Source organism: Talpa europaea (genome assembly GCF_964194135.1).
Source record: "Talpa europaea genome assembly, chromosome: 7".
Lineage (NCBI taxonomy): Eukaryota > Metazoa > Chordata > Mammalia > Eulipotyphla > Talpidae > Talpa > Talpa europaea.
This window is the reverse complement of record NC_140074.1, coordinates 103812636-103956814: the sequence shown is the minus strand read 5'-3', so window position 1 is coordinate 103956814 and position 144179 is coordinate 103812636. Positions and strand designations below refer to the sequence as shown.

The following is a 144179-nucleotide window of genomic DNA, read 5'->3' as shown; positions in this document are numbered from 1 at the left end:
GGGCAGCCAAGTTGGCTGCTGTATACCCTGTTGGGGCCAGGCCAGGTCAGGTGACATACTGTTTTCAGTGCCCCTTTTAGCCAAGGATACGAAAAGGTCCTCCTTTATCATGCTGAGCTCAGGATCTGAGGAAAACACAATCAGGAAACTTGGGCCACTTTAAGGAGTTATCACTAACAATAATAATATAATCACCAACAAATAAAACTGTCAATGAAAATTAACTTGATGGAAGATGCTGGATTCCAATCAGAATTCTGATGAAATGTTACAATCTGTTTGCCAGAATATGATTTTAGAGACATTGAAAAAGAAACTTCAAAAATATTTTGATATTTTTCATTTAGGGTTTTCTAAATATTTAATGCTTAAAATCTTCCAGATTATTGATTGAGATGATGTTTATTTCCAACAACATGTTTGGTTTATATTTGCCATTTATAAACATTCAAGAAAACCAGCCCCAAGTGGTATTTAGTAGTGTTTCTAATTGCTATTATTAATTTTTCTTATAGTTTCAGTCTTTAACAGGATGGGGAAAAGTCCTAAAAGGAAGGCTGGTGTAACCCCAAGGGCATAAAAGCTCAGAAGCCACCCTTGGAAGTGTCCACACTTCCCCTCTCACAGGGATGACTTCTTGCAGTTTCTGCAGAATTCATTGTGAGGATACAGAGGAAAATGGCCCCAAATTAAATCTGGATATTCCAGCCGGTCTGGCTGCTCAGGCGAACAGCTTCTCAAAGTGTAGATAACGCTCGGATGCTCCCGGGTCCCCCTTAGCAACAGCGTTGCCATGGAAATATATTGTGACTCACTGAGAGGAAGCAAGCAAGAACAGGAGGAGTTTGCAAGAATTTCTCATTGAAATAATTACAGTAGTTCTCAGTGTGTTTAAGAAATGAATGCACTATGCTCTTTCCCCCTTAATTTTCTTTTTCAAAGCATGTTTGTGACAGTTGCATCGAAGAGAATGTAGCTCAAATGCTTACTATTTTAAATTTAAATAATTTAAAATATTTAAATTGGTTGGGCAGTCAATTATTTTGAGATACAGAGCATCAAATGTATTTCAATGTTTGTCCAGACATGAAAATCTCATGGAAGGGATTAACTATGCATGCTAAAGGCAAAAAGGATGCGTGTGGAAGCTGTTTTAATAGGTGCATTAAAGATATGATTTTATAACAGGTGCATTAAAGAATGGCTATGTGCCATTTACACTTTTGTTGTTTATAAAAAATTGTCACTGAATCAGAACTGAAAGGGTAATAAAATGGTATTTAATAAATCTCTCCTAAGGAGTCTTTGTGATGAGGACCTGATTTTATTTTTAAAAATAGCCTTTTATGCTGATGAAAAACATATTTGTTCTCCTGGTAGAAACTTTAGAAATTATATCAAGTCACAAATAAAAATATGAAGATACCCCAGAAATCGTGCCTCTGAGACTCACTCATCATTAAGGTTTAGCATCCTCTTGTGATACCCTTATTTTTAGGTGTTTGCTTTTTTCATTTCAGTGATTGTGGTCAGGACAGTAATTAGAGGACATGCATTCAACATCTGTACAAACCCCCCCCCCCCAAAAAAAAAACAAAAAAAAAATAACAAAAACCAAAGTTCTTCAATTAAGAAGGAAAAAAACTCCAATCATGCAGGTTATCTGACTACAGCAAGGCTAATTCTTAACTCAAGAAAGATGGTACTCTGGTACTCCATGAGAAATTAATTAAAGGGCTCACCATGGAAACTCTATTTTAACATCTATGCTGGCTGGCATGTTAACTTTTTAAGGCGATTTTCCAGAAACTCAGCCCTCAGGGAGGTGGATGCAGGATGGACTCAGCTCAGGTTGACTGTGGTAGGTTCCTTGCTCTGCTGACCCTGGGTGAGCATTAGCTAGGAGCCCCTCTCCTACCGCATAGTTCCATTCTCCTTTCTCAAGTCATAATTTTCATCTCTTTTGATGTGAAATGTCCATTTTTTTTTTTTTTTGGCTTAGAAGAACTGGGGTATATACCAGAGGTGCCAGGGATGAGAGGATTCAGCAGAGACAGGGAGGGAAACAAATAGGCAGATCTACTGAACTTAGGCCTTGGTGATATCACTGAGACTTAACTCCTAGGCCACCAGTGACTTAACCAGACTTAACTCCTAGGCCCAAAAATGTTCAGATTTTTCTAAGGCACCAAACTTTAGAACTAATACATTATACTAAGATGGCAATGAGTAAATCATCCAATAATGTAGCTCCCGGAAATAAGAACATTACTTATACACCATGCTGAAAACACAAATCTAAAACTTACTGGTAGGGATCTATGGGGAAGGTTTTTGTTTACTGCATTTACCACAACACTACTTTGATAGAACTGAGGATCTGGTGGACACGTAATGGGCTGACAGTGCCATGTCCACTGGTTTCTGGAAGTTTCTATGGACTCCATCATCAGAACATAGACCTCAGAATACAGAATAGATCTAGAGACCAAAATGCCTGAGGTAGAGTCCTGCAAATTAGTAGTGATAGAATTTTTCTAGATTAATCACTGACTGATTTCCTTTGATTTTGGAAGCTGCCTGAGTTCCTCTGGACATTCTGTAGAAGAAGCTAGTCACGTGAACATTGCTATGTGCTGCATAGAAAGTGCCTGAGGCTGGGCCTCCCCCGTGGCGCAGCGGTTGAGCGCTGGGTTGCGAAGCTGCCTGCGGCCTCTGCAGCACCGGTTCGATCCCCGGCTGCTCCCCGGCCACCAGAGGAGGGTCCCACATGGCGCGCAGACCTCTCCTGCCGCCCGCTGCTCCCCTCAGCAGTGTGCTTCGGTCCTTCTGCCTGCTCTGCTCCCCGCTCTGGCTCTGGTGAATTCTCTCACCCTCCCGCGATTCTGACTGTACCCAGTGCTTGTATAAATAAATAAATGAATAAATAAATAAATAAATAATAAATCTTTAAAAAAAAAAAAAAGAAAGTGCCTGAGGCTATTTAGTTTTCCTCCATGTTTACCAGCAGTAAGACTAGAGAGGACTAAAAAACCTTTTAAAAATTATTAAAATGTACATAATACAAAATAGGCATTTTAACCATTCTTAGTGTATAATCGAGTGGTGCTAAAAATAGTCACAATATTGCACAACCACCATCATCATTCATTTCTAGAACTTTTTATCAACCCAACATAACCTCTAACCCATTAAATAATGACTCTCCATTCTTCCTCCTCCAGTCCCTGGCACCCACCCTTCTACTTTCTGTCTCCAATAATCTGGCAACTCTAGGAGTTTCATATAAGTGGAACCACATAATATTTGCCTTTTTATAACTGGCTTATTCCACTGAGCATACTTTTCTCAAGGTTCATTCATATTATATAGCATGAGTCAGAATTTTCTGCCTTCATATGGCTGAATAATCTGTTTGTATATTCCATAATTGCCCATCCATCCATCCACCCACCCACACACCCACCCACCCACCCACCCATCCACCCACATTTGGATTGTAGCCATATTTTGCCTGACTCTTGTGAACACTGTTGCTATGAACATAGAGTACAAATAATCTGTTCCAGTCCCTGCTTTTAACTCTTTTGAGTGTATACCCAAAGAGTATACATAGCAATTTTATGTTGAATATTTGGAGGAGCTTATTTCCACAGTGCTTACACCACATCACATTTCCAATTTCTCTACATCCTTGCCAACACTTGTGAGTTTCCATTTTTTTTTAAAGTAGCCACCCTAATTGGGTGTGAAGCGGGAGGGTTATTTTAAGAGCAGATGTTGGGTGTTGGGGCAGAGAGCCAATCAGCAAACTGGCTTGGTTCATAGGATGACTCATATTCCTGCTAAGAACCCACGACCCTTGGGTGCTAATGGCACAGCTCTGATGCAGGACATTCTCCATCCCCTTTCCCCCCATCCAGTTGGAGGCCTCACACCTTCCCTTGGGAAACATCCCCTGGACCTCACCCCACTGTCCTGGACCAGGACCAGAGAGAGTAAGGCAGTAAACCAAAAACTTGTGATGGATTAATGCACACTGTAAACAAAAAGTTGTTTGTATAGACAAGCGCAACTTTAGGGGAAAGAGAAAATGAAAACCCAAAATCAAATGGACTTTGCAGCAGGTCTAATTGGAGACCCCTCCCTGGATGAGCCCCCACTGTGATTTCATCACCACCACCCTCTAAGCTTACGAGACGTGGACAAGATTCTCAGGGATGAGCAACACTGACTTTATGCTGTAGGGTCCAAATGTAGTTTTGGCCACTTGGCTGCTTCATTTCTAATTCGCTTCTCATATTGTAAGCTTTTAAAGGAAAGGACCCATCGTTGTCTTCCATTAAAGCTATTTGTTGCCTAGTTCAGAATCCACTCATAGGAAATTGTTCCTGGAAATTTCTAAAAGGAATTTGTCACAGCCCTGGGGACCTCCTGGGCTGTGGGCATCATTACTGGTATCCAGAACCCTGCTTGTCTAGACCTAGAGGCAAAAGTCCTGATTGAAATTGCTGCTGAGACCTCAGTGTAATATAGTTGATTTGTTTCCTTGGTAAGGCTGACAGAAATGGAGGTGCCTCACAATGTTCACTAGGGGGTCCTCCACAGGTGCTTGGGGAAAGCCTTTGTGGCTCAGCTCTCCATAGAGAGGGCTCATCGAAGCCCCAGGCTCACTAGGGAGAGGTTCAGGAAATGGTGCCAACCAGAGAAGGCCAGAGATGAAAGTGCCACGGAGGGAGACTCACCCCCAGGCTGGAGGATGCAGGAACCTGCAGGGTGGCAGCCTCAACAGGCTTTCCAGGTGCAGATGTCTGTTCTGCAAGATAAAAATCTCAGAAAGGAGAGGAGGAGGTTAGCGTTTTGGAGAGACTGCTCCCTGTGGTGGAGGTCATGTGATGGGGGTAATTTTGGACTTGTGAACACATGGAGTAAGATCTTTCAGAGAAGATGGGGGTGACTGTGTGAAGGAGGCGCGTGTAACAGTAATGACTGTGGGTCACACCTCCCCACCACTCTGGCCTTGGGCTGGGAGGAAAGCCTCCAGTTCCGTGACTCCCTGGGAGTGTTCAGCCCATATTTGCAAAGAACCCAAGAAATGGACGGATTCTAGTCTTTGCCGTGTTTTGTGAACATCACCGGGCTGTGCTGACATCTTCATGAGGGGAAGAGCAGAAATTCCACATACCCAGTAACACTGAAAACTAGGGGTATGAACAACGTTAAGGAAAAGAAGGAAGGGAGGTAGGTCAGCAGGAAGAAGGGAAGGAAGGAGGGAGGGAAAGAGAAAGAAAATGAGAGGAGAGAGAGGATGGAAAGAAATTTCTGGTGTCCAAGACACACAGGAAGGCAGGTTTTGTAATTTATGAAATATTTTCATATTAATTGCTCTCATTTAGCAAAAGAGGTTTGTGGAGTAAGAATTATGATTTCCATTTCATGAATAAGAACAAAGTTTGGAAATCCAGTGGCAGGCAGGCTTGGAATGCTGGTTACGTGTTTAACAACCATCTTCCTGGACAACAGACAAATGCTGATCAGAGGTGTTGCGGATTTCAGAGTGGTAGTGGCCACTGTGGCCAGTTCCAAGCTGCTCACAAATCTAATCAGGCACACAAAATCTAAGCATTTCACATTTGGCTCCTGTGAGCTGGACCCAGCTGGTGCTAGCACTCTCTCACCCAGTAAAGAATCTGAGTCGCTGTGAATCCTTTCTCCTGAATGCTTCCCGTGACGCTCGGAGACAGGAAAATCAGGAAAAATATTTTGCATTTCTAGGAAGCAATGGAGATTGCTTGCAGGTGATGGGACATTTTGCACTGAACACTACTGCATGGGCTAGTGTGTCTTGAACCTTTAGGTGCTTTCTACATATATTCTCAGGTTAGAATCAGTTAATTTATGCCGTGCTGTTTCTGCTTTGAGGGCAACCAGTTCCATCTCTATTGGCTTTTGTGGAAGACATTGGCTCTGCCAGCACAGCTGTGTTTCTTCAATTTCTTGGAGTTTCCATCAGGCTTGGGAGGCAGGTGGTGTGGAAGCCAGAGTGGCCAGAGCTCTGGGTGAGCCCCTATGCAGACTCTCTGGCTGCACTGAGTGGCTGTCCATCGGGTTTGGGTTTATGGGCTGCGTGGGGTGCGGGTTGCCAAGGAGACAAGCAACTGGAGGAAGGCAGTGGGAGGCGTTCTACTGTCTCATGAGCTGGAGATGCTGTCGTCCCCAGTCTGTGGGGCCTCTGCCATATGATGTAACAATGGGAGGTACTGGCTGGCGTGAGGGGCATGTGAGCCCTGGGATGGGCAAGCCTGCCCTGTGGGGAGCTAAGATTGCACAGAAGCTTGCCAGGAAAGGGTCTAAGTCTCTATGTGTCACTTCCTTGGGGCTTTGATCCTCTGCAACCTTTTTTGTTTTTTTTTAAAAGCCAGTCCCATTTCTGCTACTGTAAGAAGAGCATACTGGTGGCTAATTGCTCTATCTCCATTCTAGTTAACCCAATTGTGGAGTGGGGTTTGGCTTTCTGACTACAGTTACACATCTGCATGTGTTTCTTTTGAAAACTAAACCACTATTTTGGATTTTCTCTGTGACAACTACAGGCCGGATGAGGTCTCACTACCTCTTCCAATGTGTCCAATTTCTCTTTTCCTTTTTTCACCCGCCAAAGTCCTGAGCATTCCTCCAATCTCATAGGGTTACACTGTGCAGTTGCTCCCAAGTAAATGCTTCTCATGGTCCCTGAGACATGGTGAGCATCATAAATACTGGTCCAACCTGCCAACCAGTCACCTGAGGCAGGCAGCTGATATGCAAGCTGGGTACTGAACCCCCATGCTCCCCCACATCCACCTTTTGTCCACTCCAACCAGCCCACACATCTCCTGGCTTCTCCAGCATGGTGATCCCAGCCTAGCCCTTTTCAATATTTCCATTGATTAAAATCCATTGTTCTTATACTCCTCAACATAATATATGCATTTAAAAAACTGAAGCAAGAACATCCAGCTCTTGCTTTAACCCCTGGTGATGCTTGATAGCACTTCACACCATGCTTCACTAAGGCCATGTGGAGAGTTATTCCAGGTCATGGACAGGATAGTCACTTAGAAATTAGGGTATTTGGGCCTCATGCAAGGGGTTAAGCACAGCACTGTGAAGCTATCTGCAGCCTCTGCAGCACAAGTTCAATCCCTGGCCGGCCAGGGAGCAACCCACATGGCACAGCAGACCTCTCCTGTCTTGCCCACTGCTCCCCTCAGCAGTGTGTTTCTGTCCATCTGCCTGTTCTGTTCCCCACTCTGTCTCTGGTGAATCCTCTCACCCCCCACCCCATACCTCTGGCCTGCACCCCAGCTCTTGTATGCATAAATAAATAAATCTTTAAAGTAGGATGCCACCCACCCAGGCAATTGTCTCTGATAGAAGGTGTACAAGTTTCAGGTGGGCGCTGGCTCTTGGCCTGGGGCACAGAGAAGGGTCAGGTCATGCTCACCTGAGAGGCACACTGAAGGCTCTGGGGACACTGCCTACATGGGGCTAAGGGGCATGCTTTTGCTCTTCACAGTTACAAAAGCAGACCCAGTTAGGGACTCAAGGACAAGCTGAGCAGCCAGACCTTAAGAATCAGACCTAGGATAGGCCCTGGGATATCCTCACTTTTCTACCAAACTGGCTCATCTCTGACTCCCTCAGCCACACTCTCTGGCTCTCCTGGTTTCAGGGGTTTGAGAGGGAGCATAGGATGGGTTTTGGGCAGTGGGCCATGGTGTATGGTGGTGCAGCTGGTTGGAGTTGGGGGAGTTGGTTGAGTTGGTTGAGTCCACCTGGCCCCTCAGGCGCAGGTCCCAGCTGGGGTGGGAGTAGCAGAGATCATGGTACAGAGATGGGCAGACCAGGCCAGACCTTGGCACAGGGAGTGGTGCAGTAAGCTGCCCAGAACTCATCGTGGGGAAGAGCAGGACAGTTCAGCCACATGAACCAGTCCCACTGTTCCATCAAATCACTTACAAAGCACAAAGTCAAAGATAAAATTAAGAATTTCAAAGTAGTGATAGTGGACCTGAGCATCAGAGCCCAGGTGAGTGCTACCCCCTGGTCACTGCCCAGGACACTGGTCCTGCCTCCCTCATGCTCCCGAGCTACAGCCACAATCTCAGCTTCTTCTGCAGATTGGTTCCACCTCACCTCCCAGCTGCAACCATACACTCTGGCTGGAGGGAAGCCCACATAGCTCCTCCTCCATTCCTTCATGCTGAATACTTCAGACCTTTCCTGTAAACCCTACACCATGAGACTTAAAAATCCATTCACTCCTCATTCATGTACTCACCCAAGCATTCATTGGGTGGGTGTGTCCCTAGACACTGATAAGCTGAAATCTGCACCAGGCAGAATTACCATGCTATAGCCCCATGAGTGCTTAGGGTAGGCTTTGCTTTCAGGGGACTGCACAGCCTCTTTAGTAGAGAGAAGTGTGTTGGGGGTCAATGCATCACCATCCATTAGTTATTGTCCCTCCCCCCACCAGAAGGATTGATGGTAGGCATCTCCCCCTGACCTCAGGCATCACCCCCTGACCAGGTGACTTGCTATGGCCAGAGAAATGTGGGCAGCCGTGATGTGGGTCACTTCCTGGTGGAAACTTGAAAGCCCAGCGTGAGTGTTGCCAGTACTCCTCTGTCTGCACGTGGTCATGAGTGCAGAGGAGACAACTCGTCCTTGAGAGGAGACAGCAGGGAATGGAGTCCAGCTGACCCAGTGTGGACGCAGGGAGAGTGATTAATGTGCCACGGAGACACTGGGTCTTTGTTTCTGCAGTATAAACTATTCCATTCTGATAATGCCGAGCCAATCACATAGGTCTATGTGTAACACAAAAAGTTGCTGAGTTTCCTAAAATTGAAAGTCTCATTTATTTTGCTGTTCTTGACCTGATGTAATTTGCCTGTCATGTCTAAATGCACAAGCTCCTCTTATGAGAGTGTAGATAAATAACACTCAGTTATCAAATTCAAACTTTATAGTGTTTTGAATTTTATATATTTTATGATCTATCAGTTCACATTACTGTTACGGGAGGTGTGACTGTTAGGGAGCATCAGACAATGGTTGTTTTAAAAGCTCATTTGAAAATCTGGATTTGAAAGGCTGTTTTCTCCTGGGCCACACCTCTGAGTAAGTGTCTGATTCAGGGAGGGAAATGCCAGACATAGCTAACCTATAATCACAACTAAATAGTATTAAATGGCAGCCTGTAGGCTCAAGGGAGGAAAATGTTCAGTATAGCATTACAGATTATTATATGTTATTCAGGCATTATTATATTACTCACATATAGTATTATAGATTACAATAGCATCACAGATTCTTGTCAATCGGTCCTCTATTATTCTCAGTCCTTCAAGGGAAGGTCTTAGGACAAGCTAGAGGCAGTCATCCTGTAATTTTGATGAGATTACAAAATGATTAAAGTTTTAATGCAAAATTGTAAAGTGACATTTTATAGTTGGTCATAGTAGATTAACAATGGGCAACATGGTTTTCATTAATCCTGAGTGAGTGATTTCTCTCAACTCTGTACTTTTGTGGATCTCATGCTAAATGTGAAGGCTCCAACACCTTCTCTAGATGGGGCTAGTAATTCCACCCTTGACTAATCTTTCAATTGAGGCATTCCCTAAGAAAAGGTCTTTTACAGCAAAAATTTACTTCATAGACAAAACTCCTAAGAAAAGACTCAAAGTACACTATACCTCATCTTTAGAACTGGAAATAATTCTCTCTTGCTAAAATTGCAGATCCTTGACTCATAAAATATGTCACCGCATCCCACCCAAAACAATTTTGCTGTGAGCAAGGTGTCAAGTAGCTGATTTTGAGTAACATCTTGTAAGATGTAATATCCCTGCAAGAATCAGCATGTAAATGGCTTTAAACAAAATGACATCTTAAACAAACAAAAAACCTCCCAAAACAAAATGATGTCTTAGTTTCCATTTTATAAAAAAGTATTTCCAAATATATTTCTTCAAACAGAGTTTCCCCGGGCCTTATTTGCATACTAAAAAATTCACCCGTTCAATAATCCAATAATTTTAGCAAATAATTTTTGTGATTAAGTACCTTTTAGGATATTTACAGGATTGTACAACCATCACCACAATCCAGTTCTGATATGTTTCCACCACGCCCAAAAGTCTGCCCTTGTGCCCATTTACAGGTAATCTCCTACCCGCCCCCAGACATTTGTTGTTTTCTGTTGCAATAGAGTCACCTCTTCTGGACATTTCCTATAAATGAGCTCATAGTGGCAGTATAATGTATTATTTCTCTCTCAGCATAACAGTTTTGCATTCATCTATGTCACAGCCTGTCTCAAATGCTTGTCATTTTATATTGTAGAGTAGCGTTTCATCCACCAGTTGATGTACATTTGCGTTGTTCCCTTGTTTGGCTATGACGAACGAAAAATGACACTGTCAATAGCTGTGCACAAGTCTCTTGTGGACATATATTTTCCTTTTGCTTGGGTACATTCCAGGGTGTGGCATTGCTGGGTGCATGAGTAAGTCTATATTTCACCTTATAAGAATTTGCTAAACTGTTTTACATTCCCACCAGATTAAATGTTTATCTGATCAAGTTGCATGCCCATTTGCTTTATCAAATGGTAATGCCTTGCCCCCAAGAAGGATGGACCTTCCTCACTGCCAGCAGGTATGTGCCAAAGAGCAGAAACACTTGGGATCAATATTATGAAACCAGTCATCAGTCTGGCCAACTCTCACTATGCAGAAACTTTATCCAACAGGTCAATTCACTGAGATAACTGCAAATGTATCTTGCAGCTAGTTCCTCCTGGGAGGAGTATGGAGATCCAAAATTGTCAAAATCAGAGATTTAAGGGAGAATAAGTTTATTTTCCTGCTGGAGTTTCTGATTCCAACACTTGATCTGCGAGTTTAAAAGCTGAAGTTTCGTGTGCGCATCCTCGGAAGACGCCATCCATTCTGCAGGCTCAGCAGGAGGGACTGCAGCTCTTCTCCGGGGCCCTGCACCCAGCAGCACCGCCTTGAATTGTTCCTTGGAATTAGCTGATTCTTTGGAGTTGATGACACATCTGCCCTTGAACTTTCAACCCCCAGTTCTCCCGGTACAGTGGTAGTGTTTTTGGCTAGATTAACATTCAGTGTTTACTTTCTTTTGCTTATGCAAATGTCACTGAGAAAAGCTGCAGAGTGTGCTGCAATTATATGCGCTTTCTACCCCAATTCCTTGTATTCTTCAGAGTTGAAAGGTTGCCTTTTGTTTGCCCAGTATTCTTTGTTCTTGTCATTAATACACCCCCAAGTCCCACCAGGAGTATGAATTGCCAATCACTATTTCCTACCCCTGAAACATGCTCTTGGTGCCTCTTGCCTGCTTTTTGGAGGACTCCTGCAGCATCTAGGGGCCCTTTATCATTGTTCTGAACTTTCATTTCCCTTGATCTCGGGTTGGATTCCTTTTCCTGAACCCCATACCTTCCTCTTAGGTGTACCACTTACAGTAGCTGCCTGAGAGAAGATGCAGAATATTTTGAGATTTTGAATATCTGAAACTGTCTTTGTGCCAATCCCACACTAAGTGACTGTTTGGCTGATGTAAAAGGCCAGGTCCTCACAACTTTGAGGGTGTTGCTCTGGAAAAGTCTGTCTTTCACTGACTCTTTCTCACATGCAAAATGGTCTCTGTCCTCCAATCCTCAGGTGCCTTCACTGATGGTGTTGGCACCTGGTCAGTCTGGACATTTGTGGGATTCAGTTCTGGGAAACTCTGCTGTATTATTTCACCACTTATTTCCTCCCCTCCAAATCTTTCCCTTCTCCCTCCTTCATCCTCTCTCTCTCTCTCTCTCTCTCTCTCTCTCTCTCTCTCTCTCTCTCTCTCTCTCTCTCTCCCTCCCTCCCTCCCTCCCTCCCTCCCTCCCTCCCTCCCTCCCTCCCTCCCTCCCTCTCTTTAACTTTTTTCTTCCTGAACCCCTGTAATTTTGATAAGGACCCTCTAGTCTGGTCATCTAATGTCTCATTCTTTTGCTCTTATTTTCCATCACTTTGTAATTATGCTTTGCTTTTCGGATGCTTTTAATTTTATCATGCAAACCCTGCATTTTAAATGTCAAATTTCCATTGGATTTTAATTATCAAAAGATTCAGGGACTCCCTGGTGGCACAGGGGTTAAAGTTTCAGCTCTATCAAGCTATCCCCAGCCATTGCAGCATGAGTTCGATCCTCCACCAGGGAGCTAACACACATGGCACAGCAGACCTCTCCTGTCTCATCTGCCTGCTGCTCCCCTTGTAACAGGGTGGTCCCCAGGAAAGGGGGAAGTTTCAGATTTCCTGCCCCACCCAAAGGAGGGGTGGAGCTGAGCAGGGAGAAAAAGAAGGTGCAGAAGGGACTGAGAAAGGATGGTTGCAGGGGAGAGCCAGAGGAAGACCTGGAGGAGGCACATGGAGAACAGAGACACATGAAAAAACTCCGCTTGCCTTTTGGTTGTGGACTGGGTGACACAGATGTGGGTGAGAGACTCTTGGGGAGGTGACAATGGCGGTTTTTGTCTTGATTTTGATTTTGCTCTTCTCCTCCCAGACTTGTCTGATTGTTTCTGCTCCTTTTCTATGGGTTCCCCCTAGAAGGTGCTTTAGACTTGTGGCAGGCTTTGGGGCCTTGTTCTGGGCCAATCCCGTTTGGGTGGACTTTTACCCACGAGGGGACGGGTAACTTTGGGTGCTTGATTTAGAAACTATATTCTTTGCCTTTCCTGTATTATTTACTAATTGTATTAAAGTTCCTTTCTATTAAAGCCTTACATCTTTTGTGTTGATGTGGCAGATGGTAGAACCTATTTAGAGCAGGCTGGTTTGCCGGGTCTCGGGTGCCCCTCTCCCTGTCCTGTGACACCCTCAGCAGTGTATTTCAGTAGATCTGTGTGTTCTGCTCCCCATTCTGCCTCTGATGAATCCTCTCACCTCACCCCTGCACCTCTGTCCTGTACCCCAGTTCTTGTATGCATAAATAAACATACATCTTTAAAAAATTATCAAAAGTTTCTTTTAATTTATTTTCTTTTTCCACCCTTTCTTCCTCCCTTTCACTCTCCTCTTTCCTTTTCTTTTATGGCATCTTGTTTCACAGATGCAAACCTCAACTCTTCGAGCTTATTTTTAATAGTTTTTTGAAAATATTTTCTTCTCTCTGTGTAGTCTGGTTTCCTCTAAGTTATTTTTTTTTGTCCTGCTTGTTTTGGTCACTATATTTTATATTCGAAGGTCCTCTAGGTGTTTTGTTCTTTCTGCCTGTACATGTATAAATACTATACCAGCATAGAATCTGTAAGTATGGTAGTACATATAGTTATGTTTGAATCATAAGCTATAATATATCCACATGAAAGAGGAATAATCATATTAATATATGTATAAACCTTATGCAAAAGAGACGATATAAGTCCTCCCCAGTGGCACAGCAGTGGAGCGCTGGGTTGGGAAGCTGCCTGCAGCCTCTGCAGTGCCGGTTTGATCCCTGGCCACCGGGTGAGGGTCCCACATGGCGCGCAGCCCTCTCCTGCCGCCCGCTGCTCCCCTCAGCAGTGTACTTCAGTCCTTCTGCCTGCTCTGCTCCCCACTCTGGCTCTGGTGAATTCTCTCACCCTCCTGCGCTTCTGACTGTACCCAGTGCTTGTATAAATAAATAAATCTTTAAAAAAAAGTTAAAAAAAACAAAAGGCTATATAAGTAATTAATATATATTAATATTTATATATCATAACACCTATATGAAAGAAAAATAGAATTTATAATTTATATATATAGGTTATGTAAGTACATTAGTTTATATAATTATGTGTAAATTATAATGTGTAATACATAACATAATATACAATTATGTTAACTATATTATAGATAATTATATACATGCTAAAATATTTTTGGGAAGATATAAAAATGGTAAACATCTGACAACTATAATGAGAATCTACAAAGAGTCTGGCAGAAAAAAATCTAAATTAAAAATAGCCAGGACAATAAATACTGTGAGGCCCATGGAGGGGCTCTATTTGAGGGAAGGTGTGGTGAGGGTCTGCTCAGGGCCAAATCCATAGGCAGGTCAGGCATCATCCAGCTCTCACCACTTCTGGTTTGGAGCCAACCAGTTAGAATAAAGCCATCCTTCCTACCAATTCAAGAGCCACAGACACTTGAATAACCATCTTGCAACTGTGAAATAAGGGAAACCATCTGCAACTGGGAAAATTGCAAAATGACAAAGCCCAAAGCTGGTGATACTGCGGTAAAACTGGTCTGCTCCTGGTCAATATAGATAAAGGGATCCAGGAAAGCCAAGAGCTGTGGATGTTTCCATTCTTTGTGATTTATTCTGAGAAATAATTCAAAGATACAAATATACTTGATACTCGAGGTGCAGAGGCTCTCATTATGGCCATGCCTACAGCACTGGTAAATTAGAAGAAAAATAAAATAGTCACTGGTAGGGAACACTTAAAGGGATATTTTCTTGACTCCACGAAATATTATACAGCCATAACACATATTTGTGGAAATTATATAGTTCAGAAAGAAATGTTTCTAAACATTGATAGTGGTGACTAGTACTAGAACTTTGGTGGTGGGTGTATGGTATAGACATTTATCAAGATGTGAAGCTATGCTCTTGCAACTTATAGTATTGTGAATTAATGGAAAATTAATAAAAAATAAAACAAGAAATGTGAAGAACACAAAATTGTTTCTGCCAGAGGATCCAATGAAATCAACATGGGATTGAACATGGAGCAATCTGATTGGCACTCCTATGGACACCAATCAGGTTCCAGCTTGCACCAGTGCCAAAGTGCTCCTGGTATACAGTTTTGAAGCCAAACCTCAGTATAAGTCAGGTTGGACACACTGGTACAGTTCAAACAACACCAATCAAATAGCTGGGATTGTAAATAGACCAATTTCATTGGAGCTTCCATGGGTGCCAATCATTAAAAAGGACCAATCAGGTTTGAAAGGCAGGCACCCTGACTAGTATATAAGCTCCAGTCAGCTTCAAGTCAGTCAGCCAGCCAGTCAGCTAGTCAGTCAGATGCATCTGGAATTTTTCTGGGAAAGCCTTTGTAGAGCTGTAACACTGGTCCCTGTCCTCTGGCACTGTTCTTTGCAGACCTGACCTCTGACTTCTGCCTCCAACATCACCTGCTGAAAGATGCCATTGGCTCTGTGCTAGATGCCTCTAAAAAAGCTGTTTGCTGTTGGCTTTATGCCTAACATCTCTGTGAGCTATAACACTGGTCCCTGTTTCTGACACATCTAGCACCAATCCCTTGTGCTGTTGCCTTTGGTACTGACAGGTGCATAGAGCTGCCTGGCCTTGCTTTTGGATTGCAGTTGCTGACTGCTGTGGTGCAGTCAGCACCACAGAGAGAACTTCACAGATACCTTCACAGAGACCTTTAACCTTCAAGACCTTTACGTCTGAAACTGCCACCTGACCACTGCCTCTGGCCCTGCCTTTCTTTCCTTTACCCAAACGTCTCTCTCTCACACTCCCTTTTGTAAATAAAGACTGTTGCTGTTGAACCCTGAGGTGAGTTGTGTTCTGAAATTGAAGTTGTAAGTGCATGGGTTAGAACCCAACAACTGTGACATTTTGTCTCCCCAGCCTTACACAGTTTCATTTTTACATAAAACTAGATATGCTGTGGTTAAGGAATTGATGAGAATGCAGAGTCCACTAACTTTTTTCTAAATGAAATAGTTCTTTAGGGAAAGCTACTATTTACTTTACAAATGAAATACAGTTCTTATATATTTTAATTTAGCAACTATTTTCTGCATGTGGTAGCCTCCTGGCTGTTCTGCAGGGTGCAAATCCTTATTGTTCTTCTCCCTTTTCTGAAGCTTGTTCCCACAATGGGAATCACTTTTTGAGAGGAGAGGTGTTTTCCTAGTAGTGTTTGCTTTCTGATATGTCTGAAAGTGCATGATAAAGCCTGTAGAGTGTACTCAATCCTTCCCCTTTCCTCTCCCTCTGCCCCTGAGGCCAGCTTGTCATAGAGAGGGCTTTCCTATGCGTCTATCTTAGGCCATAACCTGCAGGTGTTCCTCACTGATGATAAAAACACCTAGTACAGAGCCTGCATGGCACTTGTGTTTTGCATTCTTGTCCCCATGGCAACAATGGACGGAGGTGTAAGTTATCTTATTACCCTCCTTCCACAGAATTGGGACTGAGCAGTAGCTGAGAAAGAATGAGGACATTCCTCCATTTGTGTGATTTTTTTTATGGAGCCTAGAGCCAGTCTGGCTGTGATGTGAATCTCTGCTCTATCTGGGCAGGTCCAGATAGAGCCTGATTCAGCAAGGAACTACCCAATATTGACATCTGAGGACATAAGATGAGGGGACCCCACCCCATAGCTCACCTGGGCATGGAAGCTACAACTGTTTGGATGGAGTGATGATATTCGAACCTCAGGAATAAAGACACAGCAATGCAGAAGGGCACTGGGCCCAGGAGCTGGGCTATCTGTTCTTTCAGCAGAGCTGGATGAGGGGGAGCTTACCTCCCAGGGCTGGAGCCTGTCTAGGTTTTATGGTCGGGGGAGCTATCCTTGGTGCTGAAACGTGGATCCATGCAATGTTCAAACCACGTTTCCCCCAGTGGAGTGACCTGTTAGAGTATCCGTACATCACAGACATTCATGCACTCAAGAGGTGGGCGGTGGGCAGACTGCAGTCTGCCACCTCAGTCCTCTCTGATCCTCCCCCTGGTCCAGCATCAACATCTCCGTCCATGGTCACATTTCTAAAGATGCTGTGCATTTATTCTTTTTTCCCTTGATGTCCAGCCATCCCACCCCTTCCACATTGTCATGGGGGAATTAGCTCCCCTTACCCCCCCAAGGATGACAACAACTTAGCTTGGTGAAACTGAGGCCTCCTTCCTCCCCTCCTCCCCTGCTTACTTCTAGTGAGATTGCTCCCTGCCTTTAATGAAACTGCTCCCTCTCTCCACTGAAGCCTCAAGAACACATCAGGGACCTTCTCCATACTTGTTCCCTTAAATGTACATCCCAAAAGATCCAGGATGCCTCCTCCCCAGGACTCTGCCTTTGATCCTCCTTCAGCTACTTCTCTCTTTGTCCTTCCACCTGCAGCCTGCCTGTGACCCACTCCCGCTGGCCTATTTTCTCTTCTCCCTCCTTTCTTTACCTGCATCCTTGAATGAACTGTTCATTTAATGATTCATATGTAGGCAGATGTAGGTAGATGAAACTTTTAGAGAAAGTCACACTTCTGTCCTCAGGGATACCAGAGTCATGGTGGGTTCAAAATGTCATGCAGTGAGACCATCACTCTTCTTTGTCAGCAGCATACCCTCTTCCCACAGCAGACATTCTTAATGTTCACTTTCAAATCAAACTCCTTACTTAAATGGACCTCTTACTTTTAGTATAGCCTTGACTTTTATGCTGTGGAAACACCATGTGTAACATCCAAATCAGGCACAAAAATATTTTGGTTTCTTACCACGATATGGACAGAATTATCTCGGCCACACACATTGTGCTGGGTCTGCCCTAACTGCCTCACCCTCTCCATCCTGCTCTGTGCCTGTAAGGCTGCCCCTGCACCCCAACCACAGGTTCCCTGGGTCTCTGGCTTTTTGTGCGTTTGACTCATGGGAAGGTCCAACCAGATAAAGGACAGTGAGGAGACAGAGCTTACAGTCTTTCTTGCTCCTTCCCTCCTCATCATTGCTTCTACCTCTTTGAGGAATTGTTTCTTACAAGACTACAACTTTCTATGGCAGTCTTTTCCCCAAAATTTTAGCTGGAATTCCAATAGCTCCAGAGATTCAACTACCTTCTGATTCCTTCAGCCTTAAAGATGTAATGGCTTCTGGCTCTTAGAAATCACTGGTGTGTCACCTTTGGACTTCTCTCTCTCTGGAGGTGCTGCTCATTAAGAGCCCTTCCTTAAAACAACCTGTTTGTTCTTCCTCCCCAAATGATGATTCCTTGATTCCCCCCACTCTCTGGAAGATGAGGAGTCCCATCCTCTAGGGCAATGGGTCTGACCTGCACCATTCCCACCCTGGTTCCTGATCTGCCTTTCCCCCTATCTGTTCTTCTTCCTTCCTCTAAGTGCTCCCTGTTTCTTCCCACTTTGTGTCCTTCAGCTACTACCCTACACCTTCCCTTTAACATCTTCAATCTTCTGGAAAGTATGATCCTTTTCATTTCTTTTCTCATCTCTTATTCAGTTGGTGCCATCATGTGCCCTCTTGGTTGTCCTTGCTAAGGTGTCATGATGGATAATCACCACCTCCAAAGGCGGCATTCTTCATATACTTAAATTCTCTGCATTAGGTGAGGCTGTGGTCATACATGTGGATTTGGAGTCTGACCAGTTCCTAACCCTGTGTGCCCCTGACACATTTCATAACCCCTAATGCTCAGTTTCTTTCTGTGTAGAATGGGAGGTAAACCGTCTCACAGGTCATGGGATTTGAGAGAATGTGTGAATTTTTTGGCACAGGGGCACTCTCAAAATAGTTATGATTGCCCCTACCTCTCTTGTTAACCATAACTGATTTTTCCCTTGAACTAATGTCTGTGTTTCTCCCACCCCCTTATACACCCAATCCATATGTTGAAACCTAACTCCCAATATGAAGGCATCTAGAGGTGGGATCTTCGAAAGGTACCTAAGCCATGAGGGTGGAGCCTTAAGAATGGGTTCAGATAGGGTCCCCTAAAAAAGTATCCCAGAGAGCTCCCACCTGTTCCTTCATGTGAGGACACAACAAATAGGCAGCTTTCTAGGAACAGGAAACAGATCCCACCAAATCCCAGTACCCTGATCTTGGACTTCCAGACTCCAGAATGGTGAGGAATAAATGTTTGTTGCTTTTGTTGTAGCAGCTAGAACGCACTAGGACACATGGCATCCATCAAACCAGGTTTCCATATTTATCCCCCAACTCCAGACCATTATTTGTTATCTCCCTTCTGGGAAATCTGGCCTTTCCTAGGGGTCCTCCTTGTTGGTTTTCCTTTTTAAATTTGCATACATTTAAGGTGGTCCATTCTCACCAGTGTGAGGTGGTATCTCATTGTGGTTTAGATTTGCATTTCCCTGATAATAGGTAATATTCAGGATTTTTTCATATGCATTTTGACCACTTGCATTTCCTCTTTGGACATGAATTTTTAGCTCTTCAGATTATTTTTTGACTGAGTAGTTTGTTTTGTGTGTTGTATAAGTTCTTTGTCAATCTTTGTATCAGTCCTTTATCAATTGTATAGAAGAAATCAAATGTTGTACAAATGTGATTCCACACAGTCCCACTTCTATACCCAGTCCTATGGCCTCCCCCAGCTTTTCATGGGAGTTGGTTCCTAATGGACATCTTGCTCCCAAAATTCTTGGTCAACTTCTGCCTCTGGTTAATCCATTCTGCCTCCCTTTCTCTCATTATCCCTATCATCTAGTTTATTTTACCTTCTCACCATATCTAGAACCCATTCCCCTCCTTCCCATCCCAATGCTCTTGGCTTCCTTCAAGATCCTATCATTTTTCACTTGTGCTACTCTCAGCTTCCCAGAGCACCAAGACACTACTGAGGTGTGCATATAAAAAGTAAACCTGACTGTTGCCACACCCTTGTGGCCTTATGTCCACAAGCCCTTGTGGCCTTCCTTGCCGGGGTCTGAGGCCCTTTACCTTTGGCCCCATGGTGTGAGGCCCTTTACCTTTACTGCTTGCCAGTGTCTTATCTGGCTGGGGCATCAAGGCCTCCTGCAGCACTTCCCTGTGCATGCAAGGGAGTTGGAGGATATTTCCAGCAACCATCTCCCCACCACTCCCTGCCAACCCAACCAATCGCAGCAGGATTTTAATTATGGGTAATTCCTTGAGCTGCTCCCCATGTGGTGGCTACTCCTGGAGTGTCATCCATCTGGGAAGATCCCAGTGATATTCCAAAACTCTACTGAGGCTTCTTTCTGCTGAAGTCACCCCTAACTCCCCCAGGTCAAGCCTCACATGCTTCTGCATTGCTTTTGCATCTCATACATAGGAAGACATCCACATAGCACACCCAGTTATAACATTCATTTTGAATTTTCCACCTCTTACTAGAATCAAACCTTCTAGGGGGCAAGCCATCCTCCTCAAGACCCATCATCCGGAATGTACTGGTAGCCTTTAGAAGCAGGAAAAGGCAGGGATGGGGTATCTCTTAGGGTCTCCAGGGCAACCATCCCTGTCCACCCCTGAATCCATGTCCCCCATGAATGTGGAAGCTTCTGACCCACAACCCTGGGAGATGGTAATTGTTGTTTTAAATCGCTGTGATTGTGGTTGGTCATTATGGCAGCCTTAGAAAACTAATACACTTTAAAATTATTGACTTAAAAAGAATGACATTATTCTGACCCTAGGCTGCCTGGCTTTCTTGTGTTTCGAGCCTAACGTTATAATGGTTCCCTTTTTTTCTGTTTCTTCTATGTTGCCAGATTATGAAAATTTCACCTCTCATCCACCTCTATGTTGTCACAGACTGATAAACCAGAAACTCAGGCTTTTGGAATATTGTCTAAAATTAGCAGAAACAGTTTCTTGGGTGTCCTGGGAGGGAAGGGCGTGGGCTTGGGGGCTGGGCTTGCAGTTTCTAATTTGGCACTGTGGTGCCTTGGGGTTTTCTTATTTGCTCTTCTCCTAGGTTCCAAATGCCTGTACCATCTCCTGGATAAAAGAGGTTGAGCTGCACTGTGGTGTTCTTGGATTTTAATCATGCTCTTTGATTATATATCTTATACATACAGTCAATTTATATTGCTATTTATATCTTAAAATGACCAGTTTTCCTCATCACAATGAAAGAAATAAAAGTCTCCCGTTGGTTAAAGGGTTAACCGTGTAGCTTAGACTTCTTTTTCCTCGGAGACTCAGAACCTGCGCCAGTGCTCTCCATTTCTTTCACAAAAAGAATCAAGGCGAGGTGCCTAGACTTTCAATGTGCATTCGCTGTACATTCATAATAAATGTGAACCGAATGGCACATTCATGGTGGCTCCTTGATGTAAATGAAAGGCTGAATGAAAGTTTGGGGGTCCAGCTCACCTCCAAGAGGGTGATCCGGTTCACACTCGGACTGGACCAATGGCTCTGGAATTTCCTTGAGAAACTACTTTTCCTTTCTCTATAACAGCAGTCCCTTCTCCCGGCATCTTTGTAATCAGCCTGGCTTTTTTTTTTTTCCCACACTGCCGTTGGATGAAAGATCCCGCCTTTGATTGAAATGGAATCTTCCACTATTGAGCCAGCCTTTGTTGAATGAGTCATCGGGGCGGCTGCTCATTGGCTGAGGCCGCTGGAACCCGGGGATTGCCTGGCGCCGGCTGCAGGGCCTGCTTCATTCACAGAAACGCTGGCTCGCTCGCCGGCCCTTTCATTCACACAAACAGCATTTCATTCACATTTTGCTGTTTTTGTCTGCTTCTAATGAAGACCACGGTTTGGGAATGATAGGGCATTTTTGCTTTAGATCTGGGGGGGCTTCGATAGCCACCACAACCATTTATGGGGTGTGTGTTTGCTGTTGCTATGCAAGCCTGGGGAAGGGAAAAAACGAGAGTCAAGCGGTTGCTGGGCTAAGTCTGCGGCCCTGGGAGGGGAGCCGCCGCTCCTCTGCGCTCCTGTCCCAGATGCTGGCCTCGCTGGCCGCCAGGAGTGGCATTCGCTACGCCCTGCTCCAAAAAGCTCTGCATGTGTCACATGTCTAGCCGTGGGTGTGAGAAGACTCAGGGGGCCTCATAACAAGTCAGAGGTAAATTCATGTGCTTGCACAGAAGTAGCCGGGAAACTTGGACAGGGAGCCTCTGTGCCGGGCAGGTCCTCTCCCAGCATGACGAAGATGGCAGACACCTTGGTGACAGGGTCAGTGGTTTTGAGTCTCCACAGACATTTGGGGAGCTGCCCATGCCCTGGCTCTTAACCAAGAGGAAGGAGGCCTGTGCGTTTCACTTGCAGCCTGCGTCTGACTCCTGAGAAGAATCATTTTTTTTTTTTTCTTGTGGATTTGATGTGGAACCAGAGCGGTTTGCCTTTTTTTTTTCCTTCCTTACTGCAGGGTTGCAAAACAACCACTGAAGGGACATTGAAATGTATTTGTAGCGATTCTTAGGCATTTTTCCAGAGCTTGAATACATTCAGTTGGACTAAAGCTTCAAGCCAGCCCCTTTTTTGGAATGGATTTCTGGAGCCTGTTGCCATTCATCAAAGAAGCCTCTCCTTTTTTTGGAAGTAGGTATTCGACTGAACCCTGGCTGAGAAAGACTGCTGTAAATTAGCAGGGAGGACACCTTACCTGAGTCTGTGCAGAAGTTCATATGCAGATTTTTTTTTTCTGGAGGACTGCATTGCCACAAAGACACTTGTCATGGCCGCTCTGGCGATTTGAAAAGAAACAAGAAAAACCCGGGAAATTGGTATATTATGTTCACCTGGGAGTGAATAATCTCCTTTTCTAGGGGGAGGGGTTATTTAACAATTACTGCTGCTTTCCAAATCAGAATTCAGGAGGATTCGCTGAAGATCTTTTTCTTAAAAAGGCTTCGTCACATTTTAACGCCTCGCTGGCAGACACTGTTGGGCTCTCACCGATGAGCTGAAAGGGAAGAGAAAACCCCAGGACCACAATAATGGGCTTCAGAAAGTTCATGAGCAACTGAAGGAACTGAATTTACCTTTGGCACAGATGCTGAGTGGGGGTGGGGAGGTGAAAAATCAAAGGTTGGAAAGAAATATCTGGGAAGGTAGAAGAAGGAAATTTGAGAATTGATTGGCTCTAGAGTGCTGTCAGTGGGTGTATGTGGTTTTTTCTTCTTTTTTTCCCTTTTTTTTTTTCTGCTACAGGAAGTGATTTGCAGTGCTCACCGAGCCTTTGTTGAGAAGGGTCTCCTCTCGGAGTGAGTCATGCTTTTGCTGTGAGCAGCCCCGAGCAGCTGGGCGCTCATCAGAGGAAACTATGACTTTTGGAAAGCCAGCGTGCAGCCCTCCGCAGCCGTCTCCCGGCTGGGGGCTGCGCGGCCGCGGCGGGGCGGGTCGTTAACAGCGGGCGGGCGGGTGCCGCTGCCCCGCGCCCTCCGGCTGGCTGTCCCGGGCCGCCGCGTCCCGCCCAGGGGCTCCAGGCTGGCCTGCTATGCGCGGCAGCCCGCGCCGGGGCCGGCACCAGCAGCGCCCGGGCGCATGCGGCGAGGCCACGGAGGGGCATGCTTCCACGCACCAAGTACAACCGCTTCAGGAATGACTCGGTGACATCGGTCGATGACCTTCTGCACAACCTGTCGGTGAGCGGCGGCGGCAAGGTCTCGGCGGCGCGCGCGGCTCGGGCGGCGACCCCCTACCTAGTGTCCGGCGAGGCGCTGCGCAGGGCGCCCGACGATGGCCCGGGCAGCCTGGGCCACCTGCTCCACAAGGTGTCCCACCTGAAACTCTCCAGCTCGGGCCTCCGCGGCCTGTCGTCGGCCGCCAGGGAACGGGCGGGCGCCCGGCTCTCAGGCAGCTGCAGCGCGCCCAGCCTGGCCGCCCCGGACGGCAGCGCGCCCCCCGGCCCCCGCGCCCCGGCCATGCGCGCGGCTAGGAAGGGCCGCCTCGGCGACGAGCCGCCGCCACGCGCCCCCCACTCCAGCGAGCAGGTGCAGGGCGCCGGAGTCACCTACGTCGTGAAGGTGGGTGAGGGCGCGGGGCCGCTGGGTGGGGAAGCCAGGCAGGGAGAGTCCGCAGCGGTCTCCTGGAGGTCAGGAGGCACATGCTCCTAGCCGCCAGCTCGCCTGGCACCGGTAACAGAGCACGACAAACCTGGCCGTTCGTTCCCATCCATCAGGAGGGTGTTTGCGATCCGTGACCTCACTCTATCCTGTTTTATCCCTGTCTCCACAATCATGGCATGCCTGTGCCACCTCTATTCCGGTTGTGTCCGGCCAGTGTCCTATTCTGCAAGGGCCCCATCACTGGGAGCTGTGAAATAGGCCTAACCAGGGGGCGGAACACTCTTGGAAATACAGGGCATCCCCTGCCAGGAGAATTGCATGCGGTGTCACTACTTGGGTTGTGTGTGCCCCAGCGGCAGGGTGGGTGGCTCCTTTTCCCACAAGGAACTTCCAGCTCCTGGCTTGCAGGCCAGATTCTGTCTTACTTTAACATGGGCTGGACTTTCTCACCTGGCAAGGTTTTCTTTGGTGTCTGTGCCTAACTGCTTGGGTTTACAGCTGCAGAAGCAGAATTTGGAACAGTCTTTCCAGGGTATCTACCATTTAAATAGGCCAGTGGGAGCTGAGGATGCACCTCCATCCACAGGCTGGAGATTTTTTTTCCTCCAACACCAAGAATTACAACATCATGTCTGATGTGGTCCATGAAATTCCTCCCCTGTGCCAGTATTTCATGATATTTAAAAGGTGAATACGCAGCACCATTCGGTTGACCTGTCACATGCTTATGTCTGTCTGTTGTACAGCCACCAGCCACACGGTGCCCCACAGCTGGCCAGACAGCCTGTGGACCAGGGTGCAGGGGTCAAAGGTGCATATTTCAGTGACTGTCATTCCAGGGTAGGACTTTAAACAGAAACTAGGCACAAATCTATTCCCAGGACATTATCAATATCATTGAGAAGACGTAGGAATCTTCATTTATACATTGAGGCAACAGCCCCAGTTTAGAAATTCAGCAGGCCACATTCTCAGGTACAAGTTTGTATCCTGATAATTTTGGAACCAAAATATTCAAGGAAACAATTAACTTTGTGAATTATCCTTACATGTAAAGTACTTACGAAGTAACGTGACCGTCAGTGTTAAAAATGGACTCTCTTTTCCCTCTGTGGATGCCTTTTAATTTTCATCTTAGCTTCTGAAAATTAATTAATATATTTTACCAAAAGGGACATAGGTCAGCATAAAATATTCACATCTGGTTGAGTTTGTTATAAAAGAAAATGCATATCCTTTTTGCAATCCTTCTTTAAGTTATATAACCAGGAGCCAAAAACAAAACCAAACTAGAAGGCCTGACAAGTTTGAGTTTAAAACAGAGTATGTTACTTCTAGTATGTTAATATAATTGCCATCTCTATAGAGGGGAAAGCTTATGTTTAAAATAGAAAAATAGCTGTGGCGAAGCTTTTTATACTTGTCATGTGAAACATGGACAGCAATTTTCAAATGGAGGGAGAATTCTCAAACTTATGCCTTTAAAGTTTTCCTAAAAAAAATCATTTGCTTTCTTAAGGCTTTCTCTTGCCTTCTGAGTAATGAAGGCAGACATTCAGGTCTCAAGATTGCTTGTGGCTGAATAATGATGACATGCTTAAAGGAAGCTGCTGTGCATGGCTGTCCGGTTGGCTTAGGGTCTGTGACATCCCCAGCATAGAACGGGGTCTGCCCAGAGCCATCTAGGTCTGCAATATGCTTTAACTAATGGGCTGCATAGCATGACTGATTGATGCTCAGGGCTCTCAGTCTATCCTGGGTTGTGAATGGTGGGGTCATGTGAAGGTGGGCTCAGGCGTTGTTCTCTGCTTCCTTGGAGAAGTTTGAAATCACACAGCAAAGGAGAGCAGAGGCTAAAAGCTATGTGTCAAGCACACATTTGATGCTTATGCATTCTCGTGACCCTCTGTTGTTGCGCATTTCTGCCTTGCCCAGGTTGAATTTGAAACCATGAGCTTATTTTCTTGAAATTTTACAAACTTGAAAAAAACCCTTAATTTATTATTATTTACTCATTTATAAGTAGTTTTACTGGTGTCTTACTTTTAAAGATTTCTGGTGGATAGAAAGTGGAAATCTTTATAATCTGACTGTATATCATCTCTATCATCTGATTGCATAAAAATGTAAAAACCTAGGGGCTGGGAAAGAACTTATTGTTCCCTTTAACTTAAATTTATTTCTATATTTAGGAAAATCTCCAAATGTTTTCCAGTTTTCTGGAAAATCCATATGCTGTTAATTATAGATTTTCCTCTCATCAAAATGCCTACCTCCAGACAATATTAGGATATTATTTACAAGATTTATTCAAAAATATTTTAACATAATTTACTTACATGGAAGTGAAAACTGCAAAGTCAAGAAGTCTGGTGGGTTTGGATAATCTAGGAAACATCAAACTATTTGCACAGCAGGTTGTAAGATTAATTAATGAAGCATATAAAATTTACAAATGGAAAAAGTTCTGAGCAACACCAGAATTCAGAGCTCAGAGCATGATTAATTAGCCCTGCATGCCATTACTGAGTCTGCTGTTAATATCAGCACAAGCTCATGCAGACAGGACAGCCTCCTGAATTTGCAACCCCCAGGATTGGATTTGTGTCTGGTGGCCTCTGTGGGTAACACTTTGGAACCCCATAAAGATGTCTGCCACTTGTTTTTTCTTTTGGTCACACAAAAGGGAAAGAACTGGAAAGCATGCCCTTGATATACAGAAAAGAAGGGTCCAACAGCAAAGGACAGTTAATATATTCACTAATTTTAATTCTGTTAAAAAAAAAAACTGTTCTAAATTTGGACCTAAAAGACTAATAAAAACACAGATCTTGATTATGCTTCAGTGCACCTTCAGCTTCTGCCCAAGCTGGATAGGACCCCTAGTGCCTGGGGGTGCTGCTGATGGTCCTTAGTGGTGTCGAAAAGCAAACTCCCATGCTTCACCCAGATGCACAGAGCATTCTTTAGGAGGGAAAGACAGATGTGAACATGTCGAGGCAGCTCTTAAGGAAAGTCAGTGGCCAAGTGGAAAAGTCATGGGAAGACAAACATGGCCTTGAGTTTGGCCTTGATCTTCTGACATGAGGCTGTACCTGGGTTAGCCGGTAGCCCCTGGGTACCCCAAAGAATAGCCCCTCCCCTCTGCTTGTCACACCACAGACTCACACAAGCATATGCAGTGACCACATGTGGGACCTACTGAGTGCCCTTGGTGAGAATTTGGGGTCCTAAGTGAAAGCTGTTGCTTCTGTAGCTCATTCATTCCCCAGCATGGAGCTTTATGAGGCAAAGAGAGATGCCCCCTGGTGGAGCTTATCTTAGTCTCTACGGGTGTCCATGGGTGGAGTGCTGCACCTTTACCAAGTTACAGGACATTTTCACTATCAGAGAACTATTAAATAATTTCTCTCATGCTGAATTGGTTTGCTTTTTTGAATGAAACCTTGTTTTTGTAAGAACTCTCTAAAATTATTTTGTTTCTCTAATTTGTGAATCTGATAATATTTATGGTGATATAAATTATTTCTTATTTATGAAGGTTCTATTGTTTTTTATAGGTGATCTTTATAAACTGCATGTACTCTAAAATTTATTCTTAATTGGTTTTTTCACTTGTCTTAATATCTATAAAAATATCTAAATTTTCTTTTCCTTAGCACTATATTCCATTGATAACTATGGAGTAAGGTCACATTAGACAGTCCTTGGCAGACTGACTTCAAATATAGCCAATATATATTATTATGTTGAGGTTGACTTGACTGTTGTTTTAATTCTAGATTAAACAATTGTTCTATGATGTGGAACAGGATTTAAAAGTTGTTTTATTGAAAAAAATCTCATAATATGGGTGACTTACAATTAAATATTATTTAAATAGTTTGAAAACAGTTTAAGAAATTCTTTTGAGATTAATAGACAACATGATCAATTTGATATGGAAAGTGTGTCTTTTTATTTCACACAAAAAGATGCGTTAAATGTGTGCATGTACATACGCACCAGACAAACCATATACATACCATACCACACATCACATGTGTCACACCACACATATTACATATCCCACATACATACCACACCATCCACACATACTATACACAAACACAACATGTTACATATACCACACTCACATCACATACTGCATGCACACACTACACACACACACACCACAGACAACTTGTGATGACTTTGAATGAAGGTTATTACTTTCTTTTAGTAAATGTCAAAAAAAAAACAAAAACAAAAAGAAAAGAAAAGAAAATTAGGACTCTACTCAAATGTACACACATACACTGAACAATTCATAGATGGACATACATAATATTTATAATGTGTAATTCCTTGACATCAAAGGTGGTAAGACAAAAAAAAAAAGAAAAAACACTGAATGTCCTATTTTCAGAACTAATGATCATCACATTCGTTTCTTCTATATTCATGCTTAAGAGAAAATAATTCTGAAAACAGCCTATTGATGAAACTAATCATATGAAGAATTAGCATTTTGCTCCTCAACTTTCCACTGGGCTTCATCTTAGAATAGGGCCATATATTGAGGACTGTAGTAATGATATCTCAGCGGCAAATTTGGAAACCCTACAGTGGTGGGGTGGGGAGCCTGTGGTCCCTGGATGACCATGGTGCCTCAGAGCAGGGGTGTGGCCTGGTGAGATGGGGACCCAGTGGGTGCCAGGATCTTGGAACCCAGTGCCACTTGGTCACTTTAGGGTGTGGGGCTCTGGAGGCCAGCACACCTTTCTGGACCTTTCTGTGTCTGTGATACTGCTACAGGAGGTAGAGGGCAGGTGGTACTGGGCCAGCTCTGGGGCTGGACTGGCTTTGGGGCTGGCCAGGGGCAGTGGAGGCAGGTATCATGACTGGGTTGATCTTCATTCCCAGACCTTGTGCAGTTGCAGAGGGTCTATGGGACATGGTATTGCAGTATAGGGGTATGCTGACCCCTGGTGCTTGGCCTTAAAGGGCACAATGAGGATTCAGCAGTTAAAATGAAAACAACCAAGAACAAATGAAGTTAAATGGACTAATTTAAAAGAAATTAGATGGTTTCAGATGTAAAGGAAAGAAGTGACCAGTTGTGCAATTTCCTGGTCAAGGACAAGAAAAATTTTGAATTTTAGCATATAAAATCTACAACATGAGATGGATGAAATGTCTTTATGGTGGGAGGCTTTCAGGATAAGAAAGCCCTAGTGAGTGAATGAGAGCTGAATTTGTGCTTACACATGTTGTAACATGACAACAACTTGAACATTGACAGTGGTGTGTGTGTGCAATTGCATAACAACCCTTGCAAGTTGTTTTTGACCTGGCAAGTTCAGAATTACTTATTTTCAGATGAGGTGAAAAAGCAACCAAACCTGTCATCCCATGTGATTTTCCTCTCCCCTCCCATCCAGTGTGACCACAGCTGGTGTGTTTTATTCTCTACCCCAGCACTAGGATTGGCAACTTTTCCTTGAGGAATCATTTTAGAATTCCAGAGTATGAATGAGTACAAATATCCAGGTATGCAGATAAATAATCAAGATGACACGAGTTAAAACTTGGGGAGACTAGGAGTCTGTGTGAACCCCCTATTCACAGCAAAATCCTGGTCCATGGTCAATTTTCCTAGTCACGGCAATGCTGAGCTGCTCATCTTGTTGGAGAGTCACTGAGAAGGTGCTGCAGACACCCCCAGCTTAACAGAAAGGAGAGGCCTGCTGCTGCTCTTCATGGAAAGTTGGCATCTTCTAGAATCTTCTAGCTGGGATCAGCCTCTGCTCTTGCAGAGTGGATGGTAGCAGCTAGTGCATTCTTTTGGCCCTTGGATTCTGGGCTCAGACTTATCTTGCTGCTTCATAGCTGGTCTGGCAAGATCCAGATTTGATTCTCTAGCCATGATTCTGGCTGCTGTGGGGAGCTGTAGGAACACCTGGAAGCCAGAGGGAGAGCTGAAGGAAGGAGCCTCATCACCCTGTCGCCTCGTTAGCCCAAGGCCTTATGTGAAAAATATGTCAAAGAGCTCATTGTTTAACAGTGCTTACTTTTGATTGTGAAACCACTCTGGGTTGTCACTTGAGATATGGTTGATCTTTCACATGAAAACTCACTTCGAGGAGCCTCTCTTCACCCATTAAATGGGCGGAAAAAGCAGCAGAAATTTCCTTCTAAATTTTGAGAATTTGAACTTGTATGAACCCTTGGTGGGACTTGGCCTCCACCCAACCTCACACCAACAGTATTCTCTGCTGAGATTCTTCTGACAAACTTCATTTAATCAAATTTCTTTCTATATAATTGTTCGCAGTCTAGAGGGACCTACGGAGACTGTTAAATACTATTGCCTTTTGCTTTGCAAATATTTCACATGTCTAATACTACTCCTCAAAAAGAAATCTGTTTTTAAAAATTGGAAAATCACAACTTGCTTTGGGCATTGTTGCCAAAGAACTAGCCTCTAACCTGATTTTCAGCAGATATAGCAGATTATTGGGGAACCTTGTTTTTTCCCCCAAAGAGGAAGTGACAGAATGCTGTGCCTCTTTGGCCTAAGAGAGTGAAAGCATGACTATTTAGGGTATTGTCAATGACATGTCAGCCCTCCTGGAGATTGACACAGTGTGTGCACACAATTTTGATCCTGCTGGGCCTTGGGGTCACATTATGTAGGATCCCACAGAGCTCTTCATTTCCCAGACTTGGCATGCCCCTCTGGCTGCCTTTCCTCTGGGCCTTGGCTTGGACCCCCTGATTTCCCAAGGCGCTCAGCTGGTGAGGAGCCTGGTCCCCAGGTGTCCTGGGGTCATCCCTGGCTCAGGTCATCCCTGAACCTGGAGAAGGATGTGGGTGAAGAGGTTTATGTCCCTGAATACAGAACTATTTCTCTAAGATGGGACCCCTGAGAGGGACAGGATGGAAAGTAAGCCTCAGGAGGCAGGGCCACACGGTCAGGCTCGAGACCCCCACAGAAGCACTCCCATCCCACACCGACCCTGTATCTGCTCTTGCTCGCAGCTCTGTGAGTCTTAGAGGTCCTTTAGCTTTTTGTAAAGCCTTTTATTTAAAAAATATAAGCACTATTTTAACAATGTTTGAAAATATGCATGCAACATACAAAACACATCTATACAAAAAATGGAGAAAATGGTCTAATGAGCCCATGGGCACTCAACCACCAGCAGCCAACTTCCACAGGGTCAGCTCATGGCCTGGGCACCTCTACCCACCCACCTCCCCAAATCAGCAGCGCTGTCAGTGCCTCCCTCCTTGGTGCTCAGACAAAATTCAAGGTTTTGAATAACTTGCAGGGTTGGACTTAACAGTGGTTGCATGTATGACAGCACAGTGAATGTCCAGTGCACGCCAATGTCCCTGCAAGCTGGTGCCGGCAGCTCTGTAGTGACTGGGATAGCCTCTGTGGTCTTTCCTTCAGAGACAGGACACCAGGCTCCAGGAGACACCTCTCACCAGCCCTGTCTCAGCCCTGCTCAGCTTCTGCTGGACCACCTCGTCTCCCAGCCCAATGGGGCCAACACTAGCCTTTTAGCAAAGGGTCCTTTTCCAAGCTGACCTTAGAGCTTTAGTATTAGTCCAGGGTCTCCAAAGAAATAGAACCAACAGGAGCTGCAGATACAAAGAAAGAGATTTGTTGTAAGAAATTGACTCACATAATAGTGGAGACTGCAAAGTCCCAGGGGCTGGAAGATGAGGCAGCAAGTTTGAGACCCAGGAGAGCCAGTGTTTGAGTTTAAGTGTGAAGTGCCAGTCCAAAGACCATAGGCAGGAAGAATTCCCTCTTACCTGGGCAGAAAGTTCAGCATTTTGTTCTGTTCAGGCCTTCAACTGATGAGACAAGGCCCACCCACGTTGGGGAGGGTACTCTGCTTTACTCATTCTGTCAATTTAAATGTTAAATTTATTCAAAACATCCTCACAAAACACCTAGAATAGAATCATACTTGATTACATATCTGGGCAATCTGTGGTTCAGTCAAGTTGACACACCAAGTACAAACTTTTGAAGTTTTATCTGGACTTGACCACTAGCTGATCCAAAAACCCTTATAGAGATTCTGATTCCCTGCAGGAATGGATACGAAGGATAAGAAATGACAAAATATCTGACCTGGAAAAGTCTCAGATTTCCTTTTTTGTTTTGTGGGCACCAAGTAGAGACACTTTTAAAGATGCCTCAAACATTTGTGAGGACTTCCTTTAGGCAGACATTGAACCAGGGGCCTGAGAGATGAAGCAGGACATTATATGAACAATAGGAGAGCTGTGAAACAGGAATGTAGGTGTCACACTGAATGTTGCCATCCAAGACTCACAGGCAGGAAATTTAGCCATTTTGCTTGTCAACCATGAGCTGAGGTCCCCAGGAGGGAAAAAAAAAGTTTCTACATCAAGGCACGTCATGAATTGGAAATGTAGTCAGGTGTTGGAATTCCTGGATTTAGGAGTTCCCTGGTCCTTGATTATGGTGTGAGAAGAATTCACAGCTACATCTTTAGCAAAAGCAAAAGCAGCTTATTTAGAGACAGAATAAAAGAACACCCAGGGAGAGGTCCCTGGGTGGGAGAATCCTGGTAAGAACAAATGCAAGGAATTGTGGGGGCTCCAGTCTTAAATGGAGTTCAGGAACCTGATCACTTGGTCCATTTCTGGGGTGCACTGTGCAGGTGCTCCCAGAGTGTTGGCTTATTTGTCCAGGCAGCAGTTTCTAAGTCACTCCCCCTTCTGCTGTGCGGGGCAGCAGCTTGGAGCAGGGGGCCATATGGCCTGAGTTGCCATGCTGTCAGACAGCTCTGCCCTTGCCTTGGAAGTGGGAGAGCATTTGTGTTATTTGAGGTATTGCTTGTCCTGTTTAGGGGAATTGCTCTAATGTCCAGAAACCGTCCAGTTTTGAGGAATTGCCCTGCTCTGGGTGCGTCTTATTTATTATCCTCGGACTTTATTGCCTGCCTATAGGTTGGGGTGAGGGGGCGTCTTTCTCCTCTCTGGGAATTTCTTGTCTCAATCCAGGCTTTATCAGCTCTGGCAAGTGTTTTCTGGGGGCCTGGGTAGAGTTTGCTGTTTAATTTTCTTTAGGTATTGCCCTCCCTCTCTTAAATGACAACAGAAAAACTACTTTTTTTCTAAATTGCAAATAATAATAATAACAATAATAACATGCAGATGCAATTATACTGCCATGGATTTTTTTTTAAAAAGGCCTTTTGATATGAGCTCCTATGTGTGCGCCTCGAACGAGTGAAAGAACAAAGAGTAGCAAGCAAATAAACTGTGACCTTAGAGAGTGATAGGGCAGGCTTGCCAGGGAGCCAGGCTGTGCCTGCAAGAAGGGACATGAGTGGGCAAGCGGCTCAGCCCCAGGCCAGAGGACGCCTCTCCTGAGTGCACGATCTTGAGAAGTCTCCATCCTCTGACTCGCCATGGCCACGTGACTGCAGGAGACTGGTGCAGAGTGCAGAAGTGTTGGTCTTCACACTTGGCTGTAACCTGAGGTCATGGCTCAGGACCTCCAGGCCCAACCCCAGGCTCTCACCGGAGATACTGCTTTTTTTTAAGGATGGTTATTTGTGAGGCAGTAATGGCTGCACTATCTAAAGAACTGAGCTGTGATTTTCACCACTGGAAGTAGCAGCTCCTGTAATAGATAGTAACCCCGTCTGCAGAGCAACTTACTGTCTCACATGGGAGAATACAATTCACCAAGCAGTGGCAAGGAGGGGGTTCAGATGGCCCCCAATCTCACTCCTGCTGTTTGCCAGCTTGGACGAGACCCCCAGTCAGGGGTGTGTTAATAAATGGTTAACGCTTGGCTCTCTGAACAAATAAATTATGATTTGTGGTTTTTGCTACCATTTGTGGTGTAATAACTACCGGCCTGGAGCTGTCTGGAGGTGGGTAGGCTGAGCAGTGACAGGACTTTGCTGAGTCCTAACTCAAAGTAGACCAGAGCAAAATGTCATATAGTGATCAGGGAGTACTGAGTATTTATTACCTTTTAAAAATGTAATATATAGTATAATTCCTTTTTAAATTAAAGAGACCCTCATTAGGCCTCTTTCAACCTAAACTGGCCTCCCCTTTATGCATCCATTCTTCCACTTTCTCTCTTGTAGTCATGTCAATATATGACAGTTGACTTCTCTCATCCATAGATAATGTCTGGAGGAAGTTCCTTAGTGACCCCCTAATTACAAAATTTAAAACCATTTCACTTCTTTGCCCACTTACCCCCTTCCCAAACCTCTCCAAGACTCCTGGTAACTGCCTTGGAGGGCCTTCCTCTGCAGCTTCTGTGCAGACAGTCCTCTTTGCTTCTTTCTGTTTCTGGATTGTTGGGGGAAACAATCTCACCTCTCTGCTCATCTATCGTGAATTTATTATTCCACCAATATGCTAATCAATTGTTTCATCCAATTGATATAATTGAGATCTCATTTTGGGATAGCCTGTGCTAGGAGTTGAGGATGAAGAGGCAAATTAAACAGACATGCTACCTGCTCTTTGGTGTCAATGAAGGAATAGGAGAGAGAAAATATGGTGGCACAGATTGGTGTCAGTGATGTTAAAATCAAACATGAAGTCTCTAGGGAGATGATAAGGAGTGATGTCCTGAAATGATGAGTAGAAGTTGCCCAGGAAGATCACAATCTATGTGTGCTGACCCATGAGTGTGTGAATGTGGGGGGCATTCTAGGAGGAGAGGTAGAAACAGTATCCAGTGTGGCTGGAGTGTATGGAGACAGGGAGACGGTGATAGGGGCTGGACCCAGGGACAGTGAGGCCAGGGAAGTACGGTGGGAAGCACTAAAAATTTTCCGAAAGATTTTCTATCACTGTACACAGAACAGATTGAAAAGGCAGGAATGAAAGGGAAGACACTTAGAAGACAATTAGACAGCATGACAGTGATATGGCTTGGATCAGCTTCACAGACTGTAGACCACAGTGTACATGGAGCCCAGATTTGTGTCGGTAACCGACATGCAACTGTCAATCCTCCGTTTCACAGGCCTCCTAAGTGAAGCATGTCTCAGATTGAATTCATGACTTTTCCCAAGCACTTTCTGTTTGTTACTTAGTGCTGTCACTGATCACCTACTTCCCCAAATTCATGACCTCACAGCCATCTTAGAATGCTTCTGTTTCTTAAGTCCATTGCATCTGTTCAGTCACTAAACTAACATCTACTCAACGAGATTGCAAATCTTCCTTCTTTTCCTTTCCTTTTGTCTTGATTTATGCCTCTCCGTTTCTTGCCTTGAGTATTGCATTAAAGTAAATGGTCTTGCCAGATGGTTGCTTTCGGAAAGACTCTTCTTTTTAAATTTGATAAAAATAAATGATTAAAGGGCCTCCCCGGTGGTGCAGCGGTTGAGCGCTGGGTTGCAAAGCTGCCCGCAGCCTCTGCAGCGCTGGTTCGATCCCCGGCCCCTGGGCGAGGGTCCCACATGGCGCGCAGACCTCTCCTGCCGCCCGCTGCTCCCCTCAGCAGTGTACTTCATCAGTCTGCCTGCTCTGCTCTCCCTTCTGGCTCTGGTGAATTCATTCTCTCACCCTCCCGCGCTTCTGACTGTACCCAGTGCTTGTATAAATAAATAAATCTTTTAAAAAAAAAATAAATGATTAAAACCTCAATGAAATGTTTCAAACAAAACAGATATTTGTAGTGAAAAGAGATGGTTTCCTCTCAACTCCTTTTCCAATACTTCTGGTATTCTTCCTCTCTGAGATAATCGTCATCAACCTTCTGCTGACATTTCAGAACCCTGCACATTTCAGGACTCTGCTTACATACCTTTTTTTTTTTTCATCTTTTCTTCCTTTTTATTACACAAAACAAAGCATTCTATAAGCATTGTTCTGTGACTTGCACTTTTCACTTAATAGGTCTTGGAAATCTTTCAGTAATAGTACCTGTAATGCTGTCCCGTTCTTTTGGGTGTTTGCTTAATACTCAAATTTATGGATAGGTTAACATTTAGACAGTTCCCTGTTGTTAGACATGTGGATAGTTTCCAGTTTCTCACAAATAATAAAATGAACATTCTGCATGTTTCTAATTGGGCAAATACTTTGCTTGCATGTATAATAAATTTTAGCTGATGTTAGTTCTTTTCTTTTTTTATTGCATTGGTTGCCACCTGGAATACAATGATCAATTTTCTTAGCAAAGATTACTATTTCACTATTGATTATAAAGTGAGTCCTTCTGTGTTTTTACTATTATGGAGGACATTTATTATTTTATACACTTTTATAAGTTATGAAATTTTTTCTCTAGCTTTGCTCTTCCAAAGAAAAAATAAAATCTGAAATGGTTAAAGAATTATTTAAAGGTTTTTTTTTTTAAATAGCACATAGTAAGATAAGTATATTTGTTATCATTTTCTGTTAATGTGGTCATTTATCCTTTTAAAATACATGTCTCATCTCCCTAATTAAAAGTTCTCTGTTGTTTGTCTTTGCTATTTGTATAGCCGAATTTTACCAGCACATTTCCAAATAGAAAGCTAAATTCCTGACCATTCCCATGTGCCCCCAGCTCTAATTAAGCACCCAGATTCATGAAAAAGAACAGAGGAAATGAATGTGTCAACAGTATGAAGACTCGGTTGCTTGCTTTGTCCTGTGGGAAGGTACATTGTAGATGGTAAAAGAGTGAATTTCCAAAAGGAAGTGATGATCCAGTTGGGCAGGAAAATCTTCTCCATTTTAAAGAAAAAAATTCAAGTTTGGTGAGATACTAATGGCAGGGTAAGAGGCCAGTGGGCTAGAGTCATCAGTTATCAGATCTTGATAGGTGGAGAGGGGAGGCTATTCAAGCAGAAGAATCACAAAGAGGAAAGCTTTGGGGGTGGAAGTGGGCACAGAATTTGCCCAAGGCTCAGGGCATTCTGCTGTATACTGGCTGCAGTTAGAGAGAAACTGAGGGGTGAGCTGTCCTTTGTAACATGGACTGTAGCCTTGTAGAGTCGGAATGCACTCAGTTCTCCCTCCCTCTTGCCTACGGCTAGGCCCTTTGGGAATCTGGCTCTGCTTGTGTCCTTAATGGCTGGAGCCCCCTATTTAGTGGTGGAACCAGCCCATTGCTGGCCCCTGATGGGTTGCACTTGATGACCTCCCTCCATCTGCTGACCTTTGCCTTCTTGTATCCTGCAGAACTGTTCTTCCTCCCAAGCAACAGCCCTGGAGGCAGCTTCTCCTCTCCAAGCTAAGCATATATCACTCTGTCAGCTGTCTCGATCTCTCTGTATCTTAGATTCTCTTATCTGGTTACATCTCAGTTGTAAATTACTTTTAAAACACTCTGTCCACATAAAAATTTTGGTGGAATTGCAGTCTGGTTGGAGTTGGGTTTATTCTGTTTTCAGAGTTTTGTTCTCTCCTAGGTATTATCAAGATCTTAGCTCATATAGCTACATGACTGAGGATAATTTCCTCTTTTTTGAGACATAGCTACCCTATTTCCTAATAAAAGATGGCAGGACTTACATGTGGCTCGTTCATTAGGATCTATGAGCAAAGTTATTGATTTCTAACTTCCTTTTATCAAAGTTTCAGTGTAGATTCACCTCTGCCTCCATCCACTACCTACAACAGGCCACTCAGTTAAAGTCATCACATAGCCTCTGTCATCAAAACTCAGGACTAAAATTGAGAAGGAATTGTCACTGGAAATTATGTATCAGACAAAGTGAATGTTCCACAATGCAATGGGAGAACAAGTTCTGGTGCATTCACACCATGCACTAATGTGCAACTATTTCAAACAGTGAATTAGAATCCTGTTACTGCTGACTGGAAGAGATTTTCACAAGGTACTTTTGGAAGAGAAAAACAAGATGCAACAATGTACATGCACAATATAAACTCATTTTATAATAAAAATAAGTGCAGAAATACTTGCGTACATTCACGGTTATGGTCGGAAGCCTCAACAACCCACTCTGAGCAATTTATAGGCTCCTGTGTAGAAAATCAGCAATGATATAAAAAGATGAACAACATAATGAGCCAATAGGATCTAATTTATATGCAGAGTACTCCATGAAACCACAGCATAACAAGAGTTCTTATCAAGTGTCTATGGAATATTAACCACAATAAACATCTTAGGCCATAAAACAAATCTTCCAAACTTAAAAGAACTAAAATTACATAAGATGTGTTCTCCAACCACAAAGGAATCACATTAGAAATCAACAAGGAAAGACAACTGAAAAGTCTCCAAACACATGGAATTAAACAATTTACCTGCAGATAACCCAAGGGACAAAAGAAAAGTTTCAAAGGAAATTTAAAAAGTACATAGGATTGAATAAAAATGAAATGACAACATACAAAATATGTGGGACTCAGCTAGCATGGTGCCAGAAGGGAAATTTGTAGTGCCAAATGCTTACATTAGAAAAAGAGAAATGTTTTCCAACCAATAATCTAAGTGTGTATCTAATGATACTACAAGAGAACAAAATAAACCAAAAATAAGTAGCTGGAAGGAAATAATACCAATAAAAGCAAAAATCAATAAAATGAAAAGAGAACATCAATAGAAATCAATCAATGAAACATAAATCTGATTCTTTGAAAAAAATCAATAAGGGGGATAAATCCAATGAGAATGACAAAGATAAATAGAAATAAGGCAGTAATTACCAATAGCAGGAATGAAATGGGCTTCCATGGCATAGTCCCTGTTCTCAGCCCTTTGAGTCCAGACCATGGACTGATGGCTACCTAAGAGCAGTTTGAGTGAGGTGGCCTGCAGGAGAAGGGCCTGTGGCACAGAGTGGAATATAAATCCAGGCAAGAGACAGTTCCATCCAGTGACATGGAGGCCCAGTGTTGAGACTAAGTAATCCCAGCAGAGTTAATCCTCAGGAAAAGAGACTGATCTGGTTCAAAAATGTGGCAAGAGGCCAGTAAGGTGTCCAGCAGCAATGGGTTAAGGAGGTCATATCAAAGGCAACCTTTTCCTATCACCTTTTGTAGAGCTGGGGAGAAGGTAGTGATGGTGATAATGAAGAAAACCAAAACTCAAGAGGAGAGAACACATTTTCTAAGACCAAATAGCTAATGTGGTGCGAGAGTGGGGACAAGACTGTTGAATGGAAACATTAGAATAAAAAAGACTGGTTAGCTTTTCCTTCTTCACACCTTAACCAGAGGGTGGCTTTAACTGCGATACCAACATGTATTTTTGGAATATTTCTTCCCTCTTTTCCTTTGACTTTGAATAGCAGATGTGGCCTATTGCATGGCTGTGCTTTTCAGATGAAATGAAGCACAGTGGTTTACTTTGAACCAAACCCCAGTCATACTTCCTCTCTCTGACTCAGCTTCCTTGTCATAAGTGAGATGGATGACACACTCCACCAGCTAACATTTACAGAGGCATTCCAGCTCTTCTGATGAAAGCCTATATGGCATTTGTATTAATATAATTTGTGAAGTGAAAGATTAAAAGAGAATTGTCACACTAGCTATGGAAACTTCGGTTTCAGATGTAACCTAGTGGCTAATTCTTCCCTGAATTAACAGTATGGGATTTGAAAAAAAAAAAAAAATCTGACAAAAGAGGTAGGAAAATGAAAGTGGGTCATCACCTTTTTCATTACCCAACCCATTTATTCCCACAAGACTGTCCTCAGTGCTCACCTGTGTGTGCCCTTGTGCCTTGCCACACCAGAAACTATTTCTGGTTCAGAAAGGTAGGCTTTGCCTGTAACAAGAGATATCCTGGGTTTTCTGGACACATGAACAACTGTAACTCTTAATCGTCTACTTCCTGGGACAGATGCTTGTTGTGAGCCTCCTCCTGCTGGGGTGACTACAACACTGTCTTTGTAAGGTCACCAGGAGGAGTGAAGTGAATGAATGTTTGTAGGGTAATTGGCTCTGTGCCTGGCAGGGAGCAGATGAATGTTCCTTATTTGAGCCATCCACAGATCTGTCATTAAATCCACAGCTTACCTAGCCAAAATTCTGTGAATCAGGGCCAATCTCTGCCTTCAGCCAAAGAGGTTGATTATTCATTTGCATTATTCAAGAAAGAGTGCTGTTATATCACAAGATTGTGACTTTAACCCGGTGTCAGTTCAGCTTACTAAAGCATGTCAATCTATTTCACTAGATGTTGACATGAGTTTGAGACTCTGTGGGATGACAGCCGGAACTGACTGAGTGTTCTTCCTGGCATCAATTTTGGATTCTTTGGTTTGCCAGTTGTGCAAATCATCTTTGGAAATTTCAGTGGGAACAGCACAGACCTGCCATGGGAGGCAAATGACAAGGTAGTAACCAGCAACTGATTGTGAAGCCTTTTGGGAGGCAGTAGCATGGATGGTTATCCTCATCCAGCATGGGCAGTTTCCACATGACCACAACTTCCAGAGCAGAAGTTGATGGTATTGACAAAAAACTTGCCAGTGACCTCTGTCCTAATAGCCAATGAACAGAAGCTGAGCTAACACAGGATTCAAGCAACATTCATCATAATCATTCTGGTGGGTTGATTATAAAATATTTTAATTTTTTGATGCTTGTTTGTATTTTCCAAATTTTTTTTATAATGAACATACATCATTTATCAGAAAAAGATGAGCATTAAAAATAGAATATTTTTAAGGGCTCCTTTAAAAGCAATAATCTTTTAGTTCTATTTATTGAGAAGATACTAGTCCAAATAATTGCAAGTGTTGAACCCACCACACGTACACATACATCACACCAATGCAAGCTCCCCACTAAGATCTGAAGCATATTCATAGCCACACTAGGCTCTCTTGTGCCTCACCTAGTCACTGCCTTCCTAAGGGATATACTATTCTGATTTCTGCCACAATTGATTAGATTAAGTCTATGACTTTTTAAATGAAAAATGCTAACAATCTTGACCAAAATTTTGCTGTTATGTCCTATTTCTGTGGTGTGGAGAGTAACTTTCAAATAAATTTGAATTAGAAATCCAAAGCACTGTCCATTGTGCCACGGAGCTACCCTATTTTCACATAAATTTGAGATAATTTTTAGAGGAAATTTTATAAATTTATGTCCTTAATGACAAATTCCCACATAAAGTTGGTTAGGTAAATTAACCTAATTCTCCTTCTCTCAAGTGTATGTATCTATATATATTCATAATAAATAATCTTAACTTTTGTTTTACTAAATCATGTCATATTGGACCCTGGAATTATTTAATAACAACACAGACAAAAGTACACCATATTATTTAAGGGGGAGTGGTGGGCAGTTATTGACTTCAAAATTTTAAGATGGTGTTATTGAACGTAGCTGTTTGTAGTGAGCTCATTAAACGGTTAAACATAGATGATTAGGTGGGCTCACTGAGACCATTGGTCCAAGTTAACTTTAATGGTTCTAAAAGATTTTTCAAACCTATGCCCTCTGGAGCAGAATTTTTCCTGAATTTAAAATTAGTTGCCACATGTTCTTCAAGTTGATGATGTTTGAACTCTATTTACTAGAATGACTAGTAGCACTTACATATGTTAAGGCCCCCTGGCTCCCATTGGGGAGAGTTGTCCATTTGGATGAAAGCCATGACATTCACAGACTTCCCTGGGCCTTGACTCTCACCATGGTTGACTCTCACATGAGTCACCAGGGAGAAAACTCAGGCAGGAGCTTACTTATAGTGATTGTTACACTTCACATCTAATCCTAATTTTCTAATTTCCTGTGTCCAACCACCTGACAAACTCTGAAGACATTCAAGTCACTGGAGACAAGTTCCACTAACATCAAAAGTCAGGGCAGGGAATCATTGACTGTTATTACAAACCTGGAAGTCTATGCATAATTTGACAAATATGGATACTTGTAATTAATAATCTTTAGCTTTTTTAATGGAGGCAATACATACTAATTATAGAAAAATTAAAAAAGAAAAAACATAAAGAAAATTAAAATTACCTGTAATTATAATCTTCCATGATATCTTCTATTGAAATCTCCATATTGTCAAACCTTATTCTCATTTATGAAAAATTGAAATCGATATCAGTGATTCTCCAAATCACAAAATATTATTGGAAGACATGGTTTTCAATGACTATACAATGTTTTGCCCCATCAATGGATTATAATTTACTTATACATTTTCCTGGTTTTGAATATTTATTTATTTATTCACATATGAAGAAATACTTACCTTAGGATGCCATTATTATTATTATTATTTTTCACCACCACCAGCCCTTATGTCCCCGTGTCCTTTCCTCTCTCCCTGCTCCTTCTTAATGTCAGAGCACTCATGGTGTTTATTAGTCTAATTTTTCAAGTATCTTACTTTGTCCAGCATCTAAATGCAAATGTCTAGCATTTGTCTTTGTCATTTTGTAATTTTTGAATATTTGTTCTGTTTCCATATTTATCATTTTAGAAATTGACTATTCAATCATTCGTTCACTTATTCAGCAAATTGCACTAAGTTTATGTATCAGGCTCTATTCAGGTACTGAGTATATAACTGGAGACAAAATAAGAGACAATTTCTGCCCTCTTGAAGCTTGCATTCTAGTGAAGAATTCAGAAGCTAACCAACTAATCAAACTAATCAAATAGACTTAATTAAATAATGAATAAAATAATTTCTAAATGCAGTCATGCCTAGAATAGCCAAAACAATCTCCATAAAGAAGAACAATGTTAAAGAATCACACTTTCTGATTTAAGGACAGTATGATAGTGGCCTAAGTATAGACATATAGATCAATGGACTAGAAATGAGAATTTATAAATAGCTCCTACATTTATGGTCAATTGATTTTTGACAGTGCACCAAGACCATCTTTTCAGTAGATGACACTGGGACAACTGGATCTCCACATGCAAAAGAACAACTTCGACCCTTCCTCAAATGTTATATAAAATGAACTCAAAGTGGGTCAAAGGTCTAAATGTAAGAGCTGAAACCATAAAACTTATAGAAAGCAAAAAGGACAAATCTTTGTGATCTTGGATTAAGCAATGGTTTCTTAGATAAGATACCAAAAGGAAAAGCATCAGGGGGAAAAAAAGATAAATTTAATTTTATCAAGATGAAAATCTTTTGTGCTTCAAAGGACACGCAAGAGAGTGGAAAGACAAACACAGAATGGGAGAAAATATTTACAAATCATTTGTCTGATAAGGTACTGGCACCCAGAATATATAAAAATGATTACAACTCAACAATAAAATAAATTTTTAAATGAGCAAAGAGTTTACATAGACATTTCTCAAAAAAAAAAAAAAAGACATACAGATGGCTAATAATCCCATGAAAAGATGCTCAACATCTTTAGTCATTAGGGAAATGCAAATCAAAGCCACAATGAAATATCACTTCACACCCACTAGGACAGTTGAAATAAAAATAACGGACAATAGCAAGTGTTGTTGGGGAGAATGTAGAGGAATTGGAACTCATACATTGCTTATGGGTATGTAAAATGGTGCATCTGCTTTATAAAACTGTTTAGCAGTTTCTCTTATTATGTTAAAGAGAATTACCACATGTCCCAGCAATTTCATTCCTAGGTATATATCCAAGAGAATGCATGATTGAATACTCAATTTCGAGGTATATATCTTCACACAAAAACTTGTACATGCATGTTCACAGTGTGTAGTGTTGTTCATAATAGCTAGAGATTGGAAACAAACCAAATGTCCATAAAACTGCAGAATGGATAAACAGAATGTGGACTACCATATGGTGAAATAGTATTCAACTATAAAAAGGAATGAAACACTGAATCATGCTACATCTTGGGTGAAGCTTGAAGAACAGTAGGCTGAGAGGTCAGTCAGTCACAATGGCACATACTACCAGAGATGTCCAGAATTGGCAACTCTGTTTCCAGTGGTTGCCAGGAGTTGGGGTGGGGACAGAATGGGGAGGAACTGCTAATGGGTCCTTACCTAGATTTGTTTGGGTACCATAAATATATTCTGGAATTAAATAGTAAGAATGGTTGGGCAATAGCATGAAAATACTAAACATCATTCAACTGTATACTTTGAAAAGTTGAAAAGTTTTATGGCATGTAAATTTTATCTCAATAAAACATTACAAAACATTCAGCCATGTGAGATAAAATGAACCAGAGATAAAGGAAAACTTGATTTGATCAAGGATTGGAGATTTGAATGTCTAGCCGAAAGGAGGAGCTTTTAGGAACAGTGTGGAAAGGCCTTAAGAAAAGTGTAGAAAAGTCAGCCTCTTGTTGTCCCTTTCGTTATGTCCTTAGATTAGGTGAAAGAGACAAGGCCTGACAGTTTATTTTTTTATTTTTTTGAAAGATTTATTTATTTATACAAGCACTAGGGTACAGTCCAGAGGCGTGGGAGAGTGAGAGAATTCACCAGAGACAGAACAGGGAGCAGAACAGGCAGAAGGACCGAAAACACTGCTGAGGGGAACAGTGGGGGAGACAGGAGAGGTCTGCCGTGCCATGTGGGCATCTCCCTGGCTAGCAAGGAATTGAACCAGCACTGCAGAGGCTGCGGACAGCTTCACAGCGCTGCGCTCAACCCGCTGTGCTCAACCTGCTGCGCCAACAGGGAGGCCCAAGGCCTGACGGTTTAAATACAATCTCATTTCTGAAGCAATAAAGTTCATTTTGAAAAATGATGATATTCAGATCAATAACAAAATGGAAATGAACCACTCCGTGCTATTGGCAAAGATTGGGGGGAAGGTCCTGTCAAACACCATAGGCAGATGTGAAAAATGGACAAGTTGTATGAAAAGCCACAGGAGATGCTTATAGGAACGTATTGTGCAGCAAGAGTTCATATCCAGAAAATAGTACATAATGCTGGCATTAATAACTTGTGTTGTAGTGCCACTTGTTTAAAATCCACTCTTCCCACAACCCTATCAACATAGGAGGAAACACACATTCTAAAGGCTGAGTAGTTTGCTGAGGATCACCCCGGAGGCCAGCAACCTTCTAGCGTCCCATGTCTGTAACCTTGACTGTGCACATCCTAAGTCCTCTCTCCTCTCACTCTTAGGTGAAATGCAGGAGTACCTGCAAGTTTAAAGGGATTTTGCCTTTCCTGGATCTGCAAAAGTGAGGTGCCCTTCACAGAGCTTAACCTCATGTTTTCACAGGGACATAAGACAGGAGTGGAATTTGGGGGTCAGTAGTTTTCCTTGTTCAATTTTATATTAGAGGGCTTTTCGTATAGAAGAACTAAATAAGTGCTGAATTGTGGAATATTTAGCTTAAAAGGCACACCCCGGTTAACATTTAGACTTAGTAATTGGGCAGTTAACTTACAAAATAGATATTCCATTTAATATTATAATTAATCATTAGGAAACTCTAAGCGTTGATTCAATTTGGAAAAATGTCAATTTATTGATGTTTTAGGAAATGCACCCATAGCTCCAGTAAAGTGTTCCCTGTGTCCATTTCTAGGATCCTGTAACAGAGGGGTAAGAAATTGGCAGCTAGATAAATGGAGAAAAAACTTTGAAATTTATTGTAATAATGTTATGGTCTAATTTTTTTCTTCCTTAAATTTGTTTTTTTTTTAAATTTTGAAATAATTACAAACATATTTGTGGCAAATAAAATGCACCACTTATCCCTATCTTTCTGTTAAGAGCCACTACCCCACCCTCCCCACCCATTGCTCTTTAACTGCAAATACATAGTCTCAGACATTGATTTGGATTAATACAGCTACAGGGAAAACCCTGTTTGACAGAAAAATATCCACATTCCAGAATAATTTCAGGGAAACACAGTTAGAGACTGTTCCAAGTACATGACATATCACAAGCCAGTACAAATTGGTATTAATAAGTGAAATAAAAAGTTAATGAAAAAATTGTGATTCATGAGATTCTTGCATTATCAAATGAAGTTTTATAAGCTTTCTAATTCTGATCACTGGAGGGATGTTGAGAGCCTCTTTAACTTGGTTAACCCTTGATGAATGTGTTCAACAAACATTTATTTTGTTCCAACTCCATTGAGATATTGGCAATGCAAGGAGGAATAAAGACACAGATTCCTCGGAGTGAGGGATTCTCGGATGGCGCTGGGGCCTGAGCTGAGTTTGGGGATGATGTTTGGGGAGGTGGTCCAGAGCACGACCTCTATATTTGGAGGCAAACTGGGGTATTAGGGAATTGACAGGGAGGGTGAGGATAACAATGGCAGAGGGACTGAAGAGTTTAAATGTTCTCTATTTTGAAATTTTGGCAGCATGACTTCCTTACCTTCTCTGGACCAAGCATTGTGACATAATAAAAAATTGAAAAAGTCATCGTGCAAACAGGAAGGAGGTCAACAGCGACAGAAGGAGAGAGAGCTCGCACAGGATGAGGACCACTGCTCCTCAGGGAGGGACTTGGTGATAATATTTGATGTGGACCATTAAGGATTGAAAGGATCCCAGGAAGGGAGGTCAGGGAAGAAGGGATGCAGACAGGAGACATGGGACGCTAGAAATGTGTGGATGAAAAATCTGGTTGGGCAGTTTAGGTAGGGAGTTGGTCCGTGAAACCAGTAGGCGGGTGTAGACTGATGTATTCACTAATATATATACATATATATATTATTGAATATATATATTAGTGAATATATATAAGTGAATTATATATATTTATCTTTAATTTACATATATTTATATTTATTTATAATTTATAAATATAAATTTATATATTCATATGTTCATATTATATAAAAATTATATATACTAATATATATATATTAGTGGATATATATAACCTATATATAGGTTATATACAATATAACCTATATAACCTATAACAATATAACATATATATATATATCCTACTCTTCCAGGCTCAGTAAGTAGAGGACTTTGCCTTGTTCAGTGGGTCCTACCCAGTGCTGAGGCTCATGTCTGCATTTACTGAATGACGGGCATGGTTGAAGGACCTTTTTCTTTTTTTCCAGTTGCAGACATAAGTCAATGAATGTAGTTGAGGGTCTCATCCTCATTCTGTATTATCACCAGTTGCGTGAATATATATATAACTATTTGTTCCACTGTTGATGATGTTTGGTTTTCTTTCCAGTTTAGGGCTATTATGAATAGTTCTGCTATGAATATTTTTTAGAGATTTATTTATTTATGCATACAAGAACTGGGGTTCAGGCCAGAGGTGCAGGGGGGTGAGAGGATTCACCAGAGACAGAGTGGGGAGCAGAATAGGCAGATTGACTGAAAGACACAGCTGAGGGCAGCAGCAGGTGAGATGGGAGAGGTCTGCTCACCCTGAGGGTCAGCTCCCTGGCCAGGGATGGAACTCTTGCTGCAGTGGCTGCCAATAGCTTAATAGCCCTGTGTCTTTAAACCCTGTGCCACCTGGGAGGCCCCTGCTAAGAATATTTTTGTACAGGCACACCTTGGAGATCTATTGGGTTCAGTTTCAGACAATGCAATTAAAGTGAATACTGTAATAAAGCAAGTCACATGATTTTTTTGTTTGTTTTCCAGTGCGTATAAAAATTATGTTTACCCTAGACTATGGTCTACTAAGTGTGCAATAGCATTATGTCTAAAAACACAATATATGTACTTCTATTAAAAATATTGCTAAAAAATGCTAAACATTATCTGAGCTGTTGGAAATTGACTCATCACAGGGCAGTTACAAACCTTCAACTTGTGAAAAGCGAATTTCTGTGAAGCACAATTAAGAAAAATGCAGAAAAATGAGGTACACCTGTACATTCCTTCTGTGGGCAAATGGTTTCACTTCTTCAGAGTGGAATTGCAGGTTCATAGGGTATGCACATGTTCAGCTCCAGGAGAAAAAGCCAAACAGTTTTCCCTATTGTTTGCCCAATTGACACTCCTGCCAGCTGTGAAGGAGAGTTCCTATTGCTCCACATACTACCCACACTTGATACTATTTTTCCCACTTTACTACCTGGTTATGGTGGTGGTGGAGTATCATGTGTACACATGGTTCAGCATGCATTCCTCACTAATGAAATTGGCCACCTGTAGTGTGTGCATCTGCCACTCAAAATTAGCTTAAGATATATTGCACAAGGTTGAACAGTATTTTTTAATACTTGGTTTAATATTCTAGTCCAAAGGAGACAAGAGACTGTATCCTATCATTACCCTTCATCGTCACATGGGACTTTAGTTCCAGATTATTATATATGAAAACACAACTGAGGGACATTTAGGCATGACAGTTAATTTCACTGATGATAAAGATTGTGTCTTGCTTCCTAATCTTCCCTCTCCTACTCCACCTCCCTCAGGATTTATGACAGTTCTTTTTTTTTTTTTAAAGATTTGTTTATTTATGCATACAAGAACTGGGGTACAGGCCAGAGGTGTGGGGCAGGGTGAGAGGATTCACCAGAGACAGATTGGGGAGCAGAACAGGCAGATCGACTGAAATACACTGCTGAGGGGAGCAGTGGGTTAGACAGGAGGGGTCCGCTGCACCATGTGGGTAGCTTGCTGGCTGGGATCGAACTCATGCTGCAGTGGCTGCAATAGCGTCTTAACCCCTTGCGCCACCAGGGAGGCCTTTATTGCAGTTCTTGCTTGAGTACAAGCTCAAGTAATTCTCTCCAAGAGAGTTTCCTGGTGGGGAACTTTCTGAATCTATCCATATCTGAGAAAGTTTTCTGCTTTCCCCTCAGCCTATAGTACAGTTTAGCTGATGCTGAATCCTAGGTCCTAAAGTTAATTTCCTTTGGAATTTTGGAGACATTGCTCCATTGTCTTTTGCATCTAAAGTTTCTGTTAAGACATCTATTGTCCATCTGCTCATTCTTTTTATCTATGCATGTGTTTCTTTGAGAATGCAATAAAATATACATAAAATTTGCCATTTTAACTATTTTAAGTGTTCAATTCAGTGGCACTAAGTATAGTCACATTGTTGTATCTCATTCTTTTTGAAGTAATGCAATACTCCCCCATTACATCTGAATCTTCGAGATTTTTCTCCAGCTCATTTTACTGACATTACACCCAGACAGGGAAGTTTTTGGGTCATTTGACTTTTGATCTTGCTCAGCACTTGCAGTGTTTCAAAGGATCACTTGGATCTTCTGTCTGAGAAAGTTTTCTCTACTTCTTTTCTCTGTGTTCCTACATTTGTATCTTGTTTTGATGGGTGTTAGAATGTCTGAGTGATGGGTCTTAGAATGACTGAGCCTATCTTCCTCATCTCTAAGTGTCCCTTTGCTCATCCCATCTCTGTCCTTTTGTGCTGGTGGTGTTTGTGTGGTCTATTCCCCAATGTGCCTCCATGTGTGAGCCAGCAGTGTGTTGGGGGGCCAGTGCCCATCACTAGGAGTGGCCTTGGAGACTCCAAGCTAATCACTTAATCATATCCCCTGAAGCACTGGTTCAGAAACCAGGATGGAGCTGTATGCTGCTCAGCACTCTTGCGTCAGCCCTCTGCCCAGCTCATGTTGTTCAGTCCTGTTCTGATCGGCTTCCTCTTGCAGGGATGCCTTAATGCGGCTCTGAGCACATCTGTTTTTTCTAACTGCCTTTAGTGATGTAATTATTTGTAATTGCTTAAGTAACACGTGGAAACATTTCAGTTGTAAACAATGAACACCATAAGATGTTTATAGAATGAAAAAGTGAAAGTCCCTCCTCACCACTGTTGGGTGTTAGAGTCCTTCCCGGTGGTCCATGCAGTTACAGGTGCCTGTTTTGTAGGCTTTTTTCCCCGGTGCATGTGCATGCATTCATGCAGTTCTACATGCTACTTGAAGTATGGGCTTTTGTGAGGTATCTTTTGTTTGGTTTTAACATTTAACAGAAATGGTATCAGAGAATGCATATTTTCCTGAAGCTAATATTGTCATTATTATAATCACCATTATTATTTTACTCCGGGCAGACATGACCTAGGGGCCTGGGGTAGGAGGAGATGACCTGTGATCCCTACTCACAAGGAGAGCTGTTCAACAGGAATGTGGGTGACCCAAAAGTAGATTCATCCTTTTCTTTCTGTTTGGCTCAACCACGATTTGCTTAATTTCTTCCAAATAGAAACAACCGGAGTAAAAATCTGTGCACCCCTTTTAAAGTATGTGAGACTCTGCCTCGGGTAATTTTCCATTAGAGAAGTTGAGGGGTCAAAGAGTATCGTGCACATCCAGAGTTTTGAATTATTGGCTGTACCAATTACTGTTCTGCCAACAATCCATAAAAAAGTGCTGTTTCTTCTCATTTTCGTCAATACTGACGTCATTATACCTGCCAATTTTTCCAATTCTCACTATCTCATTGTGGTTTTAAATTGCATGGCTTTCAGTGCTAATGAAGTTTAATTTGGGGACAGTCTCTAGATCTGGAAATTCCCTGTCCCTGCTCTGATGCCTTCCTCATGTGGCAAGAGGCTGTCAGTGTACCTGTGGCAGGGGCTGGTGTGAAGATGACACCTCATGTGAGCGGTCAGCATGTTGGAAGCACAGTATTTGCTCGTATAGTGGGCATTTTGGTACTATCCCTCCCATTTTCATATGTTGATTTTGGAGGAATTGGTTATATGTAGTTTGTTTTCTTCTACTGGCCATTCACATCCCTCCTCCAGTAATTAGTCTCCACAGACACGCGATAAGACACAGCCCAATAGCAGATTGAAGACCACGCTGACCCATCTGCTGAGTTGGGTTTAGTTAGTTTCTTTGTTGCTATAGTAATAAATGACAATTCATAGACCATCTATGCCATGAGGCTTTTTTGGAGGGAAAGATAAGGTCCATTTCTTGTGTCATAATTTCAGAAGTGAAGTTTCTATAGCAAAAGTACTGTTTTGAGTCTCTTTATATTTTTTCTCTGTGTCTATACAAATATTTAAGATTTTTTATTGTAGGAGTAGTGCATGCTCTTTACCAAAAAAGAAGTTTCAAAATCTTGAAAAATGTGAAATAAAGTTGACTTCTCTTCTTTCCCCTAGCACAATCCCTGGGGCATGCCAGGCGTATTTCACCATGTCCTTTATAATAAACTACACACACACACACACACACACACACACACACACACACAACAAGATTCTTTAGGGATGAATCATCCTTGTGAAAACTGATCTGGCTGTGGTCCTGAAGCACATGTATGAGGACTTGCAACACCACTGAACTACTCCCATCTGCCCTGAAGATCCCCTGTAGGTGCAGCAGCGCTTTGAGGTCCTCAAGGTCCCCTGTAGGCTGCAGCAGCGCTTTGAGGGTCTGGATGTTTTCAGTGCTGCATCCCCTTTGAGGCAGGTATTTATAATTTGAGTATTGCTTTGTCATTTACAATGTACATGGACACGCTAACCAACCTTGCAAAAGACTCTGCCCTAGGTCCTGGAGTGGGATGAATTGGGGAATCCTCTTGTGGGTCCAGGTTTCAGCTGCCAGCCTAATGCAGCTCTTGACAACTTTCTGATCTACTTGGACCCAGGTTCCACTGTCCCTAACTACCCAGATCCCAAGGGCACTTTCTGTAACTCTGGCTCTAGCTGTGCTTCCTCTCTCTTCCAATCCTCTTTACCTCTTAAACTGCAGGGTAGACCTGCTGCCAGGAGAGCTCTGATGTCACCCGTGTCCTCAGATCACCACGACCCCTGTCCTCAGGTTCCCATGGACCTCTGAGATGGCTGCTCATGGCTTTCTAGACTGAGGCGAGAGCCACCAGAGTCTGCACAGGGTGACGTATCTGTGACTTATCTCTCCCTTTTTGGCTTCCTGCTCTGCCCGCTCACTTGTAGCCAGTTCAGACCTAGAGTTGCAGGAAGCGTCTTAATCATGCCACTTGTACAGAACGGCTTTGGTTTTCATGTGATTGGCAGCTATCACTCTTTTCTTAGGTCTTGATGGAAAATCTTTCAGCTTTTCTGCTGCTTGCAGCTTTTCTGCTGGTTCTGGTTTTTTGCCTGCACACCCACATTATTTCTTTGAATCCTATAACAAGCTAACTCCGTTTATTCTATCAGTGACATTTCATTTCTGTTATAGGAACTCTGTCTCCACCCCTACATATTTTGCTTTTAATGCATCTCATTCAGAAAGCTAATTTTATTCTGTGCCCTTGAGTTATTATTTTTAATAATAGTGCTGTTTGCCCATATTCCTCTTTCTCAAAGAAAGCCTTCAGATACTTGATTGAAATTATTTTATCTTAATATTGTGGACTTGGGTTTGCACAGTCTATCTGCCATTGTCGTACCACCAGTTTTCTAAGACTTGGGCTTGTTTGGATGCCCTAATTGGGACAAATGATCTAGGGCTTAGTGCAGGAAGGTCCTAAAAGCATAATGTTCTGGGACCCTTAAGGTAATCTAGAATTTGAAGAAATCAAACAGTAAGCACATGTCATTTCTAACTAGGTGCAGATTGTAGCTCAGCTCTCAGCCATGTGTATGAAGGTGCATTGGGAAGAGTGCAGATGTGTTTAAATAATATTATGATGTCTTGGGCCACACATAGTCCAGCAGTTGTGTGAGAGACTTTACTGCTGGATTTTGTACTTCAGCGAATCCAGAAAATAGATATTGCTATCCCTGTTCTTACTTAAGGAAAACAAACTCTAAGGAAAAAAAAAAAAAAAGAAAAGTAAACTGAAAAGCTGTTACACATGTTAAATGGAAGCATCCACACTTGAGCTTGTGTTGAGCTTAGGTAAATTCTTTGAAGGTACTAGGAGTCCTGTTCAATTTCTCTCTACCTAATTGTCTTAACAGGTGAGGCTAAGTGCTTATTAATTGATGGCATGACCATGCAGGAGATTTTTACTTGTAATTAGCAAACAAATGCTTATTGATAGTTATAAATTAATTATGATCTAGGTATTTTAAAAGTCATTTAAGAAACACTTTTTTGCCCAGTACCAGAGCTTAGAAGTCAATACGCTTAGAGTGCCCAAGATAGAATAGACTCGCAAGATAGAATAGTCCTCACAGGCCTAGCATAATGACATCTCTACTCATGAACCATACCAGGCACACTATAACCCCAAATGAGCCTTAGAAGATTCCTCTAATGGACAGAGTAGAAATCTCAGGGTCAATTCTTCATACAGTCTCTTAGCTTACTCTGGCCAGGAAGGTCTAGGGGCTAAGGAACAGTACAGTATTGGATCACAGCAGCAGTATTGGATCTTGTCATCCCTGGACAGTAGATGGTCCAGGAAATTCTGTGAGTCTTTGGCCTGGTGGGGCTCACACACCCACCCTTGCTTGAGCACTGAGGCCAGGAAATGGAATTCTGCGATGCCCTTCACTGAACTAGTCCACCAGAGAGGTGAGTTGGTGTCATTGCCAATTCACTTCAGTGTCCGCGGCATCTTCAGGACAGGTGGCTCCTTGGAGGGTCAAGGAGGGTGATTCCAGATCTCTTGTAATTACAGTTGTCTTGCTGGAATCCCGGCCTTGGGGGACTCTGGCCAATAAAAGGAACAGAGGTTGAGGAGAAGAAAAGTAGCTTTATCAATTTGTTGATAACTGACAACAGAGGGCAGCAGAATAGGGTCTGAAAGACCACCGTCCTGCTCACTAGCGGAGTGCAGGGGTATTTAACTAGAGTTCCCAGGACATGAAAGGAAGACTGGGTGAGGGTCAACACGCCTGTTCCTGCAATGTCAGCCTCCAGGGACTTGGGGCACCGTGGCTGTTTTTGTCACTTGTCTGATGACGGTCTGCAATTCTGACATCGTCTTTGCAAGTTTTCTTCCTTGGCTTTTTTTTGAAGTCTCTTTGAAGTCAGGTCTTTTGCCCTTGTACTGCAGGGCAAGGAACTGGTTAAAACTAATAAGAAGTTAGTTAAACATAAATATCATGGATTGTTAAACTTAGAGGGGAAAGGAGTGTCTGTCCAAGGCAGGGCTTCGTAGCATGAAGGTTCAATTCTATAAAACACGGTCATTTTCGGTGGAAAAATTAAACATTTTTTATTATTTTGTAATTGCATAAATAATAAACACATTCTTGTTAAACAATGTTAAACAATAAAGAAACATCCAGAGATAAAGGGCCCCCTGCTTTTCCTGCCCCTCCCTCATGTCACCAAAGGCAGCCCCAGCGACCCAAGCCTCATCATGCTCTCACCCTTGGGTGGTCCCCTCCCCTTGGATCTGGGCTGACTGTGTGATTTGCAAGAGAATATGGAGGAAGGAACAGTGTTTCCTGGTGATGGTGGATAAATCATTTAAAAAAATGGCTGGTTTTGGGATGACAGTTTGGACGTGCCCTGTGTGTTTAACCGTACATTTATTGATGAACATTTGAGGAGGGTTTTCAAATTTTCCCTCTACAGGCAAAGAAGTAATGCAGAATTTACATATACAATTCCACACATTTATGCATGAATAAGAGTTCCACAAATAACATTCCTGGGTCCAAGAGCAAGCATATCCAGAGGCTTTTCTCAAGCGTCTTCCAGAAAGGGCTCACCAAATCATACTTGCTAGGAGAACATGCAAGAAAGCCATTACCTGCTTCCCCACCGAAGTTGACCATTGCTGGGTGAAAAGTTCTCTCTTTCTGGTGCTTATTTTATTTTTTTTCTCCTCACAGGTCTTTACACTCTGTCTCCCTCTCTCTGTTGATTTCCTTTGTCCCTTTCTTTTTCTATGGAGCTTCTTAATGACTCACAGAAACTGAATACTTTGGGCATTAGATCTTTTTTTTTTTCTGTTAAATTTATTGTTTTTTCTCAGGCTCTCACTGGCCTTTTCATGTCATTTGTCTTTTCCATAAAAAGTTATTAATTTTCATGAGCTCACAGAAGGCCTTTGAATTGTAGGTCTTTTTAGAGAAATGCTATTCTCTATTTGCTCGTAATGCTTCTGTAAGTTTATTTCTTTGCTTTAGCTCTTTCATCCTAAGGGACTGGCTTTGTGGATGGGGTACAGTGGGCATGTTGAGAGGGCATGCCATTCACATACCACCATGTGCGTGACACATGCCGCACATATCCACACATACCAGCATGGGCAGGGCAGGGCCTGTGATCCATATAGTCTTTTCCAAAAGTCCACCTAATAGCATCATTCCAACTCCTGATTGGCCCACCTTTGCTTCAGTGACTCCCACAGGTATAGAAACACATCCTTTTCTTATGGTCCTGTTCCAGTTCTTTATATGATTTTTCTATTCCTGTATCAATATGTAATTTTCATGAATTCCTTGACATTTTTATGTTCTTCACAAATTTATTTATATTCTCAGGGATCGACCTTTATGACACAAACCATGGCATTAATTTTTCAAGTTCTGTGGAAAGAATCCTGTTGGGATTTTTCACTGCCATTACAGTAAAATTGCAGATTAAATTGGGGGAGAATTGGCATATTTTTAGTATTAAACTTTTTAATGGAGAAATCATGTTATATTTTTTTCATAGATGCAGTTTTTCTTTTATTTATTTATATGATACTGAAGTTTTCTTCTGTTTGGTCCTGCACATTTCTTCTTAAGATCATTTTATGTTTTTTCTTTTAGTGATTGTAGCTATTTTCCCCATTACATTGCTGTTTTTCTTTTGCCAACACTTGCCGGATATTGCATCTGTTTTACCTTCCTAGAATTGTCTCTGTCACTTTCCTTAACACAGGTATATTTTTAATCTTGGGATAAAGCTTTGACCTTTGATTGGCAGTTTTCACCCATTCATGATAGGTGTCATTTCTAGGTGTTTGTACCTATTTCTCTTATTTCATATATTTTTTTTCATTTGTGCAGTTTTTCTTCCTCTTGCTGACTGAGTTATTTAGTTTAGAAATCAATCATTTCATTCTTATTTTCCTGTTTATTTGTTGCTCATATATATAAAGTTATACCTTCCTGTTGAGTCATGTCTGGACCTGCCTCTACAAAGCCCAACAGCCATGGCGAGCCCCCCTCTCCTTTCAACTCCTGTTTGATGTCTGTTCCAACACCCTTGTTGAGATCTTCTGAGATTTTTGTTCCTCATCATTGTGAAAAAGTACATATTTAAAGCTATGTGTCAATAACTATTAAGGCATGAGGCGTACCTGTAACTTCTGTTGATTCCTTTCTTATCCTTGTTTCTCATAGCCCACATCCTCATCATTTTTCTATTCATTGTTTTTCTGGAAGATTCTTTCAGAGTGTCTGTGGGTGGATAACTTTCTGAGTCCTCCTTTGCCCTCCCACATGAATGCTAGTTTGGGTGGATATGAGATTCTTTGTTCAATACTTCTCCTTTTCAGACTTGTTAAAGTATTATTTGTCCTCTTGTATTTGGTGCTGAAGAGAACTTCTTTAATAAGAAACCTGTTTTCATTTTCCCCTCACGGGATGTTTTTCTCTTGATCTTTTGTCCAGAAATTGAGCTACTGTGTGTCGACAAGTGAATCTTTTTTCATATTTCTTCTTGAAATACAGGGAGTTTGAAAATATAAACTTTCGTTCTAACACTAAATGTTTTATTCTTGATTATTTCATTCCTTCCATGTTTTCATTTCTTTTTTCTGGAATTCCTATGAGGCAGATGTAGGAACTTCTGAATCTAAACTCAGATTTTTCTCTTTCTTTGCTGTTTCCATCTCTTTGTTGTTTCCATCTCTTTGTCGTTAGGAGTTTTTCTTTGGTTCTGGGAGGTTTTCTGGGCTCCCTTGTCCAGTTTGCATAATTCTTCAATTTTTCACATCTCTGGAATCTGTTGAGTGAATTGTCTAATTATATTTTAAACTAATAAATTTTCTCAACTAGCAAAGACCAAATAGATAGAAGCAATTCTGATGATTATGGATAAAAAACTTAAAAGCAAGATGACACGAAAATTTCATTGTAATTCAAATGGTTTTTAAGGAGTGGAGGAACTTTGCAAAATGAAGAACAAACGTTCCTAAGGAAGAATGTAGACAAAAGACAGAAAAATTGCAAATGAAGTGCAACAGAAAATTCAGGTAAAGTTCATACAGAAATAAGAACTTAATATACCATGAAGTTGAGATACCAATTTAGGAAGAAATGCCTGGATTATTAAATCAGTGGTACTTATATAAGCAATGGTCCACTGGAGGCTAAATATTATAACTCATGTCAAGTCCTGTATAGATGAATTCCAAATAAATTAAAAGAAAATCATTAAATGAGCCACCTCGATAAATGAATACATAGATAAATAAATAATAAATGAATATGGTTAAAATAAAATTTAGGGGAATATTTGTAAAAAACTGGCACCAGGCAGACCTTCTCATGCGAGATAAGACACACAAGCATACGTGATCACAGTAATTACCACAATATTACTACAGTGACAGTTTGTGGTAGATAAAATGTAGAAACCCATGAAAGAAAAGTGATGGAGTGGGCTATGAACACTTGTGGTAGGAAGAGGTTCCAAAGATTGACGTTTTAAGGTGCTATGACAAACAGAGAGATATAAACTTGCTTAGTCATCAGTGTGAGAGCATACATTATCACAGACCTTTGGGAGGGTGAGTCAATTCTGTGTCATTGGTGGTGGCTCTGTGAATGTGGTGTTCATCACATGACTCTGTACCAACACTTACATAAGTGCGTGACAGTAGTGAGGCCTTGACATAGCCATGTGGGCCTGGTTCCATAACTCTGTTACATTGGTCATGGGATGCACAGAGCTTGGTTTTATTGTTGGTGGTACTATTCAAGTAGGGGACTCTGGTAGTGCTATTCACAGAATTCACATATGTAAGTCTGTGATGGTGGTGTTCATAAAATCCTGTGATGCATGTACACACAACTCTGGGTTAGTGTCCATTGGCTATCACCCTGACACATTATTCATGTTATTGATGTCCTTGTGCAATGCATTGGCAATATTCACCTAACTCTATGATGGTTGGTGTTCATATAATTTTCCATGGAGGTGGTATCCTCTTAAGTGTAAATTTTCTCATGGTAACTTTGCTGTGGTGGCCAGAATATTCCACAACTGCAGTGGTGATGATATTCAGATGGTGCTGTGATGTTGGTCATAGTATTTACATTACCAACAGCCCTGTGCTGTTGGTTACAGTGTTCACATAATATCGTGATATGGACCATGGTCTTTACATGTGTGCTGTTGGTCATGGTACTCACATCATTCATTGTGGGTAGTGACAGCCCCATGTCTGCATCCTTGGGAGTCTAGTTGGGGCAGCCACCTAGCCTTGTTATGATGTTGTTGTTTGCATACATACACATCATTTACAACTGGGATAATTGTATTCACATGATTTTTTGACATTGTTGCTGGTGTTATTCCCATGACTGTGATCTTGTCCATGGTACCCACACACTGCTGTGATGATGAAGAGGTGATATTCAAGTAACTATGTGATGGTGGTGTTGTGTTCACATGACCCTGCAGTGTTGGTGGCAGTTGTGTTTACACAACATTAGCATTGTCTGTGGCTCATTCATTATTTCATAACTTTAACCTTGCAACCTGTCATGGTATTTGCATAATTGTGCAGCATGGATGGTGTTGTTCACACATCTTGTCACAGAATGAAGGTGTAAGTCAGATATCTGTGACTCAGTCATGGTATTTGCACAACTTCATGACATGATGGCATTGGTATTGACAACGTGACTTCAAGTCAGTTATGTTAGTACTCAGGTCAATTTGTGTCTCTGGTCAGGAAGCTACTCAAAACTCACAGAAATCTGCCTTGGTGATGGTGACGTTCACAAAATTCCATGAAGGTGGTACCATTTGCATCATTCTGTGGTTGTAGTCATGGTGTTGACACATATCTTTGCGATATTGGTGCTTACATTTCCTAACTTCCATGGCAGTTGTGGTGTTCAAATAGCTCCACCCTGCAATGGTGGTTAAGGTGTTCATGTAATTGTGAGGCTATTGGTTGTAACATCTCTGTGATGGTGGTGGTGGAATTCATGTATTTCCTTAATATTGTTGATTGTGCTCCCTAAAATCTGAGATGGTATCGATGATGTGCTCAAATAATCCTGTATGGTAGATGTGGCGGTATGTATGGTGTTGCTATTTGCATAATTCTGTGATGGTATTTATGTTTATGCAACTCTATGATGGTGGAGTTGGGACACATTAACCATGCAACTAGTCATGTAATCCACATAACCCTGCGGTGGTCATTGTGATAGCCACATACCTGTGATACTGGTAGGTCGGTATTCACAGTGCTCTGCCACTTTGGTCCTGCTAGTAACATAACTGTGAGACTGAATGTGGCCTTCAGATCATTCTGTAATGGTGATATTGATCAATGATAATTTTCAGTGGTGGTATTGATAATAGTTCTGTGGCACTGGTGATTGTGGAACTCCTGTATCACTGCAGTGTTACTGATGGTTTTGACATAGTGTAAAACCATGGTGTTCACATTACTCTGTGGGGGTGGGGTGATATTGCGTGGCTCTGTGACTTTGGTGTGGTATTCATATTGTCCTAGTTTTTACCTGTGTCTATTATACTGGTTGTCATAATCAATAATCCTACAATGTTAGTGGTCACTTAATTTTTATTTTAGGTATTAATCTTGGTACCTATGCACTTTGATAGTGGTGTTGAAATAACTCTGTCATGTGCTATTGGTGGTTTAATACAGCTATGCAATGTTTGGAGTAATCATCACATTTTATGGTTGTAGAGACATGCTTAAAGTTACCTAAGAAATGAGAAAGCCAGGTTGAAATTCAGCTTTTCCGAATAATTCAAATGCAGTCTTTTCTGTATAGACACAATGATTGAAATCAACATTTTTCTAAAGGTATAGACATACACACACCACTTCAAATTCCCCAAGGACATCGGGACACAAATATATCTCTACCATTCTAGTTGTTTATAACATTAGCTATGTCTATGTATTCACATATACATATATTTTCATGTGTTAAATGGATAAAATATTTAGCAACAAATTTAGGCATATAAATTGAACATCTACAAATTTATGTTAAATAACACAGAGGAAGACTTTCTGGTAATGAAAAATAAAGCATCTTTGAGGGTAAATTATAGTTATTAGCAGGACCCAAAATATATTTATTAAGTAGTAAAGTTTAATGCTTGTGGAAATGGTGGTATTACAGTGTTTTTCATGTTTTCTTTAAAAATTACAAGTCTCAAGAAGCACTGTAAATTATTACAAAGGTGCTGTTGGGATGGTGGGGTTTGGGTAGTCCTTACAAGGCAGAGTGTATTTAAATGGTCATTGAATTATACATTTAAGATTTATACATCATGGTCATGTTTGTACCTAAACAAAATTTTTTAGAATGTACTTCTAAATAAAATGAAAATATGGCTTTCAGAAAAGTCAATTATAGAGCAACTCTAAGCACTCAGGATATTTTCTTATGTGTGTAAATAATAGCTTTTATAGAAACAGAACAACCAGTCACCATGAATATAAAATTAAGATGTGATTTAAGAAATGTGTAGGGCTTCCAAAAATGCCTCTGATGTAGTTAGAAATTGTCTCTGCCTCTTACTTCCCAGGGCTCATGATTTGCATTTTTTTCCCTTATAGTACTTGGGGTGCATTGAAGTTCTGCGCTCAATGAGGTCTCTTGACTTCAGTACAAGAACACAAATTACCAGGTAAGCTCTCTTGAATGGACTCCTATGTTTTTACTTCAGAAGGAATAGTTGCAAAGATCAACAGTGTAGAAGTTTCCAGAGGGAGAGACTGGTGAATAAGGGCAGGCAGGCAGCAGCCACTGTATTTCAGGACATCTGTGAGTTCATAATGTGTGATATGTCTCTAGACATGAACTCCCTGAAGTACACTTCAAGCTTCCATGCTTTTTTATTATTAAGCTGCAGAGAAATGGAATATTTGTTTGTTTGTTTCTTTAATATATGAGACTTGAAGGGATCAACGATTTTGAAACTTTTATATATTTACCATTAACTAGTTTCTTAACTTCTTGAGGGGCAGTTTTTTATATAAGCATTGTATTTTTTAAAATAAATTTCATAGCCTAGTAGAATATATAACTTTAGAAAAATGTTGATTTCAATCATTGTGAAGAGGATTGGATTGTGAATTACCTATGCTTTCATGGTGATTAGCTGATGTTGCTTTGATAATTGTGGCTTGTTTAATCTAAATAGTGATGTTACAAAATAGATCATATTTATTTCATTCCAATCACTCTGTTATATATCTTTGGGGGTAACAAACCCAAGTCTAAAGATGGAGCTTCAGGAAACAGTTATTTATAGCAGTTCACTGCTAAATAATGTACACATCCCAATTCTATGTTTTAAGCATCACAATAATACCTCTTCTTCACTGATTGATATTTCTCTTTTCTGTAAAGCAACTCAGGCATACATTGTTGGATGGTACTGTTCTATGCTAAGTGCAGCAATCTAGACTCAGGAAGAATTCCTCTCCATGTAGAAAATGACTTATGTAAACTGCTAAGGCCAGGGAATGGCACTTTAAGTGAGATCATTTAAAAGAATAGTTTGAATATTGCATAGTCAATCCTTCCTTCACCTCCCCTATAGAGAAGCAGGCACAGCTCAATATCCATGGGCAGTGCACTATGCCATGTGCCTGGAAGTTCAGAAATGCATGATGGTTACCTTCCCTTGTAGGTGGCTGTTGTCTTTAATGAGAACTGTCGACCGTATTAGCAGAATTGTCTTTATGGATACTAGAATTTCTGAGATGGTCTCACATCATTTTAATTCTCCTGATACATTTATGGAGCATTTCCTGCTCTATGGGCATGCACAATCTATGGCCAACACAGGCTGTCCTCTTCTGCCAGGCCTCCCAGTTTTGGAGAGAAAGTCACATTCATAACTGACTAAGGGATGTTTGAGGGACACAGATCAAATCCTACTCCTTGAAGGTGACAAATGGATGACAATGAGCAATCCTGATGCTCCCTTGATGAGGGTCTTGGAATTCCCTGGGGGTAGACTCTAAATGGGCACAAGTAATAATAACATAGTAAAAGGAAGTGATGGACAGGACACAGATGGGCTCTGGGGTTTGGGTATTTTTTTCCAATATCGTTCCACTTAGATTTCAGAAATGCCCAGAGTGGAGTGCCATTCTTGGACTTCGGAAACTTATTGTTGAATTTTGGCTGTACCAGAATTGTTGGGTTCTTAGACTTTTTGCAAACCGCATGTGCTTGCCTCCATGATGCTTTCTGCCTCTTGCCAGGCTTTTTTCTTATTTAAGTTTTGTCAAATTTGTAGGAAACAATTTACAAAATCAATGCCAGAAAGAAGCCTTTCATCTGAGAGGATTATCCACAATGTTGTGTACACTTGGAGCTTTTAAGGTCTCTCTGGTATTGAGTGTTAACTATGCCTATTATTGAACTCTACCCCACATGTACTTACATTCTACACACATTCTTGAATGTTGTAGGGAAAGCTATTGTTGTAATCAAGAATGTCACACAGGCTGTAGGAAAACTTGTTTCTAAAAGATCCCCAGCCATGTTTTTTTTAAAAAAAAATTAAATCTTCATTAGCAAATAACAAATCTCAAGTCACCTGTTCCACTGCTTTCAAGTTTGCTATATATGTTTTGGAGACTCCTAAAAGGGACTTATAATAAGACTCAACTGCAGGCATACACAAAAAGGTTAATAAAATGTTTATTTACAAAAGAAGGGGAAATGAATAACTCAGGCAGAAAGAGAGGGAGATAAATTGGTGAATGTGTCCTACCAGTTCCGCTGAGCTCGAAGCCCAATAGCGTGCTGAGAGCCGGTGAAAAGCCAAGAGACCCCCAAGGCCGACCTGTCTGGTTTTATACCAAGCCTGGATGCTAAACTCCACCCTCAGGTCCCAGCAGCCTTCCCTTCAGTGATGATGATGTTATGGGATTTGTACTTCTTGATATCTTGGCTATCTTTGATCTGGAGTGGGGGTGGAGTCCATAAAACCTATTTGTGGAGTTTGTTCAGGGCATCCTTTCCCCTAACAAGGTTAGTTTTAAGCTTTTCCTGTGTCTGAATTTAGATTGATTGTGGTGCTTTCAATAACATCATCCATGAAATATTAAGCTTTACTGATAGATACCTTTCAAAACCATCTGGGAAATGGCAACTGATTACATACTTAGCTGCATCAGTGCCTGGTTAAAGCTGGGCGGAGGTGCTGGCTGTCTTCTTCACACTAACCAGTGCTCACTGCTTGGAGGAGTCACATGTACCAAAGCCTAGTTCTGACACTTCCCACCTGTGTAAGCGTGACCTCAATGTGTACACCCATTAAAGGTACATAGCTGAGGGTTGGGTCTGCTCCAGAATGGGGGGATGGTGAAAATTCTCTATGAATGTTCATAAAATACCTTTGATTTGAAAACCAGAATCAAAGTCAATGAAAGGAAAATTTCTCTCTTGTGCTGAGGGGGCCGCCAGGGGACTTTTACTGCTGATGCTATCACATTTTTGAAGTTCAGTGTCAGCCAACTGCACTGGTCACTTGGTGCCACACTGAGCTGGTGCAGGTGCACAGCTAGCCATCACAGGAATGCTCTGTCACTGGGGTCCTGTCTGTTGCACGTTTCAGGTGAGGACTCTGGTGAGAAATGTGTTCACTTGGCATTGGTCTGAAAGTCCTGGGCAGTTGAAAATTAAAGGACTTTAATTTTGAGCAAAATAGCAAGCATGTCCAGTGATGCAAAGAAGGGAGCAGAGGCCTGGCACATGTGCTCTCTGAACTGTGGATACCTGGGATACACAGAGAGTGGCAGCTGGGCTTGCTGGGCTTGCTGGGCTTGCTGGGGTCTCCTTGCCTGCCCAGTGCACAGAGGGTCCATCTGCAGCCCCAGGGTGGGCAGCTTCGCACAGCTCAACTCTGCCCACCCTCTCTTCTCAAGTCGACATGAAGGTGTAGGAGCATTCGCACTCCTGGCTCCCAATGTTCCATAAATGATCTCCAAAAAGAGTCCAAGGTAAAGCTCTCCCCCCACTGCCCCACAGTCCTCCACCTCCATTGAGTCCCTGATGTCCTCATCTGTGTCCTTCCATCTCAGATCTGCGCATTTCCTCTCTGTGCATGAGGCCTCCCCTGAGATGGGTGCCTGATGGACTTCCCGTCTGAGAGGGTCTGAGTAGGCTGTGTGCTGGGCACCCTGAACTCTCTGCTCACCCACTTCTTGGGACCCTTCCACCATTTTGCCTCCAACATTTCTGTGTCTCATGGCCATTTCATCGCAAGTTCATCTGGGGGTTGGAATGATGCATACAGTGGGAGGGGAAGGGCACGTTTACTAACAAGATGTTTGTGTTGCTTTTAGAGGCTCTGCCATCGTCAGGGCATGTGAGGGCTGTGGTGGTAGAAGATGGATGCAGAGGGAGAAGAGCAGGTAAGGAGTGCAGCTGCCTGGCTTCGGGGTACCACAGCCAGGTTCAATGGCAATAATGTTGGAAATACCCAAAATGGTGGGGATCTGAGCACCTTCTGTTCAGGTCTGGGGTCATTGCTTCCTCTTGGAGAACATGGCATGAAGTCTACATGAGCACCAAGTGGGCAGGACTGGCTGTCGCTGTGCAAACCCAGAGGTAGTTCTTTGGGAGGTCTGGCATTTGGAGACGCTGTGTTTCAGTGGTGTGTGCTTTTTACATCTCACACGAGATGAAGAAAACCAGGCAGGCCTCTGTGCAGAGGCTTCTCCCTGTACCCCCAATATGATCTTTATTATCAGACTGCCCATTTTCAGGGTCCCAGAATTCTTTTTCAGTACAAAGCAAACACCACTGACATTGATTTAAGTTCAAAGTGCCAGAAAAAGTTGTGGATCTGTAAAAATCTTCCCTGAGGCTCATTGGTTCTCAGAATTAGAAAGGAGAGCAGGTTAGGTGTGTGAATGGTTGACCCCACCCAGCCTCCGTGTTTGAGATCCAGGAGGGCTAGTTTGTGATTTTAGCCTTGTGGGTTCATTCTAAATTTACTCGTTCTAAACATGTTTCACAGGCTGAGCCTTTTGCAGCCCCAGAGGGGTGAGGCCTGGCAGGGAAGGAGTTCATGTTTTCTCAGCTTAAAATTTTTTCTGAAAACACCAGCTTGCCAACAGGCAAGTGCATCCAGTCTTTGGATAAGGCAAGCTGGGTCCTTCGCCTTCACTTCTACATTATTACTTTGGTTGTAACACCAACCAGAAGGGTTTTGTACCCCTGTGTCTCCTTCATTGGCATTTGTATTTAAGAATGTGCCAGGTACAGGGCTGCGCAGATTACAGATACTCAGGGGCTGTGGTCTGAGAGAAAGGCCTGGAGTCACAGCCAGTGGGGCTGGTGTTCAGTGAGAGTATTTCAAAAGTTCCACGGAAACCTGAAGAGGGTCCCTGGGACCTGAGGAGTCCAGAAGACTTTCTGGAGGAGGAAGCATATAAGCTGGGTAGATTCCTCTTGACTATATGGCAAATCTGAAGGAAGCATAAGACTTGGGCTGGGATCTAAGGTCAGATGGCAAGGCATCTGGAATGTGGGTTGAGTGGCTCCTGAGAACCACTTTACTGATCCCATATGGTTCTGCCTGTCCAGCTCTGTGCAGTAATTCTGGTACACACCCAAGGGTGGGGGCTTGAGCTGTCATGGCAAAGGAATACAAAGACAATTTTCACCCATAGGGCTGGAGCACAGCTGCCTCTAGGACACCAGTAGACCTTCAGGTACAAGGAACTTGCAGGCCTCCTTTCCTATAGGTCTTGCTTTTGCGTTCAGTCTCTGCATTCACAGTACCTGTTAATGGAGTTCCTCACTTCAAGGACTAAATCTGTGGGAACATCTGGCACATTCTGTGTACAAGGAAGATGCCTAGGACCAGTCCTTGACCAGACCTGCCTGCACACAGGCCTTAGTCTGTTCATTTGAGCAGAACTGTGGTTCAGTGCAGGGAGCTCACTTGGGAGGATATTGTAGGGAGCAAGGGTGAGTGAGGACAATGAGCAGGAAGACCAGCACTTGGAGGGCCCTTCACAGCAGAGCCAGCCGCAGGGTCAGTCTGTGCGGGTTGTGCTTTGGAGCTCTCCCATGGAGGGAGGATGGGGTACAGGTATGTTTGCCCATAGACTGCCTCCCATTCAGTTGAGGCGTTTTGGGGGCTGCCCTCTACAGACTGAGGATGCTAGAAAATCCTCCATCAGAGCCACAGAGATCAGATTCAGGCCCTCAAGGCAGTATGGCCAATTTATGGGTCTTTTCTGGAGCTCAGAGCTCAGGATGCAGAAGACACGCTGACTGAAGGCATATTATCCCAAAGCATGTGGCCCCAAACCTGACTCCCAAATGTTGCAGGGAAAATCAGGGTGATGGCCAGAGGTGTGGGAATGAAAGAATTCACCACAGAGAGATGAGGCAGGGAACAGGGGTTGAGATGGAGAGGTTGTCTGCATACAAAGAGGGGCTTGAGGCTCTCTTTAGTACTCCCTTGGGCACCAGTTATCTTATGGGATATTTGACCGTGGGCATTGACCTTTGACACAGAATGTGTCCTGACTCTGCTTCCACATTCCTAGAGCTCTGCTTGTCATGGTCAAGGTGATTGTTTTTATGACCTTGCCTTCATAGCGCCCTAATATATTCCCCTTATTTATTCAAGCCTCCCAAACTTGCCTGCCGGTCAAGGGATGGGGGATTAGTTTTTAACCTTAGTAATGATACCCCAACCCTAGGCCTGTCTCAGAATCAGATTTTCTGTTGCAGCCCCTCTGAACAGCTATCTCAGACAGCGGTCTCCTGCCTTCTCATGCTAGAGCTCCATTTGCATGGGTGTCTTCTGACCCAGCAGTGAGGGTGGGGCTCAGGTTGGTGTTACTTGGGTTGTAACACCAACCAGAAGGGTTTTGTACCCCTGTGTCTCCTTCATTGGCATTTGTATTTAAGAATGTGCCAGGTACAGGGCTGCACAGATTACAGATACTCAGGGTCTGTGGTCTGGGAGAAAGGCCTGGAGTCACGGCCAGTGGGGCTGGTGTTCAGTGTGAGTATTTGAAAGTGCCACAGAAACCTGAAGAGTGTCCTGGCTGGCAGTGCCTTCACCAGAGAGGCACATCTCATGGAATGAGGGTGGAACTCCCCCACTTGTAGGTTTGTGAGAGTCCTAGAATTGACACTTGCAAAGTGCTGAGGCCATACCTGGCATGCAATAGCTGCTTAATGAATTGGGATAGTTATTGCCTTAATTTTGCTGTTCACTCTCTCCAAATGTCTATGTATACAGTCATGTGTTGCTTAACAACATTTTAGTCAAAGATTGACTACATAGATGACAGTGGTCCCAACAGACTATACCATGTAACCTAGGTGTGTAGTAGGCTGCACCCTCTGAGTTTGTGTAATTTAACACTTCATGATGTTCACACAGTTAAATTGCATCTCTCAGAAGATATCCCTGTGAAGTAACACATGTCTGTGATAACTATCAATTACTGATTAATGTTGTTACTAATTACCGATATCAATTACTAATTATCAATATCAACCAACTGATCTTTTCATAGCTGTAAAGAAAGATTGATTTGAAGCAAGAAACTGAAATTAGTGGAGGATGAAATATTTGGTAATGTGGCATTCATTTTCACGTGAACCAATATTGTCTAGCATTTCATTCTATGCTCCTGCTTTGCCAATTGGTAATAATAGAGTATTAACAATACTAACAACACCAGCAATCATAATAGCACTAATATCAGGTGGGAGGCAGTGGGGTGTGCTGGCGGGTGCTGGATGGAGCTGGTAGAAATGATCAGAGGCCATCTTTCTCTCCAAGACCACTGGGGGAGACCTATTTCCTTTATGCACCTCGACTATACGAATCAACCAGTCTGGTTCTTATTATTCCCCCAACTGGAAAATACAGACATAATCCTATTCATTGTTTCCCCCTTTATTTTAAGCTCTCGTTAAGGCTAAGTCAAGGTGGCCCCATTAGCTTGATTTCCTGACATGCTAGTTAGAGCATCCAAGTGAAGCTACTCTATGGCGGGACATTCACTGCCCACAGGCATGAAACATCCAACAGTGGGGAAGTCCCTGGGGTGGAGATCTTTGCAGTGCAATGCCCTGAGCAGGAGGGATGGCATGCAGCGATGGGTGGCTGGCCGAGAGACTGCAGAGTGTAGGCTGCACAGGTGTGTAGATCCAACAGAATATGTGGCAAGGAAGAGCCATGGCTAGGATATATTCAAGGGTAACTGAAACTGAGAGGAAGGGGGTAGACCCAGAGCTATCAGTTTTAGCTGACAACCCCAGGATTTTGTGAGTCTCTTCGTTTATTTACTTTGGCAGCCTATTAAGCCGGCTTTGTCTCCTGGTGGAACTTCTTGGTTGATAAAGACATGTCACCCTTGGAAGACTGAGGAAACAGGAGATAAATTAATTACCCTGATGCCCTCCCATGGGGATTCTGCTGCAATGGATTGGGGTGAGAACTGGGCGATCCTCAAGGTGACCCTTCTGATATCTCTGGATGGTGGCAACAGAAACAGTATCATTTTCCTTTCTCTATCATTTCACACCAGAAGGAAAGAACTTCTCAATGAACCTGGCCTCCACTGTGCTAGCATGAATTCCTTTGTGAATCCAGCAGGCTGGTCCTGGAGAGGCCACAGGGTTGGCTTCTTTGCTGTCAGCTCTCTGACGTTGGAGAGGGTCTCCGGGGATTTAATACACAGGCGCAGATCATTCATCCTTTGGAGCAGTGATTCTCACTTGGCACACGTCAGAGTCACCTGGAAAGCTTGTTACAGCAGATGGCAGCCCCACCCTCAGAGTTTCTGATTCAGTAGTTCTGGGGTGGGGGTTGAAGTTTTTCATTTCTAACAAGTTTTCAGAGGATGCTGATGCTGCCAGTTCAGGTACTGCACTTTAAGAAGTGTCCATCGTTCTATTTTTAACTTCTGTGCCATTTGCAGCTGCCATCTATGAACCCACAATTTTGAAAATGAGTCCATTTATTTTTTTTTTCAAGTGAGCCCACTCATCCAAAATTTTTAAAAATGGAGCTCACAGTCGACTTGGTGGCTTAGGATGGTTTAAATAGAATCCATAAGATGAATATGTGGGGTTCATTCCATAATCTCCTTAAGGACCATCTGGCATGGTGTATATTTATAATCCTCATGCCAGAATCACATTTGTGTCAGAATGTACCTCTCTGATTGCTCTTTTTCTGTCTCTGTTCTCTGAGTTCTCTTCCTCCAAATATATCATTCTATAAGGATCTTCCTGCCCTTGACAGAGGGCAGCCTCACATTATTGGTCTTGGAATCAGATTACCTGATTTTCTGTCTAGATTGAATAGCTTTCCAACTGTGTGACCTTGTGCAAGTACCTTAAGTGTCTGTCTCAGTTTCTCCATCTTTAAAATGGGGGCCACTGGCACCTCCTTCAAGGGGTTGAGAGTTGTTGAATTAATATCTGAAAAGCATTTAACGTATTGTCTGGGAGGGCTCATTTTCATTTTTACTGTATCTTCTCTGTGATGGTCATCTCATTCCTTTAAATAATACTTCCAGGTTTGTAAATCACAAATCTGTATCTGTACCTCTGAATCTTCTCTTAATTAGCCCATATACACCATACCTATAGCTTTTTGAAGGTGCCAAGTCCTGCCTCTATGATGTCTCTCTGTTCTGTTTGCTTCCACCATTCTTACCGCCACTACCATAATTGGGGCCAACTTACATGTCCTTGAATTTTTGTCCTAGCTACAATCTGTATATTCTCCCAAACCAGAAACTGTGGAGTTCATCTTATCTCATTTTCTCTGTTGTTCATTCACCAATGTTATTGTTCCTACCTTGAAGCCTTCCTACCAACTTCTCCCATTTCTTCTAGAATCTCTGTGTTTCAATTCCCTTTGCACTTAATTGGTCCACCTACCTGCAACTTATTACTCCCTACTAAATGTCATTGCTTATCTATTACCAGTAGAATATAATGACTAAATCTTAATTTATCATTCTGCCCCAAGGTATATTTGTGCAAATATTTCACATAAGCCTTTGCTTCCTTTGCACAACCACACTGAACTGCAAACTGCCCTTTTCTCCTGGCCCACTGACCATGCCTCATGGCCAAATATTCAGCTACATAGTATTTCCTTTTGACCTAAGATAGGAGACCACTTTGTCTGAATTTTTCTGGAGACTTTGTACTGCACTTTGTTTTTGTTTCCCCCCCCCAGCAAATATTAATAAAGATCTAGAAATGAAACTCGTTTAATCATTCTTTTAAAGATTGATTTATTTATACAAGAACCAGGTATAGGCCAGATGTGCAGGAGGGTGAGAGGACCCACCAGAGACAGAGCGGGGAACAGAATAGGCAGACTGACGAAATACGCTGCTGAGGGGAGCAGCGGGCGAGACAGGAGAGGTCTGCTGCACCTTGTGGATTTCTCCCTGGCCAGCCGCTGGGATCAAACACACGCTGCAGGGGCTGTGGGCAGTTTCACAGTGCAGCGCTCAACCGCCTGCGCCACCAGGGAGGCCCTGTATTGCACTTTGTATTGAACTTTCAAAGACACAAAGCATGTTTTATTTACTGTAAAATATTTTATTATTTTATAACCACTAAAAATACTGCTTGTTAAAATATGACACAGTGCTTTCACATCACTGAGAATCAATTTATTTATATTGAAAAACTTATTTTGAATTTTGGCAGACACAGATTTGATCATTATAACAGTTGTACATTTGTTTAAAGGAAAATATAAGCAATATGAAAAGGTATTTTTAAAAATTTATTCAAATTTAGTCTCAAATATTGAATCATTTCTTGACTCAGAATCATTGCTATCTGTTTTTTCCTCGATGTTTTATTTTCCTGTAGGTAATTTCAGGATCATTGAAAATCAATGAAACTGGAATCAGAAAAAGAATAGAGAAAATAATTGAAACCCAAATGTGGTTTTAAAAAAAAAATCTGTAAAATGAATAAGCTGCTAGTTCAATTTGTCCAGAAAAGACAGAAAAAATGCAAAGTCCAATGTCAAGAATGAAGGAGGAGAAAATACTACAAATAATATAGACACTGAAAGCATAATTAAGAATGTTATGAACAATCTTATGCTAATAAATTGAATAACTTAGTGAAATAGACAAATTATTTGAGAGGCAACTACCAAAGTTTACATAGACTTGAATAGGCCAATATCTATGTAAGAAATTAAACTGAAATTAAAAAAAAAATCCTATGGGGATCTTTAAGGCCACCTGGTTCCACCAGTGAATGCTACCAAATATTTAAGGAGGAAATAGTATCACTTCTCCATGATCTCTTAGAGAATATAAGTAAAAACACTTCCCAGGACATTTTATAAGATTAGTACTACCCTGATACCAAACCAGACAAATGCATCCTAAGAAAAGCAAAAATTCATAAACATAGACACAGGTCCCTAATAATATATTGGCAGTTTGGATCTAGCAATATACCAAAAAGATAATAATAACCTCATACACTAGAAGGGTTATCCAAGAAATGTAAAATTGTTTCAACATTAAAAAAATCAATAAATGGGGCCTCCCCTGGTGGCGAAGCCGTCGAGCGCTGGGCTGCGAAGCTGCCCGCAGCCTCTGCAGCGCCGGTTTGATCCCCGGCCGCCGGTGAAGGTCCCACATGGTGCAACAGACCTCTCCTGTTGCGCCTGCCGCTCCCCTCAACAGTGTGTTTCGTCAGTCTACCTGTTCTGTTCTCCATTCTGGCTCTGGTGAATTCCCTCATCCTCCTGTGCTTCTGACTGTACCCAGTGCTTGTATAAATAAATGAATAAATCTTTTTTAAAAAATCAATAAATGTAATTCTTTTTTAAAGATTTTTTACGCATACAAGAGCTGGGGTACAGACCAGAGATGTGGGGGGGGGGGGTGAGAAGATCCACCAGAGACAGAGTGGGGAACAGAACAGGCAGACTGACTGAAACACACTGCTGAGGGGAGCAGCGGGCGTGGCAGGAGAGGTCTGCCTTGCCATGTGGGTTTCTCCCTGGCCGGCTGGGGATCGAACTTGTGCTGCAGAGGCTGTGGATTGCTTCAGGGTGCAGTGCTTAACCCCTTGCACCACCAGGGAGGCCCAATAAATGTAATTCTTTATGTAGACCAAAGAAGAGAAATTACATGGAAATTCCAGTGGTTATAGAAGAGCCTATAACTTTGACATGTTCCACACATGCTCATGATAAAAATTCTCAGCACACGAGAAAACCACAGAAAACCTACAGCCAATATTATAGTTAATGGTGAAAAATTGAATATTTTACCTTTAAGATTAGGTACCAAAAAAGATGTCCACTTTTACAACTCTTATATAACATTGTATTAGAGATCTTATTTTGCAGTTAGACAAGAAAAGTCAGACAAAGTGGTCAAGAAATAAAACTTTCTTTGAAGATGACATGATCATCTACATAAAAATTCTGAAGAATCTACATAAAGCTACTAGAACTAATCAGTGAGTTTAGCAAGGTTGCAGGATATAATTAATGAAAATATTAATTTTATTTTTATATACTGGCAAAGATCAATTGGAAAATAAATTTTAAAATAAAGGATAGTATGGTATCGACATTACAAATGTGTAGATTAATGAGACAGAATAGAGTCCAGAAACACACCCATAATACGAAATATATTTTTGACAAAAGTGCCAAGATAGCCTAATAGAGAAAATATAGTCTTTTCAATAAAGGTTGCTGAAACTTTTGGATACTTCCTTGCAAAACCCAAGAATAGCAACCTTCTATGCAAACATCATATAGCATGTAAAAGTTAACTTGAAATTGCTGATAGCCCTAAATCCAAGTGCTAAAACCACATATATTCTGGAATGAAATGAGAAAGTCTTTGTAATTTTGGATTAGGCAAAGGTTTTTTTTTTAGACATGAAACAAAAAATAAAAGAAAAAGAAAAAGAGACAAATAGGCTTTGTCAAAGGTAAGCATTTCCCCTTGAAAGATATTGTTAAAAAATGAAAGATAAACCACTGACTAGGCAAAAGTATTGACAAAATGCATGTCTGATGAAGGACTTGTATCTGAATACAGAAAGAAGTCTTTCAACAAACTAATATAAAAGATAGGAAAGTGATTTGGCGCGTCACCAAAAAAGAGATGTGGGTAGCAAATAAGCACATGAAAATATGCTCAACATTATCAATCATTAGGGAAATACAAAGTGAGATACTACTACACAGCTACTAGCATGCCAAACAAAAAGCAGAACAAAACACCTGACAATACCAAGGGTTGGGCCACGATGTGGAGGGATTTCTGAAACTCTCAGATAAGCTGTGGGCATATGAAGTTGTATGATCACTTAGGAAAATGATTGGCAATTTCCTATAAAGTTAAATAATAGCTTATCCTTTGAATTAACAATCCCATTTCTAGGCTTTTGTTTTCTCAGGATAAATTAAAACATACTCATACAGCATAAAAAAATTTGTATATGGGAATTTATAGCACCTTTGTTCAATAGTGCCTCAAACTGAAACTACTCAGATATCCATTCACTGGGGAATGGACAGACCAATTGTTGTACATCAATATAATGGAAATGACTCAGCAATAAATAAAAACAAAATCTTAAAATTTTCTCCCATTCCATAGCTTGCCTTTCTTTTTGTTTTTGGTTCCTACGGTGGGCAGAAGTCTTTTAGTTTGAGTTAGTCCCACTTGTTTATTTTTGTTTTTGCTGCCTTTGCTTTTGGTGTCAAATGTGTGAACGTTTTCTTTTAGAAGTTTCATTATTTCAGGTCCTACATTCAAATGTTTAATTCATCTTTAGTCAATTTTTTGTGTATGGTTTAAGAAGGGTTCCAGTTTTATTCTCTTGCATGTGACTGTCTAGCTTTCCCAACACTATTTATTGAAGAGATTATCTTTTCTCCATGGTGTATTCTTGGTTCCTTTGTTATAAATTGACCATATATAAGTTTATTTCTGGGCTCTCTATTCTGTTCTACTCATGTATCTATTTTTATGCCAATATCCTACTGTCTTTGATTACTATAGCTTTGTAATACAGTTTGAAATTAGAAAGAGTGATGTCTTCAACTTTGATCTTCTCAAGTTGCTTTGGCGATTTGTGGTCTCATATTTCTGTAAAATTTTAAGATTGTCCTTTTTATTTCTGTGACAAATGTTGGAATTTTGAGAGGACTGTATTGAATCTATAGATTGTTTGGGCATTATAACAATATTAATTCTTCTAATTTATGAACATAAAATATCTTTCTATGTATTTCTTTCACCAATATCTTATTGTTTTCAGTGTATATATCTTTCACCTCTTTGGTCAAATTTCTTTCTATGTACTTTATCCCTTTTGTTGCAATTGTAAATGGGATTTCCTTAATTTCTCTTTCTGATGGTTCATTTTTAGTGTAGAGAACCAAACATATTGATTTTAGATCCTGCAACTTTAATGAATTAGTTTAGTAGTTCTAACAGTTTTTATGTTAGTCTTTAGAATTTTCTATATATAATATCTGCAAATAGAGACAATTTAACTTCTCTTTTTTCTTATTTGGATACCTTTTATTCCTTTTTCTTGCTTATAGCATTATGTTGAATAAAAGTGGTGGTAATGGATATCATTTTTTTAATCTTAACTTTACAGCTATGGGAATGAATAAGTTCCACCAAACTGAGAAGGTAATTTGAATCTGAAGAACAAGGCAGGAATACTTATTAATTACACTTAGCATTGTTAAAGGCACCTTACAGGGGTCCCTAGCACTGAGCTGGTGGATAGGACTTGATATCATCTTGTCTATGACAACTAACACTAGATCTTCAGGAAAATATGTCACATATGTTTTGATTCGACGAAGACTAATAGAGTTGTGTATGGATCATGAGTACATGTTAATGTACATGAAAGATACAACGAAACTGACTTCCTTCCCAGGCCAGGGTGGTTACTGGTCACTGGCCTGAGATAGTGTCCATAGAACATGAAGTCATTTTGTTCCCCTACATTGACCTTAAAGGAGAACTTCTCAGTTTTTCAATGTTAAATATGATGTTAGCTGTGGGCTAATCATGCATGGTCTTGATCATGTTAAAGTATGTTCCCTCTAAGTTCAATTAGTTGAGTTCAGTTAGTTAAGAGTTTTAATCATGAATGGTTGTTGAATTTTGTCATTTTTTTCTGCATCTGATGTGATGGTCACATCATTTTTATTCTTCGTTTTGTTAATGTGGTTTATCATCTTGATAGATTTGCAGATGTTGAGCCATTCTTGCATTCTTAGACTAAATTCCACTTATTAATGTACTGTTTAATTTTGTTTGTTAATATTTTATTGAGAACTTTTGCATCTGTGTTCATTAGGAATATTGGCCTATAACTTTCTTTTCATGCAGTGCTCTTCTCTGGTTTTTTCAACAGGGTAACGCTGGCCTTGTAAAATGAGTTTTCAAGTTCCTTCCTCATGTTTTTAGGAAGGGTTCGGGAAGAATTGGTATTAGTTCTTCTATAAATGCTTGGTAGCAGTGAGGCCACTGTCTGTGGGGTTTTCTGTGTTGGGAGTTTTGATTCAGTCTCCTTACTAGTAATTGATCTGTTCAACATAATCTTTATATGTGCACAATACAGATGAATTTTCAAAAGCACTGTGCTGAGTGAAAGAAACCACTCTCAAAAATCTGCATAATGTGACTCCATTTATATGATATTCTGGAAAAGGTAAAACTGGAGACAGAGATCAGATCACTGGTGGCAGGGTTGGGAGGTGCATAATTCACTTTGTTTCTCTATTAATGAGAAACAAAGTGCACATCAGGGAGCTTAGCTTTAGTTAAGGTATATTTTCCTATGCATTCCATAGAGTTCAGACTATAATAAAAAGTTATATTCATTTTTCTTTCTATAGAATTAGAAGGATTTTTCTTATCATTAAAAGTTCTTAACATTTATTGTTTTATTATTGAAGAATAAGTCTAATAGTCAAATACAGGAAGATTGAGCCCAGTTGTCTGGTGAACTTGGGATTTGAATTAACTTGATGAGCCCATGGAGAAGTGTTCTCATGGACCCCAAAGATGTCAGGGTACCCAGAAGTGTCGTGTGTGGAGCTCCTGCCCAGCACACAGTAGGTGCTCAGTCAATGTTTTTTGAGATCTTAAATATCCAGGAGTCCAGGAAAATGACTGAGACTTAAGCAACAGAAAAATCAAACTGCTAATAGTGCCAGCCCAGAAGATGTGATTTATGAGACAAACTCCACGTGGGAAAAATGATATTAAATCATTTTTCCTTCCTTTCTGCCCCCAGAGTCTTTTCTTTGAAAATTAGTGCAGGTGGATCTGCTTAGCGTATGGAAGTCACTTTTTTTTTAGAAGAAAACTCATTCTTTGAGTATAATGTCCTTTCTCTTCACACTTTCATTTGCTAGTTATAACCTAGAAAAGGATGACTTGTTGGATAATTTAAAGATTAGAAACTTGTAATTCCTTTGGAAAAAAAGACTTTAAGCACTGGAAAGTAAATTCAATTAGAGCTCATCTGCAATTTTCTATAATTTCTTTAAATGCAACTTTATGCCTAAAATATCAGATACAAGAGACCTCTTGTTGACTAGTGATCCTGTCTCCTCTATGGAACGTGGTCTGTGTGAGGTGTTCTTCTAAGAGAATGTGCCTTCTGCCTGTGCTGCCTCCCAGGTCCCTAGGGCACTGGTCTCCTGGTTTTGGTGCATCTGCTCAAAGGTGGAGCCTCTGAAGCTCCCATTTGTGGTGCCTCTAACAGCACCTGTCCACATGGCTGGGCCCACCTGTTCAGAGGCTGCTTCTGCATGGTAGGTAACTTATTCCCTGCCCCATGCAGTTTCCTAGGCACCCGGGGAAACAGTCTCAAAAATCTGCATAATGTGACTCCATTTATATGATATTCTGGAAAGGTAAAACTGGAGACAGAGATCAGATCACTGGTGGCTCTGTGATGCTCTTTTCTGTTTCAACAAAGCAGTGTTCACTTCTTTAGGCCTGGTCTAGCAAGACCCTTCTTCCACCTGCATTCTTTCTAAAACCCGTGACCCTTCTCCCTGTCTCATTGTGATCTGGTTTCCAGACACTGTAAAGAAGAATTGCAGTACCAGAAAAACTCCTGGCTGCCTGTGACCATCAGAGGTCAGGCTGGCCTCATCCATGTTCCTTCCCCAACCCCTGGGGCCTGCAGAGAAGACAGGGACATGAAGGTGGGGGGCCATTCCCAAAGCCTGCACACAGGTGCTCCCTGATGTGCCCTGGGAGGGTGGGGGTGGGCAGCTCAGTGATTTTAAGAAGGAGCCTGGTTCCTGGGCACCTTTCTCTCGTCTAAAGAGCACAAAAGTGCCTCCAGGGAGAACTGACACAGCTGTTACTTCCAGTGGAGTTAAAGCCACTGCTCTACACACATTAAAACTAACTTCTATTTCATGTTCAAGTCAGATGGACACACTTAACTAGAGAAATTTTAGAAAACAAAGAAAAGTGCAAACAGAGGTGTTTTCCCTTCATCTCTCACATATTAGCACTCAGACTGGATACCGTTTGGCGCTCTCACTTTATTTCTCAGATATAATATTAAGTAATCATGTTTTAATTTAGTGTTCTGTTTTGTGCATGTATTGTCTCTGCAGCACCCTCTCCCATCTGTTCACTTGAGTTTCAGTGGAAATTAGCCCAGTCCTGCACATTCAGGGGAGTGAAGCACTTGGGGGTGGACAGGATGAGGACTCTGGGCATCCTGAACCCCGAAGGCCAGCAAGAAGTAATATCCTGGTTCTTGGGAACAGTAGTCCTCTCATGCCCATTTATTACTAGGAACATTTTTCTGTGTTTTGGAAAATGTGTGTAGTAGATTATATCTGATCCTCGGAAATCTTTGTGCCTTAATGCACAGTATATATTATTTCTTTACTGTGGTTTGTTTACATGGGAGGCAGTGCTTTCTGATGTGTGGCCAGACACCCACAAAGCCTTTTAATAGCTATGGGGCTCAGGGCGTGCGAAGGAGGTCCCGGAAAGCAAGTTAGCATTTAGTTTTGAAAGGACCTCAGCTCAAGGATTTATAGCCTCAGCAAGAAATCTATCATTAGAGGCAAAAGAAAACATAAAAAAATGATAGTGTGTTTAATATGAAGCACTGACAATTTCATTGTGCCTGGAAATAAGGAGGAATTAAAATGGATGCGTCTCCCAGGTGGTGGCCAGTGGGATGGGAGCCATTACGACCTTTAAAACCCTGGACACAGTCTTTGCTTCTGACTTTGATAGCCATGATATTTTTCATTTGCTTCTACTGATTTGATGCTTTCTAAATACAGATGGTAAAGTACACATAGCATAACATTTACCATCTTAACCATCTTTAATGTACAGTTTAATTAAGGACTTTGACATTGCTGCTATCACCACGGTCCACCGCCAGAACTCTCATCTTCTCAAACCAGGACTCAGTCCCCAGTAAACACAAACCCTCCATCCCTTCTCCTCCAGCTGTAGCTCCCACCTTCTTACTTTCTGTTTTTATGAACTTGACTCCTCTATGGACCTTCTATGAATGGAATCGCACAGTATTTGTCCTTCTGTGTCTCGCTTATTTCACACAACATAAAATGTCCTCAAGCGTCATCCATGTTGCAGCATATCAGAATCTCCTTACCTTTTTATTTATTTATTTATTTATTATTTTTTTAAAGATTTATTTATTTATTTATACAAGCACTGGGTACAGTCAGAAGCGCGGGAGGGTGAGAGAATTCACCAGAGCCAGAGCGGGGAGCAGAGCAGGCAGAAGGACTGAAGTACACTGCTGAGGGGAGCAGCGGGCGGCAGGAGAGTTCTCCTCCCGTGGCTAGGGAGCAGCCGGGGATCGAACCGGTGCTGCAGAGGCTGGGGCAGCTTCACAACCCAGCGCTCAACCGCTGCACCACTGGTGAGACGCTCCTTACTTTTTAAAAGGCTGAATCCTATTGACTCAGGGTTAGGGAGCAGGCCCAGGCAGGGTCTTTCACAGTTCTTGCTTTGGCAAGGAAAGAATTCGATGTCGAGACCAAAGTTACAGAAAAGCAAGAGATTCATTGATAGGCAGGAAGAAGGACAGGAAAGTTCTCTGAGCAGAGAGAGGTCCCAGATGGGTAACCACTGAGGGGACAAGAAGCAGGTGTTTATACGGGTAAAGTGGGGGGAGTGGTCGTTGGTTTCTCTGAGGTGTGTCTCAGTGGTTCGCTAGGCTCACAGGGTCTCCTAGGTTACCAAGGCCCACTTGAGTTTGCCAGTGTTACCTGGCCTAACTTCTTGAAACTAGCTTTGGTCAGTTGCTTTAGCATTGAGCTACTGTGTTTGTGTTCTGGACATTCCATTTGTTACTAGGTTGCGGGAGGCACTCTCCTGGTCTGAGATTGTTCTACAATCAGACTGATAAATGGACCTAGCACCCCTTGGCCTGGGGTGGGGGTGGGGAAAGCTCTCTTCTGGCCCCAACCGATTGTTTCCTTAATCAGGCTGATAAATGGTATTGGGGGTTTGGGGCACCCTGTTCCTAACTGACTACAGCAACCCATTTCCATTTCCCAGCTTCTTCCTCCACTATTGTACTGTGTGAAAGACACATTGGGTCTGTCCATTCAGCTTCAATGGACATTTCAATTGTCTCATGTTTGTCTTCATGAATCTTGCTGCTATAAATAAAGGTGTACAATTAACCTCTTGAGACCCGCCCCTTCTAATTTTTTGGGGTATTCATCCAGAAGGGGGATTGCTGGATCATATGGTTATTCTATTTTTAATTTTTGAGTAACTGCATTATTACTGCTGCCTGCAGTGCTGCACCACTTTACATTCCCAGCAGCTCACAAGGGTCCCAACTTCTCCACATCCTCGCCAACACTTAATATTTTCTGTTGTGCTTTCTTTTTAAATATCAGCTATATATATTAGCCACATGTGTGGCTGGTGTCTCACTGTGGACTTTGCAGTGATCACTGGCACCCACACTCGCCCTGCTGTTTTCTCCTTTGTGAGTTCACATTTGCTCTCTTAGGCGCTCTAATGCCAGGGTCCCACCTGAACTCATCATCTTCCTTCCTATGCATGGGGTTATGCTGCAGATAAGATCCTCTCCCACCCTCTCTCCCAGCTCTATTTCCTTGGAGAGGCTGCTTCGTCTCTGGTCTTTGATGCTTATCCACAAATGGGAATTTTAATGATTCCAACCATGTTAAAAGATTAATCCAGATATAGACCAGGGTCAGGTACTCAACTCCATGAACACGAGTTGTTGCTTTTATGATTACTTTTACAGTTTTCCTGCCTTGTCAGTGATACCCTATGGCCATCTGGCATGGAGCACCCCGCTTCAAATGTGTCTGCTCTTTTCTTGGAAATACCTCTGGTTTCCTGCCACCCAGTCCTTTTTATCCTCCCCTGTCCTCACCACAGGAACTCGCCTTCACAGTTCATGCCTAAGAATTCGCCCAGCATAATTTCCTCTCTCAATTTTTCCTTAAGAAACACCATATCCCTGTTCCAAAATCACCTCCATCATGTTTTTCTTGAGCTTCGGAACCTATGATGGCTCCTAACAACATAGTAGATCATGGTAGATCAGCTGTGGCCCCGCTGCCTGCCTTTCTTGTTCTTATGTTTATTCTTACTTGTGTATTTCAACATGAGCTTGTTGAGAACCTCCTCACTTAGCATTCCCTGCAGCCTCAGTGGCCGCCCATTGGAGTTTCACCCGTGGTGCCCCCAGCCAGCCAGCCAGCTTTGGGGGACGCTGGCACCCTGTGCCCTCCCCAGCCAGTAAGCCTGCTCCAGCCCTGTTCTTGAACTGCCCATAAATTGGAAGTACAGTGGATCCTTTTGTCTGCCTCTTTCCTGTCCCACATTGTTCTGTCTGCCACCCTTACCCACCCCGCTGGCATGTCCTTTTCCTCTGCTGAGCTTCTCTGTGTCTGTAATGCACAAAGCTGTGTGCACAGTGTCAGTGTGTCTTCCAAGGAACCCAGATGCACTCTCATGGGGTCTGTACCTCGGTGTGCACTGGTGGGTCAAAGGGTAAACTATATTCTTACATGACTTAAAAGTATGTATTTTTCAGTGACCATTAGTTTTCCTCTTGCTTCATTGAGGTATGATTTATGTAAAATCCATATTTTAAGTGTACACTTTGATGAGTGATGGTGATTGTGGACAGTCACTGAAATACCACCTTACACAACATTTGTGTCTCCTCTCCAAATTCCGTTGTGACTTTTGCAGTCAACAGCCATCCCCAAATTTGCCTCTGGCAACCATAGTACTTTTTGGCACTATCATTTTGCTTTTTCTAGAATTTCGTATCAATTGATTTGTGTAAATAGAATCCCACCAAATGTGGCCCCTCATGTCAGGCTTCTATCATTCATTTAGTGCTGTGAGGGTCACTGTGTCCTTATGTGTCTCTGCTGATAAGGATGCAAAATGGCACAACACTTTGGGAAACAGCTGGGTTGTTTTTAATAAAGTTAAATCTAAATTTACCACATAATCCATCAATAAAAACAAACCCACAGTATGTCAACGTTCATAGCAGCATTATTCATAATAAACCCAAGCTAGAAACACCCGTCAACCAGCTAGCGAACAGATAAACAAAATCTGGTACGACCTGCTTTAAATAACACTCAGCAACAAAGAAGAATGAATTAGTGATGTGTGTGACAACATGGACTCATTTCTTGTTCAATCTTTAAGATAGTTTTTAAAAATTGAATTAAAGCAATGGATTCTAATAGCAATGAGTCAAACAACATGAAAGTGTGGAAAGAAAAGTGATTTTCCCTGTTCCAATCTTATCTACTTGAGGTGAGAAAACAGGTAACTATATATTTTTTGCATCAATACACACCACACACACATCTATACAAATATGCACAAACACACACCACACAACACAAACATATACCACATACACATGCACACACATATCACAGTATACCTTACACACATCACACACACAGATGTGTACACTTACCACACCATACCACACTATACACATGGGCGTGCATACCTACCACACCATGCCACACACAAAGCATACCTGCATACACAAACATGCACATGTATATCACCACTCGCTACTGACAGATCACACACATGCACCATACCACACTATACACATGGGCGTGCATACCTACCACACCATGCCACACACAAAGCATACCTGCATACATAAACATGCACATGTATATCACCACTCGCTACCGACAGATCACACACATGCACCTATATGCTACACCATATCACACACACGCACACACACACACTCCACATTCACACTAATACACATGCACAGGAATCCCTCTTTTTTTTTGATAGATAAGAATCTTGCCACCCTCAATGCTCCACAACTCTCCTCCTTCATGTGGAGAAGAGTAGGTTTGGGGGTAACTCCTTGTTTTTCACAGTTACAGGTCACTATGTTTATGTGGCTCTATGGTGCACTTTCCAGTTTTGTCCTGCGTTGCTGGCAATGCTCCCCTGAAGGCTCTGTGTGCCTCTGTGCTGGGGGCTAGGGTTCTGGTTCTGCAGAATGTGGGGCTGCAGCAGGCTGGCACTTACAGCTCCTCTTGCAGCTTATCAAGTGCTGGGAGCCCTTCTCCACACCACGGCAGCCCTCGCTGATGTTAATTTTTGCCAGTGTTCTGGTCAGCACAATGTTGCTATTGCTTTCCTTTGCGGATTTTTTTTTTTTTTTTTTTTGTATTCCAGAAAGGGGCACCTTCTCATGTACTCCTGCTGGCTGGCTTCACTGCCTTTACTACCAATTCCCAGGTACATTACTTTCCCATTTTTTAATTGGGTTTTGTTTTATTTTCTTATCAGTTTGTGGGAGTTTTTTGCATATTTTATATGTGCTGGAAATATTTTGTTAAACAATAATATTTTTTATTAGAGTGCACCCACCAGGTTTTCCTTTATCATGTGTAGTTTTTCTGTCTTGAACAACTTCTTCACTGTGAGCATATACTAGCAATTTTCTAATATTTTATCCCTTTTCTTTTCACATTTTATCTATAATAACATAACCATTTATGCTCAAACCAAAACTGCCCCCACTCCAAGTTGAAACTCCAGCCTATTATCTGTTCAATCACCTCTACACTTGGCTGTTTCTGGACACTCTTTCAGTTCACAGGCGAGTCTGTCTTGTGTGTGCTGATAGCTCATGGTTCTACGCGGGGTGTTGAGCAGGCTTCTTATCTGGAAGGAGGCAGGCCTCTTGCTGTGCTTTCTTGTTTTAGAATTCTTCTTCACAGTTTTTGAACCTTCTTACACAGTCTAACATCTTATTGTTCTGCGCAGAAGACTTCACTAGGATCACAATTATAATCAAGTCTGGCCCTTCTCCATGTCTGTCCCCCCGTCTGTCCCTCCCCTGGCACAGCTCACCAGTGTTGGGCACTCACGGAGCATGTGTTCACATATGTGTGTGAACCCAATGACGTGCTTGGATAGCTTTTGAAGGTGGGGCGGGAATGTGGTGTTGAGGGATGAAGGCACAGATCTCTGGTGGTGCCAGCAGCACAGGCCTTGGGCTCACAGAATGGTGATATCCTGTCCACTCCGGGCTGGCTGACAGGATAGGACCTCGTTACACAGGACCTCCTGGTGCTGGGTGCGTAGGCCTGATGGGGCATGCCCTCATTCCTGTGTGGCCATGGAGATGCCTGCTTCTTCAGTCATGGGGAGTTGGTAGCAGTGTGGCCCCAATTCACTGTGTGCATTGGAGGAACCCTGGCCCCTAAGACTTGGGGCCCCTAAGAAAGGCCAGCTTTGGAGCCCCAAGGATCCAAATTCAGATTGTGACTTCACTAATATGTCATGGTTCTGGAAATAGTTAAGTGCCCTCTCAGCTTGATTCCTCTTTTGGTTTATTTTTCCCCAAACGGCTTCTACATCTCAGGAGTGGGTTCAGGGACATGGGGGTCATGAAGACACCCATGAATCTGAGTCGCTAGACATCAGCTGCTGCTCATTCTTGAGGTGTTGAAACATTTGTGTAAGTGCCTGTGCAAATGTGAGAGTGAGTGAATTGGTGGTGTGCAAATGTTAGTGTGTAAGCACATGAAAGTATGAGTGTGATTGTGCATGTATGCATGTGAGAGTGTGTTGTGTGTGTGTGAGTGTGGGTGTATATGGTGTGAATGTTGCAGTGTGAGTGCATAAGTGTGAGTAACCCTCACTCTCATAGCTGAGAGTCAGTCTTTCTTCTCAGGGAGCCATAAGACCACCTGCCCGGAGGCCCTGGGCCCCTCCCTCTGGCTCTGGAATGGAGGGTCACCCTTTCTCACAGCAACTGCCCAGGGGGGTTTCTTTGCAAGTATGTCCCCCATCCTGTGACATTCCACTCGTGCCCCTCTGGCTCCCTCCCACCTCTCTCCTCCCCAAATTCTGTCCAGGGACTTTGGTGTCACATCACATGGAAACATAAATGGGACAAAAGGTCAGCATGCAGTGGAAGAGGAGACTCTCCAAACGGAACAGTTTATAACCCACAGAAAAGGGAACTTGCCTGATTTAAATAATTTTTTTTAAGGAATGTGTGCCTCTCGCGGAGGGCTGCAATCTAGGCACACCCTTTATGAACAAAGACTCACGCCAGTGTCATCTCTCTTGCTTACAGATGTGCTGTCTCCCAGGGCACTTTCCACAGGACTCTGGAGCAGCCCCACCACTGAGCGCCCCTGCTGTCTCTGGGGTCCACCTGGGCTTGTCAACTCGTACCCCGAATTCTTCACACTTCTGCTGTGTCGTTCGAGGCTCTTCTTCTGACCCGTCCACTGGCAGTTCTGCATCCCCACATCTCCATGTACTCCCCATCCTGCTCCACAGGGCCTGGCTAATGTCCTTTTGACCAATTGTCTTGTAACTCTTTCCCTAATATTAAACATATTTTTGAAAGAAACAGCTTGTTGTGTCTGTGGGGTATTTATTTCTAGGAGTTTGTTCTTGCTTCCTGTATTCCATGTTGTTTGTCTTCTAGATGAGTTTATATAATCATCTGTAGGTGTTTTACTATTAATAAAACCGTGTCAGGGAGCACATTTTTGGACGAATAAAGTGGACCAATGAAATATGAGATAAGAGTGTCGTAGGGTGACACCCGGCTCTCCCCTCTTGGACAGATGGGCTCCTTAGAGTGCCTCCCTCCTAACTCTCAGCACCTGGCTGACAGTGGCAAAGGGGACTCTGTGAGCAGCCCCCTACCTGAGATCAGAAGGAGAGATCTTTGAGATACTCCCCACCCCCACATTTTGGTGAGGTCAGCTTCCACGGGAACAGCTTGATGTTGGAGGGCACTGTCCTGATTCTGCTCAGAATTTGCTCTCCTCTGACCCATGTGGGGCCAGTGCTGGGGACATGAGCAAAAGCAGTGCCCTCTGACCTCAGGAGAAGGGAGTACATGAGGATGCTTTGGGCGAAGAGAGCCTCTGGTGTCACCATGTTGATTGTCAGCGTTTGACTGCTAAACACCCCTTGATGTGAACAGGCAAGCGGTTGGAGTTCTGGCTCCCCCACTGACTTCCCGAGGACTCATGTGAGGCAGCTCTTTGCAACCTGCATGCGTGTGGATGTGCAGGAGGGTGTGCACAGCGGGAGCCGGTGGCGATGAGGAGCACCGGAGTGCCCTGGCAGCTCCTTATCGTAGTCTCTGACACAGAAGAATAAAAATAAAACTGCTAATACAAATCCCAAAATAGACTTTTCTGTAGCTTATGCTTAACATGGTTCTACTTATTTTCCTGTAACTTTCTAGAGACCCTGTGTTTCTTGGCGTCACATGTGTAAGTGAATGAGATCATGGTCAGTGTGCACATGTGTTGTGTCTGGAAACAGAATCAGCTACCTGGACTTTACAACTCTCTGTGTCTCTCTATGTATGTGTGTGTATACACGGACATGTGTGCGCTTGCACAAATAATCAGTTTTAGGGTTTTCGTACTCCTCATCAATGAAACCTCATCTTTCAGATCTGAAGGAAGATGCATGCTGTAGCTCTGCTTGCATATTGATGATGAGAACAGGGGAGTTATTTTGTGTTGCTCTGTGCCATCTTAAAAGGTTTGGTGAATTCATGGGTGATCTCTGAATCTCATGGGGAGCCCATGAAATGAGTCTGACTGTTAATCCCTTGTGCAGACAGAGATACGTGGTGGCAGCAGGGTTCATATCTGTGCCCCTAAATGTTCTCCCTGCACCCTGAGGACCTCTGGGGTGCAGGGGTGCAGGGGGTTAAGAGGGTCCTCCTGAGGCAGGATCATAGGTCTGCTCCTTGCGGAGCTGATGGTGGCTGGATTCTGTGACGAATGCCTTGTGGGTAGCAGAGGTCCAATCCTTACTTCGTAAAGTCAGTGTGTGTCCTGAGAATGGGTTCAGTCTTACCTCCTGTGGGTTTGTGTCCTAGGAGAGCCTAGGAGAGTTTGGAGTTGATTTTGACAAGCAAAGCTCCACACCAGCTGCCCACTGCCTCTCCATCCTTTCTCCACCCCAACTGAGATTCTGTGACCTGGGGCTCCAGGCAGTTGGCTGACAGAGAGCATTTCATGCCACTCTCTTCAAATCACCTTTTATGAAAGTCAGAGATAGGGAGCATCTGCTCCTTTGGCTTCAGATTTAGGAAGAAAATATTGCCCAAGTAAGGAGTCCACGGTAATGGAATTTCAGGACTTGCCAAACCTCCTAAGCCAGACCTTGTGCAAACCCTGAGTGGACGCTGACTGTTTGATGTCTAAAATCTCACTGAGAAGGCAAATAACAGCCCAAATTTTAGGTTTACAATTTTCACCTTGAATTTTTGAAGAGCAAAACCTAAAGGCTGGGGCATAATTTTACCTGCATGTATATGTAGGAATGTAATATATGAGTCATGCAGAAAGGAAAGAATCACTTTCATGTGCCCTCAGGCACTCTGCCTGGTGTGGCTCAGAATCCCTTTGTCCCACATTGGTGACACAGATGATGGTTCCACTTTTTGATCTTGTCTATTTACAACGTAAGCATGGGTGATTTGGGTGGAGAGAGGAGAGTCTTCGAGTGAACCCTCCCTTTGGAAATGACACATAAGAATAAAATGGAGTTCATTTTATGAACTCCAGAAATGGAGTTCAGACCTGGACCCTGTGGGAAGCAGAACCCACCGGGAATAAGGAGACCTAGACAGGCCTCCCCTCCCCCACGCAGGAGGGTCCCTTTTCAGAGCACCTGGTTGGATGGGTGGGTTTCTTTTGTCTATTATGGACAGAAATCTTTCTATCTCCATTTCTGGCACTTTTCTCCAAGAGTCGGAGCCTGAGACTAGCAAAGAGGTGGAGGAATTTACTTTTTTCCCTTGAAGATGATCTTTTTTTAGTTTGTGTGACTGCAGTCCAGTGTTTTCAAAGGACCTTAGTCACCACAGACTTAAAAAAAATATTAGCTTTTATATAGTGTCACTGTGCTAAAATGGTGAGACTAGTCCATGTGAAGTTGGGCTACTTTTATTTTTACATATTTATTTTTTCTGCGACCATCCTGAAATTGGTGTGGATCCTTCTCCACGGTCTTGCAATTTCATCCCGCAGTGTGTGTTTATATACAATATAATAACATTATGTGATTTTTTTCTTTTTGCCCTTTGACCCTTCACCCATTTCATCCACCCCCACTTTCCATTTCTGACAACCCCCAGTCTCTTCTCTGTATCTATGAGCTTTGTTGTTGTTGGTTTCTTTTTTAGATTCCACATATAAATGAGAGCATATGGTAATTGTTTTTCTCTGTCTGACTTATTTTATTTAGCATAATGCCCTCAAGGTACACACATTCACATGCACATGCACACACACGCACACACACTGAAGTTATTTCCATGTCTTCGCTCTTGTAAGTAATGCTGCAAGGGGGTGCAACAGACCTCTCCTGTCTCGCCCACCGCTCCCCTCAGCAGTGTATTTCAGTAGATCTGCCTGTTCTACTCCCCACTCTGTCTCTGGTGAATCCTCTCACCCCCTGCACCTCTGGCTTACATCCTAGTTCCTCTATGCAAAAATTATTTTTTTTTAAAGATTTATTTATTTATTTATACAAGCTCTGGGTACAGTCAGAAGCTCGGGAGGGTGAGAGAATTCACCAGAGCCAGAGCGGGGAGGAGAACAGCCAGACAGATGGAGGACACTGCTGAGGGGAGCAGTGGGCACTGCAGGAGAGGTCTGTGCACCATGTGGGACCCTTGCCTGGGCTGGGAATTGAACAGGCACTGCAGAGGCTGCGGGCAGCTTCGCAGCCCAGCGCTCAACCACTGCACCACCAGGAAGGCCCTTCTACGCAAAAATTAAAATAATAATAATAATAATAATGCTACAAAGAATACAGAGGTGCAGATATTTGAGTCAACATTTCCTTTTTCTTTTGGTAAAAACTCAGAAGTGGGATTTCTGGTTCATATAGTAGTTCTAATTTTTGAGGGAACTCCATACTGCTTCCATATTTAATTTCTACCAACAGTGTACAAAGGGTTCCCTTTTCTCCACAATCTCCCCAACATTTGTTATTTCCTGTCGTTCTGATGATTATTTAACAGGTATGAGGTAATAACTCATTGTGGTTTTGATTTGCATTTCCCTAATCATGACTGACACTGAGTATCTTTCATGTACCTGTTGGCTACCTTTATGACTCTGGAAAAATTCCATTTTTAAAAAGATAGCACTTTTTTAATTGGATTGTTTGTGTTTTACTATTTAGTTTGTGAGTTCTTTGTTTAGTTTGGATATTAACTTCCTATCAGATGTATGATTTACAAATATTTTCTCCCACTGGCTAGGCTGCCTTTTTCTTTTGTTGACAGTTTCCTTTACTATACAGAAGTTATTCAGTTCATTAGAGTCACTCTTATTTATTTTTGTTTTTGTTGCCTTTGCTTTTGCTGTCAGGTTAAAAATTGCATTACCAAGATGGATGTTAAGGAGTTAATTATGTTTTCTTCTAAGAGTTTTAGGGCTTCAGGGCCTATGTTTAAGTTTTCAATTCATATTTAGTTAAATTTTGTGTATGGTGTAAGATAAGGGTCCAGTTCCATTCTCTTGCATGCAACTATCCAGTTTTTCCAACCCTTGAAGGGACTATCCTTTCCCCAGTGTGCATTCTTGACTCCTTCGTCATAAATTAATTGACCATATATGAAGGGGTTTATTTTTGGACCCTCAATTTTGTTCCATTGGTCTGCATGTCTGTTTTCATGCCAAGTCTCCAAGATGGAGGAACACACTTTTTTTATTCCCAAAAGAGTTTTAATTAAAATACTTCAGGAAGATTCCCCAAAACACAGTTAAACATAGAAAAATCATTTTTTTTACTCTTTCTCTGTAACTTGATGAAAACCTGTTAAGCTTCCCGTTTGTCTTTCTTTGAGGTAGTCAGTTGGGTGTGGCACCTAAAGGAAGCACAGAAGCAATGCAGGATATCAGAGTCATCCCAGGTCCCAGGAGGCGTGGCACTCAGGGCCATGCGGGGAGGTGCGCAGGACTGGGAGGGCAGGAGGCAGAGGACAAGAGTGAGGGGAAGGTTTAGGTGAACACCTTCATTGGGGCTTCAGAGGGGAAGGCAAGACAAGGCAGGGAACAGGTTAGGAGTGTTAGTACGAAAGCTTCCAGTGATCTCTGAGCTAGGAGGTGGCCCTAAGTAGCCTGACACTGACCTGGGCTGATTTAGACCCAGGAAGTATTGCTTTCTGGGGTGTCCAGGCCAGACAGAGCAAGGTCTGACTTTGGGTTGGTTGGTTGCATGTCAAAGGCATGCTCTGGATCATGTTTTTGGTACCTCTAAGAATTGGATACCCCAGGAGTGAAAGTGTCTCCTGAGCTGGAAAGGTTGTTTAAGATGTCAAAACATCATGATGTACAGAAAATAATTCCAGAGGACATGTCCATGCAACCCAGGACTATAAATTGGCTGCATTTGAAATCTTCCTGTTGTCTGAGCCTATTTTTAGCGGCTGTCTCCAAGACCCGCATCTATCCTCCTGCAGGATCCTAAAGGGCGGGATTTCATTTAGAAATGCATCCTCAGTCCTTTGCCCAGCAGAGGGCTTTGAATTGGAAGAAGGCACCATGGAAGTATGGGAGCTACCCCAGCTCCAGGGGGACCCACCATAATTTAGTTGCCATTTTAGAAAGCAAAGTGAACATAGAAGACTGAAGGAAGAATGGTTGTTTAGTCTGGGTTTATGAGGGTTAGCTGAGATTAGAGCAGAGACTTTGCAAAAGAGACCTGCCCTGCTTCACAGGAAGTGATGGGAAATCCTAGACTCCTCTCTCCCCAGGTGTATGGCAATAAGTCCCTTACTACCTCCTGCAGCTTCCCAGGTCACCCACATGGCTTTGAAGCTGTGGCTTAGCTTGCATGTCCTAGAGTTTATTTGTGAATGGAATCATGCAGCATGTCTGATCTCTGAAGCAGCTTAATTTGTTAAGGTTTGTTCATTTGGTTGGTTGTGTCTATCCTCTGCTCCTTTTCATTGCTGAGACCAGTTAACATGGTTCATCCTCTCAGCAGATTTGGGACATTATGGGTACTGGTTTCTGGTCCATGAGCCCTCTTCTCCCCCATACCTCCCATGCTCACTTGTGTTAGAATTGGCATCAAAGATTTCAAAGGCTGGTGTGATTCTGCAGTTGTAAGGAGTAATCTGAGTCCTGTAGTGAGGGTGGCCTTGTGGGGGAAACATGACAAGCTCGAGGCCCACAGATGGGAGTCAGAGAAGGCATCTCTGTGGACCTCCCACTTGGCCTGGCTTTTAATTGTAGGTTTGCAACATCAGAGTTCCAGTCCCGGTTCCCAGCAGGCTTGGGCATGTGCTGGTTTTAGTTTTGTGATCTCCGGCAAGTTACTTAACCTCTCTGTGCCTGCAGCTTCTTGACTACAAAACAACAAATAGTCCAACCTTCCTAGGTGTTTGAGGATTAAATGAGGCCAGCCCCAAGAGCAGTAGCATGGACGCTGGAACCTTCAGTACCAAGTAGCTCTCTGTTGTTTTTGGTGTGTGTATCCATGGGGTTAGAGACTTAGGGGTCAGATTTGATGCATCCCCCATATTTCTGATTTACTCTGAGGAAGCAGATGCCAAGGAGTTGGGTTCTTTTAAATTTGTGCTATTGACCTCAGAAGATGTCCTCCAAAAAACAAGTTGCTCTTAAAATCTTCAGTGTAGACAGATCTGTGCAGAGTCCCCAGGGGTCTGGGGCTGCCCTGCTGTTCTGGGTACCCTGTTGATCCCCAGGGGGACACCCAAATGTACTGGCAAGGCTAGGTGGACCCTTCTCTGACTGACCAAGAACTTGGCTCATGTGTAAAAATGTGACTGTCTGAAAGAGCCGTCTTGGGAGTGTATTTCTTCTGAATGACTATCAGCATCAAGAAATGGTGGAGACAGCTTCCCAGCCCAATGGTTAGAATGTTGAAGGGGGAAAAAAAAGCCAATACAAATGTTGATGAGCTAAAGCAAGTCTGTGATCAATCAATAGAGTCATATGTGATACCACTTGCAACCTTGAGCAAACTTTTAAATTAGTTATTTAAACTGTAAGGACTATTAGCTTTGATATTGACTCAGCTGCATATTCCCACTGATTTTCCTCTTTGGCCCATCCACTCTTAGCAATCCCATGGGTTGGTCTTTCATGTTGTGAGCTATCTTTCCACATGGTTACAGATCCCTTTTCTAGTTTCCTTTTCATTTTTTTTATGCAAATGTATAGGATACTATTGTTTTTTCATCCATTTCATACTCATCATAATAGTCATAAACACGTAGTGTTTATACTTACAGAGCTCATGTGTCTGGGCAAATCAAATATTGAAGATGTCAGAATAAGAACAGTATTGGTAACCCTATCGAGTTTCAAACAATTCAGGGAGTTGCTTTGGCATTTCACCCATTTTTCAAGTGGTGCACAGATGTCAAAGTTCGTGATTCTTTGGTTAGTTATGCTTACAACAAACCTGCTGCTGGAATATTGAAATGCATTCCTGGAGAAGGCATTTTTAGAAATCCTATTTAAATTCACAGGAGCAGCTTGTAGGAACAAGAACTGACTAGGAGGGACTAAAGAAGGGGTAAGAGTGTGCCGAGAGTGCCAACAGTGTGCTTCTTTGAGGGGACCATGGCCCTGTTGGTGGCCCATTTATGGAGGTACAATCATTTGCTGAACGGACTTATGTGGTAGTCACTGATTATTCCCTATGTTCTCACTACAATCAGTAGTCTGTACATGAGCCTTCCAGCCCATCTCCAGGTCTGTTTAAAGGGTACATTCCCAGAAGTAGGACCACTGGACTAAAGGGTCTGTGCATGCTTTGTTTGGGGAGGCATGACCAACCCCCCACAAAAATTGCACCAAGCTACTTGCTCACTGAGATGCAGAATGCTTTCTTTACAAAATCTTACCAGGCTCAGATCTTTGTGCAATGGAACTTTAGCTTTGGCCTAATTTGTATTCTTTTAACGAGTAAAGTTGAGAATCTTGTCAGAGTTTCATGAACCATCTGTATTTTCTTTCCTGTGAGTTCTTTGTCCATATCTTTGGCCTCTTTTTCCACTGGGTATCATATATTTTCCCTTTTTGACTTAAATTAAGATGATGAACTGTTTTACTGTAAAATGTTACCATTTTTTCCCCTGGTGCCTAAGTTTTATTTTAATGTGTGTGAGCATGTCATTATTTTCTTTTATGGTTTCTGGATTTTGTATCACCCTTCCACTCAAAGACAATTAAAAAAAATCTTGGTTTTCTTTGAATACTTTTATGATTTAACTATAGAGAAATTAAATTTGTGATTTATCTAGGATTGATTTGCATATAAGGCATGAGATAGGAACCCAGCTTGCTTTCTTCTGGATGGTTGCCCTGGCACCCCAATGCCACTCCCTGGGGAACCTTCTGTCTACTGCCACACATGACAACATTCGTCACTGGAGGAGAAGAAACCTTTTTCTCCTGTCTCCTGGGTTCACTGCCTGGGCCTGCAAATTGGCCTGATTGAGGAAAGATGTTCCACAAAAAGAGAAACCAGTTAATATATGCAGTGATGACCAGCTCAAGGGCAGCTCATGTTTACATACCATCTTAACCTAAAAAACAATAGACCTGCATTGACAAATGCAGTGACAAGATTCAGGAAAAGGACATTGAGTTTCTAGGGGCAGCAAATTGTGGGAAGGTAAATATATAGGAGAATTAATGGAAAATAAGAGTCAGCTGTGCTGTTTGCTATGTAGATTCTCTGCCATGTTCCTGGGCTGGTAAGTGTCTAGAGTTATCTCAGATGATGAACTTCTATCCTTCTGAATGGGAGGGGACAAATTCATATCAAGTTTTAGGGAAATACTTGGAGAGCAAAAGAACTTTTCTAGTATCTGCTATTTCTCAATTGCCTTCAGTTCAAAATAATCCTCATGCCAACGTAACTATTTGCTGATGTTATATTCTGCTCTCCTTCATAACATAAATCATTCCTTTCTGTTTCTTCATGATATGAACTGCAATTTGCCCTTATGTAATTGCTGTTTTTCCCCTCTGAATAGAATATAACTTCTGAGGCAGAAATCACCCTGATACTCTATTTTTTTTTTCATTGTTTTAGTCTGTAAAGTGTGTGTGTGTCTGTGTGCAGAGATGGAGCAGGCTGTGATGAGGTAGATGAGGAGGGAGAAAGATGGTGTGACATGATTTCAAAGAATCCAGTTCTAAAACCTACATTCAAAGGAAAAACTGATTACTGTGAAAGGTCCTGGCTGTAATGATGACAGTTTTAAACAGAATGAGGGAAGATGGTGAAATCATGAGAAAGTGAGGCTTGTCATTTGGAACAGGCTCCAGTTACTTTCAAATGCCCACAATGGTGCCAAATACCCATTTCCATATTAACTGAGCTCTGAGGTCATAGTCTGTCTTACTGAAATGGGATTGTATCAAACAGAATGTTGAGAAGCAATCTCTATTATTAAAAACAGGGCAGAATTGCTACCTGGTACTCAACCAGAATTAAATGGAGTTTCGCAAAGCTAAATAATTATTGCTAAAGGAACAACTTGAAATAGTATTGCTCACCAAAATGCACTGTATTTACCCAGCAAGGAGGGACAATGAGAATCGTTATATTTAAAATTAGACTTTGGAGTTAAAGTTACTAATTTCTGTCATCTAAATAGTGCAATTATTAATAGCTCTGTCACATTTCTATTTCAAACAGAAATAGATACCATCATCCTGGCTGAAATGAGGAGTCACACACATGAGAGCATGAGAAACAAATCTAAGCCAGTAATGAAGGGAGAATATTTTTCTGAAAAGCAATGTGATTTGCAGACCTCCTTGGGGATTCTCAAGGGTCTAAAAATGATGCTTAGGACTTTCTTGAGGACATGAACTCTGAGAAATTTATGGAATTTCTGACATTTGCAAATTGTAAGGACAAAAGTTTGAATCTCTGAATGTGTCCTAAGATCCTCTGCCTCTCTGTGAGGGACTTGTATAACAGAGTGTTTATAATTTGCAGTGCCTTCTCCATGACCCCATTCCGAGTGCTCACTCACTTCCCGTTCCACCCCCCCATCCCAGACATGGCACAGAAGTAACAAGGCTACGATGAAGTTTCCGGCTCTGACTAGATCAGACAGTGGATGGCATCTATCTTATATAATAGGTTAGACATTTGACAGCTACCCTTTTGGAAACTGTCATCCAAGACTGATTTTTTTCCCCTCTTCTATGTCTGTGGATGGGAAAAGAAATCTGATGCTTATTAGGGATATTTAAGGAATGACTTACAGGAGACTTTCTGCAATTTAACGTCTTTCTAGCCTGCTGGGACCCTCAGAGATTGACCGACTTTGCTCAGCTAAATATATCACACAATGTAACAAGCACGGGACAGAGATGCAGTGTACTTTTTATTTTTTTAATTAAACAGATAAAGTACAGACACTGGGTTTATTAGTTTTCTAAAGAGACAACTTGACTTTCAATAAAGAATTTGTTTTTAGAATGCAGGTTGGATGATTATTTTGAAAGAACTATGGTTGGACAATTATTGTAAAATAAATGACAATTATTATAAAATAAATAAGCAACAAAAGCATTTATTTCTTTTAAATAAACTTTTTCAGAGTCATGATAATTCAGTTTCTGGTTTTCATGGCATTTGAACTTTTAAAATAGTATTTCTTTCCCCACTCCTTGTAACGAATTGAACAGCATTTTGTGGGGGCGGGGCAAAGCTTATTTTAATAGTCTCTTACCTGATTTGACAAGGCCATGTTTGTCTTAAAAGCATTGTATTGTGATGGTAATTATTTTTCCTCTAGATGATAGAAAATAATTTCATGTGGTATTTAGCCTAGAAACCTTGTGGAATTTTGCTGAAGAACCCCTATCTTTTTTTTTTTTTTTTAATTGTTTAGTGAGTCTCCAAGTCCCTGTTTGTTTATTTTGTCCTGTGCTCTATCACTAGGTATGGGAGTTGAGAAGTTCACTAGGCTTCTTTCTGGGCTCCTGCCTTTGGAGCCTCCTTGTACATATGTCCCCTCATTCCTCACCCATTCACCAGCCTGAGCTAGGTTTGCTTTCAGGTGCCTCCCTCAGCCATGTCCTCCCTGGTCCCAAGCCCCCAAGGGACACTGCCTCCAGTATCTGGACCACAGCAGCTTCCATTTGGGATGGCCTTTCCCTCCCCCACTAGCCTCATGCTGACCCAAGCAGACCTGTGGTCAGATCCTCCGCTGCTGGGCCCTTTGTCTGGCACACCCCCTCCCCCGCATGCCTGGCCAACCCCCAAGCCTGCTTCCTGGGGACAGTCTGGCACCCCTGTGGCCTGAGCAGCATGGGCCTCAGTCTGGGCATCTGTGGTCTTCCTGGATGCCTCTCTTTCTCTAAAGCCCTATTGGTTTTATAATATTTCCCTAGCTGCAGAAGCTGGGAACAAAACTCAGAGAACTGAATCTTTTAAAATTGCATTCTGCCTCACTCAGATGGGTCTTGATCGATAGCACGCTTGATTAGCTTGGGCATCATGCCACAGCCGTGGCCTGCAGGAGAACGTCGGCGAGTACTAAGTTTTAAAATAGAATCTTAACGAAACTAAAAGAAAAAAAAAGTATGACATTCGTACATAGTCCACCCTTAGGATGAGGCAACAGAAGCGCGGGATGTGCCTGGGTTTGTGTTTTGCTGGGTTCTGCTGTGGAGGGGAGGCTGGATGACGCCTGACTTGGCAGGTCTGTTCGCTATGCGGAAACCCATGGCTATTTTTCCCCTGGGGAGGTGCAGTGTGGCCTCTGGGGTGTGTGCTCTGACTGACTTGTGACAACCCATCTCTCCTGTCTCTCAAGGGAAGCCATCAGCCGCATCTGCGAAGCCGCCCCTGGTGCCAAGGGAGCCTTCAAGAAGAGAAAGGTACTGCCTGGGCTGTGTCTACCTGTGTCTTCTCCCTCCTTCCTTCCTCCTCTGCCACCACTGGCATCTCAATCACCAAAATCTTTGGTTGAGGCTCAGCCTATGTTCTGGTCAGCCTATAGGGGACAAGAAGAACCAGGTAGTACTCCAGATTGCGAGTACAGGGGTTAGGAGGGCATCTGAGAACAGAGATGGGGAACCTTCTCTTTTAGAGTAGGTAGTACTTACTAGAAAGTCCTGGAATTCCTCATGGTTTTCATGATGAAAATGGTGAAAACAATGGCAATTTCTGGACTCTACCACTTGGGTACAGAATATCTGGAATGCGACCCAGGCATTTCTATTTTTAAATACTCTGATAGGAGATTCAAAAACAGTGCATGCCTGGTTAAGAAGAAGTGTTAATTAGCATACCCAAAGAGGGTAAGTTCTAATCTGAAAAGGAAGGATGGGGCAGTCAGCAGTGGACAGAGAGGCAGGAGTGGGCAGTGCCCACTCAGGTACCCAGAAAGAAGATGCCTGCCTGGAAAACACCACCTGTCAGTTCCTGTACCAAGGACATTTCTGATAGATGATGCATCAGTAAGAGCTGAGCTGTCTGGTCCATCCATGCTTCTACTGGCTCCAAGTCCATTGGATTCTAATGGAACCATCTATGTGAGGACCAGCCTGAAGGATAATCTGGCTAGAGGATTTGTGTTCTATTTCCGTCAGAGTTCTCAGGACTCCATGGGGTTGCTCTTCAGCCCCATGAGCTGGTCCCTTTCATTAGAGGATGAGTAATATGATTCTTCTGGGATGAAACATGATTCTGAGCCTGCAGAGCTACAGGTAGGCCCTGGCCAGCGACACTTTCCCCAGGTTTAATCCCCCATAGGACACATCCATATGCCAGAGGCTGCTTCTGACACTCTGCGAGGGTCCTCATCTCAGTCTGTGTACATCAGACATTTTACAATTTGATTATTGCACATTCTAGATTTTTCAGTTGCCTGTGAATACATAAGGAGGGCGGTTGGGTGAAGCAATGGGCGTGTGGGAAAGAGAAACTGCATAGAGACTGGGACAGTGTGTCCTTCAGTGAGTCAAACACTAAACAACACTGCTTGATTTCCCAGCCTCCCAGCAAAATGCTGTCCAGCATCTTGGGCAAGAGCAACCTCCAGTTTGCGGGCATGAACATCTCCCTGACCATATCCACAGCCAGCCTAAACCTGCGCACGCCAGACTCCAAACAGGTCTGTAGCTCTGTCCCCCAGGGCCACGCCCGGGAGTTTCCTGGGACCTCTCTTCCAGCTGTACTGGATCCCCGTGGAGCAAATCGTGTCACGTCTTCCCCAGTCTGCAAAGTTTGGTCACTTCCAAGGGTTGCTCACCGAATGATAGGAATTATTATGCTTATAACCTAAGTATTTACATTTAATTATAATACATATACATAATTAAAATATGATTATATATATATAATTCTGCATAAATTACTTTTTCTTGAGGATAGTGCATGAAATCACTGCTCTACTCACAATGTGTAAGGGCAGCCTATGCGTGCAGGCGCCTCTTCCTGTCCTTGTCCTCCCTGGTGTTCTCTGACACCTGGCACTTTGGCTTGGCAGCCCACATTTTCTCACCTTTGAAATGGATGACCGGTGCGGTTGACTGGCAGTGTTTTTCCATCAGTGGTTCATTATCTGGGCTTCTCGGTGTTGTGAATGTCGTGGGGCTGTGGCCTGTGACAGGCCTGCGTGGGCCGGCTCCTTGCTGACAGCGAGGCCGCGTGCAGAGTGGCTGTTAGGCAGGCCGGGCTCCTCCGAGCTGTCTGTCTTAGGTTTCTCTGAGGGTTCATTCTTTCAGCTGGAAAAGTGGGTTTCTGAGTAGCTGTCCTGGGTACCAACAGGACATTCTAAAGTCAAAGAAGGGGAAATCCTGGGGACTTTAATGGGGGGTGGCCTTCAGCCCGGGGCTCCCTTGCTGGCAGTGAGCTGGAATTCAAATGTGTCTACACAGCAGAAGACAGGCAATGAGCTGACTTGTGAATGACACACTTCTTGACTCTGGAAGTGGGTTACCAGGGAGCATGTTTACACTCACTGATTTCCATAGTTCCAGGGAGGCAGTCAGCAATGCCCACCCCTCCCCCACTTCATTTATTCCTCCAACCCCAGATGTTGAAAAAAGTTCTAGATCCTCCTCACAATACCTGAACAGTCAGCCTCACTGTTTTTATTCATTTTATATATTCAAGTTTTCCTGGATCCTGAGTAGTTTTGCAGGTGCAAACTGCTGAAGTAGGCATTTTAAAACATTTTACTTTATCTTATAATTTGGTTAGACTTTTACTTCTACTTTTACAGAAGCACCGTTAGAAAAATCCATTAGACGATAGGATTAGGGCTTTTACTCTCTCCCCACCGGCCTGAGGGGCCACTCACAGATGAACCTGGTTATATTGGGACAAAGACCAGAGTGCTGTTCCCACCCCCAAAAATTTACTTCAATGTCATTACATTGTCTTTAAAAAGATAAAAATAGCATGGAAGACGTATGTAGCTTTTTAAATTTAGGGCAGCTTCTAATTTACTCAGTGTCTATTAAATTCCAGTGTACGCTGCAGTTTATAATGCTAATGGAAATTTCCCATTTTAAAATTAACTTGGAATGTCCTCGCTGGCTCTTGAATTGATAAATTAGAAGAGTGCCCGAGATAGCACTGATTTTGAGTTTCAGATGCAGGCTTTCTAATTTCTATGCGCTTGGTACAAATGGGGTAACATGGGGGACACACACACTTTCCCCATTCTAGCTTGGGATCTATATCAAAGACCCCACATCTTTGGAATTAGAAATTGCACATCTAAAATGTTTTGGTATAGAGAGAAATGTTTGGTGAGACCTGCTTTCCTTTATAGAGTTACATGGATGTTAAGACTCCTCATCTGGCCACAGCCCATCCAGGTGCTTGCTTTGGAGCCTGGAGCAAGTGACTCCTCCTCTGGGTCTCAGGCTGCTCATCTGTAAAATGGGATCAAGGTAGTTCCTACATACATCACAGCCTGTTGTGACATTCTAGTGTGCCAATTCTGGCAATGCAGCTAGATGGACTGGTGACACACGGCTGAGCCCAATAAAGGCTGTATGTTTTTGTTTCTTTCATAACTGCTAGTTTCAGATGGGTACCTCTTTGACCAATTTTCAGGAAACCTTGTTGATTTGTATGTCTGCCAGCAAACAGTTGGTTTTCCAACACATGGTGTAGTAATAACAACACCTCCCTTCTTGTTTGTGTCCGGCAGATTATAGCAAATCACCACATGCAATCCATATCCTTCGCCTCGGGGGGAGACCCGGTAAGTCCTTGAGTTGTTTGCTTTTTCTTTGTCTTGAATTTCTGAGATGGGTCCTGCTTCAAAAATGCTTCTTAAAACACTACAAAGAAAGTAAATTATGATGCCAACTACAGTATTTCCCCCCTGATTTCATAAATTGCTTCTGGGTATCATTTTGTTAGGAGTAACCCAGAACAAGGTGCCCACCATCCTTCAAGCCTTGGTAATGAGTGTCTTCCTAGTTTTCCAGAGCTACCAGGTATTCTCATCTCCCAACTCTTTGCCTACCCTGCTTGGTTCCTCTTTTTCAGTGGTACCTCTGTTAGGTAGGCCCTTCATCTTTATATTTTAAGTCAACTCAAAGGCTGAGAATTTACTTAGTCTGGTTTATTCATAAGTATTTAAAGTTGGCATTTTTTCCCTCCAAATTTAGCTCTGTAATCTTTTAATGGCTTGCTTTGCAAACAGAGAAGGAGCTGCAGAGAGAAGGAGAGAATGGAGAACAGAATGGGAATATTCTATAGAAGGTGGGCTGACCAGGGAATTTGCTGCCCTGGTTGGTTGGGAATGCTACATCATGATGATATGGTTCAGTTTCAGTGTTCAGGAATGCAGGACCCAGAACCCATGCCTCTGCTGGCAGGGCCAGGGCCCGCTTGCTGTTGGCAATCTGAGCCTTTGAAAAAACTGAAGCAGGAAGCCAGTGTCCAGGGAACAAGGTACAAAGGGAATTGGCAAGAAAATGATATCAGCCCTTTGCAGCAGTGAGTGGGAGAAAAAACTCACCCTGAGAATGTTGTCATATTATTTTTTCTTAGTCTGGGTAGTTTTCACCAGTCCAGGGAAAAATTTAAAAATTAGGACAACAGAGTTTGTTTTTCTTAGAGTCAAATTTACTCACAAAACCTGTTCTATATCCTAGGAAGATGTCCTTTTGTGTTAAGGACACAAAAATGCCACCTCTAAGTCACTGTTCTTTTATTGTAAAGGCATTTTACAATAAAAGAACAGTGACTTAGAGGTGGCATTTTCTAATTATTGTCTTCCAATCAAACCCACCCAATCTAGAGATTGTATCTGTGGAAGAGGCACATTCCCTGTTTGCACCCCACTCCCTTTGCCTATATCTCTATCTATCTGCAACTGCTAACCGCCTGCCCAGATCTGGGATCCCCAGCCCTCCTTGTTCTCAGGGCTATTATCTCAGTGCCCAGAGTTCTTTCTCATCTAGCAAAACTGTATAGTCAGACAGGAGGCCTCCCACTAAGGGCAAAAGTCCTGGCATGTGGAACATACTGGGAAACCAGTATCTGCTGCAAACATCAGGCAGATAGATATTCGAATAGAAATAATGTGCTTTGACTAGCTGGAACAATGGAGCCCTCTAGGCAATAGTTCCTGGTCACTCCACCCTAGCTTATATCCTGGGATGCATCCCCCACAAATCTACACACCCTGCATACTTGCCCCACCTTTGTACTAATAAATGCAAAGCTACCTTTGACTTCAGGCTGCACATTACTTCCAGTGTAGCCACTCTAGGCTTCTCATTGCTCCACATGGACTTTGAGTAATCTCTCTCATCCTGTGACGCTCCCAAAGCTGCTGCTCTGTGAGGCGACAGGAACCATAGTTTCTTAAATTTGGAAGGTAACCCAATGTGAAAAAATAAAAGGCAGCAGCAGTGCACACTTACATCAAGAGCTTGCCTCAAACCTCACCTGAAGGATGGAGCTAGGAATGGGGAGAGAGACCTGGAAAGTGGAAAGGCAAAGCACAGCACACTGGTTGGTGTTTGGAATTATTTTATCCTCCAAGATGTCCACAGGACAGTGAACTGCTTCTGTACAGAAAATGTCATGTTGCCAGGGGATAGGAAAGCTGGTTACTTTCCATTTTAACCAATCCAAGTGAATTCACATTATGTATGAGTTCCCAACTGGTCTGTAACCAATTCCAAACTAGTTTATTACCATTATGATTAATAGATGTTTTAAATAAAACCAATACCAAGTTCTATTTGTTGTTTTGCTACAAGTATATATGTCACTTAGAGAGTTGTGCCTCAGTTTACCAGGTAAGAAAATGCTATTTTGAAATGTCAAGGCACATTGAAAACACTGTTAATCCCTTAACAAAAACCACAACACTGACCATGGCCTATTATTATTAGTGGGGTTACATGATCACCCAAAGAATGCCAGAATCTTGGTCAGGCTCAGAAAGTCAGGGAGATAGAAAAGAGTCAGATACGTACAGAAGAGACCCTGTCTTTGGAACTTAGACGTTCGCTGTGAGGCTGCGTGATGTGAGGAACACGGTTCTGAACAACAGTAACTCTGCCACTGTGCCTGAGAGGGCTAGTGTTGGCTTCTGAGGGGCTGTCTGAGTGATGGTGACACATCACGTCTGTTTCTGGCCTCGCTTGGAGCCACAGCAATTTCTCAGGCTAGAGTCACAGCTTGAAAAAGAATTTCCTTGTCTATGCTACTGGTATTGATGCAAATTCATCCTGTTACTCAAATACATTCGCAAATGAACTATGTACAGGCTTCTTGTGTTTGTGCTTTTTATTGAACTGTGAGCCCTAATCACATTTTGAAGTTAAACACTAGTAAACACAGAAAGGCAGGAACTTTCCAAGCGACATGGTTACTAGGATGGATCAAGTTTTGCTGAACGGAAGCTCTGCTCCTAGTGGGACTGTGGGATTGGCCGCCATGGTGTGGAGTCTTCCAAGCTCAGGATCTCCACTGCCCTGGGCACCAGACAGTTCTTTCACAGAGCTCTGCTTTTCAAGTCCACGCTTCCATCATACATCATCGTGCACAAATGTGACATTAATTTGCTTCACGTGAGCCAAAGGCATCTGGTCTGACTGTTCTTTTCTCATTCTTTAAAAGCTGCCACCCATAATGCTGAAAACCCAACTGCCAATCTTGGCACAGAGATTGCATGACACAGCAGTGGTTCAGATGATCCTGGAGATTCTCGCATTAATTTTATGATTATCATGGAAACGAAGACACAAAATTAAAAAGAAATTCTGGTGACATCTCAGATATTGGAGAACATGCCTGCCCAACTCAAGTGTTCCATGTATCTCAGTTTCAGAATCACTAGTATTCCCTAAGAACCCTCTGATATTAGCATCTCCTAAAACCAGAAAGTGTCTGTAATTACAAGTCACTATCCAGATTTTTGCCAATACCTTCAGAGTTTAACTAGATTTTTCCTTGACAGAAATGACCAGAAGCCCAGGCCATTGATTGGTTTGACTGTCTCCCACTCTCCTTCCAGAGTTAGCCTGTAAATGAGCCAGTGGACAGTGGCTGAGCAGGAAGAGAAAGCAGCTTAGCTGGGCTGCATTCTGCAGAATGGCGGCAGGGAACACCCCTCCTGTCGAGAGAGTTGCTGAAAGTGCCTTTCCTCCCCGATTTCCTGGGTGCTTGTGAGTTCGGGGCTGATGTTCAGAAAGGGCCTGGCACCCCACACAGTCCTCATTCATTCTGCCTTTTCCCTTTGTTTTTCTGGAGCACAGTAGAGAGAGGAGGGGTCTTTCTATTGCCCAAAGTGAGTAGCAGTGAAAGAACTTGGTGGAGAATCTTTCAGATATTGAACACAATGGCCTTGGAACTTTTGTATCAAAGCAGTAACTCTTGGGAAAGAGCTGTCACTGCAGAGATCTTGACCAATTGCCCCCCTGAGCTGTTTTTGAATGTTAGAAATGTCAACTTTTCAGGGAAGTCTTCCCACTTTCAAGAATTAAGAGAATTATTGGCTCCTCTGATGGCTTTGATACAGAAATGCACGTGCTTGCTGGACCCATATGAGGTCACGGTCTTCCCCCAGCATTGATCAGATGGGAGGCCGGCAGGGACACGCAGACCTGACACATGCGGTGACACTTCTACATGGATCCCATGGTCCTGAGACACCTGTTTTTATTTAGATGAAACTTTTATTTCTGTTTATAAAGTTGTGACTGCTCATTGCAGAAACAGGAAAACACAGAAAGAATCATGTTAATCATGTCACCAAAAGATGGTATGATTATTATTTGGAAATAGTTTTTAACTTATTTTTTAGCAAAAATTAGTCAAGTTTTTAGCTAGTGGAGGAAAGTTGGCAAAGATGCTTGCGAGGCAGTGGATGCAGGGGTCAAATGAATTTAAACAGTTCAAGGGGAGAAACAGCAAGACCTCCCCCTTTAACATTTTGTAGCAACTTAAAAGGATTAAATCACAATTTCTGTCCAGGAAGCAAAGAACTCTTCTATCCCATCCACCCATGAGGGGTGTTTGTAGCCAACCTTGGACCAGCGAGTCTGAAGTTCCGCCAAGTGGCCCTAGACCAGTGGCAGTGTCTCCTGGAAGCTGGTCAAAATGCACATTTTGCGTCATTGGAGTGGGGCTCAGCAATTTGTTTTAACCAGCTCTGAAGACATCCTGAGGCCAGCTCAAATGTGAGGGTTGCTATGTAGACAGAGCTGCCCACAGGGTTTTCAATCCTGGTTCTTGTTAGAGAGAGAGCTTTTGAATGTCCCAGATGCTTAGGCTCCATGTTCAATCCCGGTCAGTCAGATTATCTGGGAGTTAGGATGCAGGCGGCGGAGTTTCAAGCTCCTGAGTAACCCAGTGGGCAGAGGACGCTTGCCTTCAGGTCCTGGCTGCTCAGAGGATGGATGGACGGAAGCGCCAGTGCCATGGGCCAGCTGACTGTAGATGAGAAACATCAGGCCTGATCGGACCTGCTGTCTCAGCACTTGTGTTTCATAGCAAGCCCTTGACTCCTGCCCACTGCACAGCTTGAGAAACTTGATTCGGGGGACTGGCGTTGGGCATATTGCACTGTGTCCGTCTGTGCTATTGTTTGTGATAGTGACACACACACCTCATTTTTCTTTGGCAGGACACAACAGACTATGTTGCATATGTAGCCAAGGACCCTGTTAATCGCAGAGGTAAGCAATGTTTGACCCTTGTCACCTCTTGTCTGTACATAGTTGGCTAAATATTACTACTGGATACCCCTCATTTCCTCAACCCCTTCACCAAAGTGAGCATGTGTCATGTCTTACTGGTAACCATGATTGAGGTGTGCAGCAGTTAAGGGTGGCACACACCTGGCCAGTTAGGAGACACTGGGCGACTGTAGTGCAAACACACACATGCCCTGCTACACCTGCTATAGTTTGGGCAACCTGATTTGGATCCTGCAGCCCCACTCACATTCTGGATATATAGCCCCTTGACACATGGAAGTTTTCAAAAAACTTCCTGTCCTTCTGCCTGAATCCAGCTCCTTATTGCATCCACTGCCGACTAAGCCACCCCAAGCTCATGCCATGTTTCCTTATACCCCCAAAGCTGCTGGGGCCTCCAACACAGATTAGGTCGGGGACTAGAGGCATAGACCCTTCCTCCACACCTACCACCCCATTTCTTTGATCATTTATAAAATAAAAGCTCCAACCCCAGGATGCTAAGAAGGGTGGGTGCAAACGTGGGGTGCATTGCCCCTGAATTCCAGTCAGATTAACTGATTCATGAGCTGGCTCTGCTGAGATCTTTTCTCTGCGAGGGCCCAGAAAGATGTTCTTTTTTAATGTTGGTGTGATCCTGTCTCTGCTCATTCACATCATCGCCACATCCACAGGACCCTGTGTGTGCTCACCCCTACTCTGTTACCATTTCTCATCTCCTATGACACCCCTATCTTCCCCTCTGACTCCACTGACCTCTGACTTGGGCAAGCATGTGCCTCAGGGTTTTGTACCAGCTGGGACCCCTACTTGGTGCATTCTCGCCCCAGATCTTCCCTTGGTTTGTTCTCTGAATTCCTTGAGGCTTCTTCTCCAATGTCAGCTTCTAGATGGCCTTGCCTGGTCATCCTTATCACTCTATACTCATCATCCTCTGTTGTCCCCTTTATTGTACATTTTTATCTTCATGGTTGTATGTAACAGACATGTTTTATCGTGTCCTCATGACTGCTGTAACTAATTACCACAAACTTTGTGGCTTACAAAAGAGATAACAACCAAATGGTATGCTGTCATTAACCAGAGTTCAAAGCCCCTGGGTCTTAACAACAGGTGCAAGAACCTGGGTAATTCTTCTTATTCAAAAGCCAAAGAGAACAAATTCTAGCTGTGACCCTGTCTCAACTTAAGTCCTCTCAAAGTGCTACATTTATTGTTCTACCACAACTTGAAGTCAAAGCTTACATCAGATTGTTTGAGATGTTTTGACTGAGGAATTGGCTTAAGGAAAGGGTCACTATGGATTCCCACCACCCATCTTGGAACTTACAACATCTTAGGCAGCTTGTACCCAGGTCCTCATTGGAAGTGAGTTTTTGGTTCTCTCTTGCCCTGGTTTCTTCCTAACTGCCATCCCTTCTGGCACAAATGCCCTGGTTAGCAGAGCAGTCTATCAAATAACAGACACCTAAAGATCCTGGGTAAAAAAACCTAGGATTATACCCAGCGACTTGTAAACTTGGTATAAAGCCAATTTATTGAGACAAGAAAAGGAAACTCCTTATCACATAATCTATACAAACGAAAAATGAAGAGACAGAAGACCATACCACAGATGTTGTAACAAAAAACCTAGAGAAAGATCTCAATCCTATAGAACTACAAAATCTGCCTGATGAGTTTAAGTTAACAGTTAGAACCATGCTTTGAATTTAGAAAAAAAAAAAAAAAGATCAGAAACTGGAACACAGTAAGAGAGAAAACATGACATTGCTACAAATAGAATTAATGGAGCTAAAAAAATGTTATAACTAAATTAAAAAATATGATCGAGGGTGAAAGGTTCGGCGCGGTAAAGACAAGGAGAGCCAGGCTACATTTCTCAAAGGGAGGGAAAGTTTATTGCGCCCCGGATGGACCTCACGCACCCAAGGCGGGGGTCAGTGAAGCCGCGCACGTTGTTAGGGGGAAGCAGGGTTTTATAGGGTGAGGAGAGGTCAGGTGGGTAGTTGGGCTCGTATGGCGGGAAAAGTTTGTGGGGCAGGTAGAGGTTCTTTGTCTGAGATGAGACTCGTAGGGGGAGGGGGGAGGCTCATTGTCTGAGTCCTCCAGGCAGGTATCCGCATTCCTGCCCCCCAGGTGGGCTTCCTGGTTGGCTTCTGCATTCCGGCCCCCTGCATGGACCTTTCAGAGGACCCCAACAGTAGACAAATACAAGCAATGGAGAGAATCAGAGAACTTGAATGCACAGTGGCAGAGAAAACACAAATAGAACAATAAAATTAAAAAAAAATAAAACACAGTATAAGAACTCTTTGGGATAATGTAAAGCAAAATGATACCATATCACAGGGGGCCCAGAAGGATGCTAGAAAGAACTCAATATAAACAAACAATCACTGAAAATTTTAGCTCAAGAAGCCAGATATCCTGATCTGTGAGGTCCAAAGAGTCCCCCCCAAAATAATACCAGAACTGTGCACTCCAGGACACATAATTGAACTGTTGTGAAGGGGAACAGAACCTACCTCAGCACCCTTGCCACCATAAAGCAGTCACAGATTGCTCCAGGCCTCTGAGGGCCCCTGCTCTGACTGACACCCCTAACTTATATCACACTTTAGCAAAACATGCTTTTCTGAGAACCTACATGAGTGTCCAGTCTCAAAGTAGGCAAGGTGCAGGGAGCTGTGGGATGGTCACACTCATTAATGAGGTTGCTTTAGACTCATCTTTGTCAGGAAGGGTTCCTTGCAGGGGACCTGGGAAGTGTCAGTGTCTGTCTCTAACGGGCCCATGTCCCTTGCTCTCAAAGCTTGTCACATTCTGGAATGCTGTGATGGGTTGGCCCAGGACGTCATTGGCTCCATCGGGCAAGCCTTCGAGCTCCGGTTTAAGCAATACCTGCAGTGTCCTTCCAAGATTCCTGCTCTCCATGACCGGTGAGTGGCACAGTGCCCTTTCTGTGTTTTACTACCTTCCTTACACTCAGAAGGAGAAAACCACAAACTGCCACCCCAGGTGAGCTCTTGATAGATGCCATGAGATGCACTGGGCTTACTGAGCTTTCTGGGCTTGGAGACGCCTGGCCTGTGCTAGCCCAGTGTTTTCTGGGCTTGGGGATGCCTGGCCAATGCTGGCCTGGGGCTCAAGAAACGGACATTGGTAGGCAACATGTGGGCAATGAGCTGAATGTTCAGAAAAGCATTTTCTTGAAACTATAGTGATAGTAGCCAAGGTTACACAAAACATTGTAATATGTGCTCGTTCTGGCTCCTCTGTGCACGTGATAAATCCACATGTCGCCTCCTCGGGTCTGCATCATGCAGGTCACGCACTTCCCAATGTCCTTGCCATCGTGGTCAGCCCAAGCCTGACTCAGAGCCTCCCTCGGTGAGGTCCTGTACTCGGGGCAGCAGTGACCCTTCTGATGTGCTGGTCTCTGTGGCCTCAGAGCTCATAGCCTTTTCTGTGGTCCTGAATAATTCTAATCTGATCTGCATCTCAGAGATTTTTTCTGTAAGATAGGAATAAGTGTGGCTGGGCAGTTTTAAATGTTAGGCGAAATAGTAAATAAGAACAAGATTTATAAACCATTTAGTTTATTACAAAAATGTTCAGGGTCTACCATTGAGTTTCCTAAGGGCATTAAGAATATTTCATGTAGCATCAAGCATTAAAAAGGAAGTAGAACAGGTCTCCTGCCTGCCTATGACTATGCAGGTGCCTCTACTTTTCTCCTTTTCCTAATAAACCTATCTTTTTAAAATGCAAAAAAAATTAAATTAAATTGAAAGGAAATAAAATGGGCATATTTAGTATTCAGTACTTTATCCTTGATAGAATTTGCATAAGAAAAGCTTGCTATCTTAGTATATTTACTGTGAATAAAACTTTAGTTCTCCTAAATTTACATTTCCCTTTTCCCTTTTTCCCCAACCTCTAGAGTCACATTCTGTGACTTAGTCCAGAAGCAATATCTGCTGTTGCCTTCATTAGTGTGGAGGTTTCTGTCATCTCTTGGAAATTTTCACCTGTCTTGAAAGAGACTTTATTTTTTGTCTTTGTTTGCTGAGAAATTTGAGTTTATCCTACTTGGGGCTTTTTTTTTTTTTTTTTTTTTTTTTTTGAGAGTCTTGGTTGTAATCAGTGCTTTTCATTAATTTTGGGAAGTTTTTGGTCATTGTGTTATAGAGCAACCCCGATATTAAACGGGTTCCTGGCTGTGGGTCCTCACCCGCGCGCTTTAAAGGGACTTACGAATACTCTACTACGGACACACGCAAAAGGGTTAATAAAAAGTTTATTTACAAGAGAAAAGGAAATAAGGAAAATGTACAACTCAGGGAGAAAATAGGGAAATAAAGTCTTTAATGCGTCCTACCCGATCCGACGACCTGGAAACCCAAAGTCACTCTCAGAGCTGACCGGACGCTGCGAGCTGGCTAAGAGCCCAAAAATGGAGAGCCCCCCAAAGCCCACGTGTCTGCCTTTTGTATCCACCTGGCTGCTTAACCCCACCCTCAGGTCCCAGCCACCTTCCCTTTGGTGGTGATGGGATTTGGAGTTCCCAGTGTCTTTGGCTTTGGCCTGGGGTGGGGGTGGAGTCCACAAAGCCTATATGGAATTTGCTTTGGGACATCCTTTTCCCCCAACAATTGTTTTTTCAAAAGATCTTCTGCCGCTTTCTGTCTCTCCTTTCCTACTCTTCTGCCATCATGGGTTGATCGGTTTCCTTAATGGCATCCCAGAGGTCTCTAGGCTGTTCGTTTTTTCTAAATTCTGTTTTTCTTTCTTTATTCATTGTGCTTTCTTCTGCCTGTGGAAACCTGATGTTGAGCCCCTCTAAAGAATTTCTTATTTCAGTTGTTACAGTTTTCAACTTTAGAATACCTAATTGGTTATTTAAAAATTATTTCTGTCTCTATATTGATATTCCCTACTTGGTTAGACAACATTCCTTGGTGTTTAGTTTTCTGCATGTGTGTTTTTTTTTTTAATTCTCAGAACATATTTAAAGTAACTGATTTAAAATTTTTGTCTAGTTAGCCCAAAATGTGAGTTTCCCTGGGGGCAGTTTCATTGATGGTGTTTTTCTTATGTTACCATACGCTCTTGGCTTTTGCATGTTTCACTTTTTTTGTTGTCGTTGCATGCTTCATATTTTTTTGTTGAAATTGAAAGGTTTAAATAATATAATGTGCCAAATTAGATTTCTCTTCTCCTCGGGTTGTGACTGCTTGTTTTAATGAGTTCTCTAAACTAACACCGTAAAGTCTGTATTTCTCGTCATATATGGCTACTGACGACTCTGTGTAGTTCACTTATTAGTTAACATTATGGAGGTTTCATTAAATGCCTGGGAATGTTCATTCTCCCAGTCTTTGCTGAGAGGCTGTGTTTCTGTCTTGGGCACACCTTGCTAAGTCTCCATTTCCTGCTTGTACAGGTTATAAGGTCAGCCAGAGAGGAGAACTAGGAACTCTTCACCCCTTGCCTGAGCAGGCACACAGCCCTATACATGCACACTACCCTATCATACATGTGACCTTGTAGATTTCTAGAAGTTTGTAGAAGCTTATTAAAGTCCCTATGGACATCTCATTTCCTATCTTGTCTTTTTAAGCTTTCTGATTAGGCTGCTCTTTGACCCAAATGTTATCCACTGCCTCAGGGAGCTGTGATGTTAAAACAGTTGCCTCTAATTTTTTTTTTACAAAAGTCCTGTGGAAGAGGCTTATTCCCCTCTAGGCAAGTGCTATATCACATGAAACAAAGATGGCCCTGGGGGTAGGGCCTTCTAGAGAATGTCCAGATGGTCCATAGACTAACAGTTCTCAGAGATGGGACTTCCAAGGTTCCTCAATGTTGTGCTGCACCCTTCCCTGACTGTCCAGCTGCTGGTGATCCCTGCATATGCTCTGTTGGTTTTCAAGGCTACTATGAAGATCAGAAGGTAAAATGGCAAGATAAAATGCCACAAAAGTGCTATTCTTACAGCTATTTTTTTGTTCTGTTTTTAATAAATACTCCCTCATTGCTGCAAACATCTGGTTAATTTCCAGGTTTATGAAAAGTTAATTGTGGGAAAAAATTTTTTTTTGTTAGCTCTCCTGTTGCTTTTGAGGAGAGAGTTTTCAGAGCTCCTTAATTTGTCATTTCCTCTATTACCACTAAATCTCCATTTATTAGTTGATTTTGTGTTGGATAAATTTCATGATTTAGGAAATGTGTGTCTGTGTCTAGGGATCTAGTTATTTTTAAATATAAATTCTTTCTTTCCTAATTAAAATGTACTTTTAAAAAAGTCCTTTCCTGTTTCAGATATGACTGGAATTTCCCAAAGAGTAGAGCTATAAATAAGGCAGACATATTTGACTAAACCCTCATTTGCTTTCCACACATGCCTGAGACCTAGATGCTTGAGGGGTGATAATAGACATTAGAATTGTTGGTTTTGATTGCAAGCTGAAAATCCTGGCCCCCTGAAAATCCTGATTTAACAGAATGCAGAGTCTGGATGAGCCGTGGACAGAAGAGGAGGGAGAGAACTCGGATCGCCCATATTATAACAGCATTCCAAGTAAGACACCCCCTCCAGGGGGGTTTGTGGATGCCCGACTGAAAGCCAGACCCCAGGCTCCTGACACAGCCCAGGTAAACTTACTCATTCCTCCTTGGATGGTGGTTAACTGAACTTTATTTTCAGGCTGGTATTTCAGATAATCTTTGTCCGAATAACTCACAAACTTTCTCCCCTTGGATTTCACAAAGGAGAAAATTAGGGGAGCCTCTTGTTTCCACATCACATGTTATTAGTCAAAGTCTTGGAATGAAATTGTGATTCCTGAGGTTTGAGTCTGAGGTTCCTCTCTCCATCCTAGGAAACATCCTATTAAACTGTGATCTTAATCAGGAGGAGAGAGAGACTGAGGCTTTTTAAATGCTTTGGTGTCTCTGAAAAGAGAGTGGCTATAAGTTTTTAAAATGGTGAGAATTTTGTAAGTTTTTCTATTTAACTCATTTCTCTGATTTTCTCTCCAACTCAAAATACTACTGTGGCAATTTTCTCTAGAGTTATTATATCCATTTAATGTCTACCTTACTGAGTGACAATAGCACCAATAAATGTGGCAAAATAGCATTGAAATCCAGTGTCCACACCTCTGACACAGAATCAACTGTGGGGGCTTGCCTGGGCATGAATGGTGATATGAGGGTGTATGGGGGCATGTTCTGACTCGTAGGGCTTCTCCAGCTGGAATTTCTTTTTGGTCATTTGAGTGTTGCAGCTGCATGTGGAGGAGCTCAATTTATGGCCACACATAGGGAGGGTTGTGAAGTAGTGAAAAGAACAGGGAGTGTGCATTCTTGATGAGATGCAGCCTCTTCACACCCACACAAGCTTATTTCCCAAATGTTCACACCCATTGTGCTGCATGAAGGGAAATCTGGGTGTGATCAGGAGTGCAGTGACCTCTCTACACTACCGCAGCTCTCAAAGATGAGGACATGAGAACAGAGTGATTTTTTTCCCCTTTATGTGTTAACATGTGCTTATAGTTTGCAGGAAAAGAGCAAACTTACTACCAGGGACGACACTTCGGAGACCCGTTTGGTGAAGACTGGCAGCAAACACCTGTCAGGCAAGGTGAGAGATGTGGGGAGGCTGGTAAGAAACGAAAAATAGGAAAGTAAAGTGCTCCCCTCCCTGTGGGTCATCTCCTGGGGAGTGGTGGCGTATCCACAGAAATACCTGCTGTCTGTGGGGCTGCAGGTCCCCACATGATTGTAGAGATGAAATAAAGGGCTGTCTGGGATGTCAATGGTCTTCCTGAGATGATGCTGCCAGGTGCAAGGACTGGCTTGCTCTCCTCAGCAGCCCCTGTGGTCATGCCCCTGGAGACGGTCCAGCTCCCTCCACTGGAGGGATTGCTGGCCAGGGGTGCTGCCCAGGCAGTGACCTCCCAGAGATGCCTCCATCCATTTCAATCTGGAGTTGGTTGGGAATCTCTGAAGTGTTTTCTATGCTACCCCTAAGTGTCCACCTGAAGGGGCTGAGCCCCTATGTCCTCCAATATAGTAACTAGTAGTTCTCCCTCCCTGCCTCACTCACCCAGGAATAAATGTGACACCCTCTTCAGGCAGAGATGGCCCCAGGGATACAACCCCTGTAGCGCCTGGGCACTTGGGGAGGATGCTCATAGTTTATCAAAGTATTCATGTGTACCTGCGTCCCATGTGAGAAATAGAGCAGACATGACTTAGAACTAAATGCTAACTGCTAACCAAGGCTTTACCCTCTAGACAGTTATTTCTACCCCCCCCACACACACATACACACACTTGAAAGTTCCGTATAATTTTAAACTCGTTCTCTCCTGAAACATTTCTATAAATCTTCCAATACCTCTAGGGCCTGGACTACTAACTCTACAGGGTCTGAAGGAGATGGAGCAACGAGTTAGTTTAATGACTGGAGATCTAATTTATGCTTATCTGTATATACATTTAAACATTTATTGCTTTAACATTAGGGTTTTTCCCTTCACTACAGTGATTTGTGCCAGGAAACAAATAACAATGCATTTGAAAATTTCCTCCTTGTGGAGTTTCCTGGCTTGCCTCCCCCAGCCAGAAGACCACCAAGGCTACCCACTCAGTGAAACAAATCCTACAGAACTCCCACACGGCATGGCCTCAGAATAGGACAAAGTGGCATGACTTTGCCAGGGACACTTTTTCACTATGTTTTCACTTCTGTTCTATATATGTTTAAAATTTATTTATATACAGGGATACATAGACATAAGATAACTGCTGTAGACTAAAAGAGACATTATTTCCATTAGATACTTAATTTTCTGAAAAATTATTCATCAGGCTTATTTTTAAATTTTCATGTATTGACGTTCTCTGGTTGGATCAAAAAAGGACAATGGGAGAAACTCACCAGGGCAAACATGGTTCTAGCTTGGAACTGGAGACTCGCCACTCTCAATACATTTCAAGGTCTTATTTGAAAGCATTAAGTTCCCTTTTCTGTACAACAAGTAAGTTGTACCGAATGTCCTTGCTGCTTTGTCAGCAGTGAATCCCCCTAAATGGAATTGATCTCAGGTGTCCGTGAGGGGCTACGTCTCCCTTCCTGACTCAGTACCTGCCATTGTCTGCTGTGGGGAAAGGCCAGCATCAGGAAATTATTCATTGGCTATTTCATCTTCTCCTTTAAAAAAATTAGCTTGCAAAGTTCCTTTGCAGACTGACTTGCTGGAACACACAAAGCTGAGAAACGCAGACAGTCTGCACTCACCAGGACACGGGAGCCAGGAGCAGCCCGGGCAGCAGCCAGCTTAGGAGTAGGAGTGGCCTAGGTGCTGGACTCTGCAGAAGCTGCTGCCCTGCAAAGGGATGTTAGCAGGATACTTACAGGCTGGAGACAGTAGTGTGCCTGCCTGAAGCTGTTCCCCACAGCCTGTGGGGAACACATCTTTAAAATTCCCAAGTGGGGCCCCCATGGAGGCTCACAGCGTTAAGTCTCAGCACTATGAAGCAATCCTCAGCTACTGCAGCACAAGTTCAATCCGTAGCCAGGGAGCTGGCCTCTCCTGTCTCACCCCTCAGCAGTGTATTTCAGTCAATCTGCTTCTTCTGCTCCCCACTCTGTCTCTGGTGAATCCTCTCACCCCCCACACCTCTGGCCTGCACCCCAACTCTTGTATGCATAAATAAATCTTTTAAAAAATAAATAAGTAAATAAATATATATAAAAAATAAAATCCCCTAGTGGACTCTTTCTAGATTGAGAAGCTTCAGCACTGCAATGCCCTCAGGGTGTGAAAGGAAACCTCTTTCCAGAGATGTGAAGGTCAAAGGGTGATCTTGAGAATATGTCCACATGTGTGAGAAACAGGCTATCACAGAAGAATCACATAGTGACCCACATACGTGTTCTCCGGCAAGTCCTCAGTCACCTCAGTGACAACAGCAGGGACACCACCCCCAGCTCAGCCAGGCCAGCGAGAAAGTCCCAGGAGATACAGGCCACTCCATTTTATTAGGAGAGTATCTCAGTTCATCATGAAGTAACTTTATAAAACAGCCCTTGCACGGCATTGCCAGAAGTCACTTAATTCTAAAGCAGTGACTTACACTTAGCAAAAAGAGCAATAGCAGTAAGACTTGTATTGCTCGGTTATTTATCTCAGGGCCTTAGAAAAAAGGGGATGAAGAGACCAAGGCAGCTTCTCCCACAGCTATGCCTGCTCTGCGCCCCAGGCCTGAGTTAGCAAGCCCCGAGTCTTGGGAAGGCCCCTCCCCATCATGGCTGGTCCCCATCATGGCTGGTCCCCGTCGTGGGCGGGCAGGTCTCCTTGTGACAGGAAGGACGGGAAAGCATCCTAACCAGAACACAGCAGTGTTCAGAACAAAGTCAGAAGAGGGGGATTGAAGCCGCAGTTTTCTGTAAGCTTTTCTCTATGAAATGCTGGGTGGCTTAGCAACAGATGAAGAAATAGTGTTACCATTGTAAGAGATGAAAGGGTTTGTTTTCTTGTTTAGGGTCCTTGGACATCTACAGCATGCCAGAGGGGAAAGCACATGTGGTCCCCACAGGAGAAGCCCCCACCTATGTCAACACCCAGCACCTCCCTCTGCAGGCCGGGATGGCCTCCGGCAGCAGCGCAGAGAGCAGCCCCCGCAAAGACCTCTTTGACATGAGTGGGTTTCCATTTGCTTCTGGTTTACTTGTCATTTGAAGTTGCTTTTTTCTGCCTTTTATTTGAAGCCTGTGCAATTACTGAATTTTCTGCTAGTGAGGTTTGGATTAATGGTGAAGACTATCTGCCCATTTCTGGATCATGATTGAGCTTTTCAAAGCTTTGAACTTGGCTAAACTCTACTTTGGGATTTTTAATCCTTTGTAGTCAAGAGGCGAAGCAGTTTTCTTCTCTTTTTTGGAAATGATTTTCCTCCTGAATATCTGAAAATGTGTCATGACAAACTATATACATAAATACATGTACTCGCTTGTTTAATCATTTAAATATTAACTGGCTGTTATATGCCCAATCATGATCAATTGCTCAGGACGCCTGGATGAAATGGCATGGCCCCTGTTTTCTCGGAGCTCTCAAGTCTGTTGAGCAAGACCAACACATAAGCATGAAATTGCATGCAATGCTTCCCCGTGCGTGCAGTACTCGCTCTCCTGCACTTTTTCTCACATTTTCCCTCTCCCTCTCCTCCTGTTCCTTTTCATCAAGCTCCTACCATGTGTCAAATACCATTTTACTTGTTGGGAATATACACAAAAACAAAATAGACAAAGTCTGACTGTTCTGAAGGCACAAGGCTTCCATAACAATATGTCCTGGCAGGCAGTGACCGGGGTCTGGTGGAGAACCAGGAGAACCAGACAGGGCGAGGAGCATGGTGGGAGCTGCTGTGGGCAGCAATGCGTGGGATGTGGCCCCCGACCTTCCGTTGGTTGCACAGATTGGGAGAATCACACCATTCAGGAACAGATTAGTAGTGCAACTGGAAGTTGTTAAGAAATTTTGAGAAAGCATCCCAAGTTCACAGAGAGAGTCACATCCTAAAATTTCTTTTGCAAATTCCTGAAGAGTTTTATTGCTGAAGAGGGAAGGAAAAGGAAAATAGCATTTAACCAGTTTCTACTGTGTGCTGGGCACATTGTTTAAGTTTTGCAAAGGTCCTCCAGTTGGATACTGCTATAATGAGTGTTGTTGCTGTCACTATTGTTATCTCTATTTTACTGAGACGGAAGTGAAAGCCCTAGGGCTAGGTAAAGGCAAACTTGACCTTCAGCACTTGCTATTTGCTGTGCTGTATTGAGCAAGGGCTTTTAGGGTTAGGCAGCATCATGACAGCAAAGTCGTTTCTCCTCAGTCACCTAGGTTTTCCAGACACTGGCTTCCTGTTCTGCCTTAAAAAATTGCCAGAGCCAGAATAAGTATAGACCCTCAGTGAAGGGAGATGCCTTAAAGATCATCTAATTCAATCCCTTCACTTAAAGGTGGACACAGCCTCATGTGGATCAGCTTTCCCAGATGTAGTCTCTGCTTCAGTTGTCACAACATGTCCCAAAGGTGGACTAATAGTACTAATAGTGACACTTAAAGTCAGACAGTTTTCACTTTCGTCGGTTTACCAGCGATTCCTGGCTCCTGAGCCAGAAGAGAGTTAAGTTGGGCTGAGTTTTGAGATGGGAAATGAGAACCAGAACCATAGATTTCTACTCCTGCTCCCAAAACCAGACAAGGGGAGACAGAAAGTAGAAAGGGTCTTGGAGAGGCTAGTATCTATCGGAGAGTATGGAAAAAATAAATCAGCGCTCTGTGTGGTTTATCTTGAATTACTAGAGCTAAATCATCATGGTGATGATGGTGGTGGTGATGGTGATGGTGGTGATGATGATGTTAGTGAGGATAATATAAATTTTCAGCTATTTCAGAAAATCTGGGGAAAGATAGGATAAAAAGATAAACATTTGTTCCTCCCCAAACTTGCCAAAGATTTAACAAAAGTTAAAATGACCTAATTTTACTTCCATTTACTCACTCTACTTCTGCCCATCATCTTACTAACATAATAAACTGGTCTTGCTTTATAGCAGCCACTGAATATTTATGACATATAAATTGTGTTCGAGGAACACGTTGGTATCTGGGGACATAATGTGGCCAAGAGAGAGATGATTCTGTCCTGGTGGTACCTGGTTGTACAAAGTGATCCAAATAATTGCCACGATGCCTTAGCCTTCCATAGTGCTGTGTGCATTTTTCAGATTGCCTCTGCATGTATCTAAATGTACCTGCATACATCTTACCTTATTTGAAAATTGAACATTGCAACTTGATTAGGCGTGCCAGACTACATTTTTTGCTGTTGATTGTTGCTGCTGTTAGGCCCTCCGTGAGTAGTGTGTTCTCAAGGGTGTGAAGTCACACTCCATCTCAGATGCACACAGGGAAACAGGTGAAGGCCAGGAAGTAGATTTCCTAGCCTGAGGCAAGGCACCCAAGAGGCACGAATAAATGTTAGTTATGTCCTGTTTTAGAAATTTGCTGATACAAAGATTTTAAAATAAGCATTTGGTGGTTTGGGTTGAGGTTTTACAGGTTATCAAAGCCTTGCAGCTTCTCTTCTCCTTTGTGTATTTCCTTTGGTTTTGGAAGGTTTTTGTTCAGAAGAGAACAGATTTGTTAAAGAGGCTAGCTGCTGTTTCAGAGAAAGTCGATGGCATGTAATATGCACAGCCTCCTGCAGCACTCCAAAATAAAGTCATTCCATCCAGCTAGACAAAGGGTGTGCTTGAATCTTTGGCACAAGGCACCGTGCCCAGCTGTCTTGGGAAAGCAGACTCATCAGAAAGACTCATGCCAAGATTTGGGCTGTACTTTCAAATGCTTGTCATGGTGAGTGTAGTTCTATTACCAGCCAGTCATTTTTCTCTCATTTTTTCCCCCTGGTAGAAGTTGCCTTCACATTTCCATCTCTCACATTGTACTTTTTATCATCTGTTCTTCTTGGGTTTGACTTGTTGCTGGTAAATGTTGTTGACAGAACCATTTGAAGACGCACTCAGGAACCAGTCCTTATGGCCTGTGCTGAGCAAGGCAGCCTCTGTGGAGTGCATCAGCCCCGTCTCGCCCAGAGCCCCCGATGCCAAGATGCTGGAAGAACTGAAAGCAGAGCCTTGGTATCAAGGAGAGATGAGCAGGAAGGAGGCAGAGGGGCTGCTGAAGAGAGATGGGGACTTCCTGGTCAGGAAGAGCACCACCAACCCAGGCTCCTTCGTTCTCACAGGCATGCACAATGGCCAGGCCAAACACCTGCTGCTGGTGGACCCGGAAGGCACGGTGAGCCCGGGGTCGGTGAGCCCAGTCAGTGTGTGCCCACCAGCCTCCTTCCAACCATCTTCTGTGGGTCGCTGCGCCAACAACCCCTCTTTCCCTCCTCCACGCACTGGCACTGAGGTCAGTCCCCCAGGTCCCTGGAGCCCAGGCACAGAGGACTTATGCATTCAGGCCAGAGCTGAGCTGCAGGAGTTCATGGCCATGGGCTTGTACAAGTTATAAAGCCTGGAAAATCACTAGGGTCCAGGCTGCTCTATTTCTTTCTTCTACAAGTTTCATACTATTTTAATCATTATGGCCTTGAAACTGTCTTACTAGCTGATGGTGTAAGCCCTTCCTCCTGCTTCCCTCGTCTAGAAGTTGTTAGTTTAGAATCAGTTTATCAAGTCATCAAAAATACATGCTGGGGTTTGATTGGACTTGTATTGAATTTATAGATTAATATGGGGGAGAGCTGACATTTTTCCAAATTAAGTCATCTCAGCCATGAACGTGACATGTCTCCACTTATTTAGTAACAAAGACCTCCTTTGTTAGAATTTTAAAATTCTTTTCAGAAAGTTCTCTTTCCTCTGTGAGGCTACTTCCTAGAGTATTCTAGTTTCTGTTCTAAATGATGTTATTTTTAGTTGCTTTTCCACAACAGTGCTGCAGGAAGAGAAACGTGGTGTGATCTTGTGCCCCCAAATGTTGCTGATTTCAGTAGTTCTGCAGCAGGCATGCTGTTGCAAACCAGGACAGTTTTTGTCTTCTGTGTTCTAATCCTCTTGGTATGCGGGTTCTTATCCCTGTGCTGTGGTGGGTGCCTTTGAATTCTGACCAGGAGAGGGCGCCCTTGTCTTGTCCCTCAAAGGGAATGTTTAGGCTTTGCTCCCTTAAGAATGATGTAAGCCCTTGGTAGAGTTTCCTATTATTCACTCAACAAATATATGCTGAGTAACTACTAAATTCAGGCATTGTTTTTGGCTCCTGGGACATGTCAGTGAGCCAGTTTATTTTTATTTTATGTTAATTACTTAAAATTAATTTATTTTTATTGAGGTAATATTGGTTTTACACCACTGTGTATGACTTAAGGGAATAGTTTCACACCTCCTCAGATACCCTAGGCCATTAGGTAAACTTCCTCCTGTCTCCCCTCCACCCGCCCTCCACTGTCCCCCTCTAAAAGCCTTAATGCTGCAGTCATAGTTCTAGGTGTATTTTATTGTTGTTGTTATTTAGCTTTGCAGTGAACCAGTTTAAGAAGAAAATCTCAGCTCTGGTGGAATTCATACATATAAATTATCTAATTAATTTTATCCTGTCAAGGATTGAATTTTATCTAATGCCTTTTCAGCATCTTTTGAGATATTATAGTAAGGATGTGATTTTTTTTTTCCTTAAACCCATAAACGTGGAAAATTACCCAGGCAGATTTTTCTGGTGCTGCACCCTGCTATAAACCCTGCATGATATTGACATAGTAATTACGACACACATTGTTGTGTTTGGGTGTCTAGTGTTTTCTATAAGATTGTGTCAGTAGTTGTTCATTGGTGAATTCATCTGATTGGCTGCTGTCTGGTTTGACTTACAGGGGTGTGCTCTCCTCTTACAACGGGCTAAGTTTACTCCCAGCCAGCAGTCTTCCTTCATCATTTTCTTTCCAGTAGAACCCCCTGATACTCCCTGGGATATCTTCACTTCAAAAAGTATCACAAGAAAGGATTCGATTATTTGCTTATTTGTTTATTATTTGCTTCCCCCCAAACTATAGTCTCCCCAAGGGTAGAAATCTTGTGCATTGCAGTATCCTCAGCACTTAGAATAGTGCCTGGCATTTATGGGTGATCCGCCTTGCACAAGTGGATGCCTGGATCAGCCTCGAGCTTTTCCTGGCTAAGAGCTGAAGCCCATGAAGGGGATGTGGGTTCTTGCGCTATTGGTGGCTTTTCTGAACAGAATCCGTCCAGCATCCTTTCCATTCACATAGGCTATCTATTAATTTAGTTATTGTTACTTCAAAGAAAATAAGAGAGAAAATATGAGAATATAAATATTTCAGTTGAAATTTGTAGGTATTTTTAAAATTAACATTTAGCTAAATGATACCATCTTATAGGCCAAAGGTGATTAATGTGTTTGTTCATTTAGTTCTTCTAGACAAAGTGATGAGTTTAGCAGACACGAACTACCAGTAATCTCTAATCCAGTCACACCTAGTATCAAGATACCTTGGAAATAACACTGTGGGAAAACAGTTCAACCAGATGTCTGAGCAGACCAACCCCACACGTTTCTGTCTATGTGACTTAAATTCTGGAGGAGAGAATTGTGGTAACTTTGAGAAAATTTGTAAGTCACACCTACTAATAACTGTTCTTTTTGAGGGGAGGGCTGCTGAATCCGATTGTACTTTAATTGATCCTATGGAAGACAGCTTTAGCAGAAAAAGAAAATGGAAATGAGAGACTTAATTACAAATGTAATGTCGCTTCTCTGCTATGAGGACACCAAAATAGACGATGAACACATTCTCTTCAATATTTATTCCTCTGATTTTCATGATAATTGGTTGGTCCCTGACTATAAAAGGGGAAACTTGGCAGAACAGATTACTCAGAGAAATAAGGATGCAAAACAGCCTGTATCTAAATTTACTCAGAATATGCCAACCTAGGTGCCTTCCCTCCATGCGCTGATTGGTCAAGATGAGGGCACCCGGGGTGGCTGGAAATGGGGGGCAGGGGACAAGGAGATCGTGGCAAGGAGTTAGCTCGCTGGGGGTGCTGAAGGTGCTGATCCTCACCCAACAGCCGGAGAGAGGCTGGTGGCTGGTTGTAGGAGCAGCTCAGAGTTGGAGTCTGGAACACATTTTTCCTTCCTTTTGACATCTTCAGGATATTTAGTCAGCCCTCCTGTGTCTAAAATTATTGCCTGAGTCATTTGTCACTGATTCATCCCTTTAGCCTTGATGGGCCAGCACGGAGAGTGAGGCCTGCATTTGCACTGGAGTCAGCCGCTGCCACCATGGCTGGTGCCGTGTGTGAACACAGCACCCGTTGGCACCTTCTGGGGCTTCAGCATTCATAGACACCCCCAAACAAAGACTACTGCCTAACACCTAGTGCTATTAGCTTTTTATTTTCTTCGTGAGAAATTAAGAAACTAGCTCTAGTCCCTTAATAAAGCCCCATTGTCATCAGTAAGACTAGGCTGTGTTGCCCTAACAAAGAAAATAGGAATCCTCATGGGTTTAAGGCAGCAAAACTTTGTTCCCACTCATGCGTGTGTGTGTGTGTGTGTGTGTGTGTGTTAGGGGCTCTTCCGGTCCCTCTGGTACTTACTTGGGTGATTCAGGGACCAAGGTGGCATCTGTCCCCTGGGTCTACCTTGTCAACACAGGGGCTCCAAGGAGAAGAGAAATTTGGGGAGCCTTCTGGCTCCATGCAGCCCGGCAGGGAAAGTGATGCAGAGCACCAGGTCCACCAGGCTGCAGAGGCTGAGGCAAGCAAGGAAACCGGGCTCAGCAATGCATCTTTTAAGTCTACCACTGTCACTCCTGAAATGTTTAAATAAGCTATTACAAAACGCTTTTAGTGAAAACTAATCAGCCCCTCGCTCCTCCTCGCCCCAGTCTCAAGTCCCAGATGAGCACAGCCAGCTGTTTCTCTTCCAAGTTATCTCAGTGCTCACACTCCTGGTCAGCCAAATTCTGAAGTGGACGTTTCTTGATGTTTCAAGATGAAAGCACTAGCTCATTTTTGCTACTTCTTTCATATTTAACCAGTGTTGTGGTTTCCCAGTGGTTGTTTTGTGCTGTTACAGACATCAACGCTCCGTTTCTTGCTCTATCGGCGCTATGCCCTGGCACCTCTGGGCTGCCTGCCCTAACCTGGCAGGGGCAGTCTTCGTGGGCCTTTGTCTTCCCTTCTGTACCTTCCCTGATCTGTCTCTGCCAACAGTAGCTTCTGGTTTAATGCACAAACATAGGGAAAAAGGTTGAATGAATTCCCCTACACTTATGATTGGCTGCAAAAATTACCAATCACGTGTATCCTATCCCATCAATTTTTTGGAGTATTTTTTGATATACAAAGGAATTTTTCTTCAGAATCACTGGAGACTAATTTGCTCAAATACACCATCAACCTGTATACTTGATGTGAACTTTTGGCAAACAGTTCCCCTGCGTGGCCATAGCTCAGCCGTCAAAATCCAGGTTGCATATGCACCGCCTAGTTCGCAGCCTGTTTGCACTTCTCAGTGGCCCCAGGGGTCCACGCAGAGTCATGTCTCTTTTGACTGCTTCAACGTGGACCAGTTCTCCTGGTTCCCTCATTTTGGGGCCACTTGACTGTGGTCGACTGTGCTTTCCCTTGTAATTAATACACGTTGGGGGAGGTGCCTTCAAACTCCATAAATACTCTCTTCCCAATTCGGGCTTCGGTCTCTCCATTTTTATTTTTAATTAGAGCTTGCTGTTTTATCCAAAATCACAGTGTAGATCTTGATGCATCTTCACGCTGGTTTCTGTGCTTTTTGAAATGTCACCATTCCTTCAGCACCTCTTCCTTTTGACGTAAGACTGTACTAAAGGCGTATCTTTCTCTGGTCTGACGCAAACAGCCGCTTTTCTGCAAGAACTTGGCCTGGTTCTTTTTCATTGGGATACCAAGACCTGAGCATGCTCGTTCCTGCTGGGAGTGTGTTTGTTCCCTGCTTTGTAAATGGACAGTGTTAGCACCTGTGCACACACCTATTTCTAAATTTCTGTATATGTCAGAAGCCATAAGTTCTCATTTTTTTCCAACTCCAAAGTGATATCCCAAAATTCATTTTTTAATCTGTTAAAACACATAATATAAAATGTACCACTTTCATCACTTTTAACTGCACAGTTCAGTGGTCTCCAGAACCATATCTTGCAGAACTCAAACTCTATCCCTTGAGCAATTACTCCCCATTTACTGCTCCCCTTAACTTCTGGAAACTGCCATTCTACTTTCTGTTTCTGTGAATTTGACTACTCTAGGTACTTTATATCAAAGCAATTATACAATATTTGTACTTATATGGTGGTTTATTTCACTTTCCACAGTGTCAAGGTTCATTCATTTTGTAGCCTGTATCAGACTTTCCTTCCATTTTAAGGAAGGAATATTCCATTGTATGCATCCACTACATTGTGTTTATCCATTTATACATCAATGGACACATGGATTGCATCCACCTAATGGCTAATGTGAACAATGTGTCCAAAAGTTACCTCTTCCAGACTCTACTTTCAGTTTTTTGAGAGCATATCCACAAGTGGAATTGCTGAATCATACAGTCGTTCTATGTTTTAATTTTTTGAGAAACTATCAAACTGCTTCCCACAGTGCCTGCATCATTTTACATTTCCACCAGCATAACACTGTTTGCCAAAAGTTCACAATTTCTTGACGTTCTTGTCAACACCGGTTGTTTTCCATTTCAATTTTTGTTTTTAGGTTGTTATCCTAATGGTTGTGAGATAGTATCTATCCTATTGTAGTTTTGATTTGCTTTTCCTTATTGATCAGTGAGGTTGAGCATCTTTTTCTGCACTTGTTGGCCATTTGTATGTCTTCCTTGGAGAAATGTCTGTCCAAGTATTTTGCCCTTTTTTGAATTTTTTTTATTGTTGAATTTTAGGAGTTCTCTCTATATTCTGGATTTTAATCTCTTATCAGATACGTGATTTGCAAAAACTTTCTGCCATTCATTGGGTTGTTTTTGAACTGTTGATAATCTTTTGATGCATAATTTAAAAATATGTCTCTGAAGTACAATTTGTCCATTTTTTTAATTGTTTTTGCCTGTGCCTTCATGTCATATGCAAGAGATCACCATTAAATCTAAAGTCATAAAGGTTTTACCCTGTGTTTTTCCCCAAGAGTCTTTAGTTTTAGGTCTTAAGTTTGATTCATTTTGAGTTTCTGTATATCTTGTTAACTAAGGGCCTAACTTCATTCTTTTGCATGTGGATCACCAGTTATTCCAGTACCTTTTGTGGGAAAGATTGTGTCCCCCCCACCCCCAGATAATCTTGTCACCTTACTCAAAAATCATTTCATCATATAGGAGGGTTTATTTCTGAATTTCCTAATTGATTCCTTTGGTCTATATGCCTTTCTTTATACCAATACCACATAGATTTGATTACTGTAACTTTGTAGTAAGTTTTATAATCAGGAATTATGAGTTTTTTGAGGCTTGATTTGTGCCATAACATATGGTCTAGACTGGCAAAAGTCCCATGAGCACTACAGAAAAATTGTAGGCTATTGTTGGGTACTGTACAAATTTGTACAGTACATGTTTATAATGTACTGCTGCTCTATATGTTCAAAAGATCTAGTTGGTTTATTGTGCTGTTTGAGTCCTCTATTTCCCTACTTAACATTATTGAGAATAGAGTTTTGAAGTATCCAACTATTAATTTAGAATTCTCTGTTCCTCTCTTTAATTGAGCCAATTTTTGCTTTGTGTATTTTGGTGGTGTTTCATTAGGTGTGTAATGTTTATAAATGTTCAGTCTTCTTGATGTGTTGAACATTTATTAATAAATGGTGTCCTTTTCTTCTCCATTCATAACCATTTTTTATTTAACCTGTATTTTGTGTGTTATTAATAAAGCTTCCCTAATCTCTTTTAGTTATTATTTGCATGGAATATCTCTTTCCATCCTTTAATGTTCAACCTATTTGTGACATTTGCTCTAAAGTAAGTCTCTAGTGGATCCAACATAAAGTTGGATCATTAAAAAATGTATAGGCACTTTGCAAATATTTATCTTTTGACTGGAGAATTTAATCCTTGCACATTTTAAGCAATCACTGGTAAGTAAAGATTTACTTCTGTTATTTTGCCATTTTTATTGTATATACCTTAGCTTTTCTATTCTGCATTTCCTGCCTTATTGTCTTGTGTTTAGTTGATTTTTTTGGAAAATGTCTTAATTTCCTCCTCATCTCCTTTGTGTACATTCTATAGCTAGTTTCTTTGTGGTTACCATGGAGATTACATTTCACACCCTAACATCATAACACTCCTAATTGAATGTATACCAGCACAACTTCGTTGACAGACAAAAGCTGCTCCTTTATGCCTCCATTCTCACCCCTCTCAGTTGTTGACATCTCAAAATTACATCTTTATATATTGTGTGCTAAAAGCCAAACATGAATAATTTTAATGCGTTAGTTTCTTAAATTATGTAGAAAACAAAATGTAGAGTTAAAAACCAAAGTTACAGTAATACTGGTTTCCCATGGAAAATGATAGCATTCAGTAGACTCTGACTTTCAAAAGAATTACACCAGAAAGATTCTACCAGTATAATTGTTGTTGGGTGGAGAGATGGACTCCTGGTGCTTCCTACTGGATCATCATACAGAATTCCCTTTGTGCATTTTTAAATTGTCTTTTGTTATCAAGCTGTAAAATTATTTATTCTAGATACAGGTTACTTATCTGATATATAAGCGCATATATTTTTCCCCATCCTGTGGTTTGTTCTTTCACTTTCTTGAGAGTGTCTTTTGAAGCACTATCAAAATATAATGTTTAATTTAATTTTCTGTAGTTCAGTCTTTGGTGTCATATCTAAAATTCCTTGCTAAATCCAGGTCATTTAGATTTAGCCTTCTCTTTTCTTCTAAAATGTTTAAAATTTTAACTCTTTTATTTAGGTTTTTGATTGACTTTGAGTTAATTTGTACATATAGGGTAAGGTAATGCTTTGACTTTATTATTTTACAAGTGAATATCCAGTTTAACCAGCATCATTGGTTAAGGGATTATTCTTTCTCCTCTGTAATGGTCTTGGCATCATTGTTAAAATTCAATTGACCATATACGTATGTATTTCTGGACTCCTGTTTCTATTTTATTGATCTCTATGTCTATGCTGTGCTGGTACAATATTGTCTTGATTACCATTGCTTGATAGTAAGTTTTTAAATTAGAAAGTGTGAGTCCTCCAACTTTGTCCTTTTTCATCCTTGTTTTGGCTATTCAGGGCCCCTTGAATTTTAGAATTGCTTTGTTAATTTCTACAGTGAATTCAAATGTGATCATTTGAATCTATGTAATTCTTTGGGGGGAGACATATATTGTCATCTTAATAATGCTGTTTCCTAATTTATGAACATGGAATTTCTATTCCCTCTTATTTAGAGCTTTAATTTCTTTTGAGAATGTTTTACAGTTTTCAGATATAAATTTCACACTTCTTTTGTTAAATTTGTATCTAAATATTTTAGTTTTGGGATGCTATTGTAAATGGAATTGTTTTCTCAATTTCATTATAGTATTGTTCATTGCAAATGTGTATAAATACAATAGAATTTTATATATTGATCTTGTATTCTACGAATATGCTGAACTTGTTTACTAGTTCTAATAGTTTTCTAAGTGGATTGCTAGAAGAAGAGCGTGTTATCTGTGAATCTCCTTTTAAATCTGGATGCCATTTATTTCTTTTTATTAACTAATTTCCCTGGCTAAAACATTCTTTGTGGAAAAGAAGTGCAAGAGTAGACATCCTACTCATCTTACTGAACCTAAGGGGAAAGCACCATTAAGAATCATGTTAGCTGTGGGATTTTCTTAGATGTCTCAGATCAGGTGAAGAAAATTTCCTTTTACTACTATCTTTTAACATGAAAGATATTGAACTTTGTCTAATTCTTTTCTATGTGCTGAGACAATTATATGATTTTAAAAATGTTATTTATATATTGTATTTCACTAATTGATTTTTGATTTTCAGATGTTAAACCAACCTTAAGTTCTTAAGACAAATTCCACGTGGTTATGATGTATAATTCTTTTTATACTTTGTTGAGGACTTTTGTAATCATATTCATAAGATGTATCAGTCCATAGTTTTCTTATGGTACCTTTGTGTGGTTTTGGTAGGGTAAAAACTAGTCTCATAGAAGAGCTTAGAAGTATTCCCACTTCTATTTTTTTTTTTTTTTTGGTAAGATTATTTTATAGGAAAAGAGAATCATCCAACAGCCATTGTTAAGCTACATACAATAAGAAATGAAAACATTTTAAAAGACAGTCTGTTTCACATTCAACCTTGAGGCAATTTGGTGAGCAGTTTCCTAAAACAAGACTTATTTGTATTAAAATTCATCACATATTTGCTTCAACTTTTTTATGAGGAAAACGAATTTCTAGTTTCTGAAGAATTAGTGTGCTTGCTAAAATTCTGCAGTAAAGCTATCTGGTCCTGGATTTTTCTTTGTGAGTACTTTTATTTGCGTACTGAGTCTATTTACTTGTTTTAGATCTATTCTGATTTTCTATTTATTCTTGAGTCAGTTTTGATAGTTTGTCTATTTCATCTAATATAAATTGGTTGCCATACAAGTGTCCATAGCATTCCCTCATAATCCTTTTTTATTTCTGTAAGGTTGGTAGAAAAGTTCCCTTTTTATTTACCATTCCTGTCATTTAAATCTTAAGGCTTTTTTCTCTTTGGTCAATCTAGCTAAAGATTTGTCAATTTTGTTGATCTTTTCCAAAGCTTTCATTGAATCTTTTCTATTGTTTTTTGTTTTGTTTCTATTTTGTTTCTTTCTGCGCTTGCCTTTCTTCTGCTGATTTTAGGTTTAGTTTGCTTTTTTTTTTTTTTTTTTTTTAGTGTCTTAAAGTGGGAGGTTAGGGGATAGTATTTTTTTTTTTAAATTAATGAAGTACCATTGTTTCACATCTTTGCTAATATTTTGACAATATAGGATTTCTTCCCTTAGGTGTGGTCATTGTAGAACCCACTGCCCTCCACCATAGTCCAGTCTTCCCTGCTTCTCACTGCTCTCCTCTCCCTTCTTCTTCTCCTCCCCTATCAGATGTCTAAGATTTATGGGCAGTTTTCAAGGATTGGTTTTATATGTCTTTGTTTGATCCATTGGTTTCTGAGATTGCATAACATAGTATTTTAATTTTAAAATGATTTTTTCCTACAAATTTTGAGATTTTTGGTTTTTTAAATGGTTTCTTTGGGATTTACATTTTTCTTTCTTAGACATAGCTATAAGCTTCCTAGTTTTATCTGTACCCCATAAGCTTTCTCTGTTGTAGCTTCATTTTCTTTTTTTTTTATTTCAATCCTTTTATTTTTTTTTGAATTTTAAAACCTATTTTATTTTATTTTTTTATAAATAATAAATTTTATTTTTATATTCCCCATACAATTGCAACCCCCCCTTTCTGATCCCAATCCCTCTCCTCCCGCCCCCCACCCCCCAAAAAGTGTCTCTGTTTCATAGTTTTTTGTTGATTCTGATTTTCACTTTCTTATAGTTATTAATTTTCCTGGTCCCTTATTTAAGTTTTCTAGATTCCTGCTATGAGTGAGACCATCCGGTATTTTTCTTTTTCTTTTTGGCTTATTTCGCTGAGCATGATCCCTTCCAGCGCCATCCATGTTGCTGCAAATTGCATGTGCTTACCTTTCTTGAATGCTGAGTAATATTCCATAGTATATATGTACCACATCTTCTTGATCCAGTCATCTATTTTTGGGCATTTGGGTTGTTTCCAAAGCTTAGCTATTGTAAACAGTGCTGCTATAAACATAGGGGTGCAGGTGTTCTTTGGAATTGATGTTTCTGTGTCCTTTGGGTAAATACCTAGGAGTGGAATTGCTGGATCGTATGGAAGCTCTATGTTTAGTAGGTCCAGAAATCTCCACACAGCTCTCCATAGTGGTTGGACCAGTTTGCACTCCCACCAACAGTGCAGAAGAGTTCCTTTTTCTCCACACCCTCGCCAACATTTGTTGTTGCTAGTTTTTTTAATATGTGCCATTCTAACTGGTGTGAGATGGTATCTCATGGTAGTTTTGATTTGCATTTCCCTGATGACAAATGATGTTGAACATTTTTTCATATGCCTGTTGGCCATTTGCATTTCCTCTTCAGAGAAGTTTCTTTTTAGCTCTTCTGCCCATTTTTTGACTGGATTATTTTCTTTGTTGTTGTTGAGTCTCATCAGCTCTTTGCAGATTTTTGTGATCAGTCCTTTATCATTAGTGTTGTGTGCAAAAATGTTCTCCCAGTTGGTGGGGTTTCTCTTTATTTTTGTTATTGTCTCTTTTGCTGTGCAGAAGTTCTTTAATTTGATGTAATCCCAGCTGTTTATCTTTGTCTTCACTATCACTGCTTTGGGTGATGTGTCTGTAAAGATGTCTTTGATGTGCAAATCACGTAGTGTTTCGCCTATATTTCCTTCTATATATTTTATGGTTTCAGGTCTTATGTCTAGTTCTTTAATCCATTTTGAGTTGATTTTCGTGTATGGTGTGAGGTAGTGGTCAAGCTTCATTCTTTTGCATGTAGCGACCCAGTTTTCCCAGCACCATTTATTGAACAAACTTTCTTTGCTCCAATGCATAGTCTTTGCTCCTTTGTCAAAGATTAGTTGACCATAAATCTGTGGGTTCATTTCTGGATTTTCTATTCGATTCCATTGGTCTGTATGTCTGTTCTTGTTCCAATACCATGCAGTTTTGATTATTATGGCTTTGTAGTATAGTTTGAAGTCTGGGCGTGTGATGCCTCCATTCCCTTCTTTTTTTTTCAGGAGAGCTTTGGCTATTCGGGGTTTTTTGTGATTCCATATGAATTTCATCAATAATTGTTCTATTTCTTTGAAGAATGACATTGAAATTTTGATTGGAATAGCATTGAATCTGTATATTGCTTTTGGTAGGATGGCCATTTTAATAATGTTTATTCTTCCAATCCATGAGCAGGGGCTGTCTTTCCAATTCTTTGTGTCTTCTTCTATTTCTTTTAACAGTGTTTTATAGTTTTCTTTGTATAGGTCCTTTACCTCTTTTGTTAGATTTATTCCCAAATATTTGATTTTTTTTGTTTCAATAATAAAAGGGATGGTTTTTTTGATTTCTTCTTCTTCAGATTTATTGTTTGTGTATAGGAAGGCTACTGACTTTTGCGTGTTGATTTTGTATCCTGCCACTTTACTGAACTGATTGATTACTTGAATTAGTTTTTCTGTGGAGTTTTTGGGGTTCTCTACGTATATTATCATATCATCTGCAAATAGTGATAGTTTGACTTCTTCTTTTCCTATTTGGATTCCTTGGATGTCTTTCTCTTGTCTTATTGCTCTGGCTAGGACTTCCAGTATTATATTGAAAAGCAGTGGTGAGAGTGGACATCCTTGTCTTGTTCTAGATCTTAATGGAATTGCTTTCAGCTTTTCACCATTGAGAATGATACTGGTTGTTGGCTTGTCATAGATGGCCTTTATGATGTTGAGGTATGTTCCTTGTATCCCAAGAATTTCAAGGGCTTTTATCATGAATGGGTGTTGCACTTTGTCAAAAGCTTTCTCAGCATCTATTGATATTATCATATGGTATTTATATTTCTTTTTGTTGATGTGTTGGATAACGTTGATTGATTTTCGGATGTTAAACCATCCTTGTGTCCCTGGAATGAATCCTACTTGGTCGTGGTGAATTATCTTATGGATACATTGTTGGATTCTGATAGCTAAAATTTTATTGAGGATTTTTGCATCCGTGTTCATTAGGGAGATTGGCCTGTAGTTTTCCTTTTTGTGTTGTCCTTGTTCGGTTTTGGTATTAGTGTAATGTTGGCTTCATAGAATGTGTTTGGTATTGTCCCTTCCTTCTCTCTTTTTTTTTTTTTTTGATTTTACAGTCATTTATTTTATTTTATTTTTTTTTCACAACCTACCATGGACTTTATTTTTTTTTTAAATAATAAATTTTATTTTTATATTCCCCCATACAATTGCAAATGCCCCATTCTGACCCCAATCCTTCCCCTCCCGCCCCCCACCCCCCAAAAAGTGTCTCTGGTTCATAGTTTTCTGTTGATTTTGATTTTCACTTTCTTATATTCATTTTCCTGGCCCCTTATTTAAGTTCTCTAGATTCCTGCTATGAGTGAGACCATCCAGTATTTTTCTTTTTCTTTTTGGCTTATTTCGCTGAGCATGATCCCTTCCAGCGCCATCCATGTTGCTGCAAATTGCATGTGCTTACCTTTTTTGAATGCTGAGTAATATTCCATAGTATATATGTACCACATCTTCTTGATCCAGTCATCTATTTTTGGGCATTTGGGTTGTTTCCAAAGCTTAGCTATTGTAAACAGTGCTGCTATAAACATAGGGGTGCAGGTGCTCTTTGGAATTGATGTTTCTGTGTCCTTTGGGTAAATACCTAGGAGTGGAATTGCTGGATCATGTGGAAGCTCTATGTTTAGTAGGTCCAGAAATCTCCACACAGCTCTCCATAGTGGTTGGACCAGTTTGCACTCCCACCAACAGTGCAGAAGAGTTCCTTTTTCTCCACACCCTCGCCAACATTTGTTGTTGCTAGTTTTTTTAATATGTGCCATTCTAACTGGTGTGAGATGGTATCTCATGGTAGTTTTGATTTGCATTTCCCTGATTACAAGTGATGTTGAACATTTTTTCATATGTCTGTTGGCCATTTGCATTTCCTCTTCAGAGAAGTTTCTTTTTAGCTCTTCTGCCCATTTTTTGACTGGATTATTTTCTTTGTTGTTGCTGAGTCTCATCAGCTCTTTGCAGATTTTTGTGATCAGTCCTTTATCATTAGTGTTGTGTGCAAAAATGTTCTCCCAGTTGGTGGGGTTTCTCTTTGTTTTTTAAAGAACTAGACATAAGACCTGAAACCATAAAATACATAGAAGGAAATATAGGCGAAACACTACGGGATTTGCACATCAAAGACATCTTTACAGACACATCACCCAAAGCAGTGATAGTGAAGACAAAGATAAACAGCTGGGACTACATCAAATTAAAGAGCTTCTGCACAGCAAAAGAGACAATAACAAAAACAAAGAGAAACTTCTTCTCAATTTTTTGGAAGAGTTTGTGAAGGATAGGCACTAATTCGTCTCTGAATGTTTGGTAGAATTCATTTGTAAATTCATCAGGTCCTGGGCTTTTGTTTTTGGGGAGGTTTTTGATTACCATTTCAATTTCGCTGCTTGTAATTGGTCTGTTTAGGTGTTCTATTTCTTCTTTATCTAGCTTTGGGTGATTGTAGAGTTGTAGGAATTTGTCCATCTCCTCTAGATTGTTGAACTTGTTTCCATATAACTGTTCATAGTAGTTACTGATTATTCTTTTGATTTCTGCTGTGTCCGTTGTGATTTCCCCTCTTTCATTTGTGATCCTGTTTATTTGTGCTTTCTCCCTTTTTTCCTTTGTGAGCCTGGCTAGGGGTTTGTCTATTTTATTGATTTTTTCAAAGAACCAGCTCTTGGTTTCATTGATCTTTTGAATTGTTTTTTTAGTTTCAATTTCATTTATTTCTGCTTTGGTTTTTATTATTTCTTTTCTTCTACTGGTTTTGGGGTTTTTTTGTTGTTCTTTTTCTAGATCTTTGAGCTTTGAGATTAGGTTGTTTCTTTGAGTTCTTTCTTGTTTCTTGATGTGAGCTTCTATTGCTATATATTTTCCTCTTATTACTGCTTTTGCTGCATCCCATACATTTAGGATATTGGTGTCCTCCTTGTCATTCAATTCAAAGAATTTTTTAATTTCTTCTTTGATCTCCTCATTAGTCCAGTGGTCTTCCAGTAGTGTGGTTTTTAATCTCCATGAGGTAGGAAAGTTCCTTGCCTTCCTTTTATGGTTTATTTCTAGTTTGATGCCTTCATGGTCAGAAAAGATGGTTGGTATGATTTCAATCTTTGTGTATCTGTTGATGTTTGTCTTGTGCCCCAGTATGTGATCGATCCTGGAGAATGATCCGTGTGCACTTGAGAAAAATGTGTACTCCGTTTTTTTGGGGTTTAGTGTTCTATAGATGTCTGTTAAGCCCAATTGCTCTAGGTCCTTATTTAGAGCTTTAGTTTCTTTACTTATTTTTTGTCTTGTTAATCTATCCATTGTTGATAGTGGTGTGTTGAAGTCTCCCACTACGTATGTGTTTTCTCTGATGTCTGTTTTCAGAGAGGACAACAGTTGTCTGATATATTTTGGTGCTCCTTCGTTTGGTGAGTAAATGTTAATGAGTGTTATTTCTTCTTGAAGTATTGTCCCCTTGATCATAATGTAATGACCATTGGGGTCTCTTTTTATTTTTTTGAGTTTGAAGTCTATTTTATCTGATATAAGTATAGCTGTTCCTGCTTTCTTTTTTGGTCCATTTGCTTGTAGGATTGTTTTCTGTCCTTTAACTTTGAGCCTATTTTTATCTTTTGTAGCTAAATGTGTTTCCTGGAGACAGCAAAAGGTTGGGTTTTGTTTCTTAATCCAGGCTGCAACTCTGTGTCTTTTTATTGAAGAGTTTAGTCCATTTACATTTAGAGTTAATATTTATATGTTAGCATCTGTATTTGCCATTGTGTTTGTCTTTCCTTTGATTTTATTTATTTATTCTTTTAATAACTTTTTTTTTTTTTTTGGCCTTCTTTCATTGTTATTCGTCCCTCTGAGGTTCTGGCTTTAGGATTCCTTGTAGTATTTTTTGGAGTGGGGGTTTAGTCGTAATGAAATTCCAGAGTTTCTGTTTGTCTGGGAAGGTCCTTATTCTTTCTTCATAGAGGAAGGAGAGCTTTGCGGGATAGAGTATTCTTGGTTGGCATCTGTTTTCTTGGAGTCTGTTGACTATGTCCCTCCACGCTCTCCTTGCCGTAGTGTTTCTTCAGAGAAGTCCAATGTCAGCCTGATTGGTTTTCCTTTGAATGTTATCTGTTTCTTCCCTCTTGCCAGCTTCATTATTTTTTCCTTGTCCTGGATTCTTGGGAGCTTTACTATTATGTGTCTTGCTGTATTTTTCCTTTTGTCGTGGAAGTTTGGTGTTCTTCTTGCTTCTTGTATATCAATTTTCAGCTCCTTCTTCACATCTGGGAAGTTCTCTTCAATTATCTCCTGGAATATTTTCTCTGTTCCTACATCTCTCTCCTCTCCTTCTGGAATTCCTATAACTCTTATATTTCCTTTCCTCATGGAGTCAGATAGTTCCCGAAGTCTTTCTTCATTCTTTTTCCTTCCTACTTCTCTTTCCTTGTCTGCTTTGGTTCTTTTTATTTCTGTGTTTTCAAGAGTACTTATTCGTTCTTCCATTTCATCTATTCTGCTTTCATTGCTTTTCCCAGAGTTCTTTAGTTCCTCCATTAATTCTTTGATCTCCTGCGTTTCTTTTGCTTCCCTCTTTACGGACTCAATTTCATTCTTCTGATCGTTGATTATTTTTCTCATATCATTGTTTTCCTTTATGACTTCTGTCAGTTTTTTAATCATAGCAATTTTAAATTCTCTTTCTGGAAGTCTCAGAAGTTCTTCCAAGTTACTGTCGTTGTAATCTGGAGGGTGGTTTTCTTTTTGTGGCGTGCTTTTTTTCCTGAGGAGTTGTTAGGTTGCGTGTGGTTCTTCTACTCCCTACTGTCTGTTTTCTAATTTGTCGTGTGCATTGGGACACTGTGTTGCTCGGACTGGCCGGCATCTTGGGTGAACTTCTCCGCTCCCCTCTGGCTCCTCCAGGAGTCATCTCTGGCTTCTGAGGGAGCTTTCTGCTGGTTTCAGGCAGTCTTTACTGAAGAAATGTCCCTGTTCTAAAATGGCGACGCGGGACTCAGTCCCTGCGCTTCCGGTCTCAGGCACACTCTTCTGCGCACCTGGTCTGCCCCGGCCGTGGGTGCCTGCTCCCTCTGTGGGCTCAGACTGCTGGTCGGAAGGGGCCTGGCGTGGGCTAACTTCCCAGCTGGCCACTGTCTCCTCCGGGAGCCTTCTGCCCTTTTCAAGCAGTCTTAAGAAATTTCCCTGTTCTATGGGGTGTTAGTGACTTTTTTTTTTCCTGGTCACTAGGTGGCGCCAGAGATCTCTCCTATTGTCCTTGGGGGGGCTGTTTTTCGCCTCCCCCCACCCCGTGGGACAGGGAGCAGAGCGAGAATGGTAGGGTAAACCTCAACGGCTTTGGGGTGCTGTGTCTGCCTTGTGCCCCACAGTCGTGGAGATCCCACGCCCCGAATTTCGTGCCCCGGGTCTCAGTTCCAAAGCCCTCACGCGGGCTGTAGCCCAGTTCAGTGGCCCGGGAATGGCGCCTTTTGCACCCGCTCCTGTGCCTGGGCGCCTGGTTCCTGCTTACTCAGTGAGGGACTTTCACCCCAGTGAGGGCCTCCGCACGTCTCCCCGCAAGCCAAGGTCGCAGGCGCGGGGACCCGTGCAGCCGTGATCCCGATCCGCGTTTGCTTTTCAAGCGCGCCAAGCGCGCCGCTTTTCCACGCAAGCTTACCGGCCGGCCTGGGGCTGTGTGCGCATCTCCAGAGTGTCTTTGTTCTTCTCTAATGGCACCCGGAGCTGTTCGCTCACCGACGCGGCGAATCCTGCAGGGTTCTCCACAGCTCCTGTTCACAGGGTGTGGCGGCTGCAATAGTTCCTTTCCACTCCCAGTCCCGCTTGCTGCGTAGTTTGTTCTTGTTGGTTGTTTTAATTTGTTGTTTAACTCCTCTCTGCCGGTCGGAGAGTGCCGACTCTGGGGGTGGGGGAGGGGAGCAGGGTTCTGCGCTTTCCTCCCTTCTGGTCCTCTTTTATGGCCACTTTCTTCTTCAGGTAGTTTTCTGGAGTCGTCCGTTTATCTTCCCTGTCCCAGTTCTCACTGGGACCTGCTGCTTTTCCTCCCTATTAACTTTTTTTAATGGGAGATCTTACTCGCAGCGTCTCCTCGCCGCCATGTTGCTCCGCCCCCCTGTAGCTTCATTTTCATTCATTTAAAATATTTTCTAATTCCTCCTTTGATTTCTTCTTTGACCCATTAATTATATGGAAGTGTATTGTTTAGTGTCCACCTAAGTTTCTGAAAAATTTTTCCGCTACTGATTATCAACTTTATCCCATTTTGATCAAAAATCATAAATTGTATTATTTCTATAATTTAAACTATATTGTGGGGCTTTTTAATGGCCTAGCATCTGGTCTTTCCTGGAAAATGCATTTGAGGGGAATATGTATTCTGTTGTTGTGTAGAATGTTCTCTATATGTCTGTTATATTTAGTTGATTTGTAATGTTGATTAAGTCTTCTCTTCCTTTATTCACCCGGTATATAGCCACCTATTATTAAAAGCAGGATATTGAAATGTCTATTATTGTCGAATTGTCCATTCTTCATTCATTTCTGTCAGTTTTACTAGATACATATTTTGTTCTTTTATTAGGTGCATATATGTTTACAATTGTCATAGCATCAATACCGATGAATTGAGCTTTGATCAGTATGAAATGTTCCTCTGTATCTGTAATAAATTCTTTGTTTTGAAGTTTATTTTCTTATATTTATATAGTTTCCGTGTGGTTGCTATTTACGTGATTTATTTTTCCACCCTTTACTTCCAATTTATCTGTATCTTTCAATCTGAAATGTGTCTTTAATGACAGCAGATAGTCAGATCATGTTTTATCTTCTCTAACAATCTCTGCCTTTGGATTATATTGCTTTATCTATTTTCATTTAATATTACTCTTGATATAGTTGGAGTTAACATCTGCCATTTTACTTTTTGTGTCTATATGACCCTTTTTTTTTGTTCCTTGATTACTTTCCTTTGCATTCAGTAAATATTGCATATGTGGTATTTTAATTTCTCTAATGATTTCCCCTACACTTTTTGAGACTTTTTGTTTTTTAAAATGATTTCTTTGGGATTTACTATATACAGCTTAACTTATCATAATCAGTTTTATATTGTACTGGCTTATTTCCTGTGATTAATATAGAAATGTAACTCCTATATAATTCTTTTCTCTGTCCCCCCTTCTTGTGTTATAGATGTTGCACTATTAATGTTACAAACCCACAATACGTTGCTGCAATTACTACTTTACCCTGTGACGTTATTTTCTTAGCCGAGTGCAACTTTGCTCTCGCCCACCTCCTCTGTGTTATTGTTGAATATGCTACATATGTATTATGTTTCTATATTGGGACCAATGTTACATTATGTGTACTGGTTTATACAATTGCTGTCTATTTTTTATTTTTTTTTAAATGACACATTTATTTAGCATCATGATTAACAATCAACAGCATGGATGCCAAAAAAAAAAAAAAAAAACTACATTAACGCCCTTTGTTGGAATTCTTTACACTTTCCACAGAACAGAAACTAAAATAACTTTTAGTTAAAAGTAGAAAAAAATACCTATTTTTCTACAATTAGTCGCAAATACAGTGCTCAATTTTTTTTGCCCAAACACATGAATATTGTTTAAAACGTGTCTTTTTTGTCACAGTGAGGCTCTGCCACCACTGTGATTAGCTGAGTTCACAGATCTGTTGTAACCTGTAGCTTTCCTGCTACTTCTCTGGCTCTCCTTGACTGTTAAGCTTTGTTTCCTGACAGGTAATTAAACCTTCTGCCACTGTCATAGCTACTGCTGCTGCTGGCACCCCCACAGCCACCTTGGTTTCATGGTTTGGCAAAGTATTGGCCTCCACCACCATAGGGGACAGAGCTTCTGCCTCCAAAGATTCCTCCTTTCATGAGTCCAAAATATGAAGATTGAGTGTTGTAATTGCTAAAATCATGGTAGCTTCCACCACTTCTAAAATTGCTTCCATCATAACCAAACCCATGATCACCATCCCCACTGCCACAATATCCACCACCAAAGCCACCTCCCACTGAAGTTTCCTCCATGACCAAGGTCATCATTCCCGCTAAAACCACCTTCACCACACCACCAAAGCTTCCAGAACCACTTCAACCTGTTACTGTTGTTATTACCCACCTAGCCCATTACTTTTTGGTGCACACATCAAGATAGTTGGACTTCCTCTTTGAATGTGGGCTAACAGATATCTAGAGCAAACCCATCACTCCAGTGACATAGGTTCTTTGAACTCCTCGGAGTGTTTTGGCCTCTTGTGTGTCCTCTGTGCTCCTGTTCTTTCCTTTCACTTACTTTTCACTGGAGTACTTCCTCAGTCGCCTTCCTCACAGCAAGTGCATTAGCATCAGCTTCCTCATACTATCTGTCTGAAAATATATTTTACAGTCACTTTTTTTTGATTTACTATATTGTTTGTTGCTGTATGGTTGGTCTGACTCTTGCTCTTTTGTGAGTTACTTTTTCTTTTCCTTCTCATAATTTTTTGAGTTTTTCTTTTTTCCTCTTCTGCATTGTCATAAATCTAAGTGCATCTCTCACTCAGTCATTTTCCAGAGACCTGATTACCCCTTATAATCTGAAAAATTTTGTTTTTCTTAAGTCAGATCAGTTTTCTTATATTATTTCTTTGATGATTTCTTGCCTTTTATATTCTTTCCTCTCAGAATATCTGGTTGGCAATAGTCCTTTTGAACTTGAACCTTCTGTAACTTCTTTCCTACAAGTTTCCACTTCTTTGAAAGTTTGTTCTATATTCTAAATGCTTTCCATTGACTATCTTCCAAACTTCGTATTACACATACTTCAAGTATATATATATATACATACACACAACATATATTTACATATATCATTTACAAATTGTATGTTTAATTTCTGAAAGAAGAAATTTTGTTTTCCAATTGCTTTGTTTTTCATATTCTTTTTAATGGATGAAGTATGTTCTTGACTTTTTGATGTTTTTAATAAGAGTAGTTTTATTTTTTTGGAGTCTACCTCCCAAATTATCTTCAGGAATAATTTGCTTGCTTATTATGATTTTTATCTTTGTGATGCTGGCACTCTTAAGGTGCTTTGTACATGTTCCCTGTGATGTTCAAATACAACAGGCTGGATTGATTTTCCTGGGGTGGGTCTCCTCTGCTGTAGCATGGACAGGCCCCTTTCCCTTTGGACCTTCATAGCATTGACTTGGGGAGAAGGACTGAATGTGTGTGTGTGTGTATGTGTGTGTGTGTGTTAGGATGAGAGAGGCTGGAGGGGAGGAGGGATGAGAAGATGACAAGCTGTTGCTTGACAGAGCAGAGGACTGTGGGTTGAAGAGGGGCTTGGAATAGAGCTGGCCATCTCTTGGGAACATTTGGCCTCAGTCACCACCACCTTCCCATGGCTTTAATTAGCCTCAGGAAGTTTGTTCAATTTCTTTTATAAACATTCTCTGGCTTCCCCCCTGAAGTAAGTCTGACTTTAAGGAGGCGCAGGGGAAGGAGGGGCAATGGAGATGTGGGTGCAGCCACTTGGGACCTCTCTTCTGTCTTCTGGAAGGGGGAGCACACTCCCTCCCATCATTACTGGGTTTCTCTGCATGGCCCCCACCCTCACCCTGTACATTCTAGGCTCCTCCTCACTTTTATATCCACAGGCTTCTATCCTTTCTTCTAGCCCACACTGTGTTGAGACCACAATGTCTCTGGTGATTTGCCTCCTCTTTTGTTTTAGAAATTTATTCCTCTACTGTCATTTCAATGGAGTTGGGGACAGTGGGATAGGACTTAGCCTTGTGTTTTTAAATTAGAATTTCTTTACTCGTATTTTCCTATAAAAATAGAATCATTTAATGATATACAACATCAGCTGTTCACCCATCTCTATTTTCTATCAAGGATTTAAAAATTTAGCAAAATTATGGAAATAAAACACATAGGCAGATTTTGATCTCTTCCTCACTCAATTATCAATATGGAACCTGCCCTCCTCTTCTTGGCAAACATGCCAGGGCCAGGGTAGCGAATCTTGACCCAGGGATCTGAGTTGATGCGCCCACAGTTGTGCTGTGCTCTTCTGACATGGCTCTCGAGAGCTGTGGTTGGTGATAGTTCCTGTGAATTTCCTTATTGTTCACCACAGTTAGTCCTCTACCTTTTCTATTTTCAGAAACAGACCTTGCAGATTCAGGCAAACTTGGGGATGATTGGGGGCCTCTCAGTCCTCTAAACTGGGAAGGAAAGGAACATTAGATCCAGAAGGAATGGGGGGCTGGTGGCAGGAAGACTGTAGTGTCTTCCTCACCTTGACCATGGCAGGTCAGGGAAACCACAGGCTTACAGGCAGAGGATGAAAGCTGTCCAGGATCCCAGCTGTGCAGGGATCTAAGACTGGCTTACTATTTGGTTGGAAAATAAGTGCTGAAGTGGGATAAGGCATAAATTAGCAGGCTGTAAGCAATTGTCATGCAAGATCCAAAGCCTGGCTCTTTGACGTGGGCCAGTTCTGTGGCCACGGTCTAGGAAGGACATCTAGGATGTACCATCATTTCAAATCTGGAGAAGCCGGCAATGTGACTGGGGTGGGTCTACATTCTGCCAGGTTTAGATTGCATTTGGGCACCAAATTTGGAGGTGGGGTTCTCCCAGTGCATGCAGCCAAATCTGAGCAGCAGACCCAGGGCAGCAGCTATGTATGTGCAACCCACTGCCCCCAAACCAGAGTTACTGTCAAGCGATGCCTCTGTCTGAGCACTTTGGCTGTTCCAATGTAAATCCTTGGAGGGGCTGATATAACCATCTTGTCACCAACTCTAGTGGTTAATGTAGCATCATTAAATGGTATTTCTAACTTCCTGCAGGCCAACTTTCACCACCATGTCTAATCAGATGTCATGATGGTCAGATCACTCCCACCTCCTCACTACACCTGCCCCCTGCATTCTTTCCCAGGCTCACCCAGTCCCCAAACATCAGCCATCAGGCCTCCCCTTGTATCCTCTGCATCCAACAACTGACCCAACCCCTTAAATATCTCCAAAAGACTCCTTCTTCCCTTCCACCTGGACTGACAGTATCTTCTCCCACCTGCGTGCCAGCAGGATGTTCACGAATGTCACTCTCTGCCCCATATCTCTGGATGCCGGTGCCTCCAGGATAATTTTAAGCTGCTGTGTATGGTAAGAAAAAATAGGACAGCAAACATTTGCCAAGCACTAGAAACCAGGCACTGTGCTGCATAGGACACATGTAATAGTCATTTACTCCTGACAAGCACCCCATGAAGTAAGGCTATGGTGATAATGTTTTCCTGAGAGATGGAGACCCAGAGAGCTTAGTAACTTGCCCTTGGGGCACCATCAGGTGGTGGCAGATGGACAGGTGAAAGCTGCCTTTTCGTCATTGCACCAGGCATGTCTCCTAGGTCATGGGCAGGACTGAGGTTGCTTGAGAATGCACACAGCTTGCTGCTTCTCCGGCTGGGCAGGCGAGGAAGGCTGGCTTGCAACTCCTGGGCTGTTTTACAAGTAGAGAGTTTCTGCTAGTACTGGAGGGACTGAATGAACCAGGCAGGCACTGCCACATCCCAGGGAACAAAAGAAACCTGACTAGCAGAGCTCTGAGTGGGGCTCTTCCAGAACAGTGGTTCTGACTGGGTCACCAGGCAGGCAGTATCAGTATCTGTGGAACCCACCAAGATGCAGATCTGGCCCAGCAGGGTCTGCCCTCATGGAGTCTGCAGTCAGTGCTTCCACAGTCCCTGGGGTTTCAACACCGCTCAGGTTGAGAACCATGGTCTAGTGAATGCATCCTTTTAAAATGAGGCTGGATAGGGTAGGTAATGAGTCCAATGATACATGGCTGATTAGCTGTAGAGACAGGATTCCAAGCCAAAACCCATGATGTGCTGGCCGGTAGCGATTCCCCACATGGCAGCCAGTGGCTTTGGATTCTGTCCTGGTCTCCATGGTCATGTAATAGAAGTGGACAACCTAGAGTCTGGATGAATAAACTGAAAAAATTAATTTCTACTGATTTCTGATAAGAATTTTCAGTAAAAGGAGAAATAACTAAAAGGATTTACACCTCCCCCGTGTCACAGAGTCATCTGGAGACTGTGATGGGAAATAGTCAGAGATTGTTCTACTCTCTGTCATGGATTTGAAAAATCAGAATACCTTCCTATTTGTTATTTATTTTACACTTCCAAGTCACTTCTCAAGCACCCAGACATCCTTGGTCTGGCCCTTCAGGATGCCCAGGGCTTGGTTCTCCCACTGAGCCTCCACTCTCTTTGTCTTCGGAATTCACTTTTCTTCTACTGTCAGATTCCTTCTGAAATGATTAAGAATATGGTCAGTATTGATCCGCTCTCTAAGTGAGCGTGGGCATCTGAGCCGGGCCGTCCTCGCTGTTGACGCCTGCCCCATGTGAGGAGAGCCTGTGCTGCTGTCCTTTTCGCAGAAGCAAAGCCGGGGGCAGGCTCTCTCAGAGACATTGTGAGCCTAGAAACCCCCCCCCCCCCCAGGACAGGATGGGCTCCCCAGTCACTGGATAAGCTGCTGTCCTCCATCACTGTCCATACAACAACTATAATGACCATACAAATTCAGGTGGCTATTTGATCACCTCTGGCCTCAGGCAAGTCATGTGGCCCATCCCCTTGCCACCAAGTGGTGGTCTTGGGTCAGGAGGGTCTCCCAGTCCAGCTGGAAGCCGCCTCCTGGAGCAAGGCAGGGTCTGGGTTACTCTGTGGTGCCTCCTCCAGTTCAGTCCTCAGCCAGCCTGGGAGGAGGGAGGCAGGAAGGTGACTTGGAGGTACTAACAAGGTGCCTGAACTAAGTTGCCAGGACAACCACTGAGGGGTTTCTGGGATAGATCCTCGGAAGGCAGAAGGGAAGCAGGAAATGGAAGACTGGTGGGGCCAGGGGATTCACCACAGCCCTGGCTGCTGGAGGTGGGACAGCCCCACAGAGGTGGCTGATTCACTGTGACAGATGCAGTTGCCACCTCTGAAGTGATGGAGAGCCCCAGGTGCTGGGCAGGGCTGCTCTTTGCCCTCAGGGAGAGTTCAGGGGTCAAGTGAACTCTGAGCGGGATGTATTCTCTTTTTCCTGACCTTCCTTCCATGTCTTTCATAGATCCGAACAAAGGACAGGGTTTTCGACAGCATCAGCCACCTGATCAACCATCACCTGGAGAACAGCCTGCCCATTGTCTCCGCCGGGAGTGAGCTCTGCCTCCAGCAGCCTGTGGAGAGGAGCACCTGACAGCTGTGCCTGTCCCCCTACAGCCGCAGTGGACAGGAGGACCGGTTCTTTGGCAGATGGGTATGGGGCCTTGGGAACCAGGCAGCACCCTGCAGGCACAAAGCCCTGTTCAAAAGCCCAGGAGGAAGACTTCTGTAAAGTGCAAGTTTCATAAACTTGTTCCAATTTCTCATGTGCATATTAAAGGTGTACATACCTATACATCCTGTACAAATTATCCCTCTATATTTATATTTTTTAAGACTAAAAAAGATGTAAGACTAATGTTCTGTGCTGTATGTTTTTAATGAAAAAAAGTTTGACTCTAGTTGTCTGGGCAAAAATTTAATTCCACGGACCCATTCCACCAGAAATTCCACTAGGAGGGTGTTACTGCAACTTTACTGAATAAGCACAACACCAGGAGCAGAAGCAGCTGGAGGAAGGGCAATAGACACGGAACTAGAGTAGAACAAGGCAAATGCTGCCCCCAAGGTCTAGCTCTGCACCTAGAACACGTGGCATGCTAATGGCAGCCACTCCTGGGGACGTGGGTGCCCTCCTCCCCTTCCTCCTGGCTGCCCACCGGGCCGCTGCATCACATCTGTGTGCTCCCGTTTCCAGCACCAGGTGGCTCTAGCAGCTGCACTGCAGAGCTGCATCCCTCTAGCAGTTTCAGGGCCTGCTGAGCACAGAAATAATGTCCCTCTTGACCTCAGTTATCCAGGCGGTCTTGGGATTCAATTTACTGCCAAATATGGCACAAAATAAGCCTCACTGATGAAGACCTTGACTGGCAAATGCTTCCCTCGTTTTTATCTTTAGAGTGA

At 42.3% G+C, this 144179-nt stretch overlaps 1 protein-coding gene across 1 annotated transcript; it reads left to right on the top strand.

Annotated features, from left to right (window-relative positions):
- Positions 1-23317: 23317 nt before the first annotated feature.
- SHC3 (SHC adaptor protein 3) lies at positions 23318-143370 on the top strand (the record flags this gene model as incomplete). The annotated part of the gene is made up of 12 exons (XM_084237942.1): positions 23318-23783; positions 60339-60409; positions 96196-96259; positions 97378-97497; positions 99550-99603; positions 104494-104545; positions 107382-107508; positions 111073-111223; positions 112130-112217; positions 115127-115285; positions 118154-118449; positions 143242-143370. Exons 1-12 carry the CDS (start codon positions 23325-23327, stop codon positions 143368-143370), a joined length of 1770 nt encoding a protein of 589 aa, XP_084094068.1. The 5' UTR covers positions 23318-23324.
- Positions 143371-144179: the final 809 nt, after the last annotated feature.